This window comes from Garra rufa, chromosome 10 (assembly GCF_049309525.1).
Source record: "Garra rufa chromosome 10, GarRuf1.0, whole genome shotgun sequence".
NCBI classification, from domain to species: Eukaryota; Metazoa; Chordata; class Actinopteri; order Cypriniformes; family Cyprinidae; genus Garra; species Garra rufa.
This window is the reverse complement of record NC_133370.1, coordinates 30,482,297-30,615,484: the sequence shown is the minus strand read 5'-3', so window position 1 is coordinate 30,615,484 and position 133,188 is coordinate 30,482,297. Positions and strand designations below refer to the sequence as shown.

At 36.5% G+C, this 133,188-nt stretch overlaps 4 protein-coding genes across 4 annotated transcripts; 3 read left to right on the top strand and 1 right to left on the bottom strand.

The window, feature by feature from the left end:
• Positions 1 to 26,149: 26,149 nt before the first annotated feature.
• Positions 26,150 to 29,744, bottom strand: ptgs2a (prostaglandin-endoperoxide synthase 2a). Its single transcript, XM_073849044.1, has 9 exons — positions 29,621 to 29,744; positions 29,377 to 29,493; positions 29,126 to 29,269; positions 28,735 to 29,039; positions 28,552 to 28,635; positions 27,972 to 28,218; positions 27,448 to 27,734; positions 27,014 to 27,161; positions 26,150 to 26,877 (listed from the first exon to the last, which is right to left on the bottom strand). The coding sequence occupies exons 1-9, from the start codon at positions 29,679 to 29,681 to the stop codon at positions 26,465 to 26,467; spliced, it is 1,806 nt and encodes a 601-aa protein (XP_073705145.1). The 5' UTR covers positions 29,682 to 29,744; the 3' UTR covers positions 26,150 to 26,464.
• Positions 29,745 to 31,962: 2,218 nt separating this feature from the next.
• On the top strand, positions 31,963 to 55,081 carry pla2g4aa (phospholipase A2, group IVAa (cytosolic, calcium-dependent)). The gene is made up of 18 exons (XM_073849043.1): positions 31,963 to 32,041; positions 32,283 to 32,372; positions 32,780 to 32,861; positions 33,337 to 33,485; positions 34,355 to 34,468; positions 34,551 to 34,588; positions 34,682 to 34,826; positions 34,933 to 35,069; positions 35,768 to 35,990; positions 37,365 to 37,479; positions 37,988 to 38,125; positions 39,734 to 39,823; positions 40,367 to 40,432; positions 43,065 to 43,304; positions 45,074 to 45,258; positions 49,793 to 49,982; positions 51,917 to 52,074; positions 52,155 to 55,081. Exons 2-18 carry the CDS (start codon positions 32,340 to 32,342, stop codon positions 52,293 to 52,295), a joined length of 2,244 nt encoding a protein of 747 aa, XP_073705144.1. The 5' UTR covers positions 31,963 to 32,041; positions 32,283 to 32,339; the 3' UTR covers positions 52,296 to 55,081.
• A 9,667-nt stretch (positions 55,082 to 64,748) lies between these two features.
• arpc5a (actin related protein 2/3 complex, subunit 5A) lies at positions 64,749 to 75,233 on the top strand. The gene is made up of 4 exons (XM_073849033.1): positions 64,749 to 64,974; positions 65,483 to 65,554; positions 69,816 to 69,992; positions 73,769 to 75,233. Exons 1-4 carry the CDS (start codon positions 64,834 to 64,836, stop codon positions 73,829 to 73,831), a joined length of 453 nt encoding a protein of 150 aa, XP_073705134.1. The 5' UTR covers positions 64,749 to 64,833; the 3' UTR covers positions 73,832 to 75,233.
• A 10,126-nt stretch (positions 75,234 to 85,359) lies between these two features.
• ivns1abpb (influenza virus NS1A binding protein b) lies at positions 85,360 to 99,116 on the top strand. Its single transcript, XM_073849222.1, has 15 exons — positions 85,360 to 85,494; positions 87,634 to 87,807; positions 88,114 to 88,234; positions 89,482 to 89,654; positions 89,766 to 89,841; positions 89,923 to 90,096; positions 91,061 to 91,186; positions 91,949 to 92,056; positions 92,326 to 92,443; positions 93,729 to 93,953; positions 94,338 to 94,459; positions 94,541 to 94,667; positions 94,781 to 94,912; positions 95,008 to 95,181; positions 98,113 to 99,116. Exons 3-15 carry the CDS (start codon positions 88,124 to 88,126, stop codon positions 98,367 to 98,369), a joined length of 1,923 nt encoding a protein of 640 aa, XP_073705323.1. The 5' UTR covers positions 85,360 to 85,494; positions 87,634 to 87,807; positions 88,114 to 88,123; the 3' UTR covers positions 98,370 to 99,116.
• The last annotated feature ends 34,072 nt before the right edge of the window (positions 99,117 to 133,188 follow it).

Here is a 133,188-nt window from a genome sequence, read left to right as displayed (position 1 = left end):
AATGACATTATGTTTTATATGTAGACTATTGTCCATGTTTGGGGACAATATATTTAGATAATAAATAAATAAGTAATACATTAATACATCTATTCAGTAAGGATACATTAAATTGATCAAAAATGACAGTAAAGACTTTTATAATGGATCATGTGACACTGAAGGGTGGAGTAGTGGCTGCTGAAAATTCAACTTTACCAGCACAGGAAACTTAGTTATTTTAAATTATAGTATGACTGCACAATATTGCTGTTGTATTTTTTTTTTTTACAAATAAATGGACATCGGTGACTTTTTTTTCTAAAACATTTAAAAATATTACCAGCCACAAACATTTGAATAGTAGTACACTGGTTCACCTAAATTTGACCTTTCTGAGAGTAAACTGCTGCTCTCTCTCGCAGCAGCGTGGCAGCGCCTGGCACAGCGTGGCTAAAAGAGTCAGCCAGTCTGTTGCGTAAGAAGTGAAAGTTTTTGAGGAAGCGTGAATCTCCACTCTTACAACAGACCCACCAAGGAAAACTCGCTCTACTGAAGCGACAACACGTGTGAGCGTTTCTCATGCTGACCTCATACTGTTTTATCATAACCTGCAGCGGAAATGACAGTCTAAACAGACTTCAGTGCTGGATTGTGGCAGCAATCTTCACCCTTCAGGAATGCTTACTTTCGTACGAGTTAGTAACCAATGACTCTTACGTATTTCCTTGTTTTACATCAATTGCATTTTGTTGTTGTTGTTTTGGATAACTGGATAAGTCAGTAAAAAGTGGAAAAGTATGCTTACTGTTGTGTGTTGTGAAATATAGCACAGTGATTCGGAACTTCAGACCATATAGTCAAAAATAATTAAAAGGTTTTTTTTAATATTCCGAACTGGATGGTAAAGATGCCAAACAGGAAGTGAGAATGTATCTTGACAATGCCTGAACACACTGAAATTAAATGTAAAAGATCTTGGAAACATTCTTTGAGAGTACAATAAAAGTTTGAATCTTTTGAAACTGCTGTGATGTTTTGGATGCTTTTTTACTATTTTGTACTGTTCTCTGAATTCCCCTTATAATGTTGTCAAGACTTGTACATCAAAAAACGTCAGATTTTAGAATAGGCTATTTTCTGTCCTGTTCTGACCCTCCTTATCAGAATGCTCTGTTTGAATACACTGTAAAAAGCAAAAAAAAAACAAAAAAAAACAAAACAGAATTTTACCGTAAAAAATACGGTAGCAATGTTTTAGGATTTAAGGCTTTAACTTAAATATACATTTCAATACTGTAATTTTATTAACTGATATAATGTTAATATACCAACTTATTGAAGTACTGAAATCTGTTTTGTACCTTTGTAATTGTAGGTGGTGATGAGAAAGTCACATGATGAACCAAAGCCCATCACAAGCAGCTTTTAAATACTGACATATATAGAAGGTGCAAACACTAAACACCATCATGGTAACACACATGAAACAATGCAAAATAATGCAATAAACATTCATTTAATAACATTAGATGTAAGATACAAACCTAATGTACACAACTAATAAAAAACTAAGAAGAAACAGTTATTTCAACAACAAAAAAACACAACAAATCAAATTTGAAATGTAACAGAGTATTCTGGGAATGTCAATTTACGGTTACGCACTGTAAATTGTACGTTATTTTTCACTTCTAAAAAATGGTATACAGTGCCTTGCGAAATTATTCATACCCCTTCATTTTTTCACCTTTTTTTATGTTGCTGCCTTATGTTAAACTACTTCAAATTACTTTTTTGTCCTACATCAATCTACACTCCCTACTCCATAATGGCAAAGCAAAAAATAGGTTTTTAGCATTTGTGCAAATTTATTAGAAATAAAAACTGAAAAGATCCCGTTACATAAGTATTCATACCCTTTTCTGGGACACTCGAAATTTAGCTCAGGAGCATTCATATTGCTTCTAGATGTTACTACACTTTGAGTGGAGTTAAACTGTGGCAAATTCATTTGAATGAGTATGATTTAGAAAGGCACACACCTCTCAGAAAAGGTCTAACAGCTGAAATTGCATATCAGAGCAAAAACCAAGTCCTGAGGTCAAGATAACTGCCTGTAGAGCTCAGTGACAGACTTGCGCTAAGGCAATGATCTAGGGAAGAGTTCAGAAAAAAATCTGCTGCATTGAAGGTTCACAGAAGAATGTAGCCTCCATTATCCATAATGGAAGACGATTGGATCAACTAGGACTCTAGAAAATGTCTGCCAGCCCCCATCCAAGCTGACAGAGCTTGGGAGGTGAAAAGGTGAGGCAGATAATTGCCAAATGCAGATGTGCAAAGCTTGTCACATCATACCCAAAAAGACTTGAGGCTGTAAAGGTGCGTCAACTATGTACTGAGTTAAGGGTTTGAATACTTATGCAATTTACTTATTTCAGTGTTTTATTTTTAATACATTTGTAAAATTTGCAAATCTGGTTTTTGCTTTGTCATTATTATGGTGTATGGAGTGTAAATTGATGTGGGGAAAATTACAATGCAATGTCCAATACAGTTTTACCATTAAAACAGGTTTTTACTGTAGCATTTTTACAGTCTTTTACCATTAAATTCATGTCATTTTTTACATTGTAGGTGTGGCAGATTGTTGTCTTGAAAGTAAATGCCCACTGCTATGATTGGCTAATAGTTGTGTATGTTTGACAGCCTACATCCTTTATAGATAGACGCAAATACTCAGTCCATATCAAACAATCTGTAATAACTACGCTTGTGTTGTGCGACATTACTGTCAGATCCAATATAGTCAACAAAGCATCGTCTGTTAGTTTCTTTTTGAAAATCCCATGTTGAATTGTGTCTTGTTTGTAAAGGAATCTGTGGTAAAATGTCTGCGGAAAGAGTTCATCCACTCTTTCCTAACATTGGGACTTTTTCCACAACTTGTCACTGCACAGCGTCTTGTTGTCTTTGGAGCCATCTTTATCATTTGGTTTCTGCGTAGACCTGTGTTCACCTCTCTCTTTATTTACACCACAGGTGCGAATCGGTAGGGCTAAACAGGTGTTGATCTTCTTCTCCAGAGGCAGTGTTTAGCCACACTATTACGTTATAAAGTGGCACATTCCACAACCTCTCGTTTGCTTAAATATAATCTGTTTTGAAACCAACAAGTTTTGAGTTCTGAAACTTACAGGATGTTTTTATGGTACAATGAACTCAAGGGAATTCAAGGGAATTTTGGTTCCTCAGTTCATGGCCTCTTATAAAATGGTTTAAAACCTGACCTCTAGAAAACCAAAGCAAGAGTAAGTTCAGAAAAAAACATAAAAAACGATTTTTTTTGCACATGGGCCAATCGTCAAGGGAATAGCTCCTGTTTCACAAGAGAGAATTGAAATAACTTCTGTGCTGTTGACTTTTTGTGAGCATGTCTGGGATTAATAAAAAAAATTTTTTTTGGTATATGGAGTACAATTTTTGTGATTCACATCTTATGCTTGTTAAATCCATCTAGCACATGTTTATTTAACACATTCTCAAAGCATATGTAAATCAAATCCTGTTGTTTTCACAAAAAAGCTGTGGTTGCCGGAATCATTGTAAAAAATACAACCTGTAACATTTACGGTATAAAACAGTAATGTACAAAACAAGACCATTTCATTTTAAACCAGTAAATTCAGCAACACACACTACTATTAAAATCTGTGTCCTACTTTTTTAAAACAACCCCTAATAATGCAGGTTGTACAAAAGGAAACTGCATGAATACAAGCAGTTTTTCCACAAGCTGCTACATAATTGCTATACAGTTTTACCATTAAAACAGGTTTTTACTGTAGCATTTTTACAGTCTTTTACCGTTAAATTCACATCATTTTTTACAGTGTAGGTGTGGCAGATTGTAGACTTGAAAGTAAATGCCCACTGCTATGATTGGCTAATAGTTGTGTATGTTTGACAGCCTACATCCTTTATAGATAGACGCATAAATACTCATCAAACAATCTGTAATAACAGACAAAGCTACGCTTGTGTTGTGCGACATATCAGATCCAATATAGCTGACATAGCACCGTCTGTTAGTTTCAATCTTTTTGAACATCCCATGTTGAATTGTGTCTTGTTTGTAAAGGAATCTGTGGTAAAGTGTCTGCGGAAAGAGTTCATCCACTAAAATCTGTGTCCTATTTTTTTTTTAAACAACCACCCTAATAATGCAGGTTGTACAAAAGGAAACCGCATGAATACAAGCAGTTTTTCCACAAGCTGCTATATAACTGCTATACAAACTGTACATTAACTGAGTCATTCATTAACTGAGTCATTCGCACAAACACAAAACACCATCATGGTAACACACATGACACTTAAATAATGCAATAAACATTCATTAAACAATTAAATGTGCAGAACTGATAACAAAAACGTTTGGAACATGATTATTATTTGAAAATATATTCAAAGGTATGGTGTCATGGCAGGAATTCTGGATACAGTTTTTAACTGTGAATTCTACATTGATTTTTTATTTTACTTCTAAAAACTGTACAAATTAACAACATTTTACTGTAAAATAACATGAAATGTCTGGTTCAATTTTTTTTTTCTGTATATAGTTTGAGAACGTAGCCTATTAACAGTTTTTACAATATTTTACAGTTAACACTAAAAAGGTTTTAAAAAGTTTAGTATTAATTGCCATCAAACATTTAAAGTCTCTGTTTAGATGCTGTCAAGGAAAATCCAAAAATCAGGGGTGAACATGCCTAGTTGTCTGTTACTATATTCAATTGGACATTGGCTTGTCATAGAAACAGAGTTAAAGTTTGGAAAGTATTGCAAAGCAGGCGTTGTGTGTCTGTGCATGAATGCTTGTGATTATATAACCAAGTCATACCTGAGCCAACATGGCTTCCATTAGGATGCTATTATGTGCAATCCATTGAATTTCCTTTGTCTGCTTGACAGATGCGGAGCAGCACTGAAATTCTCTGCAGTTATGCAAATTTCTTCAAACACAGTGTGATTTGGTTGAAATATTTAATGTGACAGAGAGTTTGAATATAAAGGTATGATTGTTATGAAGTAGTGGGATCAGTTTTATTGCGGCCATTCTGAATCTGAACTGAAAAGTCAGCTAGCTCTGTGTTTAATCTCTACAGGATGCATTTGTTCTGACAACATTACTGGTCACAAGAAACCAGCCTAGACCAGCAAGGAAACTCACAGCCAGAGAAAACACGATGACGTGGCTCTGGACTCGCTTCCTCAGTTATTGCTCTAATTTCTTTTGCACTCATTGGATGATGACCAGGGCTTTCCCAGAATTGTCGCAAGAACCACTACATGACCAAATCTCTTAAATAATTCATTCAGCTAGTAATAGCTGAAAAGCTTTGTCCAGTGCTCACTTCATAGTAGGGTTGGGCATCTAAGGTATAATGCCGATCCGATACGTATCTCGATACAAAGTATCCGATCCGATATATTAACGATACATTTGTGACATATTGCGATGCAATACGATACGATTCACACCCATATCACGATACGATGCGATAATTCAGCACTAACTAATTAGATCAAGTTTATGTGATGATGTGAAAGAGGATGCGGTGCCATTGAATGAGTTTGATTATTTATTAACCAAGTAAAACCAAGACTTTTTGATTATGTATATATATATATATATATATATATATATATATATATATATATATATATATATATATATATGTGTGTGTGTGTGTGTGTGTGTGTGTGTGTGAATATATATTAGACAGATTTAAAGCTCCTGAATTCTTTAATTCAGAAATTCTAAACAGAGTACTTTTTCTAAAGTAAGTGAACCTGCCAAACAGAACAACAGGGAGATGCCAAAATACCACTCACTAAACCTGTCCAGTTGAACTGGACTGACCGAATATCTGCTGTTTGTATCCATTATAAAATGAACATACAAATGAAAAATACAGCAAATACATACTCTATCTGTTGATGCTAGTGCTCATATGTGCATAAACACAACTGGCCCTTACAAGATCCACCTCTATGGGTGAGCATCCATTATAAAACACTCACAAGACATTCATTTTGACAACTAGGCAAATATTTCACACAAAAATACTATGGATCAGAGCTCCGAAAGCATGACTAGTTCATGAATCAATAGCGGACTTATGCGTGCCTAGACTGTCATTGTTACTATTACTCTGATCGTTTTTACCTTTACATTAGTGCGAGGGTTTGTTTCATGCCGTCAAGAGATGAAGTAGAGACCCGTTTTTCCGCGGGGTAGGTTACATTTTATGCTGGCTTTTGCTGGTGGGAGTGGGACAAAATAACGTACATTTCTGCAGGAGCGGGTAGGAGCGGGACTAAAATATCCGTCCCTTGCAGGTCTCTGATGATGTTTGCGTGCCGCGGTTGAAAGTTTTGAGCCGCCGTTCAGTCTGTATTTAACAGTGCGATGAGGCTTGCTGCGCCGAGTCCAAAGCAATCAATCACAGAACACGAAAGAGGCCGTGCTTTGACCATTTTAGGATAAAATTTAAATTAATTTTAAGCCATCTCGCGGACCATCGGTTGAGAATCCCTGCTCTACGTGACTTTCTGGACACGCCCCGGTCTCTGTAGTGTTGTGCTCTGGTGTTGTGATAGGCTACTTCATTCACGCAGCAGTGAAGGGAGACGTGCTTGAGAAACAGTTCAGAGGGGAGAAAACAATCTAACAATATTTTCCACTGTCTAAATAAAAGTATTGTATGTCTACTAATAATTATAAAGAAATAAATCGGGATTTACCGATGCAGATATGTTAGAAACGATGTATCGCGATACAAATGCCTATTTGTATCCGATGCGCACTTTTTAAACCGATGCATCGCATCGTTAACTTTTTAAACCGATGCACCGAGTGAATCAGGGAATCTTCCCATCCCTACTTCATAGTGTGTCAGGCCCGGATTGGCTAATCGGGAGGACCGGGAGAATTCCCGGTGGGCCGGTCCGTTTTTTTGGCCGCGAGGGCCGGTGTCCCTTGCTGCCTGCACTCACAGCAGTCGCCAGGGGCGGACTCCATCGGGAGAATTTTTGGCCCGATACCCTCCAATTTTTATTATTATTATTTAATATTGTTGTTGTTGTTTTTGTTGCCGGCCTAATGTACTAAAGTGGTTATTTCAGAATTAGCCATTCAATAATAAAACTCTAATAAATCATAAATCGGTTAGTCTTGACTGGCACGCGTTTCGTCTCGCGCGCGCTCCACGCATCCGCGCATCCGCGCGTCCGCCGTCCGCCAAAACGACGCGAGACTGAAGTAGAAGTGCCCAGGTGGAGCAGAGAGACAAATCTGTCCTGTTTAGGACCTAAAGCGCTGGTCTGTTACATCTGTAAACAGACTATTGTAGTTTTGTCTTTGTTTACTTAAGTATTGAACTGCTAACAAATGTTAATCTATAAAAAATATCGTTTTAAAACAGGTTTAGGGAGCTACCCTTATAAAAATTAACTGTGGTTTTACAAAACATGTTTACTATAGTTATACAATAATTATACAATATACAATGGTTTTGCTACACTATACTTTCACCATGGTATAAAATTATGATTATACTAATGGGAATCAATCCTAAAAAAAAACCCCAAAAAAACATGGTTACTATGTTTACCATAGGCTCAATAATATCATGGTTAATTTTCCTTAGGGCCAAACATGACCCATGATAATGCAAAACATGTTTAGTTTTAAGATTTTTTAATAAAGATATATTCAAGATGTAGCTAATTTTTGTTGTTTTAATTTTAACATTACGACAATAACACATGGTCCTAATGTAGTGGCCCTCTTTTTTCTGTTGCCCTTTTTTCTATCAAATGTTTTAGTACTAATCATAAATTATATATAATTTTGAAAGCTTAGAAGCTCAAGAACCATCCTGGTGGCTGTCTCCTCCCCCTTAGCAGCAATGTCAAGTGTCATTTTACAAAATCACAACTTTTTACAATCTTGACAAAAACATGTCTTTAAAAAGGTCTCAGTATTTCTGCAATAATCTGCTGATTGTCTTCTTTAAAAAAGACCAACCTTAGATCTGTACTGTATAGGTGGTTGTAAAGGTCGAGATGTGTTTATGAAAAAAGTGACAGATACAAGAAAATTTGTTTAAAAAGTAAACACACATGAGAGACAGAGAGATTAAAAGAGATTAAAAGGCAAATTGGAAGTTCAAGAGATAGCATTTAATTATTTTACCCAGTTGATTTCAACTTTTCTTTATGTGATGATGAAAAATATTGTTGTCCAGGGTTTCAAATTTTGGTGTGGGATGGCCTGGATAAGTGTGAGATTTCCCGGCCTGAAATTTTGTCTCAGTCCGCCCCTGGTTAACGTCAAGCTAGTTAGGAGCAGTGCAAAACAACGATGTCTGCAAATCACCGTTCATGTTTATGTATCAAACCTTTTCTTGTACTGTTGCTCTTCAGCAGCAGCAGCCTCTAGTCCAGTTTGCTGCTAAGAGTGAAAAGCCAGGCCCCGTAACATTACCAAGCACCAGTCATGAGCCCAACACACTAGAATGGGCAGGTAGGACAGTGCAATACTTGTTCTATTCTTTATTTGTGTTTAAGGACTGAACAATTTTGCACAGAATATATATTCAGATATTGCAGAAAAGGACATTGTGATGTTTAAAAGAATAGTGTTAGACATTTACCCTTTAATGTTCTCATTTATGAAAAATATTTGAACTTATAAAGCAGCTGTTTACTTGAAAAAGACATGATAGTGTCATTAGAAAGTTTAATACAATTTATTTTAATCTTTATTTTATACATATAGCTTAATATACATTTGTATTTATTTGATATTTTTTCATTTCAAGGTTTGGATATTTATGAGCACTAATTCTAACAGAAAATAGATACTGATACTGTTAAACATTATATTGTGTTAACTGTTCAAATAAATCTTCACTGTGAAGCAACACTTAGGCTACTGTATTTGCACTGAATTGGAAATGACGTCATTTTAATATAGTCAGTCGTGAACTAAAGTGGGCCGGTCTAAGGCTTGAAACTCCAGGGCTGAAAAGGAGTCCCACTCCGGCCCTGTAGTGTGTATTAGCATACTAACACTGGTGTCCACAAATTCACCGGCAGGTCAAATTTGATGCTTCACTAAGAGTATGAGCTTATAGACCTTTTTCCTGAGTAAACGATGAGCGCCGCCATTACGAATTCTAACGTCAGATTGAATGCTTTTCTGTTCCGGTTTCCATAGGAACCCATTCAAATAGCGTCCATCTGTTTTTAATGTAGCTAATGTCCGCTGCTTCGTGTCATCTACACACTCAATAAAGTGAGGCACTGACAAATGACGGTCATTGCGACATTGCCAAGTGATGGCGCTATGGAGCCATGTGCTTTTTAAAAACATTTTAATAGGTTTAACATTAGTTTATTAGCTCGGAATATACCCTAATTTGACTAGAAACAATGCAGACCGGAAATGCAAAGCATTCTTTCAGTTAAGAGTCGGACTTACTTCCGTGTTCAGGAAAAAGGTCTATATAGTGATTAGTTTAGATGACATGACAAACTATAGCATGTAAAGGTGTCTGCACAGCTGGCAAATGAGAATTGAAATACAATCAAATGTAAAATAGGTCAAAGTAAAAGTTGTGTGTTGTGTTTTGAGAATAACACAGATCAGTTTACTCTAATATGTTTGAGCTTGAACACAGTTTGGTTGTGTTTTATGCAACTAACTCGATGTGGCACACAATCCTTTGCAATCATTCAGAATAAAACACAAAAATGCTTCACACTGGTTCAAGGCAACTCTTTATATAAATGACCAAAATTCATGTAATTATAAATGATAATTGCACAAAATTACATACTAGAAATGGCCATTGCATTTACCCATTGCTAATGGCTGCTTCCTCCAGCAATTTGGTTGTTCACTTTAATTTGGAACAACCCTTTGAGTATCTGCATACTCTTACCACAGTGCCCTCAAATAATAGTTTACCCCAAAAATGAAAATTTGGTGAGAATTGACTCACCCTCAAGCCATTCAAGATACATTTGTTTCTTTATCTGAACTCATTTGGAGAAATTTAGCATTACATTACCTGCTCACCTCAGTAGTAAATGGGTGCCGTCAAAATAAGAGCTGATAAAAACATCTCAATATGACTCCAGGCCATCAATTAACAAAGTGAAAAGCTGCAAAAAACAAATCAATCAAGGCATTTTAACTTTAAACTGTCACTTCTGGCTAAAATGCCTGAAGGAATCAATGCTCTCATTCTGACGGCACCCATTCACTGCAGAGGATCCACTGGTTGAGCAAATAATGCACATTTCTCCTAATCAGTTCAGATGAAGAGGCAAATTCATCTTGTATGGCCTAAAGATGAGTCAATTTTCACAAAAAACATTCATTTTTGGGTGAACTTTTCCCTTTAAAGGGAAAAAAATACAGTTTGGAATTAGTTTTAATACAGTACAGCATTCGATAAAAATAAGAGGGATCATAAAAAATGCATGTTATTTTATATTTAAAAATAGGGACTCATATGTAAATACTACAAAAGGTTTAAACACTCACTGGGGTGAAAACTTTTGAACAGAGTAAAGATGTGTAGCCTACATTTTTCTTGTTTTGCCTAAATATGTTTTTTTTTTTTTTTTTTTTTTTTGGTCATTTAGTACTGCCCTTCAGAAGCTACAGATGATACTTACATGTTTCCCAGAAGACAAAATAAGTTAAATTTACCCTGATCTTCAAATGTAAAAAGTTTTCACCCCCTGGCTCTTAATGCATTGTGTTTCCTTTCCTGGAGCATCAGTGAGAGTTTGAACCCAGTTGCATATGAGTCCCTTAGTTGTCCTTAATGTGAAAAAATGGATCTAAAATCATACAGTCATTGTTGGAAAGGGCTCAAATACCCAGAAATGCGTAAAAACCAAAGAATCTGTTGGACCTGAAGGAATTTTCTGAAGAACAGCAAAAAAACAAGGGAATCATAAACAACTACCACTAACCAAAAAAAAAAAAAAAAATACAGCTGTGGATCTGGATCAGGTAAAAACACAGTATTAAGAATCAAGTGTATGTAAACTTTTGAACGGGTTCATTTTTATAAATTCAACTATTATTTTCTCTTGTGGACTATATGTAATCATCTTTCATGTGAATATTTTATTCAGGTCAGTACTAAATAAAAAATAACATGCATTTTGTATGATCCCTCCTATTTTAGTAAAATAATTAACATTTTGCAGAGTCAGTTGTTTCTGTAGTGTTTAAGAAGGAAATATCATTTTACATTTCCAAACATTCACTTTGCAATTAACTGAAATAATCCAGTAAGATTTTTGTAAGCACAACAGCCGCTATGCTCCAAATAGAGATCTGATCTCACCGTCATCCAGTCTGTCTGGAATGACATGAATAATCAGACAAAATTGAGACAGACAAAATCCAGAACTGTGGAAACTCCTCCAAGATGCTTGAAGAAACCTTCCTGGAAAGTTACAGCACTGTAAAAACATTTTACACACAAAAAATGTGTAAAGTGACGATGCTTTCAAGAATAATGTCCTAAATAGATTTTGTTTACCAATTAACTTAATAACTAAATCCAAACATTTAGTGTGACAACCCTTTTCCTTTCAAGCAGCGTTTGCCTTAGGTACACTTGTTTTTAGATAGTTTTTCAGGTAGCTTTGCAGGAAGCTTTCCTCAAGCATCTTGGAGACATTGCCACACTTCTAGATTGAGTCTGTCTCAGTTTGTTTTGTTTCTTCATGTCATCCCAGACAAACTGGATGACGGTGAGATCAGTTTTCTGTGTGAAGCCCTGGTTATATCAGACTCCAAATCTCACTGAATTATTACAATTAGTGACAAAAAAGGGTGACAGCAAAAGATAGGAAAAAAAGATAGAAATAACTGACTTAAAACTATTTTTGTTGGTGAAAATACTAATGACCTAAGACTTTTTCACATACACACACACATAAATACATTGTGTGGATCATGCATAACCAGCAGATCAATACAGATGAAGTGAGGATTTTTTTTTTCTTTTTTGACATGTTAGACTTTGCTGTTCTATCATGGCCGTGTATAATCATCCCTTCTATCCTGGTGGTCTGCACGCTCACTTGGTATCTCTTCCACCCACAGACTTTTCCTTTCTCAGACTTGTGCCAGATGCCTTTTGTGCATCCAGCTAAAACGCCAACCCCAAAATGCGTAGACAGAGACAAAACTCAGGTTCAGAAATTCCTGCTCCACACGCACAGAGCACCAGGTTTAGTGAATCATCTTCTGCAGCTTTTTTTGAATACAGTTTTACTGTCTTTAGAAAACAGACAAGTACAGTTATCAAAGCCACTACAATCCGGTTTACAGTAATCCGTGAGTCAGTGGGAGAAGTGTGTTTAAAGGATGATTCTTTGTGTTTTCTTAACAGTCGATGGAATAAAGCAAATATGTGACATTCCCAGACACCCCATTCACACTTTTCAAAACTGTAGAGCAACGGTGAGAAACTATACTCTGCTTGAATGATTGACTTTGACATCACGTTGAGCTGAGTAGTGGCAGAACGAGTTGATATCATCAGCGGAAGAAATCTGGAGTTTTACGCCCCGCGCAAAACAAATAAACAGACCTGTGTCCTTAGCAACAGGCCTTGCCTAAGAGATTTGAAAAATGTGCCGGTTGTAAGCTGAAGAGTCTGTAAAGTTAACTAATATCCTTAAAAGTCCAACACATCCGGTCAAGACACTCCCACTCACCCGAGCGCTGTCTGCTTTAATTTAGATGTTTAAACATCTCAAATATTTAAAACATTAGAGAGATTTTTTTTTATGAATCAGACCAGAAATTCCCATAATAAACTGAGAATGGAAACTGAAAAGCAACTGAAAAAAGAGCTGTTAACTAATTATAGATACTATCATATTCATGACATTGTAACTGTTTTAAGTTCAGTAGGAGGATGTATATAAACAGATATGAGATGTGTACGCAGGTGCAGAGGTCACTGACCACTTCATTTTGTTTTGCGTCACTTTGTATATTTGGTTTATAAACAGTGTTTCACTTGTTTAATATATGAACTATTATGACCTTCAGCAAGCAATGACTCAAGTGGAAATAATATAGCAATATTGCTAATAGCTATTAAAAAAAAATATTGAGCAATGATTTGTATTGAAAAAAACTGTCTAGTGTGTTGTCATCATCTGACTTCATACAGTTTGGTGATACTCATCTCGTTATCAGATGAAACCTTCTGGTGAACTGTTGGAATTGAGATATCGAAGACTTTCTCGCATTTACCAAAATGAAAAAAAAAAAAATGTAGACGTAATTGTAAATGTGAACAGTTAATTATGCTAGTGTCGTCCTACATCTTAAATACCAAATACATTTTTCCCAAAACTGTCAAATCTTGTGTTTTATATAGCATTAATCATCAATTTGTCATAGTCGTGGTCCAGTGATGTCAAATAAAACTAAATGACGTGTACATTTTCACCTGTCACACAGTACTTTACACAATCACAGCTGTCTTGTGAGTGATGTTAATGTTGAAATCTATGATCTAGGTGATCTGTATGTGATAATGACAGCTCTGTCACAGTTTAGCATGTTGTATCGATTCTGTGGCATATTAATCATCAATTTGTCATAGGTGTTGAGGTCTCATATCAATGTACTTTATACTTTACAAAATCTTTGAAAAGTAAATAGCATGGTATCGAGGGGGTTTCAGGTTAAATTAGTCTAAACTCGAATGTCCCTGCTGAAAAAAACAGCATATGCTGGTTAGGTGCTGGGATGCTGGTTTTAGCTGGTTTATGCTGGTCCTTTGCTGGTTTCTGCTGGTCATGTTGCTGGTCAAGGACCAGCATAAACCAACAAAGGACCAGCATAAACCAGCAAATGGCCAGCATAAACCAGCAAAGGACCAGCATTAATCAGCATAAACCAGCTAAAACCTGCATCCCAGCACCAAAACCTACCTAACCAGCATATGCTGTTTTTTTCAGCAGGGGTGTTTACATGTAGGCCTAAATGTGAACGTGTGGGGTGTATGTGTATGTTGCTTTGTTGCCATGGATCAAGATCCTGCTGTATAAATCATAGTGTCAACATGTCTGTGGCTTTATCACCGGTTTATCATTTTTTTGTTTGTTTGTTTTAAGCTACTCTAGATGCCTCTAAAGCTTTATGTTGTTGGCAGTTTAAAGTTGGTTTAAAATGCTTTAAAAAAAAGCTAAGTTTGCTTTGCTAAGCTAAAAAATAAGTTAAAGGGGTCATCGGATGCCCATTTTCCACAAGTTCATATGATTCTTTAGGGTCTCAATGAAAAGTCTCTAATATACTATGGTTAAAAATTCTCAATAGTAGTTTAAAAAAACACCCTTTTACCTTGTCAAAATCAGCTCTGCAAAATATCAGCTCATTTTATCACATGGGCCCTTTAAATGCTAATGAGCTCTGCTTGCCTCGCCCCTCTCTGCTGAGGGATTACCAGCTGTAATGTTTACTTTAGCCGCATTTAGCTACGTTTAGCCGCGTTTATCGGCGAAATTGCCTACAAGCACATTATTAAAGGGATAGTTCACCAAAAAATGAAAATTTGACGTTTATCTGCTTACCCCCAGGGCATCCAAGATGTAGGTGACTTTCTTTCTTCAGTAGAACACAAACAAAGATTTTTAGCTCAAAGCGGTGCAGTCTGTCAGTCATATAATGGCAGTGGATGGGCACCAAACCTTTAAAAGTAAAAAAAAAAACATGCACAGACAAATCCAAATTACACCCTACGGCTCGTGACGATACATTGATGTCCTAAGACATGAAACGATCGTTTTTTGCGTGAAACTGAACAGTATTTATATAATTTTTTACCTTTCATACACAGCCATGTCCAACTGTCCTGAGCACAAGCTCATCATCCCGCACGTTACATGTGTACGCGCTCTGGCGTGGTGTACGTAAATGCCGGAAGCGTTCTGTCGCATGTAAACGACACTCATTGTTTACACAGAGCACAGAGATTGTGGGTATAGCAGCTATTCAAAATGATAATTACTTGCGCTTATCCTGATTGTTCAAACCGATTTAATGCTAAAAGATTACGTTTGCTTGCGCGAACTCATCCGGGACTGTTGACTTTTCACAGATTTCTCCTTATGGCGCTTTCGTATACTACGCCAGAGTGCGTACACATGTAACGAGCCGGATGATGACTGTTCAGTTTCTCATAAAAAATTATTGTTTCGTGTCTTAGGACATCAATGTATCGTCACGAGCCGCAGGGTATAATTTGGATTTGTCTGTGCATTTTTTTTTTTTTACTTTTAAAGGTTTGGTGCCCATCCACTGCCATTATATGACTGACAGACTGCACCGGTTTGAGCTAAAAATCTTCGTTTGTGTTCTGCTGAAGAAACAAAGTCACCTACATCTTGGATGCCCTGGGGGAAAGCAGATAAACATCAAATTTTCATTTTTGGGTGAACTATCCCTTTAAGAAAGGACATTTGCAAAGATGCATAAAAACCCTTATAGGTAGGGTTGTGTATCGTACCAGATTTCCATTAACCGGGTATTCGATAAGACACGCGCATTTCAATTCCGCTTAACGATTCCCGCGTTCGCATTTTAATGTGATTTTCAAACGATTTAAGTGGAGGAAAGAAAAGAACTTGCGCATTGTTTGCGTGCAGCGCACACATCTGAAACGCGAGCACGGAGAACAGCGGTCCTGATGCGGGCTCCTGACCTGTGTCCGTTCTCGAAACAATTCCGTGCATTTCCACTGCAGAAAAGGTTGTTCCGGCCCGGAACTGACTTCTCTTTCACATTTATTGACCTGTATGAACGAAATACGTCAGCATATCCTCATAAACACAGCGTTTTTTTTTTTGTCTTGAGTGAACGTAAATAGATAAGAAAGAAAACGCATGTGTGTAACAGTATTCTTAGGTCTGTGTTCGGTGTTAAAGAGACAGCCGTCTAATAAAGGTGCGGCCTGTCATGAATGTTAATCAAAGAACAAAAGATTTTTGATTTCAATTTCTGTACCTGACATTTGTTCAGTTTTATTTATTTATGCTATTGCTAATTGATTTGCTTCTATTTTATTACTTGTCTTTAACAATTTAATGTTTGAAATTTATATTAGACTAGTTGTTTGTTTACTGTGGTATTATTTGGTAAAATCATAGGCAAAAGACAGAATAAATATGTTTGACTAAAAACTTTTTAATGGATTTTTTTTATCATATTGGAATCGGAATTAGGAATCGATAAAAATCGGAATCGATAAGCAGAATCGGAACCGGAATCAGAATCGATAAAATTCAAACGATACCCAACCCTACTTATAGGCTACTCACTTCTGCTGTGGGTAAAGCTGCATCACGAATAATTCACACAAACATAGATGCATATGTAGATTGGGATCAGCACTTTTCTTTTAAAAACGAAAGTAACGTTGTCCTCTGCCTCTTAAGCGGCTTAGATGTCAGGAGTAAATGACTACTGCTATGTTCATTATTACATCCAACAACAGAACACCTCAATCGCTTCCTCTGCACTGAGTCGACACAATGGAAATCATATTAAGACTGTTTCAGCTCGGTGAGGGCGGGTCTAAGGTAAGACGCTCATGTCAATCAACTGTGTTTCGTCACAACGACAAGACGCTGAGAATGACCTGATTTTGAAGAGGATATTACTTTTAAAAATTAAAAAACACCACTGGGTGGATTTTTATCATTGTAGGGTGGTTGTGTAAACAAATTGCCAACACACATTAATTTCTAAACAACATGTAAAAGTTAGTTTTGCATCTGATGACACCTTTAAAATAATAATTATATATTAAAAAAATATAGCTGCAAGCGGCAATTAAGGGGCCAAGCACCACAGAGGTAAAATGTAGAGCTAAGGAGCTGTCTTTAATTACTTGGAAAGATTCTCCAACCCTGCTCCTGGAAAGCTACCTTCCTACAGACTCAAGTTCCAACCCTTCTTCAACACACCTGTCTGTATTTAATGCCGTGTTCCAGGCAACCCATTACCCATGTTTTTCCAACCTTCTACCTGTGAATGTGCACTGGAACCTGTGACTTAATTCGCACCCATGAACTCGTATTAGATCAATGTACTCCCAGTTCACGCTCTGACGTAACATAGCCTGCGAAACAACAATGGCAGCCCCTATGGATGCAGTGTTTATGCAGTTTGGCGTGACTTGCCTGAAACGCTACAATGTCGTGAGTCGTGGTTTGAAGTTGTGACTTACGGGCTCAAAAACCTGCCTGGAATGCAGCATGAGTAGCCCTGAACACCTTGATTAGCTAGTCCAGGTGTGCTGGATTAGGGTTGAATCTGAGCTCTGTGGTATGGTAGCTCTGCAGAAACAGGGTTGGAGACCCCTGCTAAAGACATTTGTTGATACAGAATTTTACTAAAACTCAAAACTGCTGATGCCCAAAAAGGCATCAAAAATTAGTTACGGCATGCCATTCCGAATCTAAAAAGACCAATCTTATGATTTTTGGCTGGAAACTGGTCAGAAGTTATAAGCAGAAATGTCAGTACTTATATATTTTGACCAGTAGGTGGTGTAGGAATTTTGCTTTTATGACCTTATGGTTCAAAAGTTATTAGCAGAAACATGAGTGCAAATTTGGCCTGTTGGTAGCACTAGAGAGTTTGAGTTTAATATTGTGGTTAATGATGAGACTGTCCTCTATCATTGTGCCAAATTTCAAAACTATCTCGCAAGCAATTCTATAAGATTCATAAGATTAATGCAATATGCAATAAGTTGCATTTTACTACATGGATTTTACTACAAAATTCAAAATGTTCCGTATATACATAGGGACATTTAGAATTGTTTAATTTGGTATGCTAGGCTACTCTGAATCTAATGAGATCACTCTTGTGATTTTTGGTCAAACTGTTCAGAAATATAAGCATATAAATATAAATGTCAAAATTGTATATCTTTTGACCAGTAAGTGGTGCTGTGCTGAAACTACTAATGTGCCCTCAAGCCATGCTTGTTATAACACATACCAAGCTTGGTCAGAATCTGCTAAAGTGTTGCAGAGATATAAGCTCATGTCCTTTTTTGCACAAACTTTGTCACATTTGTTAGCACGCTTTACGAAAATGGTTTGGTACATCAAAAAGCTTTTGATAGCTTTTTGCCAGAATGCTCTGAAAATGATGAAAATGAGCCAATTTTGGTGAGAATTGAACAAGCTGTCTAGGATGAGTTTAAAACATTTTGGAAAAATGTCAAATGAAATTAAAAATAATATTGAAATAATAAATAAATAAATAAATTGTATGAACCAAGGAATCAGAAAAAAATAATTTTGCTTTTATTTTGTTCTAAAGTTATTGTTCTAAATTTGGCCTGTTGTTGGCGCTAGATGAGTTTGAGACTTTTTGGAGAAATTTGCAGTGGTTAATGATGAGACTGTCCTCTATCCATGAGCCAAATTTCATAACTACCTTGCAAGCAATTCTATAATATTCATAATAATACGTTTAAGAGTTAAACAGTATGTTACATTAAAAAATATAGCATTTTATTACAAAATTATAAATGGTCCACGCTCAAAATGACTGACATAGGAAAATTTGGTACCACTTGATTCGGTATGCTACTCTGAATCTAATAAGATCACTCTCATGATTTTGGGTCCAACTGTGGTGATGCTGTGTCAAATGCTACTAATGTCCCCTCAGGTCTTGCTTGGTATAACACATACCAGGTCTGGTCAGAATCCGCTAAAGCAGTGGTTCCCAACCACGTTTCTGGAGGCCCCCACACACTGCACATTTTGCATCTCTCCTTTGTCTGACACACCCATTTGAGGGCTGTATCCGAAATCGCCCCCTATACCCTATTCACTATTCCCTACATTAGTCCACTCGTACAGTTCACTTGAAGGAGTGAATGAAAACGAGTGAGTGAATTCGGACACTAAGTGCACCGGAAGGACTGCCACTTTTGCATAGTATTGCTATACTGTTTAACAATCATTTAAAACGGACAGTTCGAGTAGTAAGATTAAAGGATTTATCTTGAACTATGTCAAGGAGTTTATGTATAAACCTTGGTTACACAATTTAATAATCAATTTACAACAAATTTGTACCTGTGTTGTACGCTGCATTACGCAGTGGACGAGCGAGTTGTAAAATGAACAGATGGATGATTCAGCTGCGGGCGCCATCGTCTGGAGAGACGCGGGAATTCAGTCGGCGCGCGACTCTCACAGTGCATTATGGGTTATCTCTAGCTATTGAGCGTACATCGGTTGTACACTCGTTTTTGCGGTGCATTGTGGGATTGAATGAGTGCACTCGAGAACGTCCACTATGGTTTCGAACACCACTTAAAATGGCTGTCCCCTCAAATAGTGCCCTATTTGAGGGTATAGGGGGCGATTTCGGATACAGCCGAGGTCTTGGAGTCTCTACTAATGAGCTCATGATCTGAATCAGGTGTGTTTGATTAAGGAGACATAGAAAACATGCAGTGTTGGGAGGCCTCCAGGAACGTAGTTGGGAACCACTGTGCTAAAGCATAGCAGAAATATAACCTCATGTCCTTTTCTGCACAAATTTTGTCAAATTTGTAAACACGCTTTACAAAAACGGTTTGGTATACTAACAACCTTTTGATAACATTTGCCAGCATTGTCAGTTTTGGTGAAAATCGGACAAACCGTCTAGGATTCAAAATGGTCCATGCTCAAAAGGGCTGACATAGGAAAATTTGGTGTTGTTTGATTCGGTATGCTAACTGTTCAGAAATAAAAACAAAATTTTGAAATTTTATATCTTTTGACTAGTAGGTGGCACTGTGTAGAAACTACTGATGGACCCTCAGGTCATGCTTTATATAGTCTCAGCCTCAGGCGTCACGCCCACGGAACGTTGGCTAAACGTCTGATGCATATGGTACACTTAACTGGAAACACTGCTTTCGGTCCTCCAGGAAACAAAGCGCAGACTGATTTACTCGGTGTTTTGCTAAAAGGTGCTTATGCAGACGCGATTGTTGTTATACACTTTTGCGACGTTCGCGAACAAATTACTGACTTACTGCTTGTTCTCCCTCTTCTTATTTAACTTTCAATGCTGGTTATTTCAATGACTGACTTGTTGCACGCCAGTCTGTTGTTGAGGCATTTCCATGCACCGAGACGTGACGCTTAACGAAACGAACTGTGATTGGCTGTTTGACATGTCGGTCAAACGGCCTTATGGGCGGGCCTTGGCCAATTAAAGCTGCCATGTATTCCAGACCTTCAGCCGTCAGTCTGAAGGTCTGGCTACGCGAGACTATGCTTGGTATAACACATACCAAGTTTGGTCTGAATCCGTTAAAGCATTGTGAAGAACACGCTTTACGAAAAAGATGATCTGAGCCAATTTTGGTGAAAATCGAACAAACCATCTAGGATGAGTTTGAAAAAGTAGATCTTTCGCAAAAATTAAAACTGTAAAAAAAAACTGACCCTTAGGAATTAAAATTTTGTTTAATTTAGGTATGCATTTGACTCAGCAATCTGAGGAAAAAATATCCAGGCTTAGCTAGACCTTATGGTTCAAAATTTAGATATTTCTACTTCAAAAGCATGCAATAGTGCAAATTTGGCCAATTTTAGGCACTAGAGAATTTGAGTTAGAGACCCCAAATTTGCTATGGTTAATACTGAGACTATCCTCTATCAGAGTGCCAAATTTCATAACTTTCCCGCAATCTGTTCTATGGGCTGCCATAGACTCCCGGAGTTGAAGGCGTAGAAGAAGAAGAAAATGGGGGACCTTAGAGTCAAAAAGACTGAGAACCATGACAGCTCAAGATGGCAGTTTGACAACCTCCCTCATATAGTTTGATATATAAAGCAGCTGTCAAACACTGGAAATATTTAGTTTATATTCTTACATACAAGAGTGTACAGCTTGAGCTTAATATGAAATTTACATAGATGTTGGTAGTTGATCTTCACTGTCTGAATTTGTCCAGTAGTGCATTTTCTAACTTGCCTTCATGACAGGACAAGAGACAGTACTCTTCTCATTCAGCCTTGATTGAGCATCAGATTTCAAGGGATAGTTTACCCAAAAAAATTCTTCCATCTTTTACTCAACCTCAAGCTGTTTCAAACCTGCATGGATTTTCTTCTGCTGAACACAAAAGAAGATACTGTATTTTGAATGAGTTGGCAACCAAACATTTGCCAGTCCCCATTGAATATTTTTTCCTATACTATGGAAGTCAAGTTTATTTTATGTTCCACAGAAGACAGAAACTCATACAAGTTTGGGACAGGTTGAGGATGAGTAAATGATGACAGAATTTAATTTCATAGGCGAACTATCCCTTTAATGACTTTCTTATTTAATCAAACAAACACACTGGAGACTAGTTGCTAAGCCAAATCCTGAGCCAAGATTTTTCTTCTAGAATAAGGGGCGGCCATTTTTTTTTTTGACAACCAGTTGCTCTTTCCTCTTTCTTATAGGCTACAACACACGTGCAGCGAGCATGTGGGTTTCGTAACCTGAATTGCAGCATAAATTTGTAACCACTTTTGACCTTTGTGTAAAATGAGCTGCATAAATCCAAGTCTTTATGATTTCTGCTCTTCCTTTACCCTAGACTAAACACACATCCATTTCACTTTTCACTGTCAGTTAGGTAATTTGGCTCAAAGCACCATGAATAGGACATTTTTCAGCAGGTTTTGTTTGGCATGTCAGTGCTTGCAGAGCCTTTCCTGCAGGTTCCCATGTAACACCCAAAGAATTGTCCCAGTGCAATAACCCAGTTTCTCCAATTAATTTCTTTGATCCAGAACACTTTATTCTTTTAGTTTATGGCTGTCAGACACACCTTTATTGCAGTGCAATGGGCAGATATGATTCTGCCTTTCCTTTTTTTTGATCCACAATAATGTCATTTCATTTCCACAGCTAGCAAAAGAAGCTATACATTTTGTCAGTCAATATTCTATATTCAAATACCATAAACCTCCAAGTTTAAATACACCTTGTAGAATCTGCAAAATGTTAATTATTTTACCAAAATAAGAAGGATCATATGAAATGCATGCTATTTTTTTAGTACTGACTAAGATATTTCACATAAAAGATGTTTATATAGTCCACAAGAGAAAATAATAGTTGAATTTATAAAAAATTACCCTGTTCAAAATTTTTTGAACATCATTCTTTATACTGTGTTGTATTCTGAATGATCCACAGCTGTTTTTATTCTGTTTAGTGATAGTTGTTCATGATGCATTAGGAGTTATTTGGTCTTCTGGGAAACATGTAAGTATCTTCTGTAGCATCTGAAGGGCAGTACTAAATGAAAAAAAGCAAAATAAGAAAAATGGACACATCCTCATTCTGTTCAAAAGTTTACACCCCTGGCTCTTAATGCATTGTTTTTCTTTTTTAAGCATCAGTGAGTGTTTGAACCTTCTGTAATAGTTGTATATGAGTCCTTCAGTTGTCCTCAGTGTGAAAAGATAGATCTCAAAATCATACAGTCATTGTTGGAAATGGTTCAAATGCACAAATATGCTGAAAAATCTAAGAATCTGTGGGACCTGAATGACTTTTCTGAAGAACACCAGGCAGTTTAACTCTTCAGGATAAACAAAGACTCATGAACAATCTCTAAATTACAAAACACAGCTGTGGATCATTCAGAAAACAACTTTTAAATGGGGTAATTTTGAGAAATTTACCAATTATTTTCTCTTGTGGACTATATGTAAATGTATTTTATGTGAAATATCTTATTCAAGTCAGTACTTAATATAAAATAACATGCATCTTGTATGATCCCTTTTACTTTGGTAAAATAAAAATACATTTTGTAGATTCTGCAAGGTGTATGTAGGTTTTTGAATTCAACTATGTTTTAGCTTTATGCTTAATGTACGTGTAAAACTGCAGTCATCTGCATTTGAATTTCATCTGTCTGGAAAAAGTAAACTCTTCTCCATAATTTTATCTTCCAGTTAGCACATTCACTAAACCACCTTCCCGAAACAGTTGCCATGGCTAAATTTTCCTGCCCCCACTACAAAAGAGAGACATTCCCGCACGTCACCACACGCAGTTTGCTGAGTGTTTTTCCAGCTTGATTATTATGGAGCTTGACAGTGTTGACTCAGGTCAGTACAGTGGTGTTATTTTGTCTGGGTTCATTTCGGTCAGTATGCATCACATCAAGCAAAATCTGTGAGAAAGTTGGATCTACTACTGGCGCAAGAGATTCGCTGATTATTGTTTTTTCTTTTTTTATGTAGCCTCATTTTTGGCAAACATACTGCTTTGCAAGTTCAGCGAGGGCAGCAGTTTCACTGGAAAGTATTTTAGTAAAAGTAAATGTAATCTAAATTTGGCAGTTACAGCAATTAGAGGGCCAAGAATACAGTGAATGATACAATATACTTCAGTGCAATTCAAAAAATCTAAGTATACTAAAACAATTTTTGTACTCTATTTTTTCTGCAGAATGCATGACTCAAATAAAGGATTCGCACTTATGTTACGATTTGGTCAATTACCCGGATGTGCGGCAATATTGGCGATACTCAGATGTAAACAACAGCATGGATTGCACGGATAATGTACTACTAAATACATTGCTCTGCTAATTCATGCTGTCTAAACCATTTTAAAAAACATGTGGAAGCTGCTAATCATATAGTGATGGACTTCGTAAGCACGAACAGGCGCAATATTTTGACAAAGTAAAGTTAATACAGTCAAGCCCGAAATTATTCATACACCTGGCAAATTCTGACTTTGTTACTTTTATTCAACGAGCAAGTTTCTTTTTTGACCAGAAATGACACAGGCTTCTCATAAAAGATAATAAGACGATGTACAAGAGGAATCATTGTGGAAAAAAATATATTTCTCAGCTTTTATTTACATTTGAACAAAAAATGTCAAAAATTATTCATACCCTTTGCAAACTGTCACAGCCTAGGAAAATCCTAAGTTCTATACGATTCCAAACAGCCCAAGCTGTTCTAAAGCATCCTAATTACCCTGATTCATTGGGAACAGCTGTTTTAATCAACCCAACAGGTGAACAACAGAAGCTCTCTTCTGTTGGTTTGATGACAGTCAAGACAAAGGAGCTCACTGAGGACCTGCGGCTGCGCATTGTGGCTGCTCACAAATCAGGAAAGGGCTATAAGACCATATCTAAATGTTTTGAAGTTACAGTGGCTACAGTGCAAAGTTTTATTAAAAAATACAAGGCGTTCTGCACTGTGAAAAATCTTAGAGGACGTGGTCGGAAGCCAAAAGTGACACCTGTGCTGGCCAGGAGGATAGTGAGAGAGATAAAAAAGAATCTGAGGATCACCACCAAGGTCATCCTGATGAATCTGGGCTCTGCTGGTGGCAACATCTCAAGGCAGACAGTCCAACGGACACTGCACACCACTGGGTTCCTCAGACGCAGACCAAGGAGGACACCACTTCTCTAGAGAAGGCACATAAAGCCCGCTTGGCCTTTGCAAATGCTCATCTGGACAAAGAAGAAGACTTCTGGTCTTCTGTTTTATGGTCAGATGAAACCAAAATTGAATTGTTTGGCCACAATGATGTAGCCTTCATTTGGCGTAAAAAAGGAGAAGCCTTCAACCCTAAGAACACCATCCCCACTGTCAAACATGGTGGTGGGAACCTAATGTTTTGGGGGTGTTTTTCAGCCGGTGGACCAGGGAACCTAATCACAGTAAACGGCACCATGAAAAAGGAGCAATACATTAAAATTCTCAACAACAACATCAGGCAGTCTGTAGAGAAACTTGGGCACCAGTGGACATTTCAGCATGACAACGACCCAAGAATCTGTGGAGGGAACTAAAGATCAGGGTGATGGCAAGGAGACCCTCCGACCTGAAAGAGTTGGAGCTCATCGCTAAAGATGATAAGGTAAAAATACCAGTGGAAAAATGCAAAAAGCTGGTAAGCACTTATAGGAAGCGTTTGATTGCTGTCATAGCCAATAAAGGCTTTTCTATTGATTATTGAGAAAGGAATGAATAATTTTGGACATGCCACTTTTTGTTCAAATGTAAATAAAAGATGAGTAATCATTTTTTCCACAATGATGCCTCTTGTACATCATCTTATTGTCTTTTGGGAGACGTCTGTGTCATTTATAATAAAAAAAATAAACTTGCTAGTTACATAACAGTAACTTTAAGTCAGAATTTGCCAGGGGTATAAATAATTTTGCACTTGACTGTAGATGGTAAAGATACGTACAAGCAGTATTAATTAAGATATTAGCCTAATATTTCATCTACCTGACTGGTAATGATAAGAACAAACAAATGTTGTCAAGACTCTAACCTTGAAAATCCTGGTTCAGTTTGGCCAACCACAAATGCCTTTTGTTCCTCAGACAGTTTTCTGCACTCTTCGCCTTGATTTGTTTTAACTTTTCAAAGTCTATAGTATTCCAAATGTTTTCCTGGTCTAAGCGATTAGTACAGCCCAAAACAGGACAATAACTGACCATTTTCAGCAGCAACAATCAGCAAAACATGCAAGTTTTGTTTGGTTTTATTGGCATTCCACAGCCGTCTAATTAACCTTATGTCCCAATTTTTTTAAATGGAGTTTAAAATTTGATCAGTAAGATTGTTAAAATGCTTTTGAAGTCTGGTATGCTCACCAAGGCTGTGTTTATTTGATCAAAATACAATAAAAACAGTAATATTGTGAAGTATTAGGATTTTAAATAACTGCTGAATTTTAAAACATTATTTATATCTGTGATAGCAAAGCAGAATTTTCTGCAGCCATCCAACAAATTGTTTATTTGAAATACATTTGACAAATTTATTTGAAACACAAATATTTTGATTGATTTAATGCATTCTTGCTGAATAACCGTATTCTTTTTTTATTAAAAAAAACTTTTCTGACCCCAAATGTAAGAATTCAAGAAGATATATTGTGTATAAAACTTTTTTTTTGTCAAGCTAAATGCTTGAGCATTGTGCTGTGTGAGTAACTGACACAAAACATATATTTATCAAAAGATCAAATAGTTTTTATTCAAGAAATTAGCAACAGTTGCACATGAAATGTGGATTTTCCTAAAACAGCTACATTAAATAATTTCTTATAAAAATCTCTTTGTGACACAAGAGGAGAAAACCCCATGTGACATTTTTTTCAAGTATGTGTACAATATCAAGATGCATGTTCCATGTCAATAACAATACGAAAACCCAGCAATAAATACATTTATATATAAATTACTTAAATAAATAAATACAAACAAATAAATAACAAATATGACATCAAGTATCCTGGTGAAGGCAGTTATGCCTTCAAAATCTTTTACAGCTCTGAACTTCTCTCATTCAAGACAACCGTTGGGTTTATATTACTTTGAGTGGAATGCACTGAGCTTGAATTTGTGTTTTCTGAACTCTCATATTTCACATCAGGCACCTGAAAAGACACCATGGGACAGGGTCCCTTGATATTCAAGCACACCAGTTTCTTTAATGAGGCTGAGTTAACAATATCAAATCCCACTTTCCCACCAAACGTGCTGGGCATCCAGTATTCAGGAGAGCAGATAGCATTTCCCATGAGGCCTTTGAGAGAGTAAGGCGCTCCCATCTCCACCATAGTCTCCCCAAAAACAGCATTGGGTCTGGGTTTTTCCACAAGAAGGCCAGTATACAGCTCGACCGCATCGATGTGACCATACAGCTGCCTCATTTCGTCTGCCAGCTCCTTGTTTCCTGTTTTACCATACAGATAAAGTTACAATTAAAAAAGGCTCGCCTGAGGTAAATGTTCCCATTTCTGACTCAATGGAAACAGTTTTGTTTTTTTCCAATTTTGAAATGCCAAGGTGATGTTCACTGTTTATCTTACCTGTCATCTCCTCGAAAGACGAGTAAGGCTTCATGTTGAAACGTTTTCTATAGGCATTGAAAGACTGATACCGCATCTGTCTGGAATGCTCCAGAACTTTAACAGCTACTCCTTGAACCCCAGCAGGCAGGTTATGTCCCCCAGCAACCTGCTCACACAAAAATGAAAAACATTAGCAAAGCCAGCAGAGTAAAAACTAGGATAGTTCACTGAACAATAAACACTCGTTCTTTATTTACTCCCCCTTATGTCATTCCAAAACTGTGGAACAATAGTCAATAGCATCTAAAACATCACTGGACCCCAATAACTTTCATTTTATAGTCAAAAAGCCCTCAGGCAACATCTTCTTTTATGTTCCACAGAAGAAAGAATTAATTTTGGAATGACATGAGGCTTTTCTCAAAAGCTTTCTATCTATAAGTGAAGCTCACCCTTCCAGCTTGCTGTTTGGTGAAGGATTCCACCATGTTGCTGATGCCGTGTTGAATCAAAATAGAGTTGTTAAACACAAACTGGTGGTAGCCATAAACCTGATCCTGGATCTGAAAGTGGTCAGGCATCAGTGGGTGCCAGTGATACAGAGTGTTGAATTCGGATGCGATGCGGTTCTGGTACTGGAAGCGCTCATTGAAGAGAATCTCTGGGTCAAACTTGAGCTTGAAGTGGTAGCCACTCAGGTGCTGAACATAGTCTTCGATCACAATTTTGATGGTCTCACCTGGGGAGGGGGGAAAGCGGGAATATTTAATTCCTCTACGAAGTTGTGCAGATCAGGAATGTTTTAGATCTAGTGTCTCCAAACTCGGTCCTGGAGGGCTGGAGTTTAGTTCCAACTTGCCTCAACACACCTGCCTGGACGTTTCTAGCATGCTTAGTAAGACCTTAATTAGGGTTGGAGCTAAACTCTGCGAGTTTGGAGAACTTTATTTAGATGATAAAAGTGAATCAGACTCACCAATCAGGATGAGACGAGTGGTTTGGAAGATTCTCTCATCGTCCCAGTCGGGATGCTCTTGCTTCAAGATATCACAGACGCGGTTGTGTTCACGAAGCCAAATGGTGGCATACATCATCAAACCTGGAACCAAACCGAATGCCTCATGGCCCACGGCAAATTTATGTTGTTCTGGGACATGAGGAGGATAGTGCATGTCCACTTGGACATCCTTTACCAATGGAGGATACACCTCACCATCCACAACCTAAGAGTCAAATACATTTTCATTTGCTAGGTTTCCACATTAAACAACGAGTAATACTTAAGTCTATTTTAAATGATTAGTAAATCCAAAAACAAAAATTCAGCCAACATTTATGCACCCTCATGTCATTCCAACCTGTACTTTCTTTCTTTAACATTAAAGAAGAGCGCCTTGAATAAAAGTCAATGGGGTCCAAAGTTCTTTGAGCCCCTATTGACTTTTCTTCTGATGTTCTTCAAGTCATACAGGTTTGAAACAACACGAGTAAACGATGACAGAATTTCATTTTTGGGCTGAAAAAAACTTTTAAGGGCTATTTTAATGTCCACAAACCTGATACTTTAGCTTTCCATCTTTAAATAGACGAAGTTTGTGTTGTCTCTCCAGCGTCTCTCCATAAATATGCCCCAAATCCACCTAAAATGTTAGAAAATCTTTAAAATTTGCATTGGATTTTATTGTACACTTTGGATAGTAAAAATTTTCCAAGTAAAATGGTTAATAAATGCCACTTACTCCATGGCCCAGGGCTTTGGTGAAGGCTGGTCCTTTCTTCAAGTCTGACTTGAAGAACTGGTGGGTGAAATGCTGGGCGAAGAAAGCAAACATAAGACTGGACCTCTGTGGATCTGGGATGAACTGTTTCCTGACCAGCACTTTCTCCACCACCTGCTTTGGATTTGGGAGATCGGGCGTAGGGCAGTTCTGGGGCAATGGGGCAAGGGTGCGGGTGTAATAGGACAGGTTAGAATATGCTTCCCAGCTTTTGTAGCTATAATCTGCATTGTACGTCGGTGGGCTGTTGACCAAATGGGACCTTGCTGTAAAACAAGAAATGAAAAAGGTTTAAGTATTTATTTAGTCTAATTATGTATAATCAGCTCCAAATTGAATTAATTTAACTTACAGGTCAGGACGTATCTCATTATGGCATCTCTCAGGAAAGATATGTTGTTGATGATGTCCCAGATCCATTTATAATGCGTTAAAATATGATGCACTATGTTTGGCCCTGGTTTTAGTGTTGATTTGATACGTGTAAGAAGTTCGGCTGTGAGGTAAAAAAAAAAAAAAAAAAAAAAGTGTTATATGCACATATTACAGTTTTTTTCATGTAAAGTCTTCAACTATGCAAAAACAATCTATGGTCATACTTACGGGTAGTGCAGTTTTCACCATAATATCCGGTCCTGGTACAGTCACATTCATAAGCATCAGCACCCTTGGATAAACACACACCTTGGTTTTGGCAAGGCTGTGCACAGCAAGGGTCGTCTGCATGAAAATAAAGTAAAGAAACATGAAGGTTATTTCCAGACATGAATAGAATGCATTTGGGTAGAAAAATCTAACTCTGAAAGAAGCACATAAGTGTGACATTGCTTAAGCTGAGTTAACTTACATCCTTCACCGGGAAAGATCCAAAAGCTTGAAAGTAGGACCAGGCAAATAAGTTTATTCATCCCAGAAGTTGTTTCTAGAATGTCTTACTTCGAAGCAGAAGCGCGTACTCTCGTAGAGTGTGTGGAATGTGAGTGCCTGGATGCGCTCCCGCGCCTTTTAAATGCTGCTGGGGAAAGGGACGCTTGCGTAATTTCCAAGATAGTAAAAAAAAAAAAGGTTTGTAACGTCACAAGCCGACTGCGTTTTTCCACAATTTGCACACGTTACGGGTTTATATTCGGGAAGAAGCTATTAATTTATTATTAAATGATTTAAAAAAGATTTGTTTGTTTATCAAATTTTTATTAGTAAAAAAGTTAAAACAATAACTTTCTATAACAAATCGATAATAAAAAACAAAATAAAAATATAATCTTATTAGTATGTATTATAGCTATGTCTAGACTAGTCTATTATGAGTCAAAAGATTTTGAACAATAAGATTTGTAATGTTTTTTAAAGTCTTAAAGTCTGCATTTATTTGATCCAAAGTACATCAAAACAGTAAGATTTGTAAATATTTGTACTTTTTTAAATAACTCTTTTCTATTTGAATGTTTCAAAATGTGATTTATTCCTGTGATTTCAAAGCTGAATTTTTAGCATCATTACTCCAGTCACATGATCCTTCAATATCATTCTAATATTCTCATCTGCTGCTCTTTAAAAATATAAATATTGTTATTATTGTTATGTTGACAACAGCTGATTTCTTGATGAATAAAAAGTTCAGAAGAACAGCATTTATCTAAAATAACATCTTTCGTAACATTATAAATATCTATATCATCACTTTTGTTCAATTTAATGCATCCTTGCTAAATACAATTGTTCATTTTTGTCATTTCTTTCCCCCAAAATAAATAAATAAACAATTAAAATTATACTCACTGAAGCTTTTGAATGGTTTGGTGGATTATGTTACAAAAGCTTTTTTATTTCAGATAAATGCTGATCTTTGGATCATTCTATTCATCAAAGAATCCTTAAAAATGTACCCAACTGTTTAAAATATCGATAACTACTAATAAATGTTTCTTGAAAAGCAAATCAGCATATAAGAATGATTTCTGGAGGATCATGTGCCACTGAAGACTAAAGTAACGATGCTGAAATTCAGGTTTGATCACAGGTATAAATTACATTTTATAATTTATTAAAATAGAAAGCAGTTATTTTAAACAGTAAACATATTTCACAATATTACTGATTTTGCATCAAATAAACGCAGGCTTGGTGAGCAGAAAATACTTTTTTAAAAAACATAAAAACATCTTACTGTTCAAAAACTTTTGACTGGTAGGCCTAGTGTATATTTTGAATTATATATATTCAGGATTATATACTAATGTTTATAAGTAGCCTACTAGCTGTATATCCCTCCAAAATATGCTATTATAAGTAATAAATTATATAAGTAAAATACAAATTATTATAATTATACATTTGATTGACTAGACTTGGCTTTAAACTGAGAAGAAATTGAGTTATTGTGTAAATCTCGGTAACAAAACCATGACCCGGCCAAGATGTAGATAGACAAAACGGGCATTCCAGTGATTATGATCGCATTGTTGTAACTCGTGAGCGCCACCTTGTGTCACAGTGAGTGCAGCTATTACATTAATTCTCAGTCATACATTTATTCTGGGTTTATTTTTATGCGTTATAATTTAATTACTTTAAAATAATTTGAAAAGAAAGCCTGAATACGTATGCAACGTTTTTTTTCTCATTTATAATATTACGCTTAATAATATTAGCATAGCACTAGAATAATTCCCATCTGAGTCCCAGTGAAATAAGAAGCGTCGGGGCGGGGGAAGAGTTTGCGTCCGCCCTGAAATCGACTGATTTTAGCGAATCGATTCGTTTGAATGATTCGTTTCAATAAACTGGTTCAGGAAATCTGGCTCATTCAAGTCATCGATTTAACGTTTTCTTGTTTGTGGTTTAGTTATTTTATAGAGTACTGATATTATCACTTATCTTTTCGATTACGTTTATAAATTGGTTTAGGGTTTAGCGCCTTTGCCGTAACGTTACATGTTTGTGGTCCGGTTTGACGCACTCAGTCAGATTAAAAGATAAACTTTCTCAACAGTTTGAAAAAAAAATATGTGAAATGTAGCGCTGTGTGAAATGTAGCTAAGTTTATTGTTTCAACACTTCACTCACCCCATATAGTTTTAGTTATTTTTATTTATTAAAATGTATTTGATTTACAAACGTTGTGCGAGTCGGTTCGATCGAATCATTACAGTGAACCGTCTCAAATGAACGATTCGTTCGAATCGCACAGTTACGCGCATTCCTCTTGGCTTCCTGAAAGACTATCTTGTCGAAGAGGGTCCAGCATCATTATACCACCAGCTATATGGTAAGTTCTTGCATGTTTCATTTCTCTGTAAAGTCTGTAAAACCTTTAGTATCTACGCGTGTTTGACTTAGGCTACGCAACAAAAACCTGCTTCAATAGTTTCTATCATACTTCTAAACTGAGAGCGAACTTTTGGGTCTCAGAAAGTCTGCATGTCATTTGGAAAGGCGGTATCATGTTTCAGCCGCTTGTGCGTGGACAGTATTTTTTTTTCTTCCTCTTTTTGTGTCTATTTTTACAGATGTTTTCCGCACTGTCTTGAAATAAGTGTCTTCCTGACCTCCACATTGCTGTCAGAATGTCTTCCATAGACCCCTATCAGTACATCATAGTAAGTTACTCTTTGCGTTTCACTATGTAATCAAATCTCTCAAAGTAGAACCAGTTTTATTAAATCAGAGTAAATAATTACTAATGTTTACATGGTATTTGGAGATTTTGTTTAAAATATCTATTTTCATTTTTAAGATCTATTCATTTTTCAATGTACATTAACATTTGGTCTCTTAAGTAGTGGAAAACTGTAAAGCTGCTGCTCTTTTGCAGTGGTTGGATTCATTTGCATGCAGACAGCTGCTGAATTAATGACATTAGAGACACATCTACTGCTTAGATATAATTCTGTTTGGGAATCACCTAATGTCCATTTCCTACTTCACTAGTTAAATGAGCTTCCTTTATACATTTACTGCTCTTGGCGCTCTAAATCCTTGTCATTGTGGTTCTTTATATGCGCAGGTTGAACATCAGTATTCTCACAGATTGAAAGTACTTGTGGTGCGAGCTGAAAATGTGACTAAAGGAGCATTTGGGGATTTATGTGAGTATATATTTATTCTGTCTTCTTCCTGTTTAAATGAATCTACAGTCAAACCAAAATTTATTCAGACACCTTTAACATTTCTCACTTTATGGAAGTTTATTCACTATAGTAATAAAATATGACAAGAACTCACAGAGTTAAACTGTCAGAACAAATTCATCTTGTTAATGTCTGATAACTTAGTATGACAATTTGTTGACCAATTACCAAACAATGGTTAATTTTGTTCAATCTGTGGTGTAAAAAGGTCACATTAGCAATTAAAGAAAAAACACTCAAGTCCACTGTATGAAGACTTTTTGAGTATAAAATGTCAAAGTTTGCTTTGTTTTGCTATCCTCACCTACATAAATGAACTATAGTGTCCTGCACCCACTAGTAAAAAATATCCAAAATTAAATCTGGTGTCTGAATAATTTTTGGTTTGACTGTATAACTGAGCATTCATAAGTGATTTGGTGTTTGTTCACAGTGGACACCCCAGACCCCTACGTGGAACTGTCCATTCCAACCACACCAGAGTCAAGAAAACGAACACGACACATAGATAATGACATTAACCCGAAGTGGAATGAAACATTTGAATTCATATTGGATCCCAATCAACCCAATGTTTTGGAGGTAATATAAAATCATATTCGAATTGCTTATGAAGCATTTCATTTTACTATACAGTATCGTGATTCAGTATAGTGCTCCTAAAAGGTATATGGACACTGAAGTCACATCTTAAAACACCTATGTTTAATTCAATTAGATAACAGAGTCTAGTCAAGGGGAATCCGCAGACAAATGACAATAGAACTTTATAGACTAACTAACTTTCTCAGCTGCATTTGCAATGACTTTTAACCAGCTGGTGTCATGGTGAAATTTAATGGATGTTTTGGAAGCCAGATCCCCTCAAGTGTACACAAGGGGCCCCTGAAGAGGTTTAGTTCATTACATTAACTATGAGCATGGAGAAGTTTTACAACTATAAAATTCCCAAACATGTTTTGTCTTTAAAAAATTGGGATTAGTACGTTTTTTAAAAACCAGAACAGCTTATGTGACCCTTTTAAACATTTGAAAGCTGAATAAATAAGCTTTCCATTGATGTATTGTTTGTTAGGATAGGACAATATTTAGTCGAGATACAACTGTTTAAAAATCTGGATCTGACGGTGCCTTATGAAGTTGCCCAAATGAAGTTCTTAGCAATGCATATTACTAATCAAAAATTAAGTTTTGATATATTTACAGTAGGAAATTTACAAAATATCCTAATGGAACATGATCTTTGCTTAATATCCTAATGATTTTTGGCATAAAAGAAAAATCAGTAATTTTGACCCATACAGTGTATTGTTGGCTATTGCTACAAATACACCTGTGCTACTTACGACAAATAATAACTGATGCTGTGTTAATAAAGGTGCTTTATTGAATTTAAAAGTATTAGATCATCAGCACTTATGCTTAATGCTATTTGAATGCTCTTACTTTAGATGACACTGATGGACGCAAATTACGTCATGGACGAAACCCTGGGCACGGCTAAATATTCCCTCTCAAAGCTCAAAATCGCTCAGACAGAGCATGTGACCCTATCTATTGGCAAGGTAAAGTTTTCTTTTGGTTTGAACTAAATTCATGCTGCTTTTCAGTGTCTTGTTGTTTACTATTATTGCTATACTTTTCTAGACGACAAAAGTGTACCTCGACTTGTTCTTAGAAGTGTGGTATGTATGAAGAAATGTTTATTTCTACATATTGAGTACATTTTATGCATACAAGAATGAATGAGGGACTGAAATTGTATCGTTTTTGCACAGTGCGTCCACAGACTTGCGCTTCAGCATGGCACTGTGCGATCAGGAGAAACTCTTCATGCAGACGCGCAAAGACAGGGTTATGCTCAGCATCAAGAAGCTTCTCAAAATGGAAAACCCACGCTTCCTTCCAGCCTCACCTAGAGAGGTGAAGTCAGAAACCACAAAACTGCTATTAACTGTGCTAGTCTAAAAAAAGTATCTTATCTATAGCGAGAACGATCCTTTCTGATAGCAGCTCTATTTTTGCGCAGGTTCCCACCATCGCCATTTTGGGTTCTGGAGGTGGTTTCCGAGCAATGGTTGGTTTTTCTGGCGTGATGAAGGCTCTGTATGAATCTGGGGTGCTTGACTGTGCATCATACTTGGCAGGACTTTCTGGATCAACATGGTCAGTAAAAGTCAACTGTTCACTAAACATATGCGAAAATCCAGTGGACTTCTACAGTCTTAAAAATGCCAGTAATTTTTGGTTCTCCTAAGACCCTTTCAGTGAACAGTTCTCGAAAGAATATCTTAAATTATTGAAATTTAACATTTCAATAATCTAAAGAACCTTTTTCCACTATAAAGAAACTTTTGTGCAGTGGAAAGGTTCTAAAGATGTTCATGAAGCCATAGATGCCATTAAAGAGAGGGATGCTAAACACTATTCTAAACTTTATGATCTCAACAACCATAGAAAACACTAATTACATCAAAAATGTGACCCTAGACTACAAAACCAGTCTTAAGTAGCATGGGTATATTTGTAGCAATAGCCAAAAATACATCGTAAGGGTCAAAATTATCCATTTTTCTTACCAAAAATCATTGGTAATCAAGTAAATATCATGTTCCATGAAGTTATTTTGTAAATGTCCTACCGTAAATATATGAAAAATTTATTTTTGATTAGTAATATGTATTGCTAAGACATTCATTTTAACTTTAAAGGCTATTTTCTCAGTATTTAAATTTTTTTGCACCCTCAGATTCCAGATTTTGTCCTATCCTAAACCATACATCAATGGAAAGCTTATTTATTCAGTTTTCAGATGATCACAATTTCAAAAATCTTAAACATCCACATTGGTTACATTTCTACAGGTATATGTCCATGCTGTACTCGCACCCTGAGTTTCCTACTAAAGGCCCTGCGGATATTAATAAGGAACTGATGAGCAGGGTCAGCAGTAACCCACTCAAACTTCTCCTGCCCCAAAACATCAACCGCTACGTCAAAGCCCTGTGGAAGAAGAAATCGGCCGGACAGCCTGTCACCTTTACGGACATCTTTGGGATGTTGATCGGAGAGACTCTTATTCCAGGGGTGAGATATGCAGGAATACAAACTGGGTTATTCAGAGTTTTTGCTGCGATTGGACATCAAGAGCGGCTTGAGCTGCACTGGGCTGCGCTGTACTCTATTTATACACTGTAGTTTGTTGAAGTACAAAGACTCCTTTGTATGTTGTCTCTCTGTTATGCATCCCAATGCAAATGGACCCATCTCTCTTGGGTAGGATCAACCTTGTAAATCAGGAAGATACTTTTCAATACAGGAAGGTAGTAGCCCCTGTATTTAGGATTGCACATTAGCATTAAAAAGTTTGGGATCAGTACATTTTTTTTAGCAAGAAAGAAAAGAATACTTTTCATTCCGCAGAGATGCATTAAATTGATTAAAAGTGACAGTGAAAACATTCGTAATGTTTCAAAAGATTAATGCTAAATTAATGCTGTCATGATATTTTTTTTTTACAAAAATAGTAAGCAGCATAACTGTTTCCAACCACAACTGTTTTTAATACCAAATCAGCATATTTAAATGATTTCTGAATGATTTCATCATGTGACACTGAAGACTTGAGTAATGGCTAGTGAAAATCCAGCTTGTCATTACAGGAATAAATTAGATATTAAAATATATTCTAATAGAAAACAATTATATTATATTCTAATAATATTTCACAATGTTAATGCTTTTACTGTAAAAATGCATTTTTGGTGAGCATAAGATACTTTTTTTCTCTTAACGACTCCAAATCTTTGAACTGTAGTGTATGAGAAAACGTGTACACTTAATATTCTGCATTCATGTTGTAGTTTTGTGTAATTTTGTATAATTTTCCATTTTAATGTGACATTTTATCATTTGAATAACTTTAATTGTAGAAATACGTGATATATGATGACAGACTTATTTTAGGAAAAGATCTATATTGCTTGAATAGACCGAAATTGCACCAAAATGTCATCATTTACTTACTTTTAGGCTCTCTTTCCTCTGTGGAACACAAAGGGAGGATTTTTTTGAGAATCTACTAGTTGTTTTTGTCCATGCAGTTACATGCTTAAAACAGGACACAAAATCATCATAAAAGTTTCAGATTGTAGCGCAACTTTACATACTGTACATACAATAACTAAGCGTGAGAAACAATCCTGTTTAACCAGCACAGTGTTTAAAATTTCCTCTTTTTGTGTTCCATGTAAAAAATAAGTCAGACAGGTTTGGAGCAAAATGAGGATGAGTAAATGATGAGATGAGTTTTATTTTAAGATGTGGTTTTCCTTTAATTAAATTACACTGTACTATCCTTTTAGAAAATGCTAAACAGCATGTTGACACAAGTGCTGTGGACACCTAATGAAAAAAGTTTGATCATTAAGTTTACTTTGTGTGTGTTTGTGTTTTCCACAGAGAATGAACACTAAACTGAGCTCCTTGCAGGCGAAGATTAATGAAGGCCAGAGCCCCCTTCCTCTCTTCACCTGTCTGCATGTCAAACCTGATGTCTCTGAACTCATGTTCGCAGGTAAGATGACAGTTCACGTAAACATTATTGATTGTTGTGTGAATTGTTAAAAAGAAATGAGAAAGACACAGCAACTGTCCATATTTGTAATAACTAACCAAATAGTACAAATTTGTATACCACCACTTCATAGCCTCCGTGGAAGCTGAACACTATCAATTTGTTTACATTTGCTTAATACTGTGGAAAACATGCAAATGTTTGTTATGGGGCCTAATGATTGACCCTTCAAAACTTTCAAAGCTCCTCCCACAAGAGTAGACACACTATTTTTAGAGGCTAGTCATTGTGTGGGCAGGTTGTTTTCTTCTGAATGGGATTAGAGATTGTAACTAAACACATGATGGAAGTATTTGTCAGTCACTTACTGTACTTTACGCTTTGTATTCGCGTGGACGTGAGTCACTGAGTCAAGTAGTGATTTGGTAGTGCAATGGAATATCTAAAAATGCCTGTGATTGTCATTTTGGCTGAATAATATTGAGTTTGTTTTCTCTGTCTCAATCAGACTGGGTGGAGTTCAGCCCGTATGAGATTGGCATGGCCAAATATGGCACCTTCATGTCTCCGGGGCTGTTTGGTAGCAAGTTCTTCATGGGAAACGTTGTGAAACAATATGAGGAAAACCCCTTACATTTCCTTATGGGTAAGATTGGGACTGCTCTGAATTTCAACAGAATGGTTTGCTAAGAGACCCCTCAATTTGCATGTAGTGTCACTGGATGCTGACAGTAGTACAGTTACTCGTGTACTTTGTTATTAATCATCCTTCCCGTGAATGTATAAAATATTCTCAAGAAGTTTGGCAATATATAAAGTTGGATTAATTTCAGAATCTATTTAACCTTTTAGTTCAATGAACCGATTCAGCACTCATTTAATCAGTTTGGCGATTCATTTGTGTCATTGTAAATGTCTCTATATAGCAAGTTTTTGGAACTATTTAATACTTTTATTTAGGAACGGGAGATGTAATTGATCAAAAGTGACATTAAAGCCATTTACAATATTATAACAGATTTCAATTAAAAAAAATTCTGTTCTTTGAATGTTCTATTCATCAATCAACATTTATAACAAGACTAATGATGTAAGAGTAATGATGCTGAAAATTCAGCTTTGCCATCACAGGAATAAATTACATTTTAAAATACATTTTTAAAAAGAAAACAGTTATTTTGAATTGGAAAATATTTCATGATATTGCTGTTTTTACTGTTTTAATGCATTTTCACATAAATGCAGTCTTGTTCATCATAATAGACTCTTTCAAAAACACAAAAAAGACTTATAATCTCCAAACTTTTTCAAGATAGTGTAGATAAATGATTTTTTTTAGAATTGTGATATAAACTCATAATTGCAAGTTATAAAGTCAGAGATATAAACTCACAATTCTGACACTTTTCTCAGAATTGCATGCTATAAATTGAAATGCAAGAAATAAAATCAGAATTGCATGACATAAACTCACAATTCTGACTTTTTTCTCATAATTGCGTGCTATAAACAGAAATGCAAGAATTAAAGTAATTCTGACATTTTTCTTGCAATCCTGACTGTTTTCTAAGAATTGTGAGATACATTTTCGAGGGGAAAAAAGACTTTTCTCAGAATTGCGAGTTTATTTCTCAGAATTGCAAATTTGTCTCAGAAATGACCAGTTTATGTCTCAGAACTGCAAGTTTATTTCTTAGAATTCCGAATTTGTCTCAGAATTGCGAGTTTATTTCTCCAAATTGCAAATTTGTCTCAAGATTGCAAGTTTATGTCTCAGAATTGCGAGTTTATGTCTAACAATTCTGAGAAAAAAGTAAAAAGTTTGTATCACGTAATTCTGAGAAAAAAGTCAGAAGTGTGAGATGTAAACTCACAATTGCAAGAAAAAAGTCAGAAGTGTGAGATGAAAAGTCACAACCCTTTTATTTTTTATTCAGTGGCAGAATTTTATTTAGACAGCTGCTGTTCAAAGCAAACATGAATATTGAGATAAAATAATACTCTTCATGCTTTGTTCTTACGATTAACTCGTTATATAAATGCTTTTTATGTTGAATCAAGAACACTTTTTTGAACTTCATCTTGCACTTACAACTTTCTATTACTTACTACACTTTCAATAACATTTCCTCAGTTGAAGAGGGCCAGAGTATAGGACCACTACATCTGAATTTATAAGCCTTGATCATACTTGGAATATCAGTTCCAAGTATTGTTTTCGGTAGTATGTTTAATGTAAGTGTCTGTGCTGCAGGTGTATGGGGCAGTGCTTTCTCCATCCTCTTTAACCGGGTTCTGGGGGTGAAGGAGACAACCAGCAGTAGCACTATGGAAGAGGAGCTGGGTGAGTAAGATTGTATTTAATACTTGATGAGAGAGACACATTGCTCCACATTTCAAAAGAACACAATGTAGGCCAAGTTAGATTGTTATCATATTGTCAGCTTGTATCCTTGTACCATGTTGAAATGTGCCATTACTTGTTCTTCTAGTGCAAACATGTACAGTTGACACACATTACTGCATGAGTGATAAGCGATAAGATTAACACACTGGCACACTGATCAACACACATTTGATGTGTGACCACGGCCAAACCCCCTGATGATATTCAAAGTTGAAGTAAAGCATCATATAACACTAACAGATAAGTTTGTTCAGTACGTTTATGTTGCACTGTTTTCATTTTCCTGACTGGGCCTTAATTTTAAGCTACATTCTCGTGAGTAAAAAATGAAGAATCGGGATTATAATGAAAAATCTTGCACAGAAAAAATACTTCTTTGTGATGTTCACCCATACGGTGAAACTCACAGGACCAGGAGAAGAAAGGGGTCGTCTCTTATCGTGGTAAGATCTGAAACTGTTTGCATCTTCTGTTTTTCAGAGCAAATTAAACCCGAGCATATTGTGGGTGATGATTCAGCAGATAATGAAGAGGAAACTCAAAGGGGTGAGAAAGTCCTCTCTGATCATTTATCTCTCTTTTACTTTCTTTCGTTCACACACTCATTTCAGTTCAGGCTCAACAATAACAATGACATACAGGTTTGGCTGACAGGACTGTCACATACCCTGTTAGGCTTTATGTTGCGTCATTAAATCCCATGTTTCACAATGTACATGTTTTCATGCCGAACATACTTAAACATTTGGTTTTATGTGATGTGCTAAATGCTTTTGTTTTAATTTTGTTACAAAGGTAACATTTATTTATTGATTTGATATTACCAGGGGCACGTTATGTATCTGTCTTATTTATTTATTTATTTATTTAAATTGCTACTAAACTTTTTTGTCTATGTATGTATTTCTTTATTTAGTTGAAATTACAAGGGTAACATTATGTATCTGTGTTTTTTTATTTATTGAGTCATTCATTCATTGATTTGAATTATCTGTTTTGACCGTTCATTTGTTTGTTCATTCATTCATTTAAATTGCTACCAAGGTAGCATTATCTAACTTTTTACCAGTGTTTTTTATTTATTTCATTCATTCATTTAAATTATTTAATGGTTTTGTCCATTTATTCATTCATTTATTCATTCATTTAAATTGCTACCAAGGTAGCATTATCTAACATTTTTGTCTATTTATTTAATTGATATTAACAGGGTAAAATGATGCATCTGTCTGATGTTTATTTATTAAGTCATTAATTCATTCATTTGTTTAAATTATCTGTTTTGTCTATTCATTCATTTGTGTATTCATTCATTTATTTATTCAATCATTCATTCATTCATTCATTCATTCATTCATTCATTCATTTAAATTGCTACCAAGGTAGCATTATCTGATTTGTCTATTAATTAATTAATTCATTCATTCATCTATTTATTCATTCATTTAAATTGCTACCAAGGTAGCATTATCTAGGAAGCATTATGTTGTCTATTCATTCATTCATTCATTCATTCATTTAATTATTTATTCATTCATTTAAATTGCTACCAAGGTAGCATAACTGTTTTGTCTATTCATTCATTCATTTAATTATTTATTCATTCATTTATTATTTTGTTTATTCATTCATTCATTTAAATTGCTACCAAGGTAGCAGTATCTGTTTTGTCTATTTATTTATTTATTCATTCATTTACTTATTAATTTAGTTCATTAATTCCTTTAATTTGACACCATGGTAGGATTATCTGATTTGTCTATTTATTAATTAATTAATTCATTCATTCATTTAAATTGCTACCAAGGTAGCGTTATCTATTATCTATCTAGGAAGCATTATTTTGTCAGTTCAATCATTCATTCATTTAATTATTTATTCATTCATTTAAATTGCTACCAAGGTGGCATTATCTAACTGTTTTGTCTATTTATTCATTCATTTGTTTATTCATTCATTTACTTATTCATTTATTCACTAATTAATTTAAATTGACACCAAGGGAGGATTATCTGATTTGTCTATTATTTAATTAATTCATTCATTCGTTCATTTAAATTGCTAACAAGGTAGCATTATCTATTATCTAGGAAGCATTATTTTGTCAATTCAGTCATTCATTCATTTAATTATTTATTAATTAATTTAAATTGCTACCAATGTAGCATAACTGTTTTGTCTATTCATTTATTAATGTTTTTTATTTATTCATTCATTCAATTATTTATTCATTCATTTATTATTTTGTCTATTCATTCATTCATTCATTTAAATTGCTACTAAGGTAGCAGTATCTGTTTTGTCTATTTATTTATTTACTTACTTATTCATTTATTCACTAATTCATTTAAATTGACACCAAGGTAGGATTATTTGATTTGTCTATTAATGAATGAATTAATTCATTCATTCATTTAAATTGCTACCGAGGTAGCATTATCTATTATCTATCTAGGAAGCATTATTTTGTCAATTCAATCATTCATTTAATGATTTATTCATTCATTTAAGTTGCTACCAAGTTGGTATTATCTAACTGTTTCGTCTATTCATTTATTCATTCATTCATTCATTTAAATTGCTACCAAGGTAGCATTATCTGTTTTGCCTATTTATTTATTTATTTATTCATTCATTCATTTACTTATTCATTTATTCACTAATTAATTTAAATTGACACCAAGGTAGGATTATTTGATTTGTCTATTAATTAATGAATTCATTCATTCATTCATTTAAATTGCTACCAAGGTAGCATTATCTATTATCGATCTAGAAAGCATTATTTTGTCTATTCGGTCATTCATTCATTTAATTATTTATTCATTCATTCTTTTGTTTATTCATCCATTCATTCATTCATTTATTCTTTCATTTAGTATTTATTTAAATTGCTAACAAGGTAGCATAATCTGTTTTGTCTATTCATTCGTTTAATTATTCATGTATTCATTAATTTAAATGGACACCAAGGTAGCATTATCAAACAGTCTTGTCTATTCATTTATTTGCTCGTTCATTCATTCATTCATTCAAATTTCTTTCTATCTATCTATCTATCTATCTATCTATCTATCTATCTATCTATCTATCAGATGTGGTGAAAATATTAGCAGAGCAGGTAAAAAAAAAAAAAGAGCCAGAGAATCACTGTTTGTTCTGTTTCTCTTTCATCCAGGAGGCACGGAGAACGCAGAGGCAGAAGATGAGCGGCAGCGTCATGCTCAGGCTAGCTGGGTTCAGCGCATGTTGACCTCCATAATGGGGGACACCACCCTGTTCACCACACGTGAGGGCCGTGCTGGAAAGGTGCACAATTTCATGCTGGGACTCAACCTGAACTCTACCCTGCCCTTCTCTCCCTTCAGCGGCCTCATGAACCAGACCTCCGTGGATGAGGAGGTTGATGCTGTTACAGGTACTATACAGTCATTTAGCTGCCATTTTTATGCAAATTTAGATACATTTTGATGCCAAGGACCAAACATGATGAAGCCCCTTGCAAGGTCCCTCCTTGCAAAAGCTATTGTAATATATTAGAAAAGCTATACTGTATATTTTCGTATTTCCAGACTTAACTATAATGTATGAGAAAAACTGATATTATAAAACAGTTCTAATATTGTTAATTTATCTTTTCATTTTCAGTCTGCATTATTTAAAATAATTATGTTATTATTAAATTATACAAGATAATTTAGTATGTTTTTTATGCAAAATAAGAAAAGATTAAAATAAAAAAGCATCAGCACCTAATTATTTTTTCACATATAAATATAATATTTTTTTATTAATTTATTTTTTTGTAATTTAATATTTTACATTATTATATTTGTAAAAATCTCATAATCTTGATTTTTAAAGCAAAATTAAAACTTTAAAAGATAAAAAAAGAAAAGAAAAAAGTTTAATTATTTTTTTTACAGACCCCCAACATCTAATTACGGTCTTCACATATAAATATAATAATAATTGTTATATTATATTTATAAAAATATTTTTAAACAAAATGACAAAAGAAATAAAATTTAAATTTAATGGTAAAATGGTAATGGTAAAGACAAAAAGAAAATTCACTGATATTTTGACCCCAGAAATTAAAAATGTAAAAAATGTAAAGAAAGGAAAAAAAACCTTGATTATTTTTCACAAACCCCCTAGCACCTAATTAGGGTCTTTACATATAAATATAATAATAATAGTTATATTATATTTAAAAAAATCTCTAAAAAAAAAAATTAAGCAAAATTACAGTTAAATTACAGTTAATTAAGTTAAAATATTTTTCACTGATATTTTTATAGACCCCCCAGCACCTACTTGGTGTCTTCACATATAAATCTAATAATACATTTTATATTATTATATTCATAAAAATCTCATAATCTTGATCTCACACCTCATTTTAAAACCTCCTGACTCACAGTACAAGCAAACACAAGGTGTCTTTATCAAGGACACAATAGTGAGAATTCAAGGATCACCATTCACAGGATTCACACCTACAACTTTTTGGTCCAGAATCTTAGTCTGTATTTAAGTGCCTGTATTTCAGTACCCTTAGTCCCTAAAACCTCTACTTAACCTGGTCTTGTGAAGTATGCGGTTAAAAGAAATGGGTGTGACAGACTGTAGGTGGAACAATAGACTGAAATCTGGTCAGGTGCCACGGGACATGATGATGGGCTTTCAAACATTATTGGTGTCTGAGTGGGAGGAAGTCAGTTAGTCAACTCTCAAAACTTCTTACATCTAAGAAAAAGCAACACACCCACTCTAGATTAACTTATCTCCCAGGGGTTAAATATGCAGAAACATCACACAGGAAGCATCTTTGACACTTGCATGTCACTGCAAGATCACCGATCGTGTTAAATGAGACAGTTTTGTGCTCTTTCTTCAGTTTATGTGTCATTCTGTTAATCTCACCAGTGAAGAAGGCACACTCTCATTTATAATTACTGATAATAATAGCACTGCATGTCTCTTTGACTCAGCACCAGTCTACTTCCTGTTGCTCTTGGGTGTGGGAAAATAGATAAGCACTTATAAGAATTTGTACAGTAATGTTGAATAAATGATGAAATTGTTGCATAAAATTTTCATTACTCACAAACAGCTAGGTGACGGCATCCTGTAGTTCCTTTCAGACCACAGTGATAACATTGAAATGAAATTTTCCTGCAGATCCTGACGAGTTTGAGCGAATCTATGAGCCCCTAGATGTGAAGAGCAAGAAAATCCACGTGGTGGACAGCGGTCTGACCTTTAACCTGCCCTATCCTCTCATTCTGCGGCCACAGAGAGGAGTTGACCTCATCATTTCCTTCGACTTCTCAGCCAGGCCCAGTGACTCCAGCCCGCCATTCAAAGTAAGTGGTTGACATTAATAGGGCTGCAATGAGTCCTCGTTTCAATTTTAATACTCGATAAAATCCTCAACTACAATTTCCCCATGATGAGTAACCGGCAAGATACCAGAAGTACCTGTTCCACGAATGAGAATCTATGAAACGCATTTTTAGATCATAATTGAACCATAAGGCTATTGTGAATTCATAAACGCTATGATTCAGTTAAATAAATATATGCGATGCAGGTTTAATATATGCACTTTAATTATTTACATGCGTGTAGGTTAAGTACATCTGTGTCAGATCAGCTTTGTTCACAGTAAATGCTGCTCCACACAAACTTTTATTATTTACATGTGAACTCGTCTCTGCATATTATTGTGAGTTTGAGTTTAATATTATAACGTTCATCTAGGAATGCTATGTGCGACATTTCATCAGATTTGTAAGGTAAATCATTTATAAACCTACATAAACGCAGGAGAATACATTAGTATTTCTGCTGTCAAACAAATAATTGCGATTATTGCATACAAAATAAAGATTTTTGCTTAAATAATATATGTATGTGTACTGTGTATATTTTTTTATTTATAAATGCACACACATACTTTATATTCTTTTATACTACAGGGCCGTTGAATACTTGAATCTGATTGGTTGATGAATGTTCTAATAGTGTGCATTATTTTCAGGGAATCGCACGGCGAACGTATTACATGTCTATATCACAATCACCACACGATTTCAGTTATTTCAAAGGTCCTAACAGCCTAAAACAACAAAATAACGAAAAACCCACAACGACACTGGCCAAACAAATAAATACAGTAAACAATAGGACTAAAACGACAGATTATTACCATATTTTTGCCACAATATTAGTTTTATTACATACGGAAAGCACAAACTCTATTTTTCCCACTCTCTCTCCCTTACAGACGCACACATACAGTTTGCACACACGTTAGCATATTAAGTAAAATTAACTTAAAGTTTTACTACTAGTAGAGACTAATTAGAGAGATTATTCATTTGACAGCACAAATACTAATGTATTCTCCTGCGTTTACGTAGCTTTATAAATTATTTACCTTACAAATCTGATGAAATAGTGCACAAAGCATTCCCAGATGAATGTTATAATAAACCTAAACTCACAGTAACATGCAGAGACGAGTTTGAGACGCTCCACACATATAAAAATAAAAGTTTGTGTGGAGCAGCATTTACTGTGAACGAAGCAGATCTAACACGGACGTACTTAACCTACACGCATGTAAATAATGAAAGTGCATATTAAACCTGCATCGCTTATATTCATTTAACTGAATCATAGCATTTATAAATTCACATTAGCATTATAGTTTACATTTTTTCTAAAAATGTGTTTCATGGATTCTCATTCACGGAATGCACTACTTCTGGTTTTTAGCCATTTACTCCTGTCTGTCTGTCTGTCAGTCTGTCTAGACTTCATTATTAACTGCATTAGTTTGCTATCAATGGCTAAAGTGTCGTTACTAGGTTTAAAATGACGTTTTGGAATTAGCAACGTAGGCTTTGGATGAGCTGCGTAAGAAATTAATCTTACTCACAACAGCGGTTTAAGGACAAAAACCAGAGTGTCTTGAAATATATCATCTGATCGATGGATGTCTTGAGGTGTGGTAACCGTAGCGTATAAATTGAACGGAATAATTAACTTCGATCCGTTCAATTCTACAAAAATATTACGCTTTGCATCGTGGCCACATCACCACCTCGGGTGTGCATTATTTTCTAAGAATTCAACGGCCTGTCATCAATTACTCCTTACATATTTTATATTTTATATATATATATATATATATATATATATATATATATATATATATAGATAGATAGATAGATAGATAGATTTAATATATAAACTAAAAAATTTTCTTAAATAAATATTTGCATGTGTTTGTATTTTTATATCAATAAATATACACAGTACTCACACATATTATGTAAACAAAAACTTTTATTTTGGATGCAATTAACCACAATTAATTGTTTGACAGCACAAATACTAATGTGTTCTCCTGCATTTATGTAGGTTTATAAATGATTTACCTTACAAATCTGATGAAATGGCGCACATAGTGTTCCCAGATAAACGTCATAATAAACCCAAACTGACGATAATATGCAGAGATGAGTTTGAGATGCTCGACACATGTAAACAATAAAAGTTTGTGTGGAGCAGCATTTACATTGAATAAAGCCACTCTGCTTAACCATTAATCGTTTGACAGCACTAAATTTGGTATCTTTCTAAATATGCTAACTGTTCATCGTGATTTCAAACTTAAAATCTCAAACCCTCACTCTGAGTTTATACGTTTTGATGTCCACATATTCAAGAAAGTGCAGTGGCTGTAGCATTTCTGTCATAAAAAAATGGCCAAATATTAAAGATTAAGTGGACATTTGAATTAAATGTTGTTTAGTCAGTATTAAACAAGGATTAGATTGTGCAGTAAAGTGTAAAAACAATTGTAACAATTATAACATTTGTTATAATGCGAAATATACAGTACATAAGTTCTTTTGTTTATAATACATTATGCGTACTTGTTTTTGATACTGTATTTGAGCTAATTATTATTGCTATTTTATATGTATTTAAGTCATTTTAAAATCCATTGTTTAATTTGTTAAAAAATATATGTAATTATCCTACTACTCAATTAATCTTCAGAATAATTGACCGAATACTTGATTACCAAAATAATTATTAGTGACAGCCCTAGACATGAAGCGTATTTATGACATGTACATATTAAAGGTGCTGTATGTAATTTTCTGACTGTACTAAAGCATAAAAAATACCAAAATATATTTGCAGATATTTAGGACACATTTAGTTCACATACTTGTTTAAATAGTTATTCTAGTTATTCCAGTTATTCTACTTTGAAATGTGCGTTCTGTGTCAGAATGTCTGTTTGGTTTTGGTCTGTGTGACTCCACCCACTGCCAGTTTACCCAATACTATTTCCAACGCCCTGGGTTGCCAGTTGTTGGACAACAGCATATTGCAGCCAGGAAATGAGCTCAATCAGAGATAACAGATTCTACCCAATGTAAAAATCCTCTGCATTAGTTTCAAGTTTTTCGCCTTTCGTTGTCAATTGTGCTCATTCCTGTTGCATGTCCTCAACCTGGCGACCCGTGTGAGCGTTGAGTCTAGGAGAAAACGCGTGGGAGAAACAAATCTCTTTTTTTTAAGAATGATATGAATGTATTTAAATGTGGATTTGCATCAGAAAAGTTCAGATAAACTAAGGTCATACAATGCAGATTGTGGTTAGAGTAAAGAGGAAGTCCATTACTGGTTTCACGGTTTCTGCCTTTTAGCTCAGTTCCCGGGAGCATAGCAGACTGGCAGTTGTGTGTGTATATATATATATACTAGTGGTGGGCCGTTATCGGCGTTAACGTGAGACTCTTATCAGGCGATAAAAAAAATATCGCCTTTAATCTATTCTCAAAGTTGGGTTGGGAGCTGGGTCTATACTACGTAAGCTATGATGATTTTCACCTTGATATTTTAGCGTGGATGTATACCTAGCCGAATTGCACTGTAGGCGGCGAGAATGAGTGTTCAATCTGTGTGTATGCCTACTGTGAAATTACCACATCAAACGAGACGTGCTAACATGGATGCAGCTATGAAGCCGCCGGGTTTGCTTCAGGGCAGGTGCGTTGCTACTAGACCCTTTTTACTGGGGCACGTGCGTGAGTTATAATTTACTTTGATAATCCCGAATTAAAGACATTATAAGCAACAATTGAATTGACGCTTCTAAAAGCAACGCAGTTTAACCGAAGACTATGCACACAGATATCCATGCCCGTGCGCGTCTGTGTATTTAACTGCAACGCGCATGTCGCACAGCCTTTTACGCAGAAGTACATGCAGCGTAGGAATAGTTGGTTACACAAGTTTGTATAGTTAATTGTGTTGTAAATGCAATTGTCAAGCAGTTTGTGATGCATTTTGGAAACAGGAGATGACCCCTGGTTTAATGTGCCCCCTGGCTTGAGAAACCTGTTCTCAAAGACTTACTTTCAGTCATTATTTGGGTAGCACACATATTCTGAAAGCCTTCGGCAGAATTCAAAATAAGCCATTTTAATCTTGATTAATCTAGATTAATTCCAAGATTACAGTGAGATTAATCTAAATTAAAAAAAATAATCTATGCCCACCACTAATATATATATATGTATATATATATATATATATATATATATAAATATATATACTGTGATGGCAAAAGGTAATTTTCAACAGCCATTACTTGAGTCTTTGGTGTCGCATGATCCTTCAGAAATCATTCTGAGATGCTGATTTGCTGCTCATTAAACATTTCTTATTATTATCAATGTTGAAATCAGTGGCGTTGCTTAATATGTGTGTGGAAACTGTGCTACATTTTTATTCACATTTCAAAACAACTGCATTTGTTTGAAATCTTTTGTAACGTTACAAATGTCTGTTCTTGTTTGTCTGTGTCAGGAGATACTGTTGGCTGAAAAATGGGCCCGTATGAATAAACTGCCGTTCCCTAAGATCGATTCAAAAGTATTTGACCGAGAGGGTCTGAAGGAGTGCTATGTGTTCAAACCAAACAAGGGAGACAAGAGCTGCCCCACCATCATTCATTTTGTCTTGGCCAACATCAACTTTCGGAACTTTAAAGCCCCAGGTGAGAGCATATCATTGTAAAACTACACTTGCAAATGAACAACCAGTCTGTGAATATGCGATTTTATGTTTCACTTCCTTGAAATTACAGTTGGGGTCAAAAGTTTACATACACCTTGCAGAATCTGCTAAATCTTTATTATTTTACCAAAATAAAATCAAATTTAGTACTGACCTGAATAAGATATTTCACATAAAAGACGTTTACATAGAGTCCACAAGAGAAAATAATAGTTGAATTTATAAAAACCTGTTCAAAAGTTTACATACACTTTATTCTTAATACTTGTTGTTGGTACCTAAATGACCCACAGCTGTGTTTGTTTGTTTGTTTAGTGAGTTGTTCATGAGTCCCTTGTTTGTCCTGAACAGTTAACCTGCCTGCTGTTCTTCAGAAAAATTCTTCAGGTCCCACAATTCTTCAGGTTTTGATCTTACTGCATTTTTGTGTATTTGAACCCTTTCCAGCAATGACTGTATGATTTTGAGATCCATCTTTTTACACTGAGGACAACTGATGGACTGCAAAACTATTACAGAAGGTTCAAATGCTCAAAGATGCTTCAGAAGAACAAAATATGCATTAAGAGCCAGGGAGTGAAAATTTTTGAATTTGAAGATCAGGGTAAATTGAACTTATTTTCTCTTTTGGGAAAAATGTAAGTAACTGTAGCTTCTAAAGGGCAGTACTACATGAAAAAAATATGATATTTAGGCAAAATAAGAAAAATGTACACATCCTCACTCCGTTCAAAAGTTTACACCCCTGGCTCTTAAATTATGGCATTTCCTTCTGGAGCATCAGTGAGCGTTTGACACTTCTGTAAGAGTTGCAAATGAGTCCCTCAGTTGCCCTCAGTGTGAAAAAATGGATCTCAAAATCATAGTCATTGTTGAAAGGGTTTAAATACACAAAAATGCTGAAAAATCAAATAATTTGTGGGATCTGAAGGAATTTTCTGAAGAACAGCAGGCAGTTTAATTGTTCAGGACAAACAAGGGACTCATGGACAACTATCACTAAACAAAAAAAAAAGTAGCTGTGGATCATTCAGGTAACAACACAGTATTAGGAATCAAGTGTATGTAAACTTTTGAACAGTGTTATTTTTATAAATTCATCTATTATTTTCTTTAGTGGGCTATATGTAAACATCTTTTATGTGAAATATCTTACTCAGGTCAGTACTAAATAAAAAATTACATGCATTTTGTATAGTAAAATAATTCATATTTAGCAGATTCTGCAAGGTGTACGTAAACTTTTGACCTCAACTGTATGTTTATAACTTAAAAAAAAAAACTAAATAACAATAATAGTTTTAACTCATTTCAAATCAGACATGACCTGCAATAAACTGGCTCAATTAGTAAGTGAGTCATTCCAGCCTTTTCTGTGAAGTAGTGAGTTGTCTAATTGATTCAGTCTATGATTCAGACTCTGTGGCTCCTGCTGCGTGTTCACTTCAAGATGATTCACCAACTGGGTCCACTGATTCATAATAAAAGAATCACAGTGATTCGATTACAAATTGTAAAGCACTGTATGTGTGTTTTTGTGTACAGTCAACAGAGACAACACAATAGAAAGTTTTATCAATAATTATTCGTCAGTGCACACAATTCAGCTATTAATAATATTATATATATTACAGAAGATATATAAATGTTTTTTTTTTTTCAGTTAACATTTTAAATGAATGCATTTCAAATATATTCGGTCAAGTCTTAAGGCAACATTGAAATGCAAGGATTCAGACTCGTATTTAAACTTACAAATACTGTTTTAGGAGGTTGGAATTTTTTAAATGAAGAAATGCTATGATGTCAAGTGAATCAGATCCTGTACTATTTTTAGGTACCTAGTTAAAGTTGATTGACGTGAACTCCTTCTTGTAACAAAAGGTCTCAATAATAATTTCTGTTGTTTTGAAGGAGTTCCCAGAGACACAGACAAGGAGATAGAGTTCGGCGACTTTGACATATTTGACGATCCAGCCTCTCCCTTCTCCACTTTCAACTTCCAATACTCCAACCAGGCTTTCAGAAGGCTTCATGACCTCATGGAGTTTAACACGCTCAACAACATTGAGGTCAGTTCTTTTCCTTCAAACTCTGATTCAGACCATTAGTTTCTGGTCTTCATTCTAAATGACTCTCTTTTGTTTCACAGGTTATAAAAGAAGCAATTAAAGACAGCATTCTCCAGAGACGAGAGAACCCCTCACGCTGCTCGGTTTCCCTTTCACTGAATGAAATCGAAAACAAGAAGTTTCTGAAACGAGATACCAGCAATGCAAAACGTCACACCTAACAGATAGCTGCAGAAAGCTACGGAAAAGCCTTGACGTGTGAAACTGCATTCGTCCACTGGTGCTGATTCTCATTCAGCCATTTTATGAGAATCACAGAGCAGATTCATCAGACAAGACTGGATTGACAAGAGTCATTTTTATGCTGCATTCCCGATAACTTTGAATTCTCCCACCTCCTACTTAAAGAGATAGTTCACCCAAAAATGAAAATTCTGTCATTAGTTGTTTACCCTTATATCGTTCCAAACCCGTAAGCCCTTCATTGATCTTTAAAAGATATTTTCATAAAATCTGAGAGCTTTCTAACATGTTCAAGGCCCAGAAAGGTATAAAATAGTCCATGTGACATCAGTGGTTCAACCTTAGTTTTGTGAAGCTACAAAAATGTTTCTTGTGCGCAAAGAAAACAAAAATGTCAACATTATTCAACAATTCCATCTCTTCCATGTCATTACCACAGTACATGTGTTTCAAAGAGAAGAAATTATTGAATGGAGACATTTTTGTTTTCTTTGTGCACAAAAATGTTTTTTGTAGCTTCATAAAACTGGAACGTTATTATTAAGTGACTTACATTGTCTGACTATAACACTATTGCCTGATTTTGTTGTTTGGTCGTCAAAAGTAGTCACAACTGAGCCGCTGCGCATCTCCATTCAAACACAGCGGTGTTTCGTTTATGAATGAATGTGCGTTTTTAAACGAATCTAGTGAAATGATTCAATTTCCCATTCATAAAGAATTCCCATTCCCATTCATCTTTTCGAACGAATCAAATGAATGAAATGATTCAGTAATTAAATCAGTGTCTTGTCGCCACCTGCTGGCAGGTCTTTTCAGTTATTTAAATCTTTAATATTTCTGTATTCAAAATTTTACATTTAAAACACTAATCTCAACATGAATTCATGAATTTGATTGCACTCATGCCACCTCTGAGCCTCGTTAAACATATGAAAAGGTAAAAACAAACTCGCCTGTATATCACTTTGAGTCAAATATCACCTCGTAATTAAGGCTAATTTTTTTATCAGATTTTTTACAAGTGCTCCTATCAAGAAAAGTAAGCGTAGAGCCCTGCCTTACTACTTTCCTGGTCCTTGAACATCTTGAACAGTTGCGTTGCTGTCGATACAGGGTCAGAAAGGTCTCGAATTTAATCAAAAATATCTTTATTTGTGTTCCGAAGATGACTAAGGACTTATAGGTTTGAACCGACTTCAGGGTGAGTAATTAATGACAGAATTTTTACATTTTTGGGTGAACTTTCCCTTCAAAGATAACCACTTGAAACACATTTAAGGTCAGACTTCCGATTTGTACCAACCAGGCTTATTAACGTTAGGCAAAATTACAACCGTTAAAAAACATGTATATTAATCATTCTAAAATAACACTGGTACACAAGAAGCACCATTTGACATCGTTACCAAGTTGGTAGCAAATAAAACGGCATTCTGTGGTTATTTTGAAACAGAGGTGGGCAATTCCAAGATCCAGATTGTCTGGAACGTATCATGACTGGAATGCTGGAATTACCAGTTCAAGCCTTCCCACCTCCGACTTCATCTAGAATGCAGGATCAGGAACAGAATCTACAGGCATTTTTTGTATTTTCTGCACTGATTTTGCGGACACTTCTGTGAAATAGATTTAAATATGGTCAAATCTAAGTCGAGAGTACTCTTATTAGTCACTGAGAACTTTAAGTTAGCCAAAATATTTAATAAACAAACACACACAATGGGCAGGGGACGTGAAGAACTTTCTAACATTCAGGACCATTTCAAAACGTGCTTACAAATCTGTCTGCGTACTTCTCTACGGGTTCCAAGGAGCCAAGTACTGGCAGCCTTGGTTTCACTTGACATTTTGAGCATTAAATACGGTTCTGGGAGTAATTTACGGTCCTGAGCCTCAGGACACGCTGTTCCTCATGTGATAAGAAAACAATTGATGTTCTCCGTTCAGTTCTACTGTGACGCACCTATGACCAGTAGATGGTTGATGGTTAGCCTTGCCTTCAGGACAGGATTCATCTCATATTTTAGCGAAAGATTCATCGCTTAGGAACTGGATTCAGCTGCTTCTATTTATTTTGCTTACAAATGTCGTCTCCTGCCCAAGGGGTGAAAGGAAGAAGGTAAAAAGCCATCTTACACCTCCCACGCAGGACTCCACCTCCTTGTGAGATGTCAGGAATAATGACATGATGGGACACGTTGCGAAAATCGCATTTCCTGTTTGCATCAGATATATTTGTGGCACATACAGATCTAACACATAATCATTCCTCCGGTTTACATGCTTTATATGATGAACGTGTATACAGGATTATTTATTTGTATGCTTATTGTGTTTTAAAATCATTTTAAAACAATTTGGACATCTCAAAATAAATATTAAAAAAGTGCTTAAAGCAAAGCAAGTAAGGTCATTTATAAAAACTGAACTGAGGTCAGTAGGATAAAGGTGGCAGGTAGATACCTGAAATACAGGTTTGTGTAGTAAAAATAGACCCGAGCATTAGAGTGCACTTTAAGTCCGAAATAATGCCTACTATTACACATTCCTTGCTGTTTGTGGACTGTACAGTTTGGATTTGACAAAATCATGATGTTGCCAACACCACAACTGTCCGATTGTTTAAAAGTGAGCATGTACTGTATGTTTGTATGATTCGTGTAACAGAGTTATCTTAAATATGTACATTTAAGTGATGTTACTAGCCTGTGTAGTGTAGAGTTGTGCATAAACACAATAAAAGGAGATTCGTGCCAATGAATGGTCTGAGGAATTTTTACTGGAATTATACACACAAAGTGTTTACTTGAAGAAACTGACTCAGGATCAGGATACTGACCCATTTGTCAGCATTACAAACAAAGAAATAAGTGTGGAAATAAGTTTTATACTCATTGGTTTTGCAAAAAGATGCCTCATTTGAGGAAATGTGTAGTTAGTGGTAAAAGTTGTTGGGAATTTCCTGACAAGTACTGTACAGTAAACTGAAAATTCAAAACAAGGTTTAAGCTGTTCATATGACTACCACAGAAATTATTTTGAATAGTTTGTAAAATCACATTTATTGTGTTTTAGCATTTTGTATCTTACCCAGGATAACATTTTTCACAAGCCAAAGAAATAACAGTTCATATTTTATAAATGGCTATTATCAATCATAATAGTATAGATCTCAGCTGTGGGAAATGTTCTTCCTGCTTTTATTTTCTCTATTCTCCTCTTTCAAGTTCTTACACTTTTCCTCTGAAACATTTCACGATTATTGTTTAGTCCAGTGTATTATGTGATTGGTGTGTAAACCTCAAACTATGTGAAAGCAGATTATTAATGATTGTCATATATGAAGTTTAGAGAGACAGGTTCTTCTTTATAAAAAAAAATTGATGTAATGGTTTGAGTGTTTTGCTCATCTATCAGAGGCTGTAATCCAAAACTCGTGCTATTGCTCAGGGAATTTCACACATTTGATGTCAATATGATGAAAAAATGTTATTACCATAATTCATGCCACCTCATTCATATACAGATCTGGCCATTTAAAATGCGCGCGGGAAGTAAAGTGGTCTCGCGTGACGCCGGTGTATTCCAAAGGAACACGGAAAATACAATGACATAGGAAAGACATGATCAGTAGGGGGCAGTCATGTAACGCACTGGACTGGAGCAGGCTGAAAACATTGCTGCAAACTAAAAGGTACGGTAACCTGGAGGGGACACCTTCGGTTCACTTATGTTTGTCGTGGCCACACAAATGAATTCGTAGGAACGTCATATTACTTTTTGTCATTGCCACGAGATATTAATTCCTGGGAATGTCATATTATGTCGTGGCCACAAGATTATTTTGTCGAGGTAACGACATCCTTATGTTTAACGCATAAACAAACCTGCGTAACCATAACCCAGGATTATCAGAGATAGGTTTATTAATATTTTTTATTTTGAGTTAAGAAATGTTTTTATTAATTGTTATAGAAATTAATGCAATATTAAGTTATATATTAACAATAGGCAATGCTGTATATGCGAATGTCTGTGCGCGATGTAGACAGCATTCAAAAGTTTATCAAGAATTTATTACATATAAGTACTTCAAATTAAATAGCCCTGCAAGAAACATTTTATGCATCCTTAAGTCTTATCCATTAATTGATCCTTTTTTTCTGTAATAAATGTATTATTCGTTTATATTCAGTATGTCCCCCTTAATTTCGATCTCTTAACATTCCGAATCTAAATGATAAATGCTGACATGCCATGAAAGCTTTGATTATACTATATGGCATATATTCATTTTTAGTCTAATTATAACCTATATAGTGTTTCATTGTCGAGTGAATCATTCACGTTCCATTTGTAAATCGTATGGTCACACACGGGCATTAATACAATCATAAAGTCAAAACTTTATTGGCATAATTGTAGTTCACAATATTTGCTAAATATATGCCAAATAGCATTATATAAAGTTATTTAGGTTAAGCGATTCACAATAAAGAAAAAAGTAGATAGCTCTAAATCACTTATTATTTATTCTTATTGTAGGTTATTATTATTTCAATACCTGGTTAGGGCTATTTATTTTTAACGCCTGACAATTATGCCAATTACGTTTTGACTTTTTGATTGTATTTATCCCCGTGTGTGACGATTAATGAGCATGTTTTCATTTACAAATGAAACTACGTGAATGATTCATTTCTCAGTAAAACAGTTTAATATTTATATAGTCTAGTCTGTTAATTAGACTAAACAAAATAAAATATGTTCAATTCATATTTTATATGTTCAATTCTTTAGTTAAGAGAAGGAATGTAGGCCTATTTTACTGTGTGACGATAAATTATTTCCAAATGAAACTATGTGAATGATTCACTCTTCTTCAGTTATTTGTCTATTAGTTAGACTAAATAAAATACAATATATGTTAAATTTAACCTTTAAACTGCATTCCAGTAAAAACCCCAGTCATAGCACCTTTACAGTATCATTTACATTCAGAATGTTATGTAACGAGATCAAAATGAAGGAAAAAATAACGAATACAAACGAATAATACAAATATAATGGGAAAAAAAGAAGGTCAGTCAATGGACAAGATTGTGTGATGAATGAAATGTTTCTTGCAGGGCTATTTAATTTGAACTGGCCAACATGTAATACATGTAAACACTTGTGAAAGCTGTCTACATTGCGCACAGACAGCATTAGCATATACAGCATCGCCTGTATAATTATTTAATATTGTATTAATTTCTATAACAATTAATAAAGGCAAACAATTTCTTAACTCAAAACGAAATATCTCAAATAATTCTGGGTTACTAATGTCACGCAGGTTGGTTTATTCATTAAACGCGTGGCCACGAGAAATGCATGTTGAGCAAAAATACATTTCACGAAAATAATATAAAGATTACAAAACAAAGAAAACAAATGGAATGAGGGATATGCTTTAAAGTTCACGTAAAAGCCAAACATTAAGCGGCATCCTTCATGTTTTCTTTAATCAGCAAATACTTAACATTTTTTAATTATATTCACCTTCTGTTTTTATGACAATAAATTTTAAATTTTGAATTCTTATTTTTTTTTTTTTAGAAAAACGTCAGAACACCGGTCTCAAAAGTAGAAGCGAAAGTCTTGTTTCCACCAGCGCGGAATTTTTTTTATTCACCGTAATTGATGGATGTCTAAAACAAAAATAAGGAGAATCCTAAAACATATATATTTCTTAAAATAATAACATCTGAACTTCATACACAACAATACGGCAACGACTTTACAACAGGACACATTGTTTTATTTTAATTTTATTTTTTAGCTTGTACACCAATGGATTTCTGATGTCGGGATATTTCAGACTGCATCTCCACAGCTTAATCACTTTAGTATTAAACATACGGGTCAGGAGGCGGGTCGGGTACAATATTTATTTTTTTTTATTCTGCGGTCCGAGTTGCGGGTGGGTTATTTGAAAACGGTCGGGTTCGGGTTGTTTATCCACTGACCCGCGTGTCAGGTTGGACACTAATGTTTTGAAAAAAGTGGAGCGTGTGAGGAAAGCTTTCCCCTTCTCCCTGGCATGCATTTGAATGCTGAATTCGAAATGCAACTGAATGCAGTCGGAATCCGCCCCCAGCACCCCCAAGTCTCCAAATGTTGATTACAACAAGGCAACAGACAGCATTCAACACCCCACCCCACCCCCACTCTGCCATTCATAAACATTTCGCTCTTTATACTGCATGCCGCTTAACTCTGATGCCTCATTAACGGCTACTTTTCAGAAAACTGAAAAAAAAAATACACTTCCCTTTGGTTTCCCAGAACAGACTTAAGCCTAGTTCCAGGCTAAAATGATGTAAATCGGAGCTGTTTAAAGGAGAGAAAAAAAAAAAAAAAAAAAAAAAAACTTACTGATCGTTGGTCGGAGATTCAACCCGCAGTTCGTGACTGGAAGCTGTTAAGAGACAGACTTAATGAACTTCTCCGAAATAGAAGAACTACTTTTCCACTTAAAAAAAAAAGAAAAAGAAAAAAAGGTGGAAAAAAATTGCATAACTCACTGGAGCACTTTTGATACTTAACAATTGTTGTATTCGTTGTCAGTCATATGCTAAGCTTTATTGTCTTGAAAAGTGAGCCTTCTGTTTATTTGTCTAAATTATTTTCTATATTAGGATATAATACTAGGCTAGTATTTATGGACATTAGGCCAAATCTACATGGGTTTCTTCCCTTTCACTTCAATTAGTTTTTAAGAAAAAAGAAAAGAAGAAAACTGCATGTGCAGTGCGTCAAAATAATGTACGGCATCAAAATGTAAGAACAAATCTAAAGACAATAATAATAATAATAACAATAATAATAATAATACAATTAATTATTAACACTCCTAAAAGTAAAGTATAGTGCTCAGATACACTTACGGTAGGTGACCTAACCCTAGTTGATACTTTATTTCAACTTTTCAATTATTTCATTAATTAACTAATAAACAAATGCCTTTCCGATATGATATAAGTGAAAAGGGAGACGATTTCGAAAATGATTTCAGCAAAAGGCGGATGCGAACTCGGGTCTCCCGCGTCAAAAACGATATGTTACTCGTATTATCACTTACGCCACTGAAAATGTTGCAGTATAGCCGTCTTTTGTAATATTTGTAAATATGGAGTATTTGCATTGTGTAAAAACATTAAATAAAAGGCACCAGACTACAGAAAATGGCATATACTAAAGTATTTATTTTTCTGGGGGAGGACCCACCCACATTTATTTTGCTTCCGACGCCCATGCTTGATGATGAAGTATAGTCTACAGGATATAACAATAAAGTGCTTTTCCAATCCCGATTCCACAAGGTTTTATTCCGCATTCACCCGCTCCCGCTATATTAACTATATTATTCGACCGCTGCCCGCTTAGAATAAATTTCTAAGCACCAAAATCGCAAAAACAAATCAAAATAATAATAGTAATAATACTAATAAATAAATTAATTAATTTTTAACTCTATAAAAACAGTAGTTTATATTTAACCTCTCCATTTCTATTCCTCTCTACTCAAATTAATTGTCAGTGTATCTAAAATTGTGTATCTTAGAAAAAGAAAAAGAGGAACTACCTCTTAAACATGCATATCTTAATTTGATGTTGCTTTAAAACATATAATGTATTTTATTCTGAAGGTGAAAGTGGTCCAGTTATTTAACTGCCTGCTGCGCCGTCAGGATCACGTTTTTTTCCCCTTTTAATTAAGTGGATAGCTTACAATACTCGTTCAAGAGTAAGGGATTGCTCAAAACTATGCTATTTTACATATTTCTGTTATTTGTGTACAATCACAACGAAAAAACAGATGTGTATGCTATTTGTAAAAAAAAAAAATGTAAACAAGATGCTGGTTCAAGGGCGCGTCACAGAAATTGCCTACAATTCTGCATATAGGCTTGCTACTTATTTTATTTTATTTCGTTTTGTTAAATTATTATTCATTAAGAAATTTATATTTCGCATATGGGCATTTTTATTTATTTTACATACAGCTTTTTGGGGTTTTCTCTGTGCATAAGATCTGCGCGTGATGTTCTGATGTTTATGCTGCTTTTTGCTTGTGTACAATTAACCCCTCAAAACGAATTTAACTGTTATTAATGTGTCACAGCCACGTTTCAATTTAAATGTAATTTAGCACAATCTTGTCGTTAATAATAACTAAACGCGTCGGTTGTCGTTTGGAAAAAAAAACAGAAATTAACATTTCTATTTTCAATGCAGTCTAATAAAAGTTCAACAGGAAAAAAAGAAAAGAAAATAATAATAAAACTGCTCCTGCTTATGAATAAATTTTTGCTTGATGATGAAGTATCTAAATAGTCTATAGGATATAACAAAGTGCTTTTCCAGTCCCGCTTCCACGAGGTTTTATTCCGCATCCACCCGCTCCGCGCTATATTAACTATATTATTCGCCCGCGGCCCGCTTAGAATAAATTTCTAAGCACCAAAATCGCAAAAATACTGTAGTTTATATTTATCCTTCCCATTTCTATCTGTCTCTACTCAAATTAATTGTCAGTGTATCTAAAATTGAAAAAGAAAAAGACGAACTACCTCTTAAACATGCATCTTAATTTGATGTTGCTTTAAAACGCTGAAATATATAGCCTAATATATTTTATTCTGAAGGTGAAAGTTGTCGAGTAATTTAACTGCCCGCGGCGCCGTCAGGATCACTTGATTTTTTTCCCCTTAATAAAGTGGATACAGCTTACAATACTCGTTCAAGAGTACGGCATTGCTTAAAACTATGATATTTTACATATTTCTGTTATTTGTGTACAATCACAATAAAAATTAAATAAAATTAAAAAAAAAAACGTGTAGGCTATTTGTAAAAAAGAAAAAAAAAATGGAAACAAGTTGCTGGTTTAAGGGCGCATCACAGAAATTGCCTAAAATTCTGCATACAGGCTTGCTACTTATTAATTTGTCAAATTATTATTCATTCAGAAAAGAAAAACATATATTTCTTATGTGGGCCTATTTTATTTATTATTATATATAGGTTTATTGGGTTTTTCTCTGTGCATAAGCTCTGCACGTGAGGTTCTGATGTTTATGCTGCTTCTTGCTTGTGTATAATTAATCCCTGAAAACGAATTTAGCGGTTTACGTCAGTTGTCGGTTGGAGAAATAAAATAACCGAAATTAACATTTCTGTTTCCGATGCAGTCTAATAAATGTTCGTCAGGAAAACAAAGAAAGAAAACAAAATAACAATACAACTGCACCTGCTTATGAATAGGCTATCTTTTTGCTATTGGTTTGAACCATAATTTCAGGAAAGAGGAATCATTGAACTATTGTACTGGTATTTGTGACCAACGCCCCCTAGAGCTGGCCATGGTGTTTGGCTACAGAATGTTGTTCCTTGCGCCACCTGGTGGATATTATATGAAGTGCAACAACGTTGTAAAAAAATCTAAAAAAGCCGCTGCGGCAGGACGCGTGCCCACGCGTGCCGAATTGCAGGCTGCCGCGTGAAAATAGACGCATTTTTAATGGCCAGATCTGTAAAATAATTGTTTTTATGCTTGTAAATTCTGAAGTGTTTACTCACATGTACTTATACAGTGTTTTCACGACGTATCATCAATCGGCCATATTGGCGGCACGGATTATCCCTGCTGAAAAAAAAAAAAACCCAAAGCCTATAGGCTAATTGGCTGGTCTAAGCTAGTTTAAGATGGAAGTAGCTGGTTTTAGCTGGTCTGTCCAGACTGGGAAAGGGGCCAAAACCCCTCTAAAACCAGCCTGGTTGACCAGCCAAAACCAGCCAACCGGCCTAGGCTGGTTTTAGCTGATTTTTATTTTTACTAAAACCGAATGAAACTTGCATGTTTTGCTGATTATCGCTGCTGAAAATGGTCAGTTATTATCACGTTTTGGGCTGTACTAATCAGTCGGACCGGGAAAACATTTGGACTGCTATAGACTTCTAAAAAGTTATAACAAATCAAGGACAAGTAAAAAAACTGTCTAAAGAAAAAAAGGAGTTTGTGGTTGGCTAAACTGAACCAGGATTTCCAGGGCAAGATTTTTGACAACATTCATGTTATCATTTCTGATCAGGTAGCCCTGGTGAAAAAAACAGCTAAAACCAGCCTAGGCTGGTTGGCTGGTTTTAGCTAGTCTACCAGCCTGGTTTTAGCTGGTCATAGCTGTCAGCAAGCTAGTTTTAAAGTGGTTTTTGCCACTTTTTAGCTGGGAAAACACCAGCTAAAACCAGTTACTTCCAGCCTTAACCAGCTAAGACCAGCCAACCAGCCTAGGCTGGTTTTAGCTGTTTTTTTTTTTTTTTTTTCAGCAGGGAGGTGAAATATTAGGCTAATCTTAATTAATACTGCTTGTACGTATCTTTACTCCTTGTTAACTTTAGTTTGTCAAAATATTGCACCCTTTCCTGAATCCTGCTTACTAAGTCCTTCTCTATGTGATTCTAGCAGCTTCCACACGTTTTTCCGTGGTTTAGATAGCATAAATTAGCAAAACAACTATTCAGTAGTACATTAACCCTGCAATCCATTCGCCAATGTGGCCGCGCATTGTTTTTTAACGTCTACACATACCCCAACCCTAAACTTAGCCCTTACTATAATAAAAAACAGTATTATCGTTGTACAGTGTGATAAAAATAACGTTAGATTGATGTGCGCATGCCCATTAGCGAGGCCTGTCTCCATTCCAGTCTTTACCGTCCTGGAGGAGGGCCGGTGCCCTCCATGCTTGATTAGCTGGTTCAGGTGTGTCTTAACTGGGGTCCTCCAAGACCGAGTTTCGGCAACCTTGCTCTATTATCTCCGTTATTACATTTTGGCATTATTTGCTAAATATGATTTTGGCATTACCGCTTTTCACCTTTGGAAATGTATTAATTTAGACAATATCGCCATCTGCTGGGCTGTTAGAGAAATGTCAGTTTGAGAAGACCATCAGTTTTTATGCCAAGACTCACCCAGTTGCTTATAGTAGTATGTTGATAATATGTCAGTAACACATCATTATCATAATGTAGTACTGGCAAATAGGATGAGAATAAATCAATAAAGAGATAAATACATTAATTTCATTGGTCAAAACAAGTCAAATAAAAAATGTTAGGGAGTAGGCATACTAAATTTGTAATGGATTCTTTTTACATAGTGGTTAATAAATGCTCAAACAACATCCTACCCAAATGGTTTAGAATTACTTAATTGATATTATTTAAATGTATATGTAGTTTTAGCCTATTAGTCTATTAAGTACAGTAAAATTAAGCTAAATCTCACCTTTAAAAAATCAAGTTGAAAGGGAAGTTTTTGTTTAAATAATATATGTGAGTGTACTGTGTATATTTGTTATGTACACACACTTGTACATATTTAAGACAAATGTTATGTTTATCTATTAAATATATTTATATATAATATAAATTATTTGAATATAAATGTATACAAGTAGTATTCTCAAAATGTACACTGAGTATGTAGTTCCATTTATTTGATCAAAAATAAAAAAAAAGTAGTATTATGAGATATTGCAATTTAAAATAACAGTTTTATATTTTAACATACTTTAAAATAGAATTTATTTATGTGGTGCAAAGCTAAATTTTCAGCATATTTACTTCAGTCTTCAGTGTCACATGATCCTTTAGAAATCATTCTAATATGCTGATTTATCATCAATGCTGGAAACAGTTGTGTTGCTTAATATTTTTTTGAAACCTGTGATCATTTTTTCAGGATTCTTTGATGAATAACAAGTTTAAAATAACAGCATTTATTCAAAGTAGAATTATTTTCTAACAATATACTTCTTTACTATTACTTCTTATCAATTTAACACTTGCTTGCTGATTATAAGTTTTTTTTTTTCGCAAAAAAGGAAAAAAAAATTAGATGTTCTTTTTAACGTTTTGTTCGAGAATCCTGAAAAAGTATCACGTAATATATATAAATTAAGCAGCACAACTGTTTCCAACATTGATTACACATCTGCATATTGGAATTATTTCTAAAGAATCATTTGGCACTGAAGACTGGAGTAAGAATAAATTATATTTTAAAGTATATTAAAAGAAAAAAAAAAGGTCAATATTAAGATTTTTATGTATTTTTAGTCAATTAAATGCGGTATTTTAAACGGCAGTGCACATAATTAACTCATTTTAATTATTTAAGATTATTTTATTAATTTATTTATTAAACCACTTTATACTCGGAGCCAAAGTCCAGTAAATTGCTTATCAAAAATCAAATGTAACCAAAAATGAAATTTTATAATCAGATTGCTTGGGTGCCACCTAGAGTTAGACATGAGATGACACGTGTAGGTTTTAATTCGTGCCACTGACACTAGGGGGCTTTCTATGCGGAAGTCAATAAGCACCGAGCTGCTTCCTGAAAGTGCTGGGACTATTCTGTATAAACTGGCACCTTCTGATTGATTTATCCAACCAGCCATGTCGAAGAACACAGTGTCCGATCGATTCAGGAAGGTTGATGTGGATGAATACGACGAAAACAAGTTTGTCGACGAGGAGGAAGGCGGAGAAAATCAACTAGGTCCGGATGAGGCTGAGGTGGATTCTCTCATCAGATCATATCCTTTCAGTCCCATGACTTTTACTGTTACTTTTCATAGATGTCCTGCTTACTCGAATATAATTTGATCTATCGTTTTCTGAAAGCACTTGATATGCTGGTGTTTAATTGCATAACAGATTATTTCTGTCTTCTCGTCCAGACATGGGTGTGGTAGTCAGTCACTTCATTCATTTAGGACATGCACATTTACAATGTCATAGTTTGCATTGCGCCTCCAGTTCTTTAGGCTATTTTAAAACGGGTAAATTACGGCTGTAATGTTTAAAGTGCAACACGTGAAGCTGTATCTTATAGATGTGGCAATTACTTAGAATGAGGTTGCTGTAGAAACACTTCCGGATGCCACCGACTTCCGGTTGCAAGACTGCCAATTCCTCACACCTTCTAATATATACTTTCTGACAACTTTTAATAGTTTATGTATAGTGATAATTGAAGAGTGAATGTTATTTGTGGCTAGATGTAATTTCAGGCTCCCTGGTGCTTTCCTTAATGCATCATACAGGGAACCTGATGGGAGCTTTGCAGGCAGTACTGAAGAATCCACCCATCAACACCAAGAACCAGAATATGAAGGTGAGTTAAAGCTAAGTATCAAAAATGTGGGATGCCTGGTTCTTCAAAGAAAAAAAAAAAAACAGTTGTTAAGGGGGTGAATAAGGGGGTGGATTGAAAATATACAGTGCCTTGCAAAAGTTTTAATTTTTTTCACATTTTGTTTTGTTGCAGCATTATGTTAAACTGCTTTAAATTACTTTTTTCCACGCCAGTCTACATCTTATACACCATAATGACAAAGCACAAAACAAGTTTGTAACAACTTTGCAAATTTATTAGAAATAAAAAAACTGAAAAGATCCCGTTGCATAAGTATTCATACCCTTTTCTGGGACACTCGAAATTTAGCTCAGGAGCATTCATAGTGCTTCTGGATGTTACTACACTTCGAGTGGAGTTAAACTGTGGCAAATTCATTTGAATGAGTATGATTTAGAAAGGCAAACACACCTCTCAGAAAAGGTCTAACAGCTGAAATTGCATATCAGAGCAAAAACCAAGTCCTGAGGTCAAGATAACTGCATGTAGAGCTCAGTGACAGACTTGCGTTAAGGCAATGATCTAGGGAAGAGTTCAGAAAAAACGGCTGCATTGAAGGTTCACAGAAGCATGTAGCCTCCATTATCCATAATGGAAGACGATTGGAACAACTAGGACTCTAGAAAATGTCTGCCAGCCCCCATCCAAGCTGACAGAGCTTGAGAGGTGAAAAGGTGAGGCAAAGAATGGCAGATAATTGCCAAATGCAGATGTGCAAAGCTTGTCACATCATACCCAAAAAGACTTGAGGCTGGAAAGGTGCGTCAACTATGTACTGAATTAAGGGTATAAATACTTATGCAATGTACTTATTTCAGTGTTTTATTTTTAATAAACTTGTAAAATTTGCAAATCTGGTTTTTGCTTTGACATTATTATAGTGTATGGAGTGTAAATTGATGTGGGGAAAAAATAATTTAAAGCAGTTTAACATAACGCTGCAACAAAACAAAATGTGAAACAATGAAGGGGTATGAAAACGTTTGCAAGGCACTATATAAAATTTAGTGTGGATAAAAAAAATGTCTGGATACTGGATTCTAATTGGCTGGCTGGTATGCAGTAAAACCGTTTAATGCACAGGTAGTTCCAAGTCAGTTTAATCACCGTTCTATATTAATGCGCTGCTTTAATTGATGCACGCAAACGCAGAGAGAGAGAGAGAGAGAGAGAGAGAGAGATTGCATTGTGCATACATAAACCTCTTGCAAGCGCTTGCCCGCAATTCTTATTAAAATAGCCTAGATACTAGATCGCTACATTATATTCCTCAGCAACGAGGTGGTAAAGCTGCTATTTTTGAATGAATTCGTTGTTTGTAGAGAGAGACGCACAGCATGCAGGCAGGTACGCACACCAGTGGCGGCTACTGGTCTGTCAAATAGGGGAAGCTAATTTTCGGCCTACATCATAAAATTGTCTATTTATTTAAAAGTAAATTCTGCCCTAAGTTCCTTTTCAAGAAAATGGTCTGTGACCCTGTCGTACCAACTAGGCGTCTTTTCGTGTGCAGTTTCACCCACGACGCTAGCCTAGCCTACTATATGAATGAATGAATGAACGATCTAAAAAAAAAAATTAAACTCTGTAAAAGTGAAACAAGGAATGTGGTGTATAATTGTGTGAAATGTATGATGAAAATCAAGCAATTTCGCCAAGCAAATATAAAGAAATAGGTTGCAGCAGTATTTATTTCGACTGAACTTGAGAAATCCACGATGGGACTGAGCGCGAATAGCTTCAGCGATTCCTTATAGTACAAAATCGCTGTCAGTCAAAAGGAGATGCAATCTTTCGACAGACCTTCCAATCATCACGCAGAAGCTCAGCGTCCAGGCCAGCCCACTCCTCATTCACCCCCAGAGACGCTGAGCGTCCGTGGGCGGGACATAATCGCAGCGTTTATCCAATGACCGTCTAGTTTCAAAGCACTGAAAAAAAACGTTCAAAGCAGCCCCATTGAAGTCAATGGACGCTGGGCTTCAATGGGGAAATGCACTGTGACGCTACAGGAATGTATGAGAAGAAAATCAAGTCAGCCGACCTGCTATATCTAACTGATTCTGAACGAACCCGTCTTTGAGATGAACGTTTTCTAACGCATTTTTAGTCAATAAAATGTTAATACAATAGTACGTAATTTGACCATTAATTTTGTGACATTATAGGGGAAGCTGAGCTTCCCTTGCAGTCTTAACCCTTTCAGTGGTGAGTTTAAAATATTCTAGCGGACCCCCGAGAGTGAGTTTTTTTTAAGCGACCGTTATTTTAGAATGTTCGTCCTTATTGTTTCCATGGCGACGCATCAAGCTTGTCACATGACACAACACAGACACAATAACACTGTATGACAGATAGATCGCTTTTATTTCGTTTTTCCTTTTTTATTCAGAATACTCACACACTTGCTTACCATGCCATGAACTATCTAATATTCCGATTCACAAATATGTGTGAATTAGTATGTTTCGTCATTTAAAACCCTATATAAATGATCTGGATCGTAATCTGTAACGTGAGATGGGCGCGGCCATGTTTGTTCGCGCTGCTGTTCAGAGAGTCCTGTCAGCCGCATTTACAGCACGTTAATTCATCCGTTTCTCCCGAAATACATGCAAGTAAGTGGCTGGTGAACTAGAAGAGGAATAGAGTGAACTTTTTAGTTACTTAGCCTATGTGTATGTGATCTGAATAAAACACATCGGCAAATTATATTTGAATAGATTGTTATTTGCTGCTTCCATAGACCTATGTGTGTATTTTACAAACTCTAAATGTCTCCTTTTACTAGTACTTATGTGTATTTAAATGTCTGAAACCTAAAATAAGCGTTATGTGATTAAAAACACTGCATAGTTGTGATTATATGACAAGCGCAGAGCTCGTCCGTCTCTGGCTCAGCGCCAGCCAGCGCGCCAAAGCGCAGTTTGAATTTGACAGTTGCGTGACATCACCGAATGTTCTAAATCCCATATGTGGGACCGTACTCTCAGGGGCACAGAAATTAGAATCCCATATGTGGGACCGTACTGCTCAAAGGGTTAAAGAAATCGCCACTGACGCACACACACACACACACACACACACACACACACACACGCACACACACAACTGTCATCTCTCTCTCTCTCTCTCTCTCTCTCTCTCTCTCTCTCTCTCGGCCATCGATAATTTACTGAAACAAATGCTATAATTCATTCAAATAAATGTGATCTTACCGCACTATTTCATCTCTTTGTCTGATTTGAAGCGGGCAGAATGCTAGAGCTGCGAGTCATAACTGACGAAAATAACCATCTTTTTTATCCTTTCGGTCAAATTTTGTGCTGCAAATATCAATCCTAGTTTTAACTTGTCTATAACTTGGCGAATGACCATGGAATAAGCGGAGGCAACCACCCTCCGCTTATTAGCCTCCCCGTCTGCATTTAAAATCCTTTAATGCACGGCAAACCGTTGATTATCCCTTATTCATTTCATGTCCATAGAAAACATAATCTAAGTAAAGTGTCTACTTTTAAGGTTTAAAAAAGGTTTCACGTTTTTTGAGAATAAAATGTCAAAATTTGGTTGAAATAATGTTACAGTGTCTTTCAGTGTAACAATATTTATGTAGAAATTCAAACAACATGCTTATTCTGACTTGTGCATATTAAAAATAAGGGAGAATGTACTTTTAGTTTTATTTAGTTACTTTCAGGAGGGTGTACTCATTTTTGAAACAGAACATTTGAGCACTTTATTTTCCTTTATTTTTTTATTTTTCTTTATATTATGTTTTAGAGGTGGTGTATGTATTTATGCCATGCACTGTATATTTTAAAATATTATAAATAATTATACTTATATTTGTGTAAAATGCACATTTAATATATATATTTACTTAAAGGAACACTCCACTTTTTTTGGAAAAAGGCTCATTCTCCAACTCCCCCTGAGTTAAAAAGTTGAGTTTTCTCTCCTCAATGATCTATGCTAAGCTATGCTAAAAGTGATATCGCCAGAACAGGAGAACGGCTGAATGGATTTCAAAACGGTAAAACTCAACTTATTAATTCGGGGTGAGTTGGAGAATGAGCCTATTTCCGAAAAAAAGTGGCGTGTTCCTTTAAAATGCACTTATTTATATGGCCATGTAGGTTTGAAAGTGTATTAAAAGTGTATAAGCATCTCAAATTAATTCATGATTAATATGTTTTCAAGGGTTGTTCATTATGAGGGTGTGTGCTTGTGTGTGCAGGAGCGGGCTGAAGGTCTCGTGTTGAAAGTGCTCAGCTCTTTCAAATCTAGCGATATAGAAAAGGCTGTTCAGTCTCTGGATAAGACTGGAGTCGATCTCCTGATGAAATACATCTACAAAGGCTTTGAAAAACCCTCAGACAACAGTAGTGCCATCTTACTGCAGTGGCATGAAAAGGTAAATACATTTTTTTTAAATAGAATAGTTCACCTAAAAATGAAAATTCTGCCAATAGAGCACTCTTAAAAATAAAGGTTCCTAAAGAGGGTTTTCACAGCAAGAACCATTTTTATTCTTTTCAGTGAAAAAAATTTCTTAGAAGAACATTTTTAAAATCTAAAGAACCTTTTTCCACTATAAAGAGGCATTTGTGCTATGTAAAGGTTATTTTTAGGTTATTAAAAGGAGTGTCTATATTTTAAAGGTGCAAAAAGGATGCAAAAGTATCACAGAATGGTCCCATTCAAACAATTATTTATCAAAAATCCTGAGCTTGGCCACTGGTTTCTGTGCATGACTGCACATTCATGATACGCTATTAGTGTCGACCAGACGCACACGTTACAAGAAATCAGTTTATAATCAATTATAAAAGTGTGACATGAAATACAATGCCTAGAAATGCCAAAAGTATCAGTGTACTTTCTTCACCGAGTTAAATATATCCAGACTGGAACTTCAGTTGTGAGGTGTCAGATGTGAACTTGATAACCTACAATCACAATATTGCATTTCTCCCTAAAGAAGTAACTCTTTACGTTATTAAGTCTTTTTATGGAAAGTATTTTTTCATATTACTTTTGCATTACTTTTTAAATCTGGGCAGGGCTTGCTTGTTTGTTTTTAATATAAAATGTTAGATTTTTAGAATAAGACTTCACGTCTCTTCACGTTAAATTCACGTCTGTACAGTAGAACTGTAGGAAAAGAAAGTTCAACACTCTTCAGCAGTGAGAAAAATGAAGCACAACTGTTAATCTAAACTAAGTTTTGCTTATTAGTATGGTTGAATTGGATCAACAAAGGTCAGCAGCAAAGACATTGGTTAAAAATTGGTTAAATGGGATTAAATGCATAAAGGAAACAAAAAGTAACTGGCATTACTTAAAAAAAAAAAAAAATCTTGTAAATGAAAAAGTAATGTTACTTTACTAGTTACTTGAGAAAAAGCAATCTGTTTACCCCCAGCACTGCTATTGTGTGAATAATATGTAATCATGTAATCAATAAAAGAGTAACTGTAGTCTGATTACGAGTATTTTAAAATGTAATTTACTCTAATTACAAGAACATAACTTTTTGAATCTGATTATGTGATCTAGATTACATGTAATCAGTTACTACCCAGCTCTGCAGGTAGGCAAAATTACTTATTTTTTTCATGTAACACAAGCAATCAAACCAACATTAGGCATTCTAAGTTAGTGCTTTGAAGAAGAAAAAAAGACACACAGCGCAACATGGTAATTAATAGAATAAAAGATGAGATCATGCATCCTTTCTGAAAATAATTCAAAACCATTGCCTAGCCTACATCTTGTGAACAATCTGCCAGTCTATTTTGAACAAATGTGCATAAACCACATAAGGTTAAATTAAGTCTTTCTTTGGTCAGCACTCTAGAAGTGATCTGTTCATTCTGCTGAACTTTAATTACAGGAACTAAACCTAAAACTAAACTATAAAAAAAAAACTAAACAGAAATGCGTTCACAAAAGAAAAACTTACCTAAAACGGACAATATTATTAATAAATAAATAAAAAAAACTTGGTTACAAAATCTTCAGAGCACAAATTATTTCTGACCCTGAATAGACAACTTAAGGCCTAGAAAGGCAGTAAGGACATTGTTAAAATAATCCATGTGACATCAGTGGTTCAACCTTACTTTTATGAAGCTGCGACAATGCTTTTTGCATGCAAAGAAAAGAAAAATGACTTAATTCAACTATTTTTTCCAGAACAAAAGTTCTTTCTTCAGTCGCAAAGAAATAGTTTTTTGAGGAAAACATTTCAGGATTTCTCTCCATGTAACGGATATGTATGGTGCCCCCAAGTTTGAACTTCCAAAATGCAGTTTAAACGCAGCTTTAAAGGGCTCTAAACGATCCCAGCCGAGAAAGAAAGGTCTTATCTAGCGAAAACGATCATTATTTTTGAAACGCATTGAAAATTTATATACTTTTTAACCGTAAATGCTCATCTTGTCTCATCATGGTGTTATCATCACCACCCCGTCCCTTATTCGCCACCCTTCTCCAGGCTCCCGACGGGAGTGGGTGTGTATGGGAGAGGAGGGGCGTGAAAACATCCCGGGTTGGCGGCGTGTGATGAGGAGCACCTGAATTGAATGAAGCCTCACCGCCGCTGTTTAAATGCCGAGCGCCTCTCCTCAGGAGACCGGTCTCTCCCCCGTGCATGCACGCTGGTGTCCTCGTGGGTCCAGGTAGGGGTGAAGAGGGAACCAGCGCCACCAGGAAGACAAGCTGCCGGACCCCCGGTCCAGACTATGACCGCACAGACGTTGCGACCGACGGGCCAGGATGCCGGGTCGTTTAATCCCTCGACAGTGCCGCGTAGGCAGAGGAGGACGTCGCAGCCAGAGAGCCGCCGCCCCTTTCGCCCCGGACCTCAGCAGGGAACGTGTGCGGCCGCCGGACTCCGCCCCTTGCCTGGACCCTTTCCTACCGAACACTGCCCCTCCTTCACGGAACGTCGAGCACTCGAGGACACCAGATCCCCTTTTTATTTTTGGACACTTTTTACCCCTTGGACACTTATTTTATTTTATTATGTTCAATAAAAGCCTCTCCGAGGCCTGACGCCACACCCACTGTGTCTGTCGTTTGCTCCTCCCACCACAATACAAATAAAATCAAACGCTCTTTACAATAAAAAGGTAAAACAACGTTGTAGGACGATTTGGAAGTTGAAGACGAAAATGAATTGGGAGTTTTTCGACATAACCTAACTGTATTGACCCGGATCACACAGACTACGCATGCACATCACAGAAACGAGCCAAGATGAGCATTTGAGGTTAAAAAGTATATAAATTGTCAATTTGTTTCAAAAATTGAAAAAATTTAAGTTGAAATTGCGTCACCACATAAAACAATGCTGAGTGTTTCAAGGCAGTGGACCTTTAATTTGTGTTCCAAAGATGAACAAAAGTCTAATGGGGCATTCACACCAGACGCGACTTGCGCGAATAAATCGCGCTATTCGAGCGTAGTTGGACGATTGAACATTTTGAGTTTACTCGCTTCATTCGCGCGTGAAATTTACTTCAACAGACGCAAATTCGCGTCTGCCACTCGTCAGCGGGAAAGTAGTTGTAAAATAGGTGAATGAGCTCAATTTGCCAGCTTTAGCTTGCTTGTAGTCTCAATATGTGTATATATATGTAGGTCAAATTGAGTAAAGAGCGTTTTTTAAAACTTACCAGATTGTCCGACCTCTTCACTCACTTTCTTCCAAGCAAGATCCTTTTTTATTCCTGTTTTTCTATAAAAGTACAAAGATGCATGGTACAGCTCCGAGTAACCACAGACAGCAACGGTGATTTTGTCCTCCATTGTTGTTTCGGATTTCTGCCTCCGTCACTACTAGAGCAAGCTCCTGATTGGTTAACGCGGCGCAAATTTTCGCCAAAGTTAAAATTTTTCAACTTGCGCGATTCACGCGAATCACGTGTTTTGCGCGTCAAACGCTCAATTCGCGTGAATCGCGTCATTCGCGCCGCCGGAAGGTCTATCGCGTCTTTGCATTGACTTAACGTAAATCACTCGCGCTTAACGCGCCATTCGCGTCTGTTGTGAACGCACCATTACAGGTTTGGAATGTCATGAAGTTGAGTTATTAATGACAGAATTTTCATTTTTGGGTGAATTTTCCCTTTAAGCATTTGTTTACTCCCTACAAACCGTAATTCTGTCACTCTCTGTTTGTAGGCTCTCCAAGCAGGTGGCGTGGGCTCCATCGTCAGAGTGCTCACGGCCAGGAAGACTGTGTAAATCTTCAGCACCTCAGCACCGTGGCAGGGTTGGCGGAGGGACTGGCTGGCACAACCCCTCGTGGTCTGGTTTCTGCCCACACTGCCAAACTGTGGAGGATGGCCAGTCGCTCACCTTTTTTTTTTTTTTTTTTGTTAGAAACGATCAAACATTACAGTCCCATTTGGATTTCTTGCAGTGAAGATAAACATCTTGGATCTATGTTAACAGAATGGTGATAAGAAAATGTTATTGTTGACCTCAGTACTTATTAAGCACAGACATTTTAGCTATTATCAAAGGAAGCGTCTCTTTACTCGCTCGCCCGCCTCGCATACTTCACATTCTCACGTCTGTCTTGATGTAAAGTGTCAACAAAATAGATCAAACAGTACATGTAATCACATGACTAGTAATTTTTTTTACAGTGGCATGTGGAGTTTGTAGTTTTGTATTACTTAAAGGGATAGTCCACCCAAAAATGTTAGTTAAGCAAGTCAAAGAGATTCAGACGAGGGTGAACAAATGACCGCATTTTAATTTTTGTGTGATCTGTCCCTTTAAGTATGTGATCAAGCTTTATTTCGTAAGATATCTTTCTCATCTGCTTGTTTTTAAAACATAATCAAGAGTTGGAACATGCCAACATCAGTATTTTCATTTTTTTTCTACTTGCTTTATATATGGTTGTTAAATCTAGCCTTATATGAACACCTGTGCTTTCACGAGGGAGATTTCCAGCTCAATTTCTTGTGATCAGAGTGCTTACTTCAGTCCCTTCAGTGATTCATGTCGTTTCTAGCATTTATTTTTGTTTGTTTCATATCACACCGGAATCACGTTTTAAGAAACAAAAAAAGGGAATAACTTTTCTTAAGTTGCCAAAAACGTTTTTATTGTCATAATTGTTGATTAATACTAGTGTTTTTGTACTCTTTACAAAAACAATGAGTTTAATTTTTTATAACGCTGAGTATTATTAGATTGTCCAACAGGAGCTTCTGTATATTTCGATCACATCATTTTTGAACTGTATTAGAACATGATTAACATCAACATGTACTTTGAACTCAGACTTTATGTCAGGTGCTGATGATATATAGCTAACCTCTGAGACACGCACACACTTGTTTGTGAACTCTCACAATTTCCACCAAACACGCAGCTCGCGCTCAAGCTGCAATGGAGAATTTTGCTTCCACTGTGGTCTGCTTGTTTTTGCCGTACTTGAAGCCATACATAAACAACCCAAGGAAGTCTCCACTTGCTCGTTTACGATTCCAAGTGAATGTTGAGTTTGCATCACACCAGTCAATCATTTGATTAAGTGCAAAAATGATGAAATAGTTTACCAACTGCCTTATAAGATATTCCTTTTATATTGTATGGTCCTTTTGGAAAATAAATAAAATGAATACAAACATTGTCGCTTCTTTTCCATTTTTGTAGATTATTTATCTGTTTCAGATGACTGAAATGGATAAAGGGTTGACCCTTTCAGCCATTGCTACAGAAGTATTGCAAATATTGCAGGTTTACAATAACACTACACTCTTACAAATAAAGGTGCTTCACGATGCCATAGAAGAGCCTTTTTTGTCTAAATGGTCCCATATAGAACCTCTAACATCTGAAGAACCTTTCTGTTTCACAAAAGCTTCTTTGAGGCAAAATAAGGTTCTTCAGATTATAAAAAGGTAAGAAAGAGATGTTTTTTTTTTTTTATAACTTTTGACTGAATGGTTCTTTGTGGAACCAAACATGGTTCTTCTATGGCATCACTGTGAAGAACCTTTTGAAGAACCTTTATTTTTAAGAGTGTAATTCATTCAAGTCCTCCAAAAAGGCTGATCGTCCATGTAGGAAAAATGCATGAGAAGACCAGATAATGCGGCTACTCTCAACGGGGAGTCGGTTCAACACTGCAGCTGGAATTGCTTGCCAGTTCAGTCCTGAACAGGGTAAGGATCTGTCTCGGCATGTTTAAGAAAAGTCGGACTGAAAGTACACTCTACAGTGACTAAGCCTCTCATCAGCAGAAAGAATCAAAAGGCTAAGCTCACCTTTGTTGAGGAGCATGTTGTGTGGAGAGAGGAGAACTGGTCCAAAGTTTACTTTAGTGATGAGAGCAAGTTTAATTTATTTGGGTCTGATGGAAACATTTTGTTCTGCGCCAAACTGAGAAAACACTAAACCCTAACTGTGAAAAGAAGTCAGTTAAAGGTGGAGGAGGAAGTGTTATAGTTTAGGGGATGTTTTCTGCAGCAGCTTTGGGCCTCTTATACAGCTACATGGCAGGGTGAATGCAAATGTTTATCAGAACCTCCTTCAGTGACATGCAGTTCCTTTCCTGCAAGCATCCCCCAAATAGCCTGCATGTTTATGCAAGACAATGCCCCGTCACACTGCAAGCTGTTCCTTGAAGCTAAGAACACTGAAATTATGAAATAGCCAGCCCAGGGTCCTGATCTAAGCTTGATTAAAGATTCTTGGTGACAACGTTATGGCTAAGATACCCACTGCAGCTATAAAACTACCAGTGGAAGAAGAGTGGGCCAAGATCATAACAGTGCAGTCTGAGAAACTAGTGATGTCCTGCTGCCAGAGATGTCCTGAAGTCATTTATAGTGAGGGCCTGTACACTTCCTACTAGTTTCTGACAGCTGTAACCCTCTAAATTTTAGTTGTAATCTTTTTTTGTGCTACAGTGGTTACTGTTCTCTCATTTTGGTCACTGTGTTTTCCACAAAATAAAGGTGTTTTTGTTGAAATGCCTTGTTTATTTTGTAAAACATGTTAGTTAAACAGTAGTGAAGATTAACAATATTTCAGAAAAAAATTAAGTACTTATAGATTGTTCTCTACTTTTGATCTCCACCAATAAAACACAAAATACATTTTCATAATTTAAGATCTCTCTCTCTTAGCTTGTAAACTGCGCTTGATCTGCATATGTCATTCCTGATTCAGATGAGATGACTTTTTGACTGGGGAAAGCAATATTATGGTTATAAGCAGTGTTGGGGAAACTTACTTTTAAAAGTAATGTATTACAATATTGAGTTACGCCCTAAAAAAGTAACTGATTGCGTTACTTTTTTTTTTTCATCTGGGCAGGGCTCGCTTGTTTGTTTTTAATATAAAACGTTCTATTTTTGGCAAATGTAAAAGCCTTTTTACACCAAAAGCCTCAGGCTTAGAGAAAAGTAAATTCACGTCTGTACAGTTGACTGCAGAAGAAAAAAATGTCAACTCAATAAAAAAAGGAAAACAAATGTTTGATTATCTTGAGTAAGTTTTGTTTATTACTAGTATGGATGAATTGGATCATCGAAGGTCGGCAGCAAAGACACTGATTAATAAAATGGGATTAAATACATAAAAAATATTTGTATTATTTAACATATTTATTTATTGCAGGTTTGCATTGAATTTCACTGTTTTTATTCATTTTGAGGAATACCGTTTCTGTTTTTTGTTTTTTTTTTAGTGAGTGAGATGAATTAATGCATGTTCACATTTATTCTAGAACTAAAGTAACATCTTATAGCCTACTCACAATTTCTCTCAACATGGAGACAGGAGAGCTTTTAATCAATGAACGGGGGGAGGGAGGGTAACTGGTGTTACTTATTTGAAAAAGTAACTCAGATATTTTCTTGTCCATTAAAAAGTAATGTGTTACATTAGTTATTTGGAAAAAGTAATATTATTACGTAACCTGCGTTAATGTGGTTGACTCGCATTTTACCCTGATACAGCTTGAGGTTAAAAAATCTTAATGATGGATTTGATTCTTACAATCACACAGCTTTTCACTATCACAAAACTGATTTACTGTTGAGTGGATTATTCTAATGCTTTTATCAGCTGTTTGGACTCTGACGGCACCCATTCACTGCAGAGGATCCATTGGTGAGCAAGTGATATAATTTTTCAAAAATCGGTTCCAGTGAATAAACAAATGAATTTACATCTCGAATGGCCTGAGGTTAAGTACATTTTTTAACCAAAATATGGCATGTATTGTTTTGTTGCTATGCTCATATCAGGCACATGGGGGCGTTGTTTCCTTTGTAATTATATGTACTGTACTTTGTAGATGTAAAATTAAAGACAGAAAGAGCTTTATTGCCAAGTATGTTTCCACTTTCAAAGGAATTTGTTTTAGTATCACAAGCTTCAGATAATAAAAACACACAGATAATAAAAAAATAAGATAAAATACACATATGTATATATAAATGAACATAAATAAGTAACCTGTATGTACCGGTGTGCTATAGATAAAAATAGACCAGGAATAGAATGCAAAGGGGATTGGCTAGGATGCAGGGTGGTAACAAATAAATATAAGGTTATTGCACATATTTTTCACATAAAATTCTCATATCATCTCATATAAATGTGCAAAAATGGGTCAAAAGCAAGTGTCATCATCTCAAGTTCAAAGATCAGTGATAATGTATGTGGAGTGAATATTGATGAAGAAGTAAAGTTTTATTGGGTTTGTGATTTCATTGTAATGAAGCATTCTGACCTTATTCCAGGTCATTGATCCAGAGCAATTAAGGCCTAACAGAAATCAACAACACAATATGCACTGTTTATTTTGATTTCTTAGAAACCAAAAAAAAAAAAATCAAAACACAATCAAAAAAGGAATCAAACGCTTCCTATAATTGCTGACCAGCTTTTTGCATGTCTCCACTGGTATTTTTGCCCATTCATCTTTAGCGATGAGCTCCAATTCTTTCATGTTTTAGGGTCTCCTTGCCATCACCCTGATCTTTAGCTCCCTCCACAGATTCTCAATTGGATTTAAGTCAGGACTCTGGCTGGGCCACTGCAAAACGTTAATGTTTCATCTGCTAACCATTTCTTCACCACTTTTGCTGTGCGTTTTGGGTCGTTGTTGTGCTGAAATGTCCACTGGTGCCCGAGGCCAAGAAGTCTTCTTCTTTGTCCAGATGAGCATTTGCAAAGACCAAGCGGGCTTTTGTGTGCCTTATCTGGAGAAGTGGTGTCCTCCTTGGTCTGCGTCCGTGAAACCCAGTGTTGTGCAGTGTCCGTTGGACTGTCTGCCTTGAGATGTTGCCACCAGCAGAGCCCAGATTCATCAGAATGGCCTTGGTGGTGATCCTTCTTTTTTACCTCTCTTACTATCCTCCTGGCCAGCACAGGTGTCACTTTTGGCTTCCGACCACGTCTTCTGAGATTTTTCACAGTGTGGAACGTCTTCAGTTTTTTTAATAATACTTTGCACTGTAGCCACTGGAACTTCAAAACATTTAGATGTGGTCTTATAGCCCTTTCCTGACTTGTGAGCAGCCACAATGCGCAGCCGCAGGTCCTCAGTGAGCTCCTTTGTCTTAGCCATGACTGTCCACAAACCAACAGCAGAGAGCTTGTTGTTCACCTGTTGAGTTGATTAAAACAGCTGTTCCTAATGAATCAGGGTAATTAGGATGCTTTAGAACAGCTTGGACTATTAGGAATGGTATAGAACTTTGGATTTTTTTTTTCCATAGACTGTGACAGTTTGCAAAGGGTGTGAATAATTTTGGACATGCCACTTTTTGTTCAAATGTAAATAAAAGCTGAGAAATGTTTTTTTCCACAATGATGCCTCTTGTACATCGTCTTATTATCTTTTGGGAGAAGCCTGTGTCATTTACGGTCAAAAAAAAAAAAAAATAGCTGGTTGAATAAAAGTAACTTTAAGTCCGAATTTGCCAGGGGTATGAATAATTTCAGGCTTGACTGTATATATATTGTAGAGAGAAGAGGTCCTAAATATGGCAGGTTGTCTTATATAAGCCTGAGAAGCACAGCAGGAGTGGGTGGATAACTATGAATTAAACATGCAGTCTTACACAATACAGCAAGATACACAGCTGATTGCATTAAAATGTAATCCAAATGACCAAAACCAGTATTTCAAAGAAAAGGATTAAAAAGTTTTAGGTGTATTCCCAAAAAGAAGACCTACTTGTCTATTTGTTCACAAACAGTTATTTATTGATTTCAGGTATGACTAACAGGAACTTACTGACTGCTAAGAATCATCTAGAAATCTGCCAGTTTCACTTCTTCGCAGTAAAGGGCAATGACAGGGTATTTTTGTTCGTTTTTGTTTTTGTTTTTGTTTCTTTTTCAGGGATATGTTATTACCACTAACATTCACAAAATGCTGATTTAAATGTCAACATACACTACCAGTCAAAAGTTTTTGAACAGTAAGGTTTTTAATGTTTTTAAAGAAGTCTCTTCTGCTCACCAATCCCGCATTTATTTGACCAGTCCAGCAAAGACTGTACAATTCTGAAATATTTTTACTATTTCAAATAACTGTTTTCTATTTGAATATATTTTAAAATGTAATTGATTTTAAACAAAAATCTTACTGTTCAAAAACTTTTGATCTATCTATACATCTATCTCTCTTTAATTAGACCAACAAAACACTTGAATTCAAATTAGATAAAACTCATTCCTGAGTCTTGAGAAGTCTTGATTATATAAATGTGGCTTAAGACTGTCTGAGAATTCTTATATTCTGTTGTCATGCCATAGGTAGATGTCTATAGATCTCCATATGAGTAATAATGTGTCACCTGTCCTGTCAGAAGCAGCAGAGCGGCTTTCATTGCCCATTGTGTTGTACGGGTGAATTGGCATTGTTTTCTAACAAGCAACGTTAAGTGTGTGTGGCGGTCGCTATGGAGAAGTAAGTGCACAACATTAACACTAATAACAACAACATCCACGCAACTTAAATAGCTTGCATAACCAAAGCACTACTTACCAGTTCCTTGCTTACAAAATAGAGGACACTGTACAGTTGGCTAACCATTGTTGCAAAATAAACCCAAACAGGGTAAACAGAGTGGCACCTTTATGAAATATAAAAATAGTGCAATAAAAATAGAAAACAATAAAACATGAGTACAGTGTCACACATTTCCACTGTGTGTGGAAAAATAGCAAGCAGTTAAAGACTTTCTTCTTACTTCTTAATTAGAATTATGGCAATATTATGAAGAAAAGGAAGAATTTCAGTTTCAGTTAAATAAAATGTATTTGAATAGCACTTTTGATAATGATTAGCACTTCCAAATGAGCTTCAGAGACGATTGTGCCATAACCAAGTTCAAGTCAACAAGTTTAAGGTGGCATTAGTGAAGTAACCGAGAAAGATAGCAAGACACCAGTATAAATAATAATTAAATAGATTTTTAATCTTCTCTTATCACACTCTGATACTCTTGTACAAGCCTAACATGATCAAAAACTGCAAATAAAAGCATTTATTCACATTAATGGTCTATCTGCAGACTATATCATCACATTTGTTAGCTTTTAAAGGCCTGAATTTGACTTATGAAAATGACTTAGGTATGTGAAACCATGTAGAGTGCCTTACGTAAGCCTTGCTCAACTGAACAACAGTTTGCATAGAGGATCCATAGAGAGAGGGCAGGAGGAGACACGTTTGTCTATATTCATGTTACTTTTGCTAAGTGGCTGGAAACCATGGAGACAACAGGCTGAGGTGGAAGCGCTTCAGTCGTGGCGATGACGAGGAGGTTACATAATACAGATCTCCACAGTCAAAATGGAACAAAACATCACAGGAAATATGACACCTATTTAATCCTCATTATTTATGCTACAATACACATTACAGTCTTCTATGCTTCTATATATTGATTTTATATTTATATATTTCTTCTATATATTTGAAAGTTCAAAACAAATATTTATTTGATATTTTCTTTGTAAATGTAGCAATTTTATGTAAAAAAAAAAAAAAAAAAATGTGTTACGCATTTTCATGTCACTGCCCAAACAGTGTATGTTTTAGTCGATTGGCTTTTAACTACACCCATAAATTTATTACCAGCACTCTCTCTTTCATATCTACATGGTGAGTAGATAGGCCCCATCATTTTTAGGTAAATGTGTTCAAAAGTGTGTGTAACTATAAAGGATGTCACTACCGAACACCATTTTTCTGTAATTAAGCACATTTTTTTGTGAGTTATTCCATAACATAGTTTTAATATGTGTACAACTGTTCAGAACTGCGCTAGCTAACCATGTGCTGATTAGCATATTTGAGCTAGGTTCAAAGGTATTTAAAATTGTCACTAGCAAAACAGTCACAATCAAAACATTTGGTGAAGTTTCGTTAGTGACATCTTTGTTTTTTTGGGTGTTATCTCATAAAATTGTCGCAAACCGAAACAATCCCGACCGAAACATTTGCTGAAGTTTCGGTAGTGACATCCTAGGGGTTTTTTGGGTGTTGTGCCATAAAATTGTCACTATACCATAACAGTCACTACCAAAGCAGTGCCGTAGCAGTCACTACCAAAACATTTGGTGAAGTTTTTAATAGTGACATCTTTGTTTTTTGGGGTGTTATCCCATAAAATTGTCACTACCAAAACAGTTCCGACCAAAGCATTTGATGAAGTTGTGGTAGTGACATCCTAGGGTTTTTTTGGGTATTATGCCATGAAATGTCCCTACCAAAACATTTGGTGAAGTTGCGGTAGTGTTGCTTAGTTTTTTTGGGGGGGTGTTATGCCATAAAATTGTCACTATACCATAACAGTCACGACCAAAGCATTACCGTAGGAGTCACTACCAAAACATTTGGTAAAGTTTCGTTAGTGACATCTTTGTTTTTTTTGGGGGGGTGTTATGCCATAAAATTGCCACTATACCATAACAGTCACGACCAAAGCATTACCGTAGGAGTCACTACCAAAACATTTGGTAAAGTTGTGGTAGTGACATCTTAGTTTTTTTTTGGGGGGGTGTTATCCCATTAAATTGTCACTACTGTAGCAGTCACTACCGAAACATTTGGTGAAGTTTTTAATAGTGACATCTTTGTTTTTTTGGGTGAATTATCCCATAAAATTGTCACTACCGAAACAGTTCCGAACGAAACATTTGGTTTCGGTAGTGACATCTTTGTTTTTTATTTGGGTGTTATTTGTGTTATTTGTTAAATTGTCACTATACCATAACAGTCACAACAAAATTTTTTGGTGAAGTTTCGGTAGTGCCATCTTAGGTTTTTTTTGGGGTGTTATCCCATAAAATTGTCACTACACTCTTAAAAATAAAGGTTCTTTAGGAAAAGAGGTGACATGAGGCCAAGTAAGGTGACCCATACTCGGAATGAGTGCTCTGCATTTAACCCATCCATTTATGGTTCCAAGAAGAACCTGACCATCCAAATGCAGTAAAGTTTCTTTATAGTCAAAAAGGGTTCTTTAGATTTTTAAAATGTTATTTAAAAAAAAACTATGTTTTTTAAAAAACCAAAGTGTCACAGTTTAGCGGGTTGAGGGGTGAAGATGAACAGGCAGGAACCGGAGTAAAGTAAATACTGATATTTATTTGAAGTAAAATGAAGAACATGGAGCAAAACTGATGGAAGTAACAATACATCGACAGACACTGGGGTGTGATCAGACACAGACTTAAATACACAACAAACAGGGCGTGGCTACAAACGAGATAACAAGACGGGGAAATACAAATATGGGCATGACTAAACCAATACAGACAAAACCAGAAGGGGGAGACAAGGACTAAACCATTGGAATGGGAACTAGGAAAAACATGACAGAACAGGCATAAATCCTGACACAAAGGTTCTTTGGGGAACCAAAAATGGTAATTTTATGGCATCACTGCAAAAACACCCGTTTGGAACCTTTATTTTTAAGTGTGTACCATAACAGTCACAATCAACATTCTATAATGTGATGTGGTCACTACTAATACATTACACCAAACTTTTTGGTGGGTTTTTTTGTGGTTCTCAAACTTTTTATACCAAGTACCACCTCAGAAAATATTTGGCTCTCCAAATACAGTAGCGCTGTAGGCCTAACTATTCAACTACAACTCTGCACAGTTTAAACACTAGGTAGTTTTATTCCTAATAAGAATATTTATTGTTGTCAGCCACTTTAACACTGTAAATACAAATTTTGAACATTAACACTGCACAGTGCTTACAAACAGGTAAACAAACTTAAATAATGATTCAATTAAAATGTGTTGTACCTAAAAGTTAAATAAAAACTGTAATGTGTAATGTAATGTAAATGTAAAACAAAAATAATAAAAACTTTACTCAAAGATTAAATTAAATTGTATTGTGTTTTAACATTAATTTATATTTAATTTAGTGATTCCTCTGTGTACCACTAGAGGGAGCTTGAGTACCAGTAGTGGTACCAGTACCACACTTTGAGAACCACTGCATTATACCGAAAATTTGCTGTCACGACCGAAACATGGGATGTTTTGTCAAAAATAATGTATACTGAATAATCAACTAGGGTGTTATGATAGTGTTTGGTTCAATGTATATTCAAACTAATGAATCCTTAAATTTCCTTAAAGTCAGTATGATCAACTTTTTGCCTTATACAAAGAAAATTTTGATTCAAAATACAACAAATCTCATAAATCACACTTAAGATATTGTTAAAATTGCAATTGTTTTTATTTACCTAATAAACGTTTTAATAAAAAAACAAAAAAGATATGTTTACAATGAAGATGTAAGCAAAATCTTAATAGGTCTTATTAAATTACATATTACATATTACATATTACTTTGTTTCGGTAGTGACAAATTTGGGGAGAGGACAAATATTCCAAAACTTTCTGAAAATACAATATGAGAATTAACTGCACATTTACTAGAAATGTGTACTTTGGATATTATACAGTTTGCATATACACAAAATTTGTGGGAAACTTTGAACCAATTCTGTAGAATAGCCCATATGTCAAGTCAAGTCAAGTCACCTTTATTTATATAGCGCCTTTTACAATACAGATTGTGTCAAAGCAACTGCACAGTATTTAAACAGCACAATAGTGTGTAAGTAACGCATTATTGTAACAATCAATTTTCAGTTAAAGGCAGTTCATCAATGAATTCAGTGATATCATCGTCAGTTCAGTTGTGTTTGTGTTGTGTCATTTATATCTCCTGAATCACACACACACACACACACACACACACATATATATATATATATATGTGTGTGTGTGTGTGTGTGTGTGTGTGTGTGTGTGTGTGTGTGTGTGTGTGTGTGTGTGTGTGTGTGTGTGTGTGTGATTCAGGAGATATAAATGACACAACAACACTATCATACAACCCCAAGCATTTGCTCCAGTTCCAAAGTGTGACACCTAAAATATTTATGTAGCCAGTGTCAGCACACATCTGTTCTGCATGAATGAACTGCACTGTGCTGTGGTTGCTGGCGGGCAAGAACTGGGCTGCTGTGATTAAACTGAATAATACCTGGTGACATACAGCCAGTCACACTCAGTGCATATTCACACAACCAACGCGTTTCTTTTCACACAGATTCTGTTACAATACAAGTCATCTTTTTAGAAACATTTACCGAACTTATAAAGTATCATATCACAAGCAAGTTAGAGACGAGCAGCTCCATTGTTTGCCCCTCCCATCATGGTGTAATACTGTCGTCATCAGTGACGCAGCATAGTTAAGCGCGCGCACTTCGGTGTCATTTGGTACATTTCGTTAACGGCGGTTCTTCGGATTGATAACTACTTCTTTCTAAATATAAATTATGTTCTTCATCCTAAACAGACGAAGGAAGTCGGTAAGAGATTTATCTTTGGTTGTGTTTGAAAATCAAAGCAGGTGGGTGTTAAAGTTAGTCGAGCTGGCGACGTGATCAGAAAATTCCTGTTTGTGTTGTAACAGTCAAGTGTTGTTTGAGGAAAAGCCATGCTTTAGTGGCTGTTTGCAGTTTTACCTTAACGTTTGTCCTACAGCTTGAATTTCGTCTGAGAATGAGTAATAACATTTTTTTTTTTCAGTTTTATGTCCAGATGACATACGGTTGTTTGAGTAAGACTCAGCTTCATCTCTGAAACAGACCGCTTCTCACAGATGAGATTAATACAACTTTAACCGTCCAGACCGTTTACTACTGTACAATGCGATGTCCGATTATCGTTAAAGAGGTAGTTAACTTAAAGATGAAAATGGAAGTAAAATTATTTTTTCTTTGGAACTGAATCAAAATGAGGGGTTAGAAACAACAACGACAGCCTCAGTCACCATTTACTTTAATTGTAAGGCAGAATGATGCAATGAAAGTGGTGACTGAGGCTGTCGTTCTGTCTAAAATCACATTTTCTTTCAGTTCCACAGAAGAATGAAAGTCATTTGGGTTCTGGAAACTTTTGGGTGAATAAATGACGCAGTTTTTGTTTCGTGTGAACCGACCGTTTAACAACACAGCTAGCTGTTTTAAGGTATTTCTAATTAATTGTTTACAAAAAAATACTGATACCTGAATAAGTATACAGTAAATGTATCTTGTTTTTGTCACGTGACCCGCTGAACCACTACAGACCTGATACGTGATGTTTATATTGCAGATTGTTGTTTTCAATTTACGATTGTGAGAGGTCACGTGTGTTTTTTTTCAGCGGTACTGGTTTAATCTAGAAAGAGCAGTTCCTCCTCGCGCTCCCGGTCGCGTGTGCTGTCTTGCGCGCCTTCAACAAACATCAAACCCGGAAATATATACAAAAAAAAGCTGTTCGCATTAACGGCTTTTTTTCTCCTAGATGCTTTTTTCTTACTTATGGACATTAAATGTACTGCATAAGGTTTAGAACACCAATTAGTGTTTTGTAAATAATGTTGCAATTGTTTATCCTTGCAGTTAAAGTTGTAGGAAGCAATAATATGAACCGGGCATATTGATATGGACCAAAAAATACAAGTTGGTGGCTACAGTTTCTGTAAATGAGGCTATTCAGGCTTCCCACAGTCTTGGAAAATCTAGAAATATCAGAGTGGTTTAATTGGGATTTTCCAGGCCTGGAAAAGACAGGGGTTTTTCTCTAATCAATACAGAACTTTCTAGTCAAATAGAGTTGTAAAATATTTATAGAAATCTAAAACTACAGAAAAACGTGAAAGTATTCAATGGTGAAAAGCTGTGTGAACACTGACTGGGTTAATATAATGTTTTGTTTTTTTGTGTCAATGTTTGTGCTGGGGTTGTTAATTTTTTCCAAAGAAGTCTCTTATGTTTAACAAGGCTGCCTTTGTTTGATCACAAATACAGTAAAAACAGTAATATTGTGGAATTATAAACATTTTAAACGGTTTTCTGTTTGAATATATTTTAAAGGGATAGTTCACCTAAAAATGAAATTTCTGTCATTAATTACTCGCCCCCATGTCGTTCCAAACCCGTAAGACCTTTGTTCATCTTTTGAACACAAATTAAGATATTTTTAATGAAATCTGAGAGCTTTCTGACCCTCCATAATCAGCAAGGGTCCTACTACGTTTAAGGTCCAGAAAGGTACCAAGAACATCAACAAAATAGAAAGAAGTATTCTCGTAGCTTCGTAAAGTTACGGTTGAACCACTGATGTCAAAGTTCTTGGCACCTTTCTGGGCCTTGAACGTGGAAGGACCTTTGCTGTCTGTGTAGGGTTAGACATTTCAACAAAAATAACTTAATTTGTGTTCTGAAGAACAACAAAGGTCTTACGGGTTTTTAACAACATTAGGGTGAGTAATTAATGACAGAATTTACAATTTTGTCCCCTTTAAATGTAGTTTATTTTTGTGATTTTTCCAGCAGTCATTACTGGAGTCTTCAGTGTTGCATAGTTCTTAAGAAATCATTCTTATATGCTGATTTGAACCTTATTTGCTAATTTTGAATTGTCATGGTTGTGTTAAATGCGTTTATCTTTCACTTCTTCAGGTCATCATGTGTAATCAAGGCGGTAGAACGTTTATACTTTAACCCACTGAGTGACATCAGACACGATCTGTCACGGGAGGTTTGAGCCACTGCCTCTTATCCAGAAACATCTGTGTGCGGTACCCTCTGCTAAAGTGCCTTAGAGCAAGACTGTTCTTCTGTTACACCTGTTTGGTAAGTGTGTCTACTTACCAGACATGCATGGAATCTGTGGGCATTTCTGAAGAATTTCAGAGAGCTTTTCACATCCCCACCTCCTTACATGTTCTTATTAAATATTTAGCTGTTTTTGAGGATGCATTCCTCAGCTCAATTTAACATATTTTACACTATACTTAAATCCATTTCACAGATATCCCGACAGTGTAATTGCAGAAACTGGGTACAAAATGCTATAGGTTCTGTGTGGGTCTTCTCATAAACGGTGTTTGAATACAAAGCGGTCGTTCTCATTTTGCTATGTTTGCTTGACTTTGATAGATCCATCAAAATGACTCCCAACGGATATTTAATATTTGAAGATGAGAGCTTCCTTGATTCTACTGTGGCCAAGATGAATGCTTTGCGTAAAAGTGGCCAGTTTTGTGACGTCAGGCTCCAGGTAAGACCTGTAATCTTTGTTTCATGAAAAAAAATAAACGTTTTTTTTTTTGTCTCGTATGCTCACTTAGGTACCATTTACTTGATTAAAAATACAGAAAAACAGGAATATTTTTAAATATTCTTACTGCTTTCTGTTTTAGTATATTTATTTCTGTGAAAGCAAAGCTGAATTTCCAGCAGCCGGTTTCAAAAAACATTTTCTATTATTATTATCATTGTGGAAAATGGTTATGCTGCTTATTTTTCTGGAAACCATACATTTTCTAGAATTTTGTGATAAATAGTGGGGTTAAAATACTGATTTTTTTTTTTTTTTAAATGCACTACCAGTCAAAAGTTTTTGATAAGATTTTTTAATGTTTTTATTTACTCATTTATTTTTTTAGAAGGTCTCTTGCTCACCAAGTCTGCATGTATTTAATCTAAAGCACAGCAAACAGTACAATTTTGAAGTATTTTACTATTTAAAATAACTGTTTTCTATTTGAATATATTTTAAAATGCATTTTCTTCCTGTGATTTCAAAGCTGAATTTTAAGCATCATTACTCCAGTCACATGATCCTTTAATAAATCATTCTAATATTCTAATTTGCTGCTTAAAAAAACCATTAAGCTAAAAACAGCTGAGTAGAATTTTTTTCAGGTTTCTTTCATGAATAGAAAGTTCAGAAAAACAGTGTTTATCTGAAATAGAAATCTTTTGTAACATTAAAAATGTTTTTATCAGTTTTGATCGATTTAAATCATACATCAAATGTACTTAACTGTTTTAAATGTTGATAATAATAAATTATCATTTGAAAATCAGCATTTTAGAATGATTTCTGAAGGATCATGTGACACTGAAGACTGGGGTAATGATGTTGAACATCTGACTTTGATCACAGGAATAAATTGATTTTTTTTGTATTCTATTTTGTATTCTATTGTGTTCCGATAGAAAGCAGTTATTTTAAATGGTAAAATTTTTTTTTTTTTTTTTGCTAAATTTTGAATCAAATAAATCCAGTCTTGGTGAAAAGAAGAGACTTCTTTAAAAATCATTAACAAACTTACTGTTCAAAAACTCCTGACTGGTAGTGTAAAAATGTTTTGTAACATTATAAATGTTTTTTTACAAGCACTTTTGATCAATTAAATCTGTCCTTGCTCAATAAATTATTCATTTCTTATTTGTTTGAACTGTAGATAAAGGTTTTCTGTAGCACAAATCTGTACTGACAACATACTTGTCCTTCTGCAGGTCTGTGGACATGAGCTGATGGCCCATAAGGCTGTGCTGGCCTGCTGCAGTCCTTATCTATTTGAGATTTTCAACAGTGACACTGAGCCACAGGGTGGGGTTTCACTAGTAAAATTCGATGACCTCAACCCTGATGCTATGGAGATCTTGCTCAACTATGCCTACACAGCCCAGTACATATATTTAACTTTACTTTTAAGTTTATTTACACATACTTAACTTTACACATTGATCATTTCAAGGACATACTGGTTTCATTTATTCCCATAATCTCTTGTTGACAGACTAAAGGCAGATAAAGACCTGGTTAGTGATGTGTATTCTGCAGCAAAGAAGCTTAAATTAGAGAGGGTCAAACAGGTATGTCCAGACATTTACATTGTAGTTCTCTCATTTATATATTACTGTATAGTCCCCTTATCTCCTGAATCCTGTTTGCAGATCTGTGGAGACTACCTACTATCAAAAATGGACTCCCAGAGTGCCATTTCATATCGCAACTTTGCCAGTAAAATGGCTGATGGCCGGCTTCTGGGCAAGACTGATGCGTTTATACAGGACCATCTTCAGGAGATCTCAGAACAGGATGACTTCCTCAAACTTCCTCGGCTCAAAGTATGTAAATATATATTATATAAAATATACACTACCAGTCAAAAGTTTTTGAGCAGTAAGATTTTTAATGTTTTTTTTTTTAAGCATTCTCTCACCTAGCCAGCATTTATTTGATCCAAAGTGCGGCAAAAAAACTGTAAAATTTGATATATTTTTACTATTTAAAATAACTGTAATCAATTTGAAAATATATTTAAAAGGTAGTTTATATTTGTGATCAAAGTTAAGTTTTCAGCATCATTACTCATTACATCATTATGCTGACTTGCTGCTCAAGAAACCGTTTTTATTAGTAGTATTATCAATATTTAAAATGGTTGACTTTTTTTTTTTTTTGTTCAGGATTCTTTGACGAATAGAAAGATCTATAGATTGGCCTTTATCTTAAATAAAAAAGGTTATACACATTATAACATTGGACACTATACCATTCAAAAGCTTGGAGTCAGTATAATTTTATTTATTTTTGAGGGGAAATGCATTAAAGAAATGAATACTTTTATTTAGCAAAGATGCTTTAAATAAATCAAAAGTGATGATAAAGACATTTATAATGTTACAAAAGATTTTCATTTCAGATAAAAGCTGCTCTTTTGAACTTTTTATTCATATGAGAAACCTGAGAAAAAAAATCTACTACTACTGTTTTTGAGCAGCAAATCAGAATATAATGATTTCCGAAGGATCATGTGACTAGAGTAATGATGAAGTTTTGAAATCACTGGAATAAATTGCATTTTAAAATATATTAAAATAGAAAATGGATGTTTTAAATTGCACAAATATTTAAAAATGTTACTGTTTTTGCAGTACATTGGATCAAATAAATGCAGGCTTGGTGCGCAAAAGAGATTTAATTTAAAACATTCGAAATTTACTGCTCAAATACTTTTGACTGGTAGTGTATATACACGTTATTTACATTTATTTTATTTTAATACCATGTGTAATTGTTTCTGTATAGCTGGAGGTTATGCTAGAGGACAACCTGAACTTGCCAGGTAATGGCAAACTGTACTCAAAAGTGATAAGCTGGGTGCAGCGCAGCTTGTGGAAGAACGGAGGTCCCCTGGAAAAACTAATGGAAGAGGTCAGTATTATGGCTTTTTCATTACCCATTCCTTTCACTTTGCTCAAATCTCCTAAACATCTAATCAGTGGTTTACCCAGAGTTCCCCACCTTCCCTGCTCCCCAGAGTTTTTGCCCTTAACCTTGTAAATTTTGCAGTACGTGCTCCTCAAAATACTGAAAAACTGGTTTTCCAGGTGAGCCGATGGTTAAGTCTGTTTTCCCCCCTTCTTTTTCTATCCCTGGACTGTATTGTCCTGAAATGTCTTTTGTAACTCAACAGTTTCTCCTCAGCAGGGCTTTCTGGACTATTATCAATCTGATTCTAATGGCTGCTCCTCCCCATTGATCTCCCCATTTCTTCTGTAGGTTTAGTAATGCACATCAACAGCAGATTTGTCCAGTCCTGAAGAAGAATGCAAGATCCCAACCATCAGTGGTACTAAGTCAACCTACCAAAAGCCATGTGCTCCCATCTGTGTGCACTGTTCCTGAGAGCCTTGCAACTTTTTTCCAATCCCACTGCGCTGCGCTCATTTGTTTAGATAGCTCTTTGACCCAAAGCGAAGTTACTTATAATAGGAATGATCTCTCCCTTCCAGCACTTTCCACAATCACAGTGACTGTAGACATGTGAAAGGTCACGGCTCCCTCAAGGTCCGGGCAGCACGCTGTTGTCAAGGACCTCCCTCATAGCACTGCTTCAAGGAACAAGGCAGAACATTGCTTTGTTCTTGTTATGGAAACACCCACATGGGTCTTGTTGGTGTTTTGTTGTTGCAGGTGCAAACGCTGTACTACTCAGCAGATCACAAATTGCATGATGGGAGCCTGCTTGAGGGGCAGGCCGAGGTCTGCAGCCCTGAGGATGACCACATCCAGTTTGTGCAGGTACCTGACTGGTTTTCAGTCCTCCCCTTACAGTGCGATGCATTGCATTGTCTTCTGTAGTATAGCATGGCTCCCATTTTAATAAGTTTCAAGTGGTGTGCACTTAAATGGAGTTAGATGTAGTTCTGTGCACTGTGGAAGACCCATTAAATGGTGGTATTGGCACTGGATGGAATGGGTTTAGACTTTGGCTCTAAGTCTGTATGCATGCAGTAGAGTTAGGGGATGAAGTTTGGGCAGGATTAGAGGTGCCTGGTTTGGTTTTGCAGAAGAAGCCTCCTCGAGAGAGAGACGAGATGAGCTCAGGTGCCTCTGGCAGCCTCTCTCCCTCCAACAGCCAGTTCAGCAAGCACGAATGGAAGTATATTGCATCAGAGAAAACCACCAGTAAGTCTACAGTGCTACATCTGACCAGCTTTTCACTTTCTGAATTTTTTTTTTCTTTATGTTTTAAAATGTTATGTGTTGTTTACAGTCAGTAATAATGATTTTCATATTAGTGTTTAAAACGGTTGTGGTTCATAATTTGTGTTAGTGGTGATTGTTTTTTTTTTTTTTTTTTTTTTTTTGTTTGTTTTGTTTTTTCCTTATCATAAAATGGCATTTATTTAACCTACGTTTCTTAGTAACATTTTATCTTTACCAAGTCCACTAAGTATGTTTAGGGTCCTTTGAATCCAGTCATAAAAATGAAATTTACAGTATAAAGTCATGTCACAAAAACTGTTGAATTTTGGATGAATACATTAGAAGTAGGTCAGGTAGGTACACTTAACGTGTGTCTGTGAATATTTAGACAAAATATGAATCCTGCCTGTTCTGCATGTCTCTGTGTGGATGAATGGCACAGGCACATGGTTGTTTATTACACATACTGAAGCATGCATGATGCTCACAATGTTTTCAGCCTCTGCTGCCTCAATATATAAGTACATTAACACATTCTCTAGAAAAAACTGTCAGCATATCATATACAGACAGAAACTTAAAGGTCCTCACAGCAACCTGTCAAAATAAAAGTTTGGTTTAACTTTAAGAAACTGTGTCAGAAATATATTACGTAATGTAATGATAGTACTACTATTTAAGGAAAATGGAAGTAAACAACACAGTATTTCTAAAAAAAAAAAAAAAAAAAAAAAATTACAACCATTAAAACAGAGTCTAGAAAAATTTAAATGAAATTCAGAATAATTAAAATGAAGGGGGGAAAACAATTACCAGACTTTATTTACTAGAAAACTGTAAGTACACAACAGGGTATTCCTGGATAAAAATAAAATAAAGTAAAATAATGGTCAATAAATCATTAAAATTAAATCTAAAAAAATTTGTAGAATTTGGTAGAAGTAAAACTGAATTTAAGAAAAAAATCTTTTCATAGGGCCCAATATGTTAGAATGAGTTCTGAAGGGTAATGTGAGACTGACTGGAGTAATGGCTGCTGAAAATTCAGTTTTTACATCACAGGAATAAATTACTATTTCAAATATATTTAAATAGAAAAGTTAACTTAGATATTACTGAGTAATATCTTTTCTTTTTTTTTACATTTAAAAATTAACATTTAGAACAGATTTCACTATCTGTCAAAAGTTTGGAATAAGTCTTGTGATTTATTTATTTAAATTGGATGTCAAGGGGCTAAGCCTTTCTGTCTGCTCTTTTCTAGACAACACTTACCTGTGTCTGGCTGTTCTGAGAGGTGTGCTGTGTGTGATCTCTCTGCATGGCCGCACCAGTCCTCATACATCCCCATCTGTTACACCATGTGCACTGAAGAGCCCGAGCTTTGAGGCTCAACCAGAAGATCTACAGGAGAAGCTGTTGAAGCCCATGCATTACGCTCGCTCAGGCCTGGGAACCGCAGAACTGGACAACAAGCTCATTGCTGCAGGTATAAAAGCCCAGAGACTGATAAAGTAGTCCTTAAAGGAAACTAAAGGGCTTAGTTATAGTAGAATGCAATAACTTGCATTTAGCCTTTAATTACAGGGTAGCGTCAATGTATTTAAAGTGCTTTTTTTTGTTTACATATTTAGTCATTTTTCCGTTTTTGCTGCTCTTGTTTTTACCCATTACCAGAGCAGAACACGCGTAGATGCCAAGTGTGCCTTGTAATATCATTCATGCAAATTTTGCAAAACAAACATTTGGAGTGTTTATAGTAGTGGAGCTGGGGAAAAACAAATACAAAATGAAAGCAACATGTGTAGCATGACATAAGATGGAAACAGGAGCTAGGTGTGCAAATCTGATGTAGGTATTGTTATCTGTCCAGGTGGCTATAACAGAGAAGAGTGCTTGAGGACTGTGGAGTGTTATGACCCAAAGAAGGACTGCTGGACTTTCATCGCTCCCATGCGCACTCCAAGAGCTCGCTTCCAGATGGCTGTGCTAATGGTAAAGACATAGTGTAATTTCCGATCCTAAAGCAGCTTTGGTGCATCTGCCATTAAAGCTAAATGAATGTTTTTCTCTAAGGGTGAGCTGTATGTGATGGGTGGCTCCAATGGACACTCAGATGAGCTGAGCTGTGGAGAAATGTATAACCCCAAGGCTGACGAGTGGATTCAGGTTCCTGAGCTCCGCACCAACCGCTGCAATGCAGGTAGGCAATGCTGTATTAAATTTGTGATTTAAACAAGCCTTTTCTTCAAGCAATATCACTAGTCCTAGTAGGGACATTAAAGGGGTGAATAATGTCTTTCTGTTTCTTTTTAGGTGTGTGCTCTTTGCAAAACAAGCTTTTTGTGGTGGGTGGATCTGATCCTTGTGGCCAAAAGGGCTTGAAGAATTGTGACTCCTTTGACCCAGTGACAAAAATGTGGACCAGTTGTGCACCGCTCAACATTAGTATGTCAATTAAATTTTATATTTTGTATTTTATCAGTTTTGTAAAACCCTAAATATGTGATTCACCATGTACATTGTTTCTTGTCTGTGTTTAGGGAGGCACCAGGCGGCAGTGTGCGAGCTAAATGGATTTGTGTACGTGATTGGTGGCGCTGAGTCCTGGAACTGCTTAAACTCAGTAGAGCGCTACAACCCGGCAAACAACACATGGACCTTGGTGGCCCCCATGAACGTGGCCCGTCGTGGAGCTGGTGTGGCTGTGTATGAAGGTAAAGGGAGACTGTGTTTAAAAAATAGTTCACCCAAAAAATACTGAAAATATAGCATTACATCACTTGCTCAACAATGCATCCTCTGGAGTGAATGGGTGCCATCAGAATGAGAGTCAGAACACAGGGTTTGTAAAAGGTGCTTAAAGGGGTCATCAGATGCCCATTTTCCACACACATCAATCTTTAGGGTCTTAATAAGTCTGTAATATACTTTGGTTAAAAATACTCAATAGTAATGTAAAAAAAACACCTTTTTACCTTGTTAAAACCAGCTCTGCAAAATATCAGCTAATTTTATTGCATGGGCCCTTTAAATGCAAATGAGCTCTGCTTACCCCTCTCTGCTGTGGGATTACCAGCTGTAATGTTTAGCTGCGTTTATCAGCGAAACTTGCCAACAAGCACATTATTAAGAAAGGCCATTTGCAAAGATGCATAAAAAAACCCTTATACTCACTTCTGCTGTGGGTGAATCTGCATCACGAATGATTCACACGAACATAGGCGCATATGTAGATCGGGATCTGCGCTTTCCTTTTAAAACCGAAAGTAACGTTAATTCTCTGTCTTCAGCGGCTCAGATGTCGGGAGTAAATGACTACTGCTGTGTTCATTATTACATCCAACAACAGAACACCTCAATCGCTCAATTAGAGTCTTCCTCTGCACTGAGTCGACACAATGGCGATCGTATTCGGACTGTTTCAGCTCGGTGAGGGCAGGTCTAAGGGAAGGCGCTCAACTCATGTCAATCAACTATGTGCTGTCAGAATGACAAGAAGCTGAGAATGACCTGATTTTAAAAAGAGGATATTACTTTTAAAGATTAAAAAAATACCACTGGGTGGATTTTATCATTGTAGGGTGGTTGTGTACACAAACTGCCAACACGCATTAATGTTCAAACAAAATGTAAAAGTTAGTTTTGCATCCGATGACCGCTTTAAAGTGCTTAAAGTATTCAAATTTGACTGTTTGAAATTTAAGGCCTTGAAATCCCTTGAAAATATTCATGAAGAGGTACTTGGAAAAGTCCTTGAGTCGTAAAACAAATTGACCTTTGCATCGCAAAATAATTCACTTTTTCAACATGCTCCAATCGGATTGCGTATTGTGAATCATCTGATTTCAGATCCGGACTTCAAATTGTGTATCGTGAATCAACTGATTTAGATTGGATCTTTGTGAATCATTTTTATTAATATTGGGAATTCAATTTGCGGAATGATTCGCATTCCACACTATGAGTCCTGATCTGAAATGATGATTTAGATTGGGACTTCGGAACGTGCTTGCAGATCTTTTGATTTAGATCAGAACTTTGCGTATCGCAAATAATTTGATTTAAGATCGAGACTTTGCAAATCATTCTGCAAATTGAATGATTTGCATTCTCCGCTCCAGGTCCTGATCTGAAATGATCGTTTGCAAATCATGTGATTTAGATCAGGGATTTCAAATCATGTATTACAAACCACTTGATGTTGACCAGGACTTCGGAGTGTGCTTGCAACTCATTTGATTCAGATCGGGACTTCGCGGATCATTCAATTCATGGAAGTCCCGATCTAAATACACACTCTGAGTTCTTATCTAAAATGATGGTTCACAAATAAATTTTTCAGATCGGGGATTCGGTGTGTGTGTTTGCAAATCAATTCGGGACTTTGGAGCACGTATCGCAAATCATTTGTTTCAGATCCAGATTTCAGATCTCAAACAGTGGAAAACATCAAACCCTAAGTGAGATCCCTGAAGTCCTTAAATCTAAAAAGTAGTGCTTGAAAAGTCCTTAAGTCTTGTGATTTCATTTTACAGTGTCTGTATGAACCGTCGAAACAGCTGATAAAACCATCACAATAATCCTCAAGTAACCCACATGACTCCAGTCATAAACTTTTTGTAATAAAAAAAAATCCATCAATAAAGCTAACTAACTAAAGCAAACTCGTGATTCTCTAGCAGAAAAACATATCAAATTAAGAGCCATTCATTTTTCAACATTGCTTGTATTGACTTTAAAAAGCATGTGTAGTGATGAGTGAAACTGAGCTTTTTAAAATTCAGTTAAACCATTGCATCACAAAATGATTCAGTTTCAACGCGCTCCAACCGGATAGTGAATTGCAAGTAATTTGATTCAGATCGGGACTTCAAATCACAAATCATGAACCATTTGATTTAGATTGGGACTTTGGAGTGTGCTGACGAATCATTTGATTTAGTTTAAAACTTTCTGTATAATCATTTGATTCAGATGGGGACTGCTTGAATCATTCCACAAAATTGATCGAAAATGAAAATGAAAATGAAATGTTTCAAAACGCTCCAATCGGATCGCTTATTGTGAATCATTTCATTTCAGATATGGACTTCAAATTGTGTATCGCGAATAGTTTTTGGCCAAAATATGAGCCCATAAGCCATAATAATGCTTCTTCCAGTGAAAAAGTTCACCAACATATTTGTTTTTGACCATTATTGCAACTTTTCTGTGCATATTTCTTTCCTGGTTGATATGAGATTACTATTTCACTGGAGAAAGCACAATTTTGGATAGGTGACTCAATTTTTTCCCAGACATAAAACACTTTACAAACACGCTTTTGCTTCACGAGATTGTGACGTTTTCATCAGCTGTTTGAACTCTCATTCAGACATTCACTACAGAAGATCCATTGAGTAATCCAGGAGATGTAATGCTAAATGTCTCCAAAAAAAGAAACTCATCTACATCTTGGATGGCCTGAGGGGACATTTTCAGCAAATTTAAATATTTGGGTGAACTATTTCCTTAATGGTGGAAAAATAGAAGGCCTGTAGATGGCTGTTTATTCTGAGAGGGTTCTAAAGTTTCACTGGTAGGAAAATAACTGAAACTTGTCACATTTAGGGTTCGCCTTTTAAGTAATTTCCATCTGTTTTCAGGAAAGCTGTTTGTGGTTGGAGGCTTTGATGGCTCTCACGCTCTGCGCTGTGTGGAGGTCTATGACCCAGCCAAGAACGAGTGGAGGATGCTGGGTAGCATGACATCAGCACGGAGCAACGCTGGGCTGGCTGTGCTGAACGGTGTTGTCTGTGCGGTCGGCGGCTTTGATGGGAATGAGTTTCTCAACACCATGGAGGTGTATGACCCAGAGAAGAATGAATGGAGCCCGTTTATAGAGGCATTAACTAAGAACTGAAGGGTGTCGGCATCTCTCCTGTCCTCAAACTGACATTGTGTTTAACTGATGTTCATCTGTTTAGGTGCAGAGGAGAGAAACTCTGATGGATGCTTGTATAAAGTTGCCAAAAGCAACATAAAGCCTTTGCATATTGCATAATTACTATGTAAATAGATTTTTCATTCTCTCTCTCTCCTTTTAGTTTTTTTTATTGCTATCAAAGCCTGAAGTGATATTTGAAGATGATATGGTTAATGTCATGAGAACAGGTTAATTAGACTTCTATATTGTGAACTGTGCTGAAAGCTCATGGCACAGTGCTTAGTTCATCATGAATGATTTGAAATTTGATTTGATGCCTTGCTTATTAAAGATGAGATCTTGAACATGAGATATATGTATAGAAGGAAAGTACTTAGATAAATCTCATCTTAAATGGAGCCATAGTGCTTCAGTGGGATTGTGTCTTTTGCCTTTTTATAGCATTTTTATACAATTTATGTAAGTGTCTAACATGTAAACCTGACAAGCATACATTCCAGTTGTGAATCAATCATCAAGCTGTAGGCTTGTTTTTATGAAGATGCTTATCTGTATCTACTTTATGCTAAAAAAGCCAATGATGATAATGCCACTTTTAACACCAATTAATGTTTCATCTCATTCATTTCTGTATTTAAAACTGTTAGATCTGATTTCCTAATGATTTTTTTTGTCTTTTGGTACAAAAAAGGTGCAAAAATTAATAAACCATTTAAACTTGGAGTAATTTGTGTGTCTCTCATCCAGCCGTTCAAAGATTTTGTGCTTTTTAAAAAATATTACTTTGGCTAGATTTAGCTTTGTTAATTTTTCTGAAGAGTAAAACATGCCTAATATCTCTCCATTAAAGGGATAGTTCACCCGAAAATGAAAAAGACCGTAAGACCTTCATTCATTTTCGGAACACAAATTAAGATACCTTTGAAATCCCAGAGCTTTCTGACCCTCTATAGAGAGCAGCGCAACTATCATGTTTACGGTCCAAAAGTTAGTAAGGATATTGATCAAATATTCCATGTGTTCTTCATTTTAAGAAGCTATGAGATTACTTTTTGTGCACAAATAAGAAATAAATATAGCTGCAAGCAGTGATTACCATGGTTCAAGTGTTTTAAGACATTTAAGCACATGAAAAAAGACAGTACATATTACTTAGCAAGCCTGTAACCACTTAAATGATTAAAAAAGCATTTTTTGCAATTGTTAATTTACCCAAGAAATCTGTTTTTTAGTTTATGACTGTTATAGCGCCAACTGTGGTCTGATCTCCCTCAAACTTAGTCGTATGTGCTCACCAGGTTTTGAGTTTTCATTTAGGCTTTATAGGCTTTTGGGTATATTTGAACAGGCGCCATTTCTAAATGATTCCGTTTTAGCTTCTCAAAGGGTAATTTTCTTTCTTTTTGATAATTATTGACCTAGAGAGTCCAGAGAATTGCACTGAAGTTTTTTTTCCAGATTAAGCAAAAAACCTAGTTCTTGTTCGCAAAAGTAGTTTTTTTACATTTAACATTTACTCAAGCATTTAGCAAACAGTTTGACTGACAGCAGTGGTTCTAGAGGCTAAGCTGTTTGGAAATAGGAGCTCTATCGTATGATAAGAATACTGTGCATATGTGTCATAAACTGCGCATTAGCCTATACAATCCTGTACGCCCTTGAAAAATGCGATATCTGCCTCAAACCGGCCCACCAAGTTTCGTTCCAATCAACCTCCGTTAATCTTGTCAAATAGGTGCTCAAAGTTCATCAGCCTATGGCGGCCATGATTTTTGAGATATGCAAATGTCCTTACAGACACTTGTGGCACTTTGGACCAAGACAGTGCCCATTTTTATGTTTTTTTCCCTCTTATAGCACCACCAAGAGGCCAAGCTCTGTGGCTTTTTTGTGTGTGTGACCTCAGCTTCAGCTCTTACATACCTGTTGTGAGTTTGGCGAAGATATCTCATTCCATTCAAAAGTTTTAGTAAGGGCAACCCTGCCCCTTTCGAACGTTTTGGCGTCCCTTTGTGACAGAGAATTCCCTGCTGAAAAAACCAGCTAAAACCAGCCTAGGGTGGTTGGCTGGTATTAGCTGGTTTAAGCTGGAAGTAGCTGGTTTTAGCTGGTCTCCCAGCCTGGCCAGGCTGGAAAAATGGCCAAAACCCCTCTAAAACCAGCCTGGCAACCAGCTATGACCAGCTAAAACCAGGCTGGTTGACCAGCTAAAACCAGCCAACCAGCCTAGGCTGGTTTTAGCTGTTTTTTTCACCAGGGTTGAAAGCTGTTTTTTTTTTTTTTTTGACGAATTCACTTTCCAGAGAATCTTCCTGGCGTTGGTTTGGTTCCGATTGGGCAAAAAAAACCTAGGACTACAGTACTTTGCAAAAGTAGGTTTTTCAAAAAATGCAAAATACCCCAAAATTTACAAATGAATCCGAAACTTGCATTTTGTCCGGCGTGAGCCAAGGATTCCACTGACATAAGACACGACAAACTGTTTAGCAGTTATATGTGCGATTTTGCACTTTTGATCACTGTAGCGCCCCCCCGTCAGGCCGATTGGGGTGAGCCTTGGTGACGTTGTCGCGGTGTGAGTACTACCATCCCTCCAAGTTTCAAGTCTCTATGACTTACATTTTGGTCTGCCTGATCAGTTTCACATGGAGATTGTTGATCCTTGGCCACCTTAACAATTACAATTTTTACAACACACTGCTTGAACCCCTAATGACGAATAAATATGACTGGAAAGGAAATGGAGATGTGTGGCTTAAATGTGTGGGAAAAGCTCAATGTTAAGATTGGTTATCATCATGTCAAAATCATCTCCATGCAGATTACATGCTGCATTAAGAGGATTATGTACAGGAGTAGTGGAGAGTACTATGCCCAGTGAAATTAGTGTAAAATGTTTTTTTTTTGGCAGTTGGCCTACAGGTCACAATGTCCAGACAGCCCCATTCATTTAAAAAAAAAAAAAAAAAAAAAAAAAACAGAACAGTCCTAGTTCCTGATATCTGTGTCTATGTTAGGACAGGCCACTCTAGGTAAATGGGTCAGTCAGTGTCATTGCTCCATGGTCCAGTTTTGCTGCTCACATGTCCACTGTTGGCGCTTTTGGCGGTGGACTGACTGATCTGCAGCTATGCAGCCCCATACGCAACAAACCTCGATGCACTGTGTATTCTGACACCTTTCCATTAGAACCAGCAACCAGCAACTTCTTGAGCAATTTGAGCAACAGAAGCTCAGTTGTTGGATCGGACTACATGGGCCAGCCTTCACTCCAACATGTGCATCAGAGCCTTACCGCCCATGACATTGTTCCTTCCTTGGACCACTTGATAGATACTGTCCACTGCAGACCAGGAACACCTTACAAGAGCTGCAGTTTTGTAGATGCTCTGACCCAGTTGTTTAGCCATTACAATTTAGCCCTTGCCAAACTCACTTAAATCCTTACGCTTACCCATTTTTCCTGCTTCTAACACCTCAACTTTAAGGACAAAATGTTCACTTGCTGCCTCAAATATCCCACCCACTAACAGGCATTGTGATGAAGATATTCAAAGTTATGTTCTCTTCACCTGTCAGTGGTCATAATGTTATGCCTGATTGATATAGTTTTTGTATTATTCTACATTAATTGATAGGAAAGACATAAGTGTCATAAACCCCGCAGCTTAGGTTCTTTACTTTTGAATAATAGGTACTATCTGCTTTTGTAAATATGTCTAGAGAGCCACAGGATGTAGTGACTCATATGGAAATCACAAAGTATTGCCACCCTGCAAGAACTGCATTCTAGTCTATTCAAAGTTAAAATGCAGTTTTCTATAATCTGAAAAATGACTGGTATTCTGAATGTTCAGTGTAAGTAACAGAATTAGGTTTACAGTTGTCTGCAATATAAAAAGCAAATATTACAGCATACTAAACCCTTTCAAACAGGGGATTACTTAAGAGCCATGTGATTTTTCATAGTTGTGGTCTGTTACATAAGGCAGGCAGTGCCTGTGAGCACAGGTTTTAAGGACTCTTAAGCATAATGCCTTGTTTTTACTGACACTGCTATTTAGAGACTGATGTTCTTTCACTCACTTACTTAGTGCCAGGATGTATGTGCTGGCAACCAGCCCTAAAACAGGTGTGTGATAAACAGGAAATTATACGTTTGTAGTTCGTAGCCCACAAGTCACACTCTAGAAGATGTGAGGTTAATTGTTGACCTCTTCTCTCTTCAACAGCCTTTGAAGACTTTTCTTCAAAACCACTGAGCCTCCCAGTCTAAATTACACTAACGAATGTTCTTTTAGAAAAACAACTTAAGTATGCAATCATTGCTGGTTTCCAGAACATTCTGGAAAAAGTCGTAAAAATAAAACAATAAACAAATAAAGAGAACATGTAATGTTTTTATTTGGGTACCAAAAAAATTTTAAAATATGTGACCCTGGAGCACAAAACCAGTCTTAAGTAGCACAGGTATATTTGTAGCAATAGCCAAAATTGTATGGGTTAAAATGATTGATTTTTCTTTTATGCTAAAAATCATTAGGATATTAAGTAAAGATTATGTTCCATCAGGATATTTTGTACATTTTCTACCATAAATATACCAAGACTTAATTTCTGATTAGTAATATGCCTTGTTAAGAACTTAATTTGCACAACTTTAAAGGTATTTAGAATTTTTTTACCCTCAGATTCCAAATTTTCAAATAGTTGTATCGACCAAATATTGTCCTATCCTAACAAACCACACATCAATGGAAAGCTTATTTATTCAGCTGATTTAGTTGATGTATAAATCTCAGTTTCAAAAAACTGACCCTTATGACCGGTTTTGTGGCCCAGGGTCACATATATCAATATTTTAAAGGGGTCATCGGATGCCCATTTTCCAAAAGTTCATATGATTCTTTTGGGTCTTAATGAAAAATCTGTAATATACTTTGGTTAAAAATTCTCAATAGTAGTGTAAAGAAACACCCTTTTCCCTTTTACAATATCAGCCCTGCAAAATATCAGCTCATTTTATCGCATGGGCCCTTTAAATGCAAATGAGCTCTGCTCGCCCCGCTCCTCTCTGCTGAGGGATTACGAGCTGTAATGTTTACTTTAGCCGCATTTAGCCATGTTTAGCTGCATTTAGCTGCGTTTATCGGCAAAACAATGCCAACAAGCACATTATTAAGAAAGGTCATTTACAACGATGCATAAAAACCCTTATACTCACTTCTGCTGTGGGTGAAGCTGCATCACAAATGATTCACACGAACATAGATGCATATGTAGATCGGGATCGACGCTTTCCTTTTAAAAACTAAATTAACGTTGTCCTCTGCCTCTTAAGCAGCTCAGACGTCGGGAGTAAATGACTACTGCTATGTTCATTATTACATCCAACAACAGAACACCTCAATCGCTCAATTAGAGTCTTCCTCTGCACCTGAGTCACACAATGGCAATCGTATTCGGACTGTTTCAGCTCAGTGAGGGCGGGTCTAAGGTAAGGCGCTCAACTCACGTCAATCAACTGTGTTTCGTCACAACGACAAGAAGCTGAGAATGACCTGATTTAAAAAGGGGATATTACTTTAAAGATTAAAAAAATACCACTGGGTGGATTTTATCATTGTAGGGTGGTTCTGTACACAAACTGCCAACACACATTAATGTTCAAACAACATGTAAAAGTTAGTTTTGCATCCGATGACCCCTTTAATATAAAAGCCTAACTATGAACAAGGTTCCTAAAAATAACAAAACGGCAACCAAATGCTAAAGTTATCAAAGAAATAGCTTGGATTCCTATGGCTGATTTAATCAGATTCACACAGGCAGTGTTAATAAGGCTTTCATTTTTGACTTAACCACTCAAATATCCATGGCTCATTTGGACAGTATACTGGCACGAAGGACGACTACGGTCAGTGCATTTGCATCATGTGACCTTCCTTAGTTCTTGAGGCCTGACCGTGCAGCTCCACCCTCAAGCAGTGCATGTTGTACCAATATTTATATTTGCTAGGAATTTGAGCAAACTAGACAAACTACCTATATCACCAGCGGCCCTGATTTACAGTACTTTTCCAGAGTTCTGTTAAAATGGGAGTGAATGATTCGTTGAATAATGCAGTAATGACTCATCCAGTATATGAGTAAACTATTAAGAGGTTTACACACCCGCACTGCCAGAGGTAACGGAAGCTGGCCACAGTGGTGGACGGAGGGAGAGGGGAAGCAGGCATTGTATTTTTGGCAGTAGGAAGAAAATATCCCCTAGCTGGATCAGGGCCGTGCAGAGACCTTTAAAGGGGCAGGTGCTCAAAGTATAAAAGCCCCTCGGGTCCATCACCCCATTGTAGGCATCCAGTTACTTATGTAACAAGTAACAATGTCATTAATAAGACAAATTATGCATTATTTGAAGTTTTAATTGCGTTTCAGGACTCAAACAACAGAATCAGTAATATTTTTTTCACTACAAAAGGGGCTCCATAAATAGGGCTGTGCTCAAAACATAAGTGCAGCAATACTGTACTGTATATTGTGACACATTCCTTGCTGATATGTGACCCATGGACCACAAAACCAGCCATAAGTGTATTTTTATTTTTTTTTTAATTGAGTGAATAAGCTTTTCATTGATGTATGGTTTGTTATAGGACAATGTTTGTCTGTGATACAACTATTTGAAAACCTGGAAGCTGAGGGTGCAAAACAATCTAAATATTGAGAAAATCGTCCAAATGAAGTTCTCAGCAATACATATTACTAGTTTATGGTATATTTATGGTAGGAAATTTTTAAAAAATATCTTCATGGAACATGATCTTTACTTAATATCCTAATGATTTTTGGCATAAAAGAAAAATATATAATTTTGACCCATAGAATGTATTTTTGGCTATTGCTACAAATATTCCTGTGCTACTTAAGACTGGTTTTGTGGACCAGGGTCACATATGCCTCCAGCAGCCAATGCTGTGAAGCAGTTTTGAGAAAGAAACGGAACATAAAAGACCATTTTAATGTTTAAAAGATAAAAAATATTTTCCTTGGACCTATTCATTTTGATTAGAAATTGTTGTGTATTAAATTGTCAAACCTAAAGATTTTCTTCTCTCTGTTAAACACAATAATAAAGAACAGCTGTTATATTAAACTCTGAGTGGTCACTATTGAAACTATATGTGGCCCCTGATTATTGTATTGTAAGATTGTAGACAACAGGCTTTACTGCAGAGTATAGAAATAAAACAAACATTTTAAGGAAGGAATTTTATTTCACTATTTTAAATATTTTAAATATCAATTTAAGGCAATTTGTGACCCTTTTTAAGAGCCGCAGAAGTAAAATGAACAGTATGAGTAGGATTTGACAATGTACGGTAGAATATTAAGGCATAAAATGGCATAATTTATCATTCAGATACAGCTTCACACAAAACAAAACATCTTATACAATGGAATTTCAGCCTTTATTCCATTAAAAGGGATAAATCGAGTTTATCATTTATTATATTTATTTAAAACATAAATATTACTGTGTTATTTTGTTTAGATTTTTAGAAGGCACATTAACTTCTTTCACATTTACAACTCTGTGTTTGCTGCATAACAACGTAGGTCGATAATTGCAATAATTTGACCTGGAAGCTGTTAAAATGTGGAAAAGAAAAAGTCATTATCTGTCACAAGGGGGCGCTTTAAGAGCGCTGAAATATTAAGGTTTCCCTAGTAACGGCTGTATACAAATCAGCATTAACGCTGTTTTATCAGGCAATAAATGAAAATGACAACGACATGTTTCTGAGGACAGTCGGTTCCCTTCAGATACATTCATATAAAGACATCAGTGCCGCGTTTTGACTTTGAAACCTACAGCGTGCATATTTTTGACAGAAGGGCACTTTGGGCATCTGAGCAAACGGGGCGGGTGCTTGAGCCGGTGGTATTTTTTAATCTTCTAAGTAATATTCCCTTTTTCAAACCAAGCCATTCTCAGCATCTTGTCTTTGTGACGTCATATCGACCAAGGCCACTCCCACGATAGTTGATTGACACAGCCATCTTATCGTAGCCCCGCTCTAAATGAGCTGTGAACAGTCCACCATTGTGTCGATGGCGGAGCAGGGGTAATGTGCTGGTTAGCAAGTTTTGCGGCTAAACTAAGGTAAACATACGGGTCTTCTATGATAAACATTACGCCTTGTCACCCCATGGCAGAGCTCATTAGCATTTAAAGGTAAATGCAAAAAAACAGCTCACTGTGAAAAGGGCTAATTATGACAAGCTAAAAAGGGTGTTTTTTACAGTACCACTGAGAACTTTTAACCAAAGTATGTTTTTCATTAAGACCCTAACGAATCTCATCAACTTGTGAAAAAAGGCCATCCGATGACCCTTTTAAAACATTAAACATAAAAATATTGACAGCCAATCAAAAATCGTGCATTTAAAGTGACAGATGACACACGGCATGTGCTTATAATAAATAGAACATTATCGTTCATTGGTGTGGCCGCTATAATTTTTATCTTTTGGTTATCATTCTTGGTGTGAATATCCCTTAATTATAAGAGAATACAGCGAAGTCCACAACTATACAGTCAATCACAATTTACTTACCTTCAAGCTAGGTGTATATGACTTTATTCTTACAGACAAATACAATCAGTGATATATTAAAAATATCATGGCTCTTCCAAGCTTTATAATAGCAGTGAATGATTTTGAAGTCCAATAAAGTGCATCCATCCATCATAAAAAGTGCTCCACATGACTCCAAGGGGTTAATAAAGGCCTTCTGAAGCCAATCGATGTGTTTGTGTAAGAAAAATATCGAGATTAAAAACTTTAGAAACTATAATCGCCAGCTTCCGCTAAATGTCATGCACACATTCACGAGAGAATGACGTTTCTAGTGGATGACGCATAGGACGTAGGCGTAGCATAAGCTCAATTAAAAACATGCTAGTCTCACGAGAACCAGGTTTGGTTTACAGCAAGGAATTGTCCTCTTGGCTTATACCGAAATCCTCCAACATTTTTCTTTACAAATTTTTGTTATGAACTTCTAATTTGTGACCAGTGTTTTGTTTTGCTCTCTCCTCTGTTCTCCCGCGTTTGTCACTTCTCACCAGAGCTTACGCTACGCCTACATCCTTAGTTAACCGCTGGAACGCCACTCTCTCATGTAAACGTGTACGGCAGTTAGCAGAAATTCACCCCCCAGAGCCATGTGGTGTACTTTTTTATGATGGATGGATGCACTTTATTGGACTTTAAAATCTCAACATCCATTCACTGCCATTATAAAGCCTGGAAGAGCCAGGATATTTTTTTTATATAGCTCTGATTGTATTTGTCTGAAAGGAGAAAGTCATATACACCTGGGATGGTTTGAGGGTGAGTAAATCATAGGGTAATTTTTATTTACATTTTTGGGTGAACTATCCCTTTAAAGACAAACTCTTTTATTTACAAACACTTGAGTTAGTTATGTAGCATGACTCACAGTCCCAGTCCCAGAAGACAACTCATTATGCAGCGTGTGGTTTCAGTTCAGATGCTCTATGCTCAAGCTGTTAACCATCCACATCCCATGGGTGAAAAAAGTCCTTCTGGGACTCATTAGTAACTATGCAGACTGTCCAGAGAGTGGAAGTGAAGAACGTTTGTTCTAATGGATGTCCATATTAATATTCACAACTGACATGATTATCAGTCTGAAAGAACGCTTTCCTTCATGGACATACAGTAGGCATACATATAAAACTTCTATTCCAGTTGTATGTATGTATAAATAATTATTAACGCAATTAGGAAATATACGATTTGTTTAATGACTAAAATTTCCGATATACACTATCAGTCAAAAGTTTTTGAACAGTAAGATTATTAATGTTTTTTAAAGAAGTCTCTTCTGCTCACCAAGCCTGCATTTATTTGATCCAAAGTACAGCAAAAACAGAAACATTTTGAAATATGTTTACTATTTCAAATAACTGCTGTCTATTTGAATATATTATAAAATTGTATTTATTCCTGATCAAAGCTACGTTTTCAGCATCATTACGCCAGTCTTCAGTGTCACATGATCCTTCAGAAATCATTCTAATATGCTGATTTGCTGTTCAAAAAACATCTCCTTAAGAAAAAGAAAAACCTCTACTCAGCTGTTTTCAACATAATAATTATAATAATAATAATAAAATGTTTTTTTGAGCAGCAAATCAGAATATTTGAATGATTTCTAAAGGATTATGTGCCTGGCGTAATGATGCTAAAATTCAGCTTTGAAATCACAGGAATAAATTACATTTTAAAATATATTCAAATAGAAAACAGTTATTTTAAATAGTAAAAATATTTCAAAATGTTACTGTTTTTGCTGTACTTTGGATCACATAAATGCAGGCTTAGTGAGCAGAAGAGACTTCTTTAAAAATAAAAAATAAATTACGTAGTGTATTTTAAATATGCCTTATTAAATAGAACACTCAGATTGGTAGAACTCTGTTGAACTGTTAGTCATTACATCTTTCAGTTTTTTTTTTTTACCGTACGTGACTCAAGCAATAAATACTTCCCTTTAAATATGAAAGTGACAGGTTAAAAAAAAAAACATAGAGGTCACATTAGGACAAGATTTCTCACGCTATGCTAGAAAATATGCATATTTGTGTCAGTAGTACGTCATAAATCACAGCGGCGCAGACCTAAAGATAAGCTCTCCGATTTCTGTAAAAGGACTTTGTGTACGTGTGCTGCATGATCTGCTTGAGAACTGGCTTCAGGCTGTCACATGATCTGTAGTGAACACTGCGTTCCTCTGATGTAGGAAGTCAAACACCACCTTGTAGCAACAGCACACCAACAATGGTCCCAAATGCCCAAATGGTGGCACGGTGCCCAGGCGCTCAGATTTGGCCTGAGAGATTCTGTCACCCCCTAAACAAAGCAAGAAAGTGTTGGAGAGCATTCACATAGAGCACACCAATCACAACACAGCACATTTTGTACTTTTGTCTCATTGGCTGAGGAGGCTTAATTCAGAACAGACTGATACTTCTTTCAACTACAACAAGAAGGTTTTTGTGGCTTGGACATGAAGAACATGCCTGCATGTGCTTAACAACAACATTAAGCAGTTGTAAACTAAACAGTCAGTCCAGGAACATGAAACATTTCCTAAAGATAGATGGCAGCAGATGCATGCAGAGGATCAGATATGCAGAGAACTTTGTTTACACAGAGACTAGTTGATCAGTAGTGGTGTGTAGATGGACTGTGAAGAAGCATTTCCTGAAGTTTCTTTTTCTAGATGCTGAGAGAAAAACAAAAAATTAAACTGCTCAAATGCTGTCCTATCTCTGCATGACCCTAGAGGTCACATATGCTATATTAGGGTTTTATATGTTTTATAAATTGTACTTTCTATCTCTTTGTATAATGTGGTTTATGGGCATCATTTTTATACTAATCTAATCACATTTTCTATCCCCTAACCATAAACCTTAAAGAAAACCTCAGGCATTTTTTAAATTTCAAAACACAGTTTAATATGATTTTTTAGTCATTTGGGTTACAAGGACACAAAGAATGTCCTTTTAAACCATGTTTATGTTGTTGTACCGATGTTATTATACACATTTGTGTCCTCATAAACCATATATTCAAGCACACACACAGACCATATACTAAATATTAATATTTTATAATTTTTAAGATTATTTATTATATAGTTCCTGGAGACAGAAATTCCTGGATATCATGTTGAGAGGGATATATAAGCTATATCGTCACCTTAGAATTATAAGGTTCTATCTGCATTCCGAGCACTTTTGAGATATTGAGCTTCAAAGTTTTTGCGTTCCATAGACTTCTGTAGATAGAACCATATTTGTTGTCTAAAAAAAGTCCCAAAATGTACTCAGCTTACAAAAGAAACATCACATAATGTAAATAAGTGTGTCACAGAATAAGAATATGTTAATAACTCAATTTTGACAAAAATGTCAGATAGAACCGTGTAATTCTAAGGTGACGATATATCATGTTATACAATATACAATGTTAATTATTTGACCAAAATAAGAGGTATCATACAAAGTGCATGTTATTTTTTATTTATTACTGACTTGAATGCAATATTTCACATAAAAGATGCTTACATACAGTCTACAAGAAAAAACAGTAGCTGAATTTATATTCAAAAGTTTACAATTGGTTGATTCAACGCTGTTTTTTCTTTTTCTTTTTAGTGACAGTTGTTCATGAGTCCCTTGTTTGTCCTGCACAGTTACACTGCTTGCTGTTCTTCAGAAAAAATTCAGATCCCACAAATTGCTTGGTTTTCCAGCATCTTTTGCGTATTTGAACCCTTTCAAACAATAACTGTATGATTGCGAGATCCATCTTTTTACACTGAGGACTCATACGTAACTATTACAAAAAGTTCAAAAGCTCATTGACACATCAGAAGGAAAAACAATGTGGGGGTGAAAACTTTTGAAATTTGAACATTAGGGTAAATTGAACTTATTTTGTCTTCTGAGAAACATGCAAGTATCTTCTGTAGCTTCTCAAGGGCAGTACTAAATGAAAAAAAAAACTGATATTTAGGCAAAATAAGAAAAATGTACACATCTGTTCAAAAGTTTACACCCCTGTCTCTTAATGCAACGTTTTTCCTTCTGGAGCATCAGTGAGCGTTTGAAGCTTTTGAAATAGTTGCATATGAGTCCCTCAGTTGTCCTCAGTGTGAAAAGATGGAACAGTAATTTTTGGAAAGGGTTAAAATATGCAAAAGATGCAGGAAAACCACAGAATTGTGGGACCTGAACAATTCTTTTAAAGAACACAGCAGGCAGTTTAACTGTTCAGGACAAACAAGGGACTCAAACAATGATCTATCACTATCACAAAAAACAAAAAAAAACAAAAAAACAGTTGTGGATCATTCAGGTTACAACACAGTATTAAAAATCAAGCGTTTGTAAACTTTTGAACAGGGTCATTTTTATATATTTAACTATTATTTTCTTTTGTGGACTATATGTAAGCATCTTTTATATGAAGTACCTTATTCAGATCAGTGCTAAATAAAATAAATGACAAGTATTTTGTATGCTGCCCTCCAAAGGCAAAGCGCAGTAACTACACATTTGGTCAAAATTGAGTTAAGGCTTTAAATGGACTTTGTGACAACTGTTTTGTCTTGTGGCAACGTCTCCTGGTTCAATTTTGTCCCAGAGGAACGAGAGTGAGTGTTTCAGAGAAACAAGAGTGTCAACATGTTTGACTAGCTGGCGTAAAAACTTTAAAGGCATTTTTCTCAGTTTCAGTGTTGGTGTAGTTACTGCACTTTGCCTTTGGAGGGCAGTATGATCCATCTTGTTTTGGTAATATAATTAAAATTTCGCAGATGTAAAATTTGTAAAAAAAAATAAAAAAATAAATAGAAAGTAATGCGTTACATTACTTTTGCGCTACTTTTTCTCATCTGGGCTGGGCTTGATTGTTTGTTTTGTTTTTTAAAAATCAGCAAAACTAAAAGCCCTTTCACACCAAAAGTTAGTTTTGCTATTAGTATTGTTAAAATTGATCATCGAAGGTCGGCAGCAAAGACACAAATGGGACAAAACACATAATGGATATTTGTGTTATTTGGCATATTTAATTATTGCAGGTTTGCAGCATAATCTGAATTAGCATGTCACTGTTTTTATTCATTTTGAGGAATAATGAATCTGTTTTGTGCAAGTGAGATGAGTAAATACATGTTCACATTTAGTCCAGAACTATAGTATAAACGCCTCTGCACTTGCACTCTGCGATTTCTCTCAATAAGGAGAGCTGTCAGTCAATAAATGGGAAAACAGTAACTGGCGTTACTTATTTTGAAAAGTAACTAAGATATTTACTTGTAAATTAAAAAGTAATGTGTTACTTTACTAATTACTTAAAAAAAGTAATCTGAGTATGTAACTCGTGTTACTTGTAATGTGCTACCCCCAACACTGCTAATTAGACTTAGTATACAAGTCTATGCGATTGCTGTATCATGTAATGTAGCACAGCTACATTTTATTTACAAATCATCATTCAGGACATGAAATGATAAATCTACATATTAGATAGATTAGAGGCATGACCAAAAATATGTGGACACCCAAACACAATACTGGTAATTCAAAACCATACTGCTGTAGCTTCTACCCTTCTGCTAAATGTTTTCCTCTGGATGCTGGAACATTACACCGGAACATCGTCATGCTGGAACAGAACTGTTGCTCTGTAACTGTTGCTACAAAGCCGGAGCACACAATTTACTAGAAAATAACTGCATGTCATCACACTATGATTAGTGTTCACTGGTATTACAAGAAACAGCCAAACCTCTAATGTATACTGCGTAAAGAAAAGAGGCCGTCAAAACTTGATGAAAGAAAGAGAGAGAGTTTTGCAGTTTGGCAGTGTGTGTAAGCTAAGCTTTAATTCACAGAAGTGAATGCAGGTCCTGTTCTGTCACTGAGTGTCAAAGCATGAATATCTAATTGTTCAGTGCAGTGCGTGTGGAAAGAGCCCGACAATGTTTTCATCCAGCTCTCCGAACACACACTTTGAGAGAAACGAGTTGAAATAAGGTCTCTAGTCATGACTGCCAGGGAATATCCCAGCCAACATGCATATGTGGGGCCCACATGGTTTATGCTTGGGCTATATGGGTACCAAGTGGGCATGGTCCCAAAATGGGCATCTTATCTGGGGCCCACTTGAGGTAGCTAAGTAGGTCCCACATGGGTCAAAAGAGGTGGGCTCCCCATGTGGGTCCCAGCTGGGTCACTAATGAGCAATGAGCATATGGGCTCAAAATGGTCTATACAAGTGGGGCCCATATGGGTTTAACATATGGGTCAGTCATGGGCAAACTCAATCAATCCCATACAGGGTGCCTACATGGGGCCAAGGTAGTACCCATATAGTTACCGTCTATATGGTTTAAGAATGGGGAAACACATACGGGGCCCGCTTTGATGAACCATATGGGTTTGGCATGGGCAAACTCAATCAATCCCATACAGGCTGCCTGGATGGGGCCAATGTAGTACCCAGATAGTTACCATCTATATGGGTTCAAAATGGGGAAACACATATGGGGCCCACTTTGATAAACCATATTGGTTTGGCATGGGTAACCTCAAACAATCCCATATAGGCTGCCTACATGGGGCCAAGGTAGTACCCAGATAGTTAACGTCTATATGGGTTCAGAATGGGGAAACACATATGGGGCCCGGTTTGATAAACCAAATGGGTTTGGCATGGGCAAACTCAATCAATCCCATACATGCTGCCTAGATGGGGCCAATGTAGTACCCAGATAGTTACCATCTATATGGGTTCAAAACGGGGAAACACATATGGGGCCCACTTTGATAACCCATATGGGTTTGGCATGGGCAAACTCAATCAATCCCATACAGGCTGCCTAGATGGGGCCAATGTAGTACCCAGATAGTTACCATCTATATGGGTTCAAAACGGGGAAACACATATGGGGCGCACTTTGATAACCCATATGGGTTTGGCATGGGCAAACTCAATAAATCCCATACAGGCTGCCTAGATGGGGCCAATGTAGTACCCAGATAGTTACCATCTATATGGGTTCAAAACGGGGAAACACATATGGGGCCCACTTTGATAACCCATATGGGTTTGGCATGGGCAAACTCAATCAATCCCATACAGGCTGCCTAGATGGGGCCAATGTAGTACCCACATAGTTACCATCTATATGGGTTCAAAACGGGGAAACACATATGGGGCGCACTTTGATAACCCATATGGGTTTGGCATGGGCAAACTCAATCAATCCCATACAGGCTGCCTAGATGGGGCCAATGTAGTACCCAGACAGTTACCATCTATATGGGTTCAAAACGGGGAAACACATATGGGGCCCACTTTGATAACCCACATGGGTTTGGCATGGGCAAACTCAATCAATCCCATACAGGCTGCCTAGATGGGGCCAATGTAGTACCCACATAGTTACCATCTATATGGGTTCAAAACGGGGAAACACATATGGGGCCCACGTTGATAAACCATATGGGTTTGGCATGGGCAAACTCAATCAATCCCATACAGGCTGCCTACATGGGGCCAAGGTAGTACTCAGATAGTTAACGTCTATATGGGTTCAGAAAGGGGAAACACATATGGGGCCCACTTTGATAAACCATATGGGTTTGGCATGGGCAAACTCAATCAATCCCATACAGTCTGCCTACATGGGGCCAATGTAGTACCCAGATAGTTAACGTCTATATGGGTTCAGAATGGGGAAACACATATGGGGCCCACTTTGATAACCCATATGGGTTTGGCATGGGCAAACTCAATCAATCCCATATAGGCTGCCTACATGGGGCCAAGGTAGTACCCAGATAGTTAACGTCTATATGGGTTCAGAATGGGGAAACACATATGGGGCCCGGTTTGATAAACCATATGGGTTTGGCATGGGCAAACTCAATCAATCCCATATAGGCTGCCTACATGGGGCCAAGGTAGTACCCAGATAGTTAACGTCTATATGGGTTCAGAATGGGGAAACACATATGGGGCCCGGTTTGATAAACCATATGGGTTTGGCATGGGCAAACTCAATCAATCCCATACAGGCTGCCTACATGGGGCCAAGGTAGTACTCAGATAGTTAACGTCTATATGGGTTCAGAATGGGGAAACACATATGGGGCCCACTTCGATAAACCATATGGGTTTGGAATGGGCAAACTCAATCAATCCCATACAGTCTGCCTACATGGGGCCAATGTAGTACCCAGATAGTTAACATCTATATGGGTTCAGAATGGGGAAACACATATGGGGCCCACTTTGATAAACCATATGGGTTTGGCATGGGCAAACTCAATCAATCCCATACAGTCTTCCTACATGGGGCCAATGTAGTACCCAGATAGTTAACGTCTATATGGGTTCAGAATGGGGAAACACACATGGGGCCCGGTTTGATAAACCAAAAGGGTTTGGCATGGGCAAACACAATCAGTCCCATACAGTCTGCCTACATGGGGCCAATGTAGTACCCAGATAGTTAACGTCTATATGGGTTCAGAATGGGGAAAAACATATGGGGCCCGGTTTGATAAACCATATGGGTTTGGCATGGGCAAACTCAATCAATCCCATACAGGCTGCCTACATGGGGCCAAGGTAGTACTCAGATAGTTAACGTCTATATGGGTTCAGAAAGGGGAAACACATATGGGGCCCACGTTGATAAACCATCTGGGTTTGGCATGGGCAAACTCAAATTAATCCCATACAGTCTGCCTACATGGGGCCAATGTAGTACCCAGACAGTTACCATCTATATGGGTTCAAAACGGGGAAACACATATGGGGCCCACGTTGATAAACCATATGGGTTTGGCATGGGTAAACTCAATCAATCCCATATAGGCTGCCTACATGGGGCCAAGGTAGTACCCAGATAGTTAACGTCTACATGGGTTCAGAATGGGGAAACACATATGGGGCCCGGTTTGATAAACCATATGGGTTTGGCATGGGCAAACTTAATCAATCCCATACAGGCTGCCTACATGGGGCCAAGGTAGTACTCAGAGGGTTAACGTCTATATGGGTTCAGAATGGGGAAACACATATGGGGCCCACTTTGATAAACCATATGGGTTTGGCATGGGCAAACTCAATCAATCCCATACAGTCTGCCTACATGGGGCCAAAGTAGTACCCAGATAGTTAACGTCTATATGGGTTCAGAATGGGGAAACACATATGGGGCCCACTTTGATAAACCATATGGGTTTGGCATGGGCAAACTCAATCAATCCCATACAGTCTGCCTACATGGGGCCAATGTAGTACCCAGATAGTTAACGTCTATATAGGTTCAGAATGGGGAAACACATATGGGGCCCGGTTTGATAAACCATATGGGTTTGGCATGGGCAAACTCAATCAATCCCATACAGGCTGCCTACATGGGGCCAAGGTAGTACTCAGATAGTTAACGTCTATATGGGTTCAGAATGGGGAAACACATATGGGGCCCACTTTGATAAACCATATGGGTTTGGCATGGGCAAACTCAATCAATCCCATACAGTCTGCCTACATGGGGCCAATGTAGTACCCAGATAGTTAACGTCTATATGGGTTCAGAATGGGGAAACACATATGGGGCCCACTTTGATAAACCATATGGGTTTGGCATGGGCAAACTCAATCAATCCCATACAGGCTGCCTACATGGGGCCAAGGTAGTACTCAGATAGTTAACGTCTATATGGGTTCAGAATGGGGAAACACATATGGGGCCCACTTTGATAAACCATATGGGTTTGGCATGGGCAAACTCAATCAATCCCATACAGTCTTCCTACATGGGGCCAATGTAGTACCCAGATAGTTAACGTCTATATGGGTTCAGAATGGGGAAACACATATGGGGCCCGGTTTGATAAACCAAAAGGGTTTGGCATGGGCAAACACAATCAGTCCCATACAGTCTGCCTACATGGGGCCAATGTAGTACCCAGATAGTTAACGTCTATGTGGGTTCAGAATGGGGAAAAACATATGGGGCCCGGTTTGATAAACCATATGGGTTTGGCATGGGCAAACTCAATCAATCCCATACAGGCTGCCTACATGGGGCCAAGGTAGTACTCAGATAGTTAACGTCTATATGGGTTCAGAAAGGGGAAACACATATGGGGCCCACGTTGATAAACCATCTGGGTTTGGCATGGGTAAACTCAAATTAATCCCATACAGTCTGCCTACATGGGCCAATGTAGTACCCAGACAGTTACCATCTATATGGGTTCAAAACGGGGAAACACATATGGGGCCCACGTTGATAAACCATATGGGTTTGGCATGGGTAAACTCAATCAATCCCATATAGGCTGCCTACATGGGGCCAAGGTAGTACCCAGATAGTTAACGTCTACATGGGTTCAGAATGGGGAAACACATATGGGGCCCGGTTTGATAAACCATATGGGTTTGGCATGGGCAAACTCAATCAATCCCATACAGGCTGCCTACATGGGGCCAAGGTAGTACTCAGATAGTTAACGTCTATATGGGTTCAGAATGGGGAAACACATATGGGGCCCACTTTGATAAACCATATGGGTTTGGCATGGGCAAACTCAATCAATCCCATACAGTCTGCCTACATGGGGCCAATGTAGTACCCAGATAGTTAACGTCTATATGGGTTCAGAATGGGGAAACACATATGGGTCCCACTTTGATAAACCATATGGGTTTGGCATGGGCAAACTCAATCAATCCCATACAGTCTGCCTACATGGGGCCAATGTAGTACCCAGATAGTTAATGTCTATATGGGTTCAGAATGGGGAAACACATATGGGGCCCGGTTTGATAAACCAAAAGGGTTTGGCATGGGCAAACTCAATCAGTCCCATACAGTCTGCCTACATGGGGCCAATGTAGTACCCAGATAGTTAACGTCTATATGGGTTCAGAATGGGGAAACACATATGGGGCCCGCTTTGATAAACCATATGGGTTTGGCATGGGCAAACTCAATCAGTCCCATACAGTCTGCCTACATGGGGCCAATGTAGTACCCAGATAGTTAACGTCTATATGGGTTCAGAATGGGGAAACACATATGGGGCCCGCTTTGATAAACCATATGGGTTTGGCATGGGCAAACTCAATCAATCCCATACAGTCTGCCTACATGGGGCCAAGGTAGTACCCACATAGTTAACGTCTATATGGGTTCAAAACTGGGAAACACATATGGGGCCCGGTTTCATAAACCATATGGGTTTGGCATGGGCAAACACAATCAGTCCCATATAGGGAGCCCACATGGGGCCAAATTGGTACCCACATAGTTAATTGATAGTTACCAAAAAATAACTACAATACTTATATTTTTTTTTCATTGTAAAACCATTATAAATTTTCATAAGGGACATGGGGTCCTCTTGGCCAAACCAAATATGATTCTAACCCTAATCAAACATGACTGTGTCTAATTTACAAATAGTTTGGAGCATTATGATTAGCTTTTGGTTAGAGCCGTGTTTGGTTAGAGTTAGAACTAAACTCAGCAAGACAATCGTCACAATTCTGTCGTCATTTGCTCATTCTCTGTTCAAAACCTGCATGAAGTCTTTCTTCTGTTGAACATTATCTAAATTATTTTTGAAATAGTTATTTTAAAGAATGTTGGAAGCCAGTTGCTGGACACATCTTGGGAAATAAAAATAAATAAATAAAAAGGCTATGGAAGTCATTGGGGGCCAGAAACTTTTTGTTAAGATAATTTCCCAAAATATTTGTGTATATTGTTTTTATTACACAGAAAAAATTAATACAGGTTTAGTACAACTTAAGGTGAGGTAATGATAGCAGAATTTTGGAGCTGAAGAACCCAGCTGGTACAGGCAAACCAGGTCAAACCTGGGTGTGGTCAAAAATGTCCTGCATAGCACATGTCTTTTGATATCTGAAATTGGGCAAATGACCTGTACACTCATAGGACATTACATATTCAAAGTGTCAGTTTTTAGTGGTCTGATTTTGTGAGTTACAGCACAATAATTATCACAATAGATGTTTTTATATAAGAAAAAAATAAGGAAAACTGTGCACTTTAATGAAAAGGTTAGAGATTACTAATTATCTCTAAATAATGGGATAACATATTTGGATTGTAATCGCTTTGAGACGGGTAGAAGAAATCAAACCCTCTAGCAGCTTGTCATGTGCCCTGATTTAGTGAAACTCCCCCAGTTTTATGGTCAGTCGGAGTGACAAATGCATTTCTAGAGATATTCTTTTAAATTTTGTAAGGTCATCAGTTCATATAATAAAATAGCCCAAGTAAAGAAAGATATTATGGAATTTTATGTTTCTGAAATGTATCATTAGCTTTTTTTTATTTTATGTCCCAGCACATGACAAACCATCAAAGTTATAAAATGGTTTGCTAAATGATTGAAAAGGGTTAACAAAAATACTTGTAAATCAAAGTTGATTTTTTTTTTTTACATGATACACTATTGCCAGTATTTTCTCCCTTCTAATGAACAGGTTTGACTACTTTAGTAATTTCCATTAGAACAAACTTAATGTTTAAGCATAAAATGATATTATAGGGAATTGTGTGCTTCTAATTTTATAGCAACAGTTTGGACAGGAGCCTCTTCAATTGTAAGATGACAATGCCTTTGTGTATAAGGCAAGGTTCAAACCGAAATGACTGATTCAGTCAGTGTGGAAGAACTTGACTGGTCTGCATAAAGCCAAGTCCTAATCCCAGTTGAACACCTCTGGACTGATTTTTAAATGACCTTGAGCCAAAAACTCATCGCCAAACACCAATGACTTGTACAAACACCACATGGACAAAAGTATTAGGACACCCCTTCTTTAAAACAGAAATAGGCCCTTCTAAAACTGTGGCAACAAAAATGGGAACATAATTAATGTAGCCTATTTAAAAATTGTATTTCCATCTCTGTTGAAAAAGTTTTGGATTTGTCCAAAATGACTGTACCGATATGTACAAGTTTGGTGATAACTTTTTGGCTCAGTGTCTGCATTTAAAGTCACACCGAGGTGTTCAACTGGGATTAAGACTTGGCTTTATGCAGACCAGTCAAGTTCTTCCACACTGACTGAATCAATCATTTAAATTTGAACCTTGCCTTATACACAAAGGCATTGTTATGTTAAAACTGTTGCTATTAAAATTAATTCCCTAGAATATAATTTTATGCTTAAACATTAAGATTTGTACTCATGGAAATTACTAAAGTAGTCAAACCTGTTCATTAGAAGGGTACTTTTGGCTATATAGTGTATGTATTTTGAATCAATATCTTTGTTTTGATTTTGTGGACCTACAATTTTGTGAATGGCTACAACTGCATTTTTATTTCATACACTGAAAACAATTTTTGAACAACTATTAAAATAATACAGCCTACAAATAACACTAAACACACATATTTCTTTAAAAAAATCTTTATCTTGCCATTACCACGCTGGTTGTATAACCTTGCTGGAGGGATCATGATTGGTTAAGCTGACTGCCATCTGACAAGTAACTGGCCAATGACAACTGTGCGCGCCTTTACTGGTCAAGTTTGAAAATACGTTAGTTTGTTACATTTTTATTTTAAATTAACTCGCGTTGTGACATGTGGAGAACAAAAGCTGGAATGTGAACACAGAGGAAGACCGGACTGGATCTGTGAGGTCCTGCAAGCAGATTGCTGATATCAGGTAAGGGAACATATTTCAGTCTTTCTAGCTTTATGTTCTTTCTGTGTAAATTCCACATGAGGTAACAGACGCACTATGACTTGCATCTGTGCTTCATCAAAGATGTTACACCAGATGCTAATCGCGATTAGCATATTAGCACGTATTTGTAGCCCCTGATATTGCTATGTGTTATAGATATAGGCTACGAATGTTGTCAGCTAATTTAAACGCAATGCATGAGAAGGAGCAATGAGTACAGTGATGAAAGTGCTATTAAAGCTCGGAAACACAGGAATCTAACTATAAAACACAAACTGCTACCAATAACATTATTTTTAATCTTTGATTCTAAATCTTTCATGGGATTAAAATATAAAAGTATGGTTCTTCTCATAATCAAAAATACATTTGTAAGACATTTGCCCCACTGATTATCAATATGACTAACTTTTTTATTCTTTTGTCTTTCTTCATCTGAGATAACAAATACGGAGAACATGCTACCATCATCAGTCCTTTAGTTGTTTCACTACAAAAAATATTATGAGTCCTTCATGAGCCTTAAATGGGTCTGGATAAATGCAGCTGCAGGTAAAATTATGTTAAGTTTTGGTTTGATTTGGGTGCACAAATTTTTAAGCTACAATTGTGTTTACCTTGTTTTGATACATTTATAAAAAGAGTCTATTGTTGTGAATCCAGTGTCTTTTTGGGGATTCACATTTTTTCTTTTTGGATTGCCATGAGTTAGGCATATTCTTACATTTTTAATTATATAATAACTAACAGTCTCAAAGCTGACTGTTCATGTTTTCTGAATGATTTATAGTGGCAAATGTTGGTACGATTGAAAAACATTTTGTATAAGAGTTCAAAAGAATTTTAAAAGTGAAATCTTTATTTTTAAGGACTTATCAGCCCACCCCAGACCGACTGAGGATTCAGCTGATTACTGGCAATATAGTGGACGGCTCTTCTTTATCTGCTACACTCCACTAGAACTTCTGGTATGGATTTATTAACTATTTGCAAAGTTTTGATTTGATGTAATTTAATAAAATGTACTTTTTAATTTACTTTTATGTCCTATTTAAATTTGTTTTTACATAATTTACTTAATACAGTGTGCAGTTAGGATTCTGAATTATGTGTAATGATTTAAATTCTAAATTGACTCTAAAAATTAATTTGCCAGAACCTACAATTACGTGTTATTTTATTTTTTATTTTATTATTATATATTTTTTTGTTAAATCTTCAGGTAGTAAAAAAAAAAAAAAAGTTTTAGTATTTTAGTTTATCTAAGAGCTCTAACTTATGTTATTAAAACTGTAACCCTTAAGTCGATCCATCCTGGAAATTTAAGAATGGTCCAAATTTGTGATCAACTCAGTTGTTTTCCAACGGCACAAAGAAGAATATTTTAAAATTTCTATTTTAAATCACTCATAAATCATCAGCATTAATAATATTAATAATAATAAAAAATACTTAAAAGGGATAGTTCACCCAAAAATGAAAATTTGATGTTTATCTGCTTACCCCAAATGCATCCAAGATGTAGGTGACTTTGTTTCCTCAGAAAAACACAAACGAAGATTTTTAACGAAAACTGGTGCGGTCTGCCAGCCTTATCATGGACGTGGATGGGCACCAAACCTTTAAAAGTAAACAAAAACATGCACAGACAAATCCAAATTATACCCTGCGACTCGTGAGGATACATTGATGTCCTAAGACACGAAACGATCGATTTTTGTTAGAAACTGAACAGTTTTTATATCATTTTTTACCTTTGATACACAGCCACGTCCATCTGTCCTGAGCACGGGCTCATCATCCGGATCGTTATACGTGTAGCGCTCTGGCATAGTATACACAAACACCGGAAGCGATCTGTCGCATGAATACAACACTCATTGTTTCCACAGTGCTCAGAGATTGTGGCTATAGCGGCTATTCAAAATGGTAATTACTTGCGCGTATCCTGATTGTTCAAACCGATTTAAAACTCATCCGGGACTTGTACTGATTTCCCCTTACGGCGTTTGCGTATTCTTCGCCTGAGCGCGAGCACATGTAACGTAACTGATGCTAAACTCGTGCTCAGGACAGATGGACGTGGCTGTGTATCAAAGGTAAAAAATGATATAAATACTGTTCAGTTTCTCGCAAAAAACGATCTTTTCGTGTCTTAAGACATCAATGTATTGTCACGAGCCGCAGGGTGTAATTTGGATTTGTCTGTGCATGTTTTTGTTTACTTTTAAAGGTTTGGTGCCCATCCACGTCCATAATAAGGCTGGCAGATTGCACCGGTTTTCGTTAAAAATCTGTTTGTGTTTTTCTTAGGAAACAAAGTCACCTACATCTTGGATGCATTGGGGGTAAGCAGATAAACAAATTTTCATTTTTGGGTGAACTATCCCTTTAAGCATTATTTTGTTGGTCGATTCCATCCATGGACATAGAATATAAATGTGAGAATCTGCCTAATAGTAAAATGACAAAGTCTTGATAAAAAAATGTATTATCATTTTTGTTGTTATTATTATTATTATTATTTTCTAAATGGTTAACTCATAACAATAATTGAAGTGGTCCTTTAAAACACATTGCATATTTATGCTTCATAAACTGATTTTATCAATAAAAAATTTAATTAGATTATTTTGAATGAATGAACAGTAATTCTCTATTGATTTCCCTAATGCCCCTCCAATGACACTCCAATTCTATGACAATTTAGAATTATTTTTATAATTATTATTATTTTTAGTATTATCCTGAGTAATAGTTGTTTTTCTTTAATATGTTGTTTTAACATGTAAGTTACATTTTTTTTTAACAATTTACTAAACACATCCTAGAAAACCTGTCTATTGGAATAGAATATGTACAGCTTGTTTTTTACTCTGTTGTTTTCCTTTCTGTAGGTGAGGGCAGTTTCCTTATTTTATGTCATCTTTTTGACAAAATTATTTTCATTTTAAGCATTAGCCTAATTCAGTCAAGCACAAAAATGCTATTTGTAATTTGATCTTGCATATTCAGTATATTTAAACAAATTTGTTTTGCAGAGGTTCTTAAGAAAGCTGAAATGATTGGCAAGAAGCTGATGGGGATCTCTCAAAATTGGAACAAGAGACGGAGGAGTACAGAGGATGTCTAGAATGCACAAGTGACTGTCTGCACTGTAAGCACAAATGTATCGTTGCTGATGCTTCTAATTGTTTCCCATTTATTTCCTGTTCAAATGTTTGAAGGTTTCAGTAAATATTAGGTCAAATACAGGTTAAAAAAAGTATTAACTTTTACATTATTTTGAACAAGTAGGTTTATAACTTTGAAGAGATGCTCTTTAAAGGACAGTCAGTGGTTACCAAATCTTTTTACCAAAAACAAAAAAAAAACTAAACACACAGGGCATCCAAGATGTAGGTGACTTTGTTTCTTCAGATATTTAACTCAAACCCTTTCAGTCTGTCAGCCACATAATAACAGTGGATGGGCTTGGTGCTTGGTTTTACCTTTAAAAGTAAAAAAAAAAACATGCACAGACAAATCCAAATTACACCCTGCGTCTCATGACGATACATTGATGTCCTAAGACACAAAACAATAGTGTTTTTTTTGTGAGAAACTGAACAGTATTTATATAATTTTTTACCTTTGATACACAGCCACGTCTAACTGTCCTGAGTGTGAGCTCAACCTCCGGCTCATTTCATGTGTACGCTCACTGGCATAGTATACGCAAACGTCGTAAGGGGAAATCGGTGAACAGTCAGCAGTCCTGGATGAGTTTGCGCAAACGTAATTTTTAGCTTTCAATCGGTTTGAACAATCAGGATAAGTGCAAGTAATTACCATTTTGAATAGCCGCTATACACAAAATCTCTGTGCACTGTGTAAACAATGAGTGTCGTACACACGGGATAGATGACTTCCGGCATTTACGTATACTACGCCAGAACGCGTACACATGTAACGAGCCGGATGATGAGTTCGTGCTCAGGACAGTTATGGTGCGTTCACACCGGACGCGACTTGCGCGGAAAAAACGCGCTATTCGCGCGTAGTTGAACGCTTGAACATTTGAGTTTACTCGCGCCATTCGCGCGGTAAAATTCGCGTCATTCGCGCGTGACATTTTCTTCACAACAGACGCGAATTCGCGTCAAGGGAGGGGCTTCTGCCACTCGTCAGCGGGAAAGTAGTTGTAAAATAGGTGAATGAGCTCAATTTGCCAGCTTTAGCTTGCTTGTAGTCTCAATATGTATGTATATGTAGGTTAAATTGAGTAAAGAGCGTTTTTTAAAACTAACCAGATTGTCCGACCTCTTCACTCACTTTATTCTTAGCAAGATCCCTTTTATTCCTGTTTCTACAAAAGTCCAAAGATGTATCGTACAGCTCCGAGGAACCACAGACAGCAACGGTGATTTTGTCCGCCATTGTTGTTTCGGATTTCTGCCTCCGTCACTACTAGAGCAAGCTCCTGATTGGTTACCGCGGCGCGGAATTCCGCCGAAGTTCAGATTTTTGAACTCGCGCGATTCGCGCGAATGGCGCGGCAATCGCTTGAACGCTCAATGCGCGCCGCGCCATTCGCGCTATTCGCGCGTTTCGCGCCGCCTCATTCGCGCGTTTCGCGCCGCAGGATGGCTATTCGCGTCTTTGCATTGACTTAACATGTAAATCACTCGCGCTTGCCGCTTCATTCGCGTCCGGTGTGAACGCACCTTAAGACGTGGCTGTGTATCAAAGGTAAAAAATTATATAAATACTGTTCAGTTTCTCATAAAAAAACGATCGTTTCGTGTCTTAGGACATCAATGTATCGTCACGAGCCGCAGGGTGTAATTTGGATTTGTCTGTGCATGTTTTTTTTTTTTTTTTTTTCACTTTTAAAGGTTCGTGCCCATCCACTGCCATCATATGGCTGACAGACTACAAACAAAGTCACCTACATCTTGGATGCCCTGGGGGTAAGCTGATAAACATCACATTTTCATTTTTGGGTGAACTATCCCTTTAAGACATAAAACGATCGGTCTGTGCAAAAAACTGAACAGTATTTATATTATTATTTACCTCTGATCCACCGGAACGTTCTACTGTCCTGAGAATGTTCACCCAGTCCGTGTGTGATCTATCACGCGTATACGTCACTCATTGTTTACATGAGCATATTGGCTTATCAAAATGGTAATTACTTGTGCTTATACAAATTCTGGTAACCGATTAAAAACTAAAAGATTACATTTCCTTGTGTGAACTCATCTGGGAGTATTGACTTTTCACCTACAAAGACAAACTTTTGACTACATTGCCAGAGCATGTTGATGCACCACACGTCAGCTACTGTGAACATGCTCCATTAGGGGTGGGCGGTACACCGGTGTCATAGTCAGCACTGGTGTGACATTGCGCAACGACATGGATTTTCTAATACCGTCAATACCGTAATAAATCAATTATGTGCCTCGAACGGCTGCATTTACATCAATAATAGCTAATTCTAAATAATAAGGCATTACATTTTCTTCAAACGTTCAGTTGTGGTCTGAATACCTGACCTTATACTATATATCTTGTTGTAAATAAAAAAGTAAAACATATTCGTATCAGCTTTGCAGGTGGTAGGTAAAAGGGGAGTGGCCATTAAACGACTGGTGAAACATCGTGAAGAAAGGTCGGGCCTGTAGCCTATACCAGAGGCGGACTTTTCCCGGTCGGCCAGCCGAAGGATTTACACAGCGGATCACAAATTGAGCGGGCGCGAGGCGAACTAATATTGTATATAATTTTCGCACTTTCAATATGCAGGGTATAGAAATCGCTTTTAACTGAGTGCTCGCGCTGTTTTTACTTTTACTTACGATTTTGCGATAACGCACACTCTGTGTAAAGGGGGCAGCACATCTTATAATAGATATTTGTCAGTGAGTACAAGATTACAGCAAATTCTCCAGTCTGTTTTTGTCATCTCTCTTTACTTTCGACCCGTGATCATTCAAATCTAAAGGTCATTGTACACTGAGTCCGATTTTCGTATGCGTTTTTTTTTTTTTTTTTTTTTGTTTTCTCATATTCGCCATCCTTATCAAAATGCTTATTATGGATGCGAACATGCAGAAAATCAAACACGATCCGAATTTTTTTATGACGGACGAAAGTTTCAGAGGCAGTGTGTAAACTCGATTAACATAACCTGTATTTTTTTTAACGTGCAAAAATCTCGGACGAAAATTTCGTACTCATGTGTACAATGACATTAACTCCAGCAGCTGGTGTTGGATGCAGGGTTGCCAAGTCCGCGTTTTTCCCCACAGAATTGGTCTACTTTTAAACTGTTGCTATGGGTTGATTTCCCCCAGTTATTTAAAGGTTTTATATATTGCAGAAATTAAATTTCAATAAAAAATAATTTGTGTTTTGTTGTACACTAAGTAAGATCTTTAGGTTTTTTGCAAAATAAATATGTTGAGAATGGATAATACTCTCCCATGTCTCTTTTTGATAAGGATACATACCATTTACTTATTATATTATAAAAAATATTAACTGTATTCACATACTAAAGGGACAGGACAGGCTACTCCTCCCAAAATGTACCAAAAAAAGTAATACCGTGATATTATACCGTCACCGTTCAAAAGATGAAAAATACCGTGATATTAATTTTAGGTCATATCGCCCACCCCTATGCTCCATACACCTGAATGTTCCGGTGGATCAGAGTTTAATAATGATATAAATGCTGTTCAGTTACATGTACAGACCCATCGTTATGTGTCTCAAGACCTCAATGCATCGTCTCAAGCCACAGTGTTTAATTTGGTTTTGTCTGTGCATGTTTTTTTTTTACTCTTAATGATTTGGTAACTATTGACTGCCATTATATGACTGACAGACTGCAATGGTTTCAGTTAAAAATCTTTGTTTGTGTTTTACTAAGAAACAAAGTCACCTACATCTTGGATCCCCTCAGAGTAAGCAAATGAACATCAAATTTTCATTTTTTTTAGTGAACTATTCCTTTAATCTGACATTAATCTGCTTATTTAAATGCTGTCCTTGTGTGTCTTCAATAAAATTTAAATTTGAAAATATTTTAATCTCACTGTGTGCTTTAATCCTTAAAAATTTATTTGTGTGGTGTTGATATTATTTTAGATGGAACCCAGATGATTGCTAGCTTGGCCCCATGCATAAGTTGCTGGGGCCAGCATGGAACCCATGGACAATCCCAGTTACAGCCCGTATTTCAGCCCATGTCGTAACCTTGTAGTACCCAAATCTGGGAACAAGATGGGTCTTGCGCATGTTGCCCAGTTGGGTCCCACCTAGTGGCAAGTGCAATCTAATTTGAAATCCATGTGGGCCGTTAACATGGGGCCGTTATGGAACCCGCGGACAATCCCATATAGAGCCCATTTTTCAGCCCATTTAAAACCCACATTGGCCCCACATACAAAACTTAGCTGGCTTAAAGCTGGGACCGATGTGGGTCTTGTGCATGTTGCCCAGTTAGGTCCCACCTAGTGGCAAGTGTAGTCCTATATGAAATCCATGTGGGCAGTTAACATGGGGCCATTATGGAACCCGCGGACAATCCCATATAGAGCCCATTTTTCAGCCCATTTAAGACCCACATTGGCCCTACATACAAAACTTAGCTGGGTTAAAGCTGGGACCGATGTGGGTCTTGTGCATGTTGCCCAGTTAGGTCCCACCTAGCGGCAAGTGTAGTCCTATATGAAATCCATGTGGGCAGTTAACATGGGGCCATTATGGAACCTGCGGACAATCCCATATAGAGCCCATTTTTCAGCCCATTTAAAACCCACATTGGCCCCACATATAAAACTTGGCTGGTTTAAAGCTGGGACCCATGTGGGTCTTAAGCATGTTGCCCAGTTAGGTCCCACCTAGCGGCAAGTGTAGTCCTATATGAAATCCATGTGGGCAGTTAACATGGGGCCATTATGGAACCCGCGGACAATCCCATATAGAGCCCATTTTTCAGCCCATTTAAAACCCACATTGGCCCTACATATAAAACTTAGCTGGTTTAAAGCTGGGACCCATGTGGGTCTTAAGCATGTTGCCCAGTTAGGTCCGACCTAGCGGCAAGTGTAGTCCTATATGAAATCCATGTGGGCAGTTAACATGGGGCCATTATGGAACCCGCGGACAATCCCATATAGAGCCCATTTTTCAGCCCATTTAAAACCCACATTGGCCCCACATATAAAACTTAGCTGGTTTAAAGCTGGGACCCATGTGGGTCTTAAGCATGTTGCCCAGTTAGGTCCCACCTAACGGCAAGTGTAGTCCTATATGAAATCCATGTGGGCAGTTAACATGGGGCCATTATGGAACCCGCGGACAATCCCATATAGAGCCCATTTTTCAGCCCATTTAAAACCCACATTGGCCCCACATATAAAACTTAGCTGGTTTAAAGCTGGGACCCATGTGGGTCTTAAGCATGTTGCCCAGTTAGGTCCCACCTAGCGGCAAGTGTAGTCCTATATGAAATCCATGTGGGCAGTTAACATGGGGCCATTATGGAACCCGCGGACAATCCCATATAGAGCCCATTTTTCAGCCCATTTAAAACCCACATTGGCCCCACATATAAAACTTAGCTGGTTTAAAGCTGGGACCCATGTGGGTCTTAAGCATGTTGCCCAGTTAGGTCCCACCTAGCGGCAATTGTAGTCCTATATGAAATCCATGTGGGCAGTTAACATGGGGCCATTATGGAACCCGCGGACAATCCCATATAGAGCCCATTTTTCAGCCCACTTAAGACCCACATTGGCCCCACATATAAAACTTAGCTGGTTTAAAGCTGGGACCCATGTGGGTCTTGTGCATGTTGCCCAGTTAGGTCCCACCTAGCTGCAAGTGTAGTCCTATATGAAATCCATGTGGGCAGTTAACATGGGGCCATTATGGAACCCGCGGACAATCCCATATAGAGCCCATTTTTCAGCCCATTTAAGACCCACATTGGCCCCACATATAAAACTTAGCTGGGTTAAAGCTGGGACCCATGTGGGTCTTGTGCATGTTGCCCAGTTAGGTCCCACCTAGTGGCGAGTGCAATCCTATATGATATCCATGTGGGCAATTAACATAGGGCCATTATGGAACCCGCGGACAATCCTACATGGGGCCCATTTTTCAGCCCATTTCAAACCCACATGGGCCCCACATACAAATGTTGGCTGGGATCTGCTTAATGTTGCCATCTGCAAACCATTGAGAGGCAGACAGCATCAAACTACGAGTGCTGGTGACGTAAAGACCAGTGTTTATTGACCAGCTTAAAAGCTCAGAACAGTTTAAAATGAACATCATCAGCATATTAATAGATTTTCTAATCCCATGCTTGCATCTCTGAAAGCTGTGAGCATCAGATGAACACAAACGAACAACACAAGCAAACATATACAGCATGAGCAGAAGCCAACTAATATGCTCAAAAACTGTTGATATTCATGGTTATATGCCTCTGATTTTGTTTAAAGAGTCAAGTAGACTCAAACATAAACCTGACGGGTCCACAGAGATCATTTTTGATCTTTGAAAATGTCAGAGTGCTTAAGGTTATACGGATGTACAGTCAGGGGCTTTTACAAATGCATGGCTCATCTTTGATGTGGGAGGCTGAAGCTTTTGGTCCTTTCAAGGCAGCGGGTTGTTAGCGACCCCTGCCATGACCCCGACCGCGCTGAGATTAAAACTGCCCTGAGAACGCTAGTAAAAACACATTTGTGAGACTACGCTGAGGGTCAGCTGCCTCCTCGCTGCGAGGCTGTAAAATCCATTATGAATGGATGCATATGAAACTATGCAAAAATGACACATAAGACCCAACAACACAGACTGTACATGAACCACATGGCCTCTTCTTGACATAAAAAAAACTGTAAGAAACACAAAAAAAGAGATGCTGCTTCTATTTTCATCTAGGCATGAGGGATGCAAAATGCATATTTGAAATTAAAAAGCTGTAGCCACATGCATTGTCTTGTAGAGCAATGAATGCAGAAGAATAAACCACATCAATTCTCAAATGTCAACAGTCCAGTCCACAGAGACAAATGACAGGAGGAAACCATAGGAACAGAGGGACGCAAACAACAAAAGGCAACAGTTTTTGGGCACAATGCAACCACAATGGAGCTGGGGAACAATCTAAACTGAAAGAATACAAACCTGTGGTTGAATATCAACAAATTCAGACCAGAGTTTCTACATCCTGCTTCTGGGAAACAACACTTTACACACCTGATTCATTTAACAGACTAATTTCATTAGAGCGCTACATGACCTGAACTATAAAATATGCAGCAATGACTTTTAAGGAAGATTGAGAAACATTGATGTATGAGCATAAATACAGCCATTTCACTACCTGTTAAATAATTATAGTGCTGTAGAGATTCATGTTGTGAGACTAGCACATCACTAGACATGGGATTAAATCAAAACTATAAAAGCTCTCACTAATGTTTACAGATTACACAACCTGCTACAGCGGCCTTGTTACAACTTCAACTTCAGACTGCCTGAACTCGTACATTAGAGGTGAAGCAATCACTGGGGTGGTATCCCACGTACAAAAAAGGCTAAAAGGTAGTAATATGTTCACTTGATATAGTAATATGTACACATAAAGTTTACAGATAATGTACTCACCCCCTCCTCAGTCGTAAGGAAATTATGTTTTTTGAAGAAAACATTTCAGGATTTCTCTCCATATAATGAACGTCTATGGTGTCCCCGAGTTTTAACTTCCAAAATGCAGTTTAAATGCAGCTTCAAAGGACTCTAAATGATCCCAGCCGAGGAAGAAGGGTCTTATCTAGCCAAACGATCAGTTATTTTCTAAAAAACATTTACAATTTATATACTTTTTAATCTCTACACAGAGTTTACACAGAGCTAGACAAGATGAGCATCTGAGGTTAAAAAGTATATAAATTGTATTTTCTTTTTAGAAAATAACCGATCATTTTGCTAGATAAGACCCTTCTTTTCTCGGCTGTGACCGTTTAGAGTCCTTTGAAGCTGCATTTAAACTGCATTTTGGAAGTTCAAACTCGGGGCACCATAGAAGTCCATTATATGGAGAGAAATCCTGAAATGTTTTCTTCAAAAAACATAATTTCCTTACGACTGAGGAAAGAAAGACATGAACATCTTGAATGACAAGGGGGTGAGTACATTATCTGCAAATTTTTGTTTTGAAAGTGAACTACTCCTTTAAAATTACAAATGTCCACGCTCGCTCTTACGGGAGAAATCAGGTGGATTTCAGCCAGCATTGCCAAGTCTGCGGCTTTTCCGCGGAATTGGAATATTTTAACACTGTTGCCGCGGGTTAAAGCGAGCCTAATAACGTGATATTTAGCATCTGGAATGCGAATTTTACCAAGAGAACCCCGCCAAAAAACATGGAACGTGATTTTTACCAGGGGACCCCTCTGCAACGCAATTGGGATAGCTTTAAGTAAACTTAGGCGGGTTTTGCTGTGAAAACCTGGCAACCCTGAATTTAAGTATATATTTAAGACAACACTGACTGTAGGGTTGCACAATATTGTGCTACCCAGAGCTGGGTAGTAACTGATTACATGTAATCTGGATTACGTAATCAGATTTTCAAAAATTAAATACTTGTAATTAGATTGAATTACATTTTTCATACTCGTGATGAACACATAATTATTTGAATTATCACTCTGTAAGTTATTTAACCGTGTATTTCTATGTCCGTGGAAGGCTTTTGTCTTTCAAACACATTAAAATGCACCAGTTCACAACTTTTTTGTCATCTGATCCTCTTTCACCTAATATATTTACCTTAAGTACTCCTGAGATCTTAAAATAAATATTTTAATAATTAAGTATCGCATTTGCATGTTCATTTGTTGGTTATGGTCACATGACATGCAGGTAAACAAATAAAACACGTAATTTTTTAGTATGTTTTTTAATTTGATTTAAAAATACTTATTAGTTTTTCATTAAGCTTATAAACCCCCTGCAGTTCCTTCACAAACACCAGTTTGGGAAACCTTGATGTAATATAATGTTTAATGCACTTTATGTTTTTAATAACAACAAGTGGAATATATTTTCTTACTCTTTGTATTTTTTATGTCAATATGGTACGATTTTATCCTATTTAAATCAATGTTAGGTCAAAAGTAATCTGAAAGTAGTCTGATTGCATTCCCTGAAATGTGTAATGTAATGGATTACATTACTAAGTACGATTTTTATCATGTAATTTGTAATCAGTAATGGATTACAATTACAAGTACCATATCAGTTATTATACAATATTCGAGTTTTTATATATTACACAACATACACTGTTCAACAGTTTGGGTCTGTAAAATTTTGTAAACGCTTATGTCTCTCTTTCTTTTACTTACCA

Coding starts and splice junctions, on each gene's coding strand:
- ptgs2a (XM_073849044.1), bottom strand. CDS start 29,681: ATGAATAAACTTATTTGCCTGGTCCTACTTTCAAGCTTTTGGATCTTT. Junction 28,636..28,734: donor CCAAAGCCCTGGGCCATGGA/GTAAGTGGCATT, acceptor CTAACATTTTAG/GTGGATTTGGGGCATATTTA. Junction 27,162..27,447: donor CCAAACAGCAAGCTGGAAGG/GTGAGCTTCACT, acceptor TTGTGTGAGCAG/GTTGCTGGGGGACATAACCT.
- pla2g4aa (XM_073849043.1), top strand. CDS start 32,340: ATGTCTTCCATAGACCCCTATCAGTACATCATA. Junction 37,480..37,987: donor CTCTGAACTCATGTTCGCAG/GTAAGATGACAG, acceptor TGTCTCAATCAG/ACTGGGTGGAGTTCAGCCCG. Junction 38,126..39,733: donor CCCCTTACATTTCCTTATGG/GTAAGATTGGGA, acceptor TCTGTGCTGCAG/GTGTATGGGGCAGTGCTTTC.
- arpc5a (XM_073849033.1), top strand. CDS start 64,834: ATGTCGAAGAACACAGTGTCCGATCGATTCAGGAAGGTTGATGTGGAT. Junction 65,555..69,815: donor CCAAGAACCAGAATATGAAG/GTGAGTTAAAGC, acceptor TTGTGTGTGCAG/GAGCGGGCTGAAGGTCTCGT. Junction 69,993..73,768: donor TACTGCAGTGGCATGAAAAG/GTAAATACATTT, acceptor CTCTGTTTGTAG/GCTCTCCAAGCAGGTGGCGT.
- ivns1abpb (XM_073849222.1), top strand. CDS start 88,124: ATGACTCCCAACGGATATTTAATATTTGAAGATGAGAGCTTCCTTGAT. Junction 89,842..89,922: donor AATTAGAGAGGGTCAAACAG/GTATGTCCAGAC, acceptor TCCTGTTTGCAG/ATCTGTGGAGACTACCTACT. Junction 91,187..91,948: donor TGGAAAAACTAATGGAAGAG/GTCAGTATTATG, acceptor TTGTTGTTGCAG/GTGCAAACGCTGTACTACTC.